This window comes from Melospiza georgiana, chromosome 13, assembly GCF_028018845.1.
Source record: "Melospiza georgiana isolate bMelGeo1 chromosome 13, bMelGeo1.pri, whole genome shotgun sequence".
In the NCBI taxonomy this organism is placed as follows: Eukaryota; Metazoa; Chordata; class Aves; order Passeriformes; family Passerellidae; genus Melospiza; species Melospiza georgiana.
The window spans coordinates 9,093,243-9,218,855 of record NC_080442.1 but is presented as its reverse complement, the minus strand read 5'-3'; the positions used below and the strand labels follow the sequence as shown (position 1 = coordinate 9,218,855).

Below are 125,613 nucleotides of genomic sequence, written 5' to 3'. Positions count from 1 at the left end.
TTAAATAAAGCTACACAGAAATAACCACAGCAAGAAAGCATTTTCTAGGCTACAGAAGCATGTAACAAACAGCATGACTATAAAAAGTGGATGCTAGCATAAAGAACAGGATTAGAGAAGTTAATTAAGTAACTGATGCTACCTATAAACATTCTGGAAAGACAGTACAGTATAGATCCTCCATGGTTTCCTAGCAACACAATTTTCTCTGCTTTCTCAGAGTATGGTGAAGTTGTGGAATCCTCCTACACACAATTTGAAATCAGGGATGAAAACAAGGATGACCCATCTTCCAGGCTAGAAGCATAAAACTGCCTCAAAGCATCCTGAAACACAGCTCAGAAAAAGGCACTGCTGGCTTAACTGTGTTTAATTTGCATATTAGGCAAGGTCAAAGGCTTAAATGCAGCCATAGGGTGATCAGCCCTTGTACTGAAGGGCATAATTCAGTAACATGTGAAAACTAAGGAATGTGACATATTTTAAAATAACTTCAGTGACCACCACAAGAATTAAAAATAATTCCCAAAGAAAATGGCAGAAAGGGAAAAGGTTTAGACTGGCAGTTGTCCCCCTGCCTTCCCTAGACAGCTTCAGAACAGGAATAAAACAAAAGAAAATCCCCTGGTTTATCCTATAGTTCACAGTGATCCCCTTGAGAAAAAATTCTTTAAAATTTATTTCCCCACTCCCAGAACAGAGAAAGGAAAAATTTATCCTTTACTATTATTAGTATCCTATCTGTAATGAAATGTAAAATAGCAAGTAAAATTATTTTAAAGCCCTGATAATTACTTATAATGCCTAAACTCCTCCCTTTTTTTATGAGCAGTTATTTTTTAAACAATAAAATTTCCATGCAGAAATTCCTCACAAGAAATTTCCCACCAACAGAATTAGCAGGGGTTTTTTCATTTGGAAAGTAACTTTCATTTCTTTAATCACTTAAAAAGCCAAGTTACGAATTCAAGAGTTTGCCAATATACAGGTAATTGCATCTATAACTTAGAAGAGTTGTATCTTTCTAAGCATAGGATAAATCAGGATAAATCACCATCTCACACAAAGGAATGGTCAAGTTTCTGTAAGAAAATAAAACTCAACACCACTAAGGTAGTGGAAAACCACGAACTGCCCAGGCAATCCAATTTAGAGTTTAATACAAACAGCCTTACTCTACAGGCAAAATCCTACTAAAACTGAACAGAAAAGTAACAACATCCTCATGGCCAAAAGTGTACATGAACATTTCTGCTGCTCAGTTCCCATAGGAGTCCCGTTTCTACAAGCTAAGAGGAAATGGGATAAGTTACTACTTTGCTTTTTCACTTTATTTCACTTGGAATTAAAATCTCCTGAGAGCAGCTTCCATGGCATTGAGATGGTAGGACTGAAATTCAGCCTCAGTCTTTAGATCTGGCATTGCAAACACCACAGCACAGGCTCACAGCAGCAGTAGGCTGCAGCCCCAGCCTGTGACTGCTCCCTCAGCTCTCTTTAGGAGTCAGCACCAGAGGCAGAACAACTCAGAAGACCAATGGCTAAAAATACATCCATGCTATGGTAGGTACCCAGAACCGATGCTCCCCATCTCTTACAGTTACTTAAAATGGGAGGGAACAGGAAATACTGAACTCTTCCATATTTATCCTCTCAACACAGGATGTACAAGCACTGCCTACATCATGTGTCACAAAAATCTCAATCTTTGAATGCCTACTGGCCCATGAGAAAGAATTAAATAACACAGACATGTTGTTCATCATTTGAACTGCAAATCAAATCAGACTGTTTGCAGATCACAACAGATGCATGATTGCAGTGAAAATCTCCTAGCAGTGCACACAAGATGTATATCTGCAGTGCATGCTGATTGGCTTCCAAACACCAGCAAGAGTCTAAGCTGCCAACAACACTGTTGATAGAGAATCTACTGACACCAATCATTCATGTTCTGGAAATAATGGTGTGGGGTAGTTTTCTTCATTAAATATATACAGATACACCAGAAAGAAATTGGGAAAAAAATTTAAGACCTGCTACAGCACATTGCAAGAGTGTGTCAGCCTGTGGAGATGCTGCTCTGGTTAATACATTCAGTAGCAATGGTGCTGGGCATTGTTAGGCTAGAGTGTCACTGCCAGAGAGTCTCAGAAACGGCCAGACCTGAAAAGTTCCTTAACATGTATGAAAATATCACTCAACAAGTTTAGAAACAGTACCTAGGGTAGATAAATTTAAATAAAGAAATAATTTGTGAGTAAAAAATATAACCTTGCATCTTTACATTTATAACTGAGAGGAATATACAATCCCACACACCTGTCTGGACAGTGTAAAGGAGACAAGTCAAACACAAAGAGGGTAGAGGGGGTTCTGTTACATGTAACAATGCAGAAAAAAGAGACTGTTTTCTATCATAGGCTTGAAGGCTCAGTTTTAAGGGGGGGAAGCTTGAGTAGCAAAGCAGAGGCAGTTTACCAGCCTTTCATTCAGCAGAAAGGGATAACTGGACTGCTCAGCTACAGCTCATGGGATTCAGGTGAAAATTTGTGCTCTACATTTGACTTTAAAACACAGTTTTTCAGTGGCTCATTTCACTATAAAAAAGAAAAATACTACTATCTTGATTTCACAGCAGGCCTGTAAGGACAAATGTAAGACATGGATGGAATGGTAGCTGGGCACCCTAAGCATTTAGAATACAATGCAATTGTATCTGTGTGAACATGCAAGTGTGATTTGCCAATGGAACACTGCAAAAGCATGAGTCCCAAAAGCTGTCATAGGCACATCTCCAGCACTCACACAATGAGTGGGCAGAGGAGAGTCTCAGCTAAGTTCCATATGGAATGAAGATCAAGACCAGATGCAGCTGAAATGTGAATGGAGGAGCCACACAGAGATGTAGCATCATATAACTGGGATTACAGCTCCAGTGTTGCTGGCTCCCCTGCTACACCCTGTTGGTAGAGATTTATAGGCAAATATATTAACTGGCCCCTGAGAAAAAACATTCCAGATTCTAAACATCCCAGTCTTTATGAAGGAATAAAGGAAGCAGTTGCAGAGCTACAGTCACAGAGATTCGGTCTATAACAATTAATAAGTAATTGCACTATTTGTACCAAATGCAAAAATAAATCATGAAATGCCAGCTTTCTCCATGTGGAGATTCATTGAACGGGCATCTAGATAAGTGCATATTTGCTGTTAATAAACTTTTTGTGCTTTTCTCTGCACCAGCATTGTATGGAGTGGAAACTATGAAGTTCAGAGCTCTAAGCATATGGAATTTTCCAGGTCACATGTTAAACCAAGTGCGGGACTGCACTGGGCAGGGAACACTGAGAGGAAAAAAGCCCTGAATTCTAACCATATGCTTTGAAATGAAACAATATGCTCATTCTGTTACAGCTGAAAACTTTTCTAACTGCTTTATGGTTAACAGGAATAAAAAGGGAAAGTAATCTTGAGGCAGAATTTACTGTCAAGCAGCAAGTAATTACAGCAGAGTAATGAGAATACTCAATGTATGTATGGGAAGCATGACGCAATACAACGTTGATTGAGTTATACCATTTCCATCATTACATTTATTAGTGTGCCTATACAAGGATAAAAAACTGACAGGAATTCAAATAAGTGGGGCTTGGGTCTTTTTTTCTAAGTATTCCATGCTAAGACTTCCATCTTGGAGAGGATCATAAAAAATAACTTTTCCTTCTGCTAACTGAACTAAGATCAGTAGCAGAGAAGCAGGACTATTCAAGACCTTAACATTTAATTCCAATTATAGCAAAGGCTACTCACTCAGAAAAGAAAAAATCCCACACAGAAAATAGGATAAGGCCAGTGGATGGAACACACCTTAGAAAAGCACCCACAGCTGCATTGTATCAGCCCCATGCATGAGCCAAAATTCACTGCAGAGGCAGCCCCCTTTGACAGAGCTGGAAGGGTTCTGTTGACACATCCCTTCAAAAACCCCCATGTTCCTCTGCTTATCTGATTACAGCCATTGCCATTAAATAGTCAGAATTCTTCCAGGTTAGAAATGATCATTAGTTTCTAGCAATTGAAGACAGTCCACAAAATTAATTAATTGTACTCAAACACAAACTTACTCTTCCTACTAACTGTGCTTTTTAGGGAGGTGATTTAAGTTGCTTTTGACAACCATAAATGCAAACAAGAACAACAATAACAAAAAGAGAATGAGAGAGAGACTAAAATCCTTTCAGGTCTCAGATTCTCTGCTTGGTGTGGCATCTGGGATTATTTCTATAATATAATATTGGGACTTTTCTGTTGCTACGTTGTTTATATCATGACTGTAAATTCCCCACATATTCTGCAGTCAAATTTTGCATTGGCTTTTCACAACAGGATCCTAGAATCACTTTGGTTTAGATGCTTCTAATGATACTAATTTATGAAATTATGTTCAGCAGCATTTAGAATGTCATTTTAAACTTAATGAAAACATCTACAAACAAAAGTCAGTATTTGTTTTCATGGAATAAAACCCATAAGAGTCTTAACAGTATGGGCTGAGGTTATGACAGCAATGTCCCAAATTACTTGAGAATTAACTTTTCACTCCAGAGGTTGAAGCTTTTGTTGGTGCTTTCCAGGGTCAGAAAGTTTGAGGTATTTTGTCTCTTCAGGCTCAACCTGATTTGAAGGCAGGGAAGCAACCTTAGAACATAAAATGGGCTTAATTTTTAGTATTGTAGCATCGCACAAGATAAGCCATCCCTGGAAAGAATTTGACGGGGCCCTTCAAGTTAAAAGAAATACCTCTCTTTTTTTAATCTCATGCTTTACGTTAAGAAAAAGTCTTCACACTTGTCAAGAGTGTCAAGCTTGATCTGATGCAATAGATAATTTTCTATATGCAGCCTGAAAGCAGCATCCAGACATGGCTTTTTCCAGCAACAAGGGTGTGTGGTTTTGGGGAGAGAATTCCAGACTCAAGCCATGGTCTACAGCTACAGGCATAAACCTCTGGCTGGAGCTTCAGCATGCTGCAGGTGAGTGTTGAAGGCCCCAGGCAGCTTTTAGCATGTGACATAGCCATGGATCCATCCGATATCTAGGGCCTGTTTTAAGATGGCACTTAGTTCCCAGTTAGAAAAGTACTTTTTGCTACTACTTTCCTGAGATTTTTGTGCTAGAATTTGAGTCCCATTTGGTCTATAACAGCAAGAAAAACTAGAAATTAATAAAAGCAAAGGGTAAGATCTGGCTAACCTCAGAGCTGAAAAAGTGACCTCAACCCTCTGAATTAAGGGATTGCTCACATCTGCAGCAGCTTGTACTACAGAAGCAAAGCCTGCAGAATCTAACTTAGACCGGTTTTCACTTCAAAACCATCTAATGGCACGGCCATTTACCAGATACTGCGCTGTCTCCCCAGAAAAATATACAATCAGGAAGGAACAGATTTCAGACTTTCATTATTCCTCTGGGCACTAATACCCAACAAGAACGGGCAGTTCCCCATTGGCTTCCTCTCTAATTTCTGAGCGCACTAGTCGTAAAGGAGACGGAACCAGGGGAAAAGGACAAGGGGACTGAAGCTCGGGGGAGATGCCCACAAGCAGACGATGGAAAAGACAGGCGGGCGATGCGCTGGCAATGCACAGGACGGTCACGTCGGTATTTCTGCGCTCGGCAGCGCTGCCCCGGGCCGTGCCGCCCAACTCGGGCTCGGGCCAGAGCGGGGCAGGAGCCGCTCCCGGCCGCGCCCCCGCCCCGCGCTGCGCCGGCCCCGCCGCGCCCGCAGCCAATGGCGCTCGGCGGGGCGGGGAGGGAGCGGGCAGCGCTCCCCGCGCCGGGCACTGCTCTGCCTGCCAGCGGCGGCCCGCGGAGCCGGCACCATGGACTCGGACTCGGCCGAGCTCAGCGAAGGCGAGCTGGTCTCGCCCGCAGGTAAGGCCGGCTGCGCGGCGGAGGGGAGCGGGGTCCGGGTCCGGGTCCGGTCCCTTCCCGTGCGCTGCTCTCGGTCCCCGTGCCCGAGGCGGCTCCGGGCAGCGCCATCCCCGCTCCCGGCAGAGCCCGGCGCCGCCCCCGGTCCCGCGGCTCTCGGGGCTCCGCTGTGCCCGGGTGCGGGAGAGCTGCCCCACGGGCTGTGCCGTGACCGCTGGTTACATCGCGGTGCTGCCGCTGGCTGTGCTCCATACCCAGGGGCTGGGAAGTTTTCGGGGTTTGGTCGCGGCTGTTCCGCTGCGGCTCCGGGAGCGCCGCGCGTTCCCGAGCGGGGCCGCCCCCGTCCGGAGCCGAGCCCCCGGCATGCTGGGCTTTTGTTTGCAAGTCTTAACTTGTCACAGGAACCATGCTGTCTGGTTGCTGCAACCCGCATAGTTCTTGGATGAGACAGAGGGAAAAAAAAAATTAAAAACCCTCTCCTGCCCTTTCCAAACCTTCCCGTTCTTGTGGCTTACGCGAAACAAACGATGGGTGATGCGCCGCAGGCAAAGAACACCCTGCACACATGGTAAAACGGGGACAGCAAACTCGCGTGAAACACACAGAGGTAGGTTCGCTCTGCCGGCACAGCACGTGGCCCCGAGATGCGCTGTCACCTCCCGGCCACGGCTCTGGGTGCCCGAGCCTTGGGGCAGCGGGGATGGCACCCTGCCCGCAGCACAGCGGGCACCAGGGGTGCCACACAGACAGAGCACTGGGCTGCAGGGGTGTCACACACACACAGAGCTGGGCTGCAGGGGTGCCACACACACAGACAGACACCACTGCGCTGCAGGGGTGCCACACAGAGCACTGGGCAGCAGGGGTGTCACACACACACAGAGCACTGGGCAGCAGGGGTGTCACACACACACAGACAGGACTCGGCTGCAGGGGTGCCACACACACAGACAGACTGCACTGGGCAGCAGGGGTGTCGCACACACCTAGACAGAACTGGGCTGCAGGGGTGTCACACACACAGACAGGACTCGGCTGCAGGGGTGCCACACACAGAGGCAGACTGCACTGGGCTGCAGGGGTGTCACACATACACACAGCACTCGGCTGCAGGGGTGTCACACAGACACAGACAGACTGCACTGGGCTGCAGGGGTGCCACACAGACAGACAGGACTCGGCTGCAGGGGTGTCACACACACAGAGGCAGACTGCACTGGGCAGCAGGGGTGTCACACACACACACAGAGCACTGGGCTGCAGGGGTGTCACACACACACACAGACAGGACTCAGCTGCAGGGGTGTCACACCCACGGCTGGCACCTGACAGATGCTCAGGCTGTCACTGACACCAGGTGCAGGAGGAACCTGTTTGACCTCCAGCTTCCCACAGTGAAAGTCATAGACAGCCTTCTCTGAAGCCATTTAACTGGCATCAGATGCAAGTGCCATTGGAATGATGCCTGAAATACTCCCAGTGATCATAATAAATCCAAATAGAAAGTTGCCGTGTTATGTTATCAGATCTTTGAGAAAAATCTTTTCACCATAATCAGTCCAGTTTGGACACTTACTAACACCCCCCTGCATCCCTAAAAATAAGGATTTGAGCACCAATGTTCTAACTACAAAGGCAGAAAAGCATATTTTTTTTAATAGTTCACCTGTCCTATTAATACAGCAGTGATAAACAACAGTAGGAAGTCATAAGATAAACGTGTTTTCTAGTCTCCCAGCAGAACATTTCATAGCATAATCTGAAATCTAATTCAGTTTTAAATATAGGGGTATTTACTCCTGATATCTTGCTTTGTATTTTCTTACTTGAAATCTAGAAAATTGAAGAAGACCAGCAACAGGTCACAGAGCTCCTTATAGTCACAGAGCTCTGGTAGGCTGAGCTTTCTTGCATAGACCACCAACAGCTATAATTTTTCATCCAAACAAATCTTCCAAGCCATGCATGAAGAGCAAGTTACAAACATTACTTTATAGACAAATTAATATAATAGAGCTCCTGCCAACAATTCACTCCTGTTCTGAATAGGAATTTCTTTTAAATAAATTTAAAATAACTATGCTCAGAGATTGCCATAAGTGGTTTTCATGTCATCACTTGCTAGCTGCCAAGCGTTGATGTTCCTCATTCTCCTTTCCTCTTTTCTATTCCTTCTTTGTTCCATTTAAGAGAAGAAAAATCTGATATTTTGGCCATACATGGCAGATGCCTATGCAGTAGAATAAAATTGGAAGATAGAGAGAAAACTTGGATGTTTTGTCTTACCCAGCTGCAATTTTTTTTTTCCTGCACTAAAGAATTACATGTTCTTTGTATCCCCCATGTCTTCTGAAAAATAGATATTTTTGCTAGCTTTCCTTGGGTGTTTTTCTGTTCCCTGCCATATGTGTGGTGCAGCCTCTCTCTGTACGTGGGTGTTCAGTCAGGCTGTCAGTCAGTGCTGCAGGCACAGCAGCTGAGGGGCTCAGAGTGGGGCTCAGCCACCCCCTTGCCCACCCCACACAGGGCAAGCACAGCGCCTCGGGGGAAAATTTGGGACGAAGTCCTGGTGGTGGCTTGATTTTGGACACTGATTTTAGCACAGCTGGAATTTCACACTGAAGCCGACAGCAGCCCAGCGTTCAGCTCGCTCTCCTCATTACCGGTGCTCGCACTCGCCCGGTTTCAGCTGGCACAGCTCGGGCTCCCTGCGGGCACTGCTGAGCCCCTGGGTGCACTGTGCTTTGCCTCCAGGGCTGCACCACGCTGGTGCAACACAGATGTTTCAGTCTCAGGGATTGCACTGCTCTCCCAGCCCTTTGTCCTGCCCCAGGGAGGGCACCCCTGCCATTCCTGGGCTCACAGGGGTGTGCAGGAGGATACCTGGTGCCCCCCCTCCATCTGCCACACACACGTGGCTTCCAAGAACCAGCTGCAGTCCTGCTCCAAGATCCCAGCAGCCTCTGTGCTTTAAGAGCCCTCTTCAAACTCGAGTCTCAAGGAGGCAGAAGTATTTTTTCTCTATTTATTCCGAACACGTTGTCACAATAGCATCTTCATATTCATACGGTGCAAACAAAAAGCTCCTTATATGCGAGCAGTGCAAGATGTCAGCTGTACTTTAAAGCAAACAAACAGCAAAACCACCACACCTCCAACAACATCCAGCTCTACAGCCTTGGCTCCCACAAGCCTCCCACACCCATCTATTACTGCTCTCCACTTGAGATGTCTATAGGGTCAGAAAGCTTTGGTTTTCAAAAATGGTTACTCATGAGACAGACTCCTAATAAAAGCATTAAACAGGTCTTCATGATTCTGAAAAAAAAATGTATTGTGGTGCAAAAGAAGAAAAGTTACATGCTTACTAGCTAATGAAATTTCTAGTTTTACTGTAGAGGTGACTAGTCACATTCTTTTTCTTGTCCTACAGAAGAGCTTTTGAGAACTGAACAGGTAATCTTAAAATAGAACATTGTTCTCACTTTTTAATGTCCACCTATTGAGAGGTTGGGTTTCAAAAAAGCCCTTTTCAATAGAGTAATGGTCTCCTTTCCCTCAGCTCTTTCATAGGCATCCTGCCACATGAAAGAATGATCCTCCATGTCATCTTTCAGAGTAACATTTCACAGAAATTCAGGTCATCACCAACAGAAATGATTTCACAGTGGGTTTGGAAATTCTGCATGTAGGAGAATAAAGGTGTGAGACCTTCATTTGGTGTGCCTTGTCCTAGGTTCCCGGGCTGAAACAGGCTGGAATTTGGCCATGTAGCTTTTATGGGCACTGATTTAAGCCTTTATACAAGCCACTAAGTCACAGCATGGATTTTCATGTTTGTTTTGATGGAGCTGTTATGTTACAATAGTAACATAAGATAACCAGAGGCTAAATTGCCTGTATGGCGTCTGAAACAATGCAGGTTATCCTCATGAAGTTTAACATTCTGTGGAGAACAAACTGTTGCTGGTCCCTCCTCTGAGTTTCTTTCCACAGAAGTCAAAAGATGCTTGGCCTAGAAAAGAGCAGTTTGTACCCAACTAGAGCTCTAAATTGGTGGCAGAGCTTTGGTTTTTGGGGCTTTTTTAAGAATTGACAGTGTGAAGCCTGCAGCTTTGTATAATAGCAAGGTTAACAAGATGAAGGTGACCTTATCATCAGACTTAGGCAGTGGGAGCCTGATTATGAGTTCAGTATATCTTCAACAGAGCCAAGATCTTACCCTGGAACTCTTAGCACAAAAAATGGTAATGCATTTAAAATTATTTGATAAATAATCTGAGCTTTCCCCTGGACAATAAATATATACTTGGTAAAAGACCCAACAGATTTAAACATTATTTACTGAGGTAAAACGACCTCTACAGACATGAATAATTTTTCTAGAGCTGTACTAGTATTTGATTTGCAATGCTTAGCAAGTAATTTTTTCTGCAAATTATTTATCATGTTATGTGAACTATCTGTAGTTCTGTGATGTTAATCTTTGAAGCCTGTTATATATTTTAATCACTGTTTTACAGAGTTGATGCCATTCAAGAGTTAATATATTCTTGTAAATGCAAAATTAATTAGAAAGTGTAATGAAGACATTTAAGAATTATTATTTGAGGAATCAGTAACATGCTTATGTGATGTATAGTGCAAGTAAGCCTTGTTTAACCTTTTGCAGTATCACACACACATTTGAAAAATAGAGCCTTTGCCCCAAGGAATATTTGTGTGAAGGAGGAGGGGTTTAGTTTACCAAAGCCTTGTTTTGATTCTACATAGAATGTTCCAAAGATAAACAATAATATTTATTATACTTCAGACAAGCCAGAAGAAATAGTAGATAACATGTTCTAGGTATGAAAACTAAAAAAATATTTAAAAAGCAAAGAATTTTTATGAAGTTCTATCTAGCAACTATCTAATAAAGGCTCTCCCTTTGCTTTCTGCTGGACAACAAAGGAAAACAAAGCTAATTAAACAAGAGATGGACAGACAACAGACATGAGCCAACATGCCATGGACCCGTGCACCAGAGTGTTACAGGGCTTCTGCATCACCCTGCAAACTGAGACAGGTCCAGCTCTGCCTGCCAAGAGAGTGGGCAAGAGATGCCTTGGGATGAGCAGGCAGCAGCAGCCAGGGCAGGGATGTGAGCCAAGATCTGGCTGGGGGAATCTTTTCTTTCAGTGCTCCCTCCAGGAATCACCTGGGCTGCTGGTCTGCATACAGAGCCCTCATTAGCACAGCAGCTGCCACGCAGGGAGCCTTGTCCAGCAGGGGAAAAAAGGATTAAAAACTTTAAAGGGGAAAAATTCTAATCACACTGTAAGGATAGTAAAGACCATGAATAATTCCACTTTTATCAATTTGAATAGACACCTTGGACAAACATTAATTCACTTGAACAGGTCAATTTTTTCAGGGCTCTGCTCTTAAAATCAAGTGCAAATAAGAACTTCATGAAGCACTGGCTGGAAGCTCAAGCTCATCTGCTTTGCAACATCATGACCAAGCTGTTCCCCGCCTGAAATGTTGGTGCTGCTAGCAGTCAGTGAGCAGGAAGCCTCTAATCTCCAATATGTGGGTATGGACAAGGAATTTATGATGGCATATTAAACTCATAAGTAGGAATATGAAGCAATTGCTGCCACACAGCAATTATTGGCCATTCCTGTGTGCCTTGCCAAAGGTCTGGGATGAGACTGAGTTCCATTTAAAGTGATATTTTGGCAGTAAGGAGTGACCTGTACAAAGCAATGAGTGCATTGCCTCAAAACACTCACACTTCCCCTTTGAAGAAATAAATCTCTTAGCTTTTCATCTCCTCTACAGCAAGGACTAAAAAGTCACGGTGGGAAGAGGATGTCACCTTATTTAGCTGGTAACAGAGCAATCAAGCTATAAATCCCAGGTAAAAAGGACAATAGTGTGCCTAACACATGAGAGAGTTCTCCTGGAAACGCTGAGAAACCTTTGGCACTTGCATCCTACCCACAGCGTCAGCCTTAGGGTGACAGGCCCTCCCAGCAAGGCAGGAGAACCCTGTAACTTTGAGACCTCCCTGTTTTATCTGGTAAACTAAGCAGAACCTGGCTGTGAGCCCAAGCAGTGGTACACAATCCTCTAAGCTGTTTATCTATTAATACTCCTCCTGGCACCGTTTCAGCCCATGCTAGATAGCCTCCCACTAAATGTCCTGGCATGAGACAGAGGATAACAGTGGCCAGTATGAATTAAACAACGTTTGGAGTGTGGGAAAGAATTCAGGCAGTATCCAGATGGCAGGACAATGCCTGGACAAAAGGGTCTGTGCTGGTGTACTTGCAGACAGAGACCCTGTGGTCAGAGCAGGCTGCAGAGGCTCTTCACCTCTGCTGTGGCCCCTGGTGCCTGCTCAGGGACCCTGCTCAGGGCAGCTTCCCTGGGCTCAGACCTGGGGTTGGAGCCCTGCCCAATTAAAAGTGTGTTATTTGCTGTTTGCCTGCAGAAATCTCTTTTCCAGTTACATTATGGGAGGTCATCTCATGGGCTGACAAGTGCAGCTGGGGGAGATTCATGGGAGGCTGAGACTTGCTGCAATAACTACAGCTTTATAGCCAAGCCTCAAACATCATCTTGAGGAGCCAGGCTGAGCTCAGACATGGGCTGGTAGCCAGTGAGTTTTTCTGCTCTTTAAGGCAGACATCTTTAACAAAATAGGCTGGGAAAGAGCAAGAGTCACTTGGATGTCTTTCCAGGGGTCACTGATCCCTCCTTGGTGCAGATGCTGGTTTATGTCAGGTTTGAGCAGCTGGCTCTGCTCAGCCTTTCTGCAGAGGAACAGGCTGACCAGTCCCTCTGTACAGGTGTAGGTTTGGGCTGACATCTGTTGATACAACACCACAAACTAGGGCAGGAAGATTGTTCCATCTATGAAACAAACACTTCACCATGGAGACATTCTCCTAGGCCTTCTGACTAGTGCTAGCTTAACATGAAAGGCAATCTTCTGAAACACTAATAGTAAAAGTTAGCATAGTAACCTCACTTATCACCATCTCATTCCTGGCATTAACTCTGCTTATCCAAGCAGTTTGTGTTGCAGGAAAAGCTAAATTCTCTCTTTGAAGAAATGTATTAACACTATTATTGTGTTAGTGCTTCCTTTCCAAATAATTTTCCATTTACTTTTAGAGCCTATAGTTTACATGGTCAAATCACTGACAGATGCAGATCAAACAAATACAGGTTTCTTAGACTTTTCAAGTCAGGGGTATTTTTAGTTTTTTTAATTAAGATAACTATTTTCAGATTATTTTTTCAGCAAAAGCTCTGTGTCATATAGTGTTGTGCCAGGTGAATATCTGTAGCTTTTGTTTACTTGCATTTAATTTTAGCTTTGTGTTTTTGTGCATCATTTCCCTCTGACTCCCAGAAGTGAGAAGGAAGTAGGCTAAAGGTATCAAGAATGACCTTCACATTCACTTCAAAGCAAGTTATAGTTGGTACCTCACTATTTTTATACATTAATCATCTCCACTGTTAGGAAGAATGTTTACTACTAGATACAAAAGTAATCAGTGCAGTCATTATGATGCATAGCTACTGGATTAATTAGAAAGTGATAAAGAATTGGTGAGGAAAAATATTGACTGGAACTACAGGTTTAAGAATGGGTTAAAAAAGTTCAAGCCTAAGTATACATAAAAACCACTTGCACAAATTTTGTACATGCCAGTGTATAAAATATACTGTTCTTATCCCTTTGGACTGACCACTGCTCTTTAAATACACCAGGGTCTATATACCCGAGAGGAAGTTTCTGTTCAGCAATTAAAACCTCACCCCTATCAGAAATTTCTGGTGTTTGAATCTAGCCTGACCTCAGCTGAGGTTCCTGTGGCTTCTCTCTTCCCTGCATTTGTTTTTAAGAGTCTATTTCTATACCAGTTCTTAAAGGTCAGATTATCCTGCATAAGAAGGATGTAACACTTTGCATCCTTGGGGCAGATATAGCCCCAAGAGAGTTTGCTCCTGCCTGCAGCCCTGCCCATTCCTCTCCCTAAATCAAAAACCCACGAACAAATGCAAAAGCAACAACAAGAAACAAAAACAACCACCCCAAACCCCCAGACCTGTACACTCATCCAAAACAGTCACCACTGGCATTTCTCTGTAGAGCACTTCCCTTTACAGAAATCATACAGAACTGATGGAAAGCCAAGAACAAATTGTCTCAAGGACAGATGAACACCAATGTTTTCCACAATTCCATGATTTAACTTTGTAGTTTGGATTAAATCAGAAGCCAGAGGGTTTAAAGCAGTCCCAATACTGAGTAGTTAATCAGCTGGCATCTGTTTATCCTCCAGACCTGGATATCTCCTGTACTTCTGAAGCCAAACTGTGAGCCAGGGCTCTTAACTAGTTGCTGTCGTTCACTTCTGCACAAGTTCCTCAAACTTGCTGATTTTACTCTGTGCTAGGAGTTTGAAAGCCTAGAAAGCTGGGGACAGACAGAAAATAGCCACTTTCAGTATTGTGTTGCCACATAACTTGTGCTGGTACAAATGGATGTTTGCACTCCATCAGGAGCAGTGAGGGAGGACAGGCAGAAACTCCTCCTGCTTTGAGGAAAGGCACATGGAGAGGGCAGGGCGGGTCTGAAGTGTCCTTGCACCCTTGCTTGGGCTGCCCCTGCCACCAAAGAGGCCAAGGCTCTTGCAGGAAGGCAGGCACCCACATTTTGGCTATATTCTCCATCTTCTAACCTCTAGAACACTTGTAAATTCTCTCTTTTCCTATCCAACCTCATATCTTACACTAACAATTTGTGTCCATTCTCCAGATACCCACATCTTCCTAGCACTTCACTGATTTCTCACTTTTCTTTGTCCTAGCCAATATGATATCCTCCTCAAGCCTCAAATCTTCCAGTATTGATCTGATTTTTCTTCCTTAACTCATTTCTTCTCAAATGCTCTTGGGTTTATGATTTCTACCACTAAAAGAAGGGAATAAATGCTGTGAGGTTATATTTCAAGAAAGGGGAAATTGATGGAAGTAAGATATTGACTTGGCATTGTAATTAAAGGTTCTAGAAACAGGAACTAACATGCCTCTTCTGGCAAACAAAAAGTACAGACAGTGGGCTTCCAAGTGGGATCAGGAAAGTTAATTTGATTTTGAAATACTGAAACAGGTAGCTGCAATATTTTCCAAAAAGTGAGAACACAATAGCATCTTCACTAGGGCTTCCCAGCTATTTCCAGAATGCATTCCTGAATGAACAACTCCCTGAAGAAACAGTATATCTTCACCCATATAAGTTCAAATCATTGGGCTTGAGTAACAGGTTCAGGGGAGAATTGCATCTGTCACCAGACACAGCAGCCTGTGACTGGCACTGATCAAAGGAGGTCAGAGGAGGACACTGCTTTCTACTGATAGAGCTTAACTACCAGGAATAAAGGAAACCAGAGCATTTTGTAGAGTTTTCTGTTGAATCACAGCATGCAGATCTCCCTCACACAAGGTAACAAATCTATATTTATTAAAAAGTGACAATATACTTTCATTTAAAAAAAATATTAGAAGAGCATTCACAGAAATTGCCTCTAGAAAGCAATCAGAAGCTTTAAACAGCTGTGAAAAGGCAACAAAGGCAAAATATGCTTCTGTAAACTAAACTCATCTTCACTTGGGATGAGAATGTCTGTTTGGATTTTCTTCTGCTAATAAGACAGGGATGAGAGCACAGGAATGAGAGCACTAAGGGAGGCTTCAGGGGAAGGGCTGAAGCACAGGGATTGCCAGGTAGGTACAGCCTCACCAGAACACCAGCACAGGGCCACATCCACCCTGCCACTCTGCTACTGACTGCCCTGAGCTAATTCAAACTAAAACTGAGCCCATTCTGCCCTTTGGAGGGTCAGCAGCCGCCCTGACACTCAGGTTTCACCTTCCATAACTGGGGGAGAGAAGCAAAGTTCCCAGAAGCAGGGTCCCCATTTCCCACCAGAGCATCTCAGTCTGGGTTGCTGGCTCTGTCCAAGCCATGTCCTGGGTCAGCATCACCCCGTGAGTGCCCAGAGAGGGGCACAGCCTTGCCTGGCACACAGGGAGGCACAGCCCTGCCCTCCCCATGGCCTGGCACAGGGCAGCAGGACAGGATCTGTTTCAGCTTGGCCAGGCTGTGTGTGCCTTGGCCATCCAAGGCTGCAGGGTGGGTGCAGGTGCCCTGCTCCGGCTGAGCTCTGCATTCACCTTCCAGGACCTGCTGAGGGAAGTGGTGCCTTAGCAACAGCCGAGTTGCATTAAAGAGCAGACATGTGACACGTAGGAAGAGAATTTAGGGTGATGGTGGGGGAGAGATTATTCAGTGTTTTCCATATTTTGGTAGAACAGAATTTAATTTCCTTGAAGTTACAGCAGTCAATGACAAGCAGCAGTGTGCACGTGGAACACCCCTGGCTGAGCACTGAAATAAAGCATGACTAGACACAGCAAATAACCCATGCAGACTGCAAGGGGTTGTTTAAAAAATAATTATATACTTGTCACTGAAGAAGCTTTTCTGTATTTATAATTCCTTTTTCCTCGTAGTCTCCTCTGATGGAATTCAGATAGCATGCATGGCATTATGTTAAACAACCAATTCTGGAATACTTCCCTTTTTTCCTCTCTTTTACAGGCATTAAGGCAGCGGATACACTTCTTATGGCCATTATTTTAGGGACAGTTAAGGCCTATGCTTAGTCACTTCATCACTGACTCAAATACAAACTCTGCTCATATGCCATTAAAGAGATTGAAAACAAATCTTTAAATAAGTACTTAGCTTGCTTTTAAAGCAATGTGGTTTCTTTACTATGATAAAGTGATAAAAATACATATGAGATCATAAAGCTCACAGTAATTTTGTTGCTGAAGAAGTTTTACAGCTATCTACTTGAATTCATTTGGTCTGAAGCTTGCCTTGGTCTAGCATTTTTTGAGTTGAAAATATATTTTATACAAACAGCATGAGATTGAATATAACTAAGCTTTTTTATACATATGTAAAGTGGACAAAAAAGATTTCCCCTAAGTAAGGAAATGCTATATATAGAAGGAAATCTGAAGACTTTCAAGTCACAGACTTCAGGAGGTTTGTTAGCACCATCCCCAGGGAGGCAGGAGGACAAACAATAAAAAAGCAATTTCCTGCACAGGAACACACAGAACATCAGAAACACCTAGTAAAGAGAACAGAGTTGTGCAGAGTGGAAGTCATTTATCCTGCTGGCTCACATTTTTCACTCTGCTAATCACCATTCCCTGTTACCATCAGTGGGAGCTGCACACACATCAGTAGGTGACACTGAGTTCTGAATATTTTTAATAAATGTCACAATAAGCCAGAGAAGGTGTAGCCTCCACAACTCTTGAGATGTATAGTGTGGAATAACAGCTCTGGGGAGGACAGAATGCCACAGGGCATGGCAGTGCCATCAGAAGTGCAGAGCCAGTGGGGACAGAGCAGTCCCTGCCCTCCAGAGCTGCCCCAGGCACACCATGGCCAGGAAACTGCATCCCTAGGGAATCATCCTGCTGCTGCTGGGGGGAAACCCTGCATGCAGACCTTCTGTAACTTCCACTCAGCCCTTGAGGGTGGCACACATGGATTGTGGGAGGAGTTGGTCCCAGTGCTCTTACTCGATTCTTTCCTTCTCTTTTTCTTTTTAGCAGACACACCACAAAGGAGTTAATATGAACACAGACACACAAAATTGGTCTTTAAAGTTACTTCCACTTGGGCTCACAGACACCCAGCTTTCATGATGCCAAAGGGGAGCCAGAATCTTGTCTATAGCAAATAAAAATTAATCCTGGGACAGGGCTGCCTGAGCCGTTCTGATTCTGCAGCAGCAGTTATTTAGGTAGAGCAGATATCACAGAAGAAATGTTAGATGGCTGCACTGGAGGGGTTTATGAAGTGCAGGATGTGCATGGATGTGTCAGATCTCAACAGATGGATTGCTGATTGGGGGTTTATGTAATTCAGAGATGTTCTAACAGTACTCAGGGACAGACATGCATAGTAACAGAGAATGGCAACATTTGAGAGGCTTTGCCATGTTTTCACATCCTCATTTGGATATTTTCTTTCCATCTTTTTTTCCAAATAAGTTTTTCCTTCATAAAAAGGATCCCAAACACATACACAAAAAAACAAACAAAAAAAAAAAAAAAACACCAAAAAAACACAGTGGCAGGAATCCTTTCTTTGTGTGACATCCCAGTTAGGTTTGTGCATTAATAACACTGTATTCATATTAAACCAATTTAGTACATTGTAAAGGCATCTGTAATCTATATATCTTTCAAAATACACCTTGGAGCTTTAGGTTTTTGTTAAATAACACCTTCCTGAATTTCAAAGCAAGTAAAACTGGAAATCTAAGGACACTGTAAAGATACTGGGCTAATTTCTTTGTGCAACCTCCCATATGATGACTTTTCAAAATCTGGTGGAAAAAGTACTGGGCTGTCAGCAGGATCTTAATGACAGCCTTAAGCAAGTTTTTCACTTGTGTCTATTTCTCCTCCCATTCCTGTTCTTTGTCTGTTTTTACCTTCACTATTTTTAGATGAGGAATGTCTTTCATTACACTTGTGCAGTGAGAACCCTGAGATGTTTTATGAACAGCATGTAAATACTAATATCAATGCAGGCATGGTCCCTCATGGTACTTTTATAGGTGTATTATCAGAGGGCTTCCTTCCCTACCAGAGAAGAAATCTGCACTTCTGCAGTTCACAAATCTCAAATGTGAAAGATTCACGTGCATTCAATAAGGACTTTCAGTTATGAAAAAGACTGCAGTTTGTACACTACTTTATCTTAACCAAACTTGACTTTTTGGTCACATTAATCAGATGACTGAAATTATATTTTTCAATAAACAGTGCTACTGCATATCATGAGACAAAGCAATGTTACAAGCAAAAGTAGAAAATTCATATTTTTATCAGTTGAGCTAAAGGGAGCACACATTTTTCCCCTCCATTTTCCCATTTGTTTCTGATTCCAACTGTTTTGCTTTCTGGCAGTGAAAATATGTTTGGAATCAAAACAGACCCCACAATTTGAAGTTACCCTGTGTTACTTTGTTTTGCTTTTCCCTTTAATATATTCTTTCTGAAATGAGGAAAGCCATTCACCCAGAGAGAATTTACCAGAAGGGGTTTGGCAGCATTATCCTGCTGATGACTGCTGGTGTATTCTGTGATACAAGTCTTTGCAAGGTGGGATCAAGCACAAAAGAAAAATCCTGATCGAGTGATTGGACACAGGGTTTCCTGCACGGCCTTTGTGCACACACCATGGTGTAACACTCCATCATCCATGAGAAACCTGCTGTAAGCCACAGGGAAAAGTGTTCCCACCTCACAGAGAGCCACTGCCTGCTCTGCAGCCCAGGTTTCAGTTCTTGCACATAAAGGAGTTTGTGTGGACTCCACATACATAACCCACCTACACAATCCTCTTCCCAAGAGGTGCTTGCTGCCAAGCTCCCTTGTCTGCAGGCCAAGGAATATGGACATTTTCCAGTCCTGTCTGTTAAGGCTTCCCTGCAGGAAGCTGGCTTCCTGGGGTGTGAATTTGTGCTTTGAAACCATCTGCCCAATGCTGCTTCATCTCAGGCAGTGCCTCAGTGCAAGAAACAATAAGTCCTGTTCAAAGGTCACAGGGTCTGGTGACCTGGCACTAACCCTCAAATTCTACAAAGCCAGGTGAAATACAACAAATTCCAAAGTCAGCTCCAGCCAAACACAGCTTTTCTTTAACAGAGTTCTGAGAGTCACCTTGCCTGTAGAAACACAGGTTGAGCACTTCCTAGTGAGCAGCTGTAGTGGATAATGTTATTTTCATTCTGCCACTTCTCAAGATCAGTTTATTTAACCTAGAAATGAAATCATGGCAAGACATCATTTTCCACAGTCACACATACTGGAGGAATGCTGAGCCCTGTTACTGCACAGGGATCAGTGTCTGCTGGAGGGACAAGAGGCACTCAGCAGGTTCGCAGCCAGGGAGATGCAGCCTGACTTCAGGAAAATCAGAGTTACAACCACTGAGAGGGAACCTTGGTCTTTAGGAACAGAGCAGACAACTATCTCTGCTAGCCTGTCAGCCTTATCAGAGAAAGGAATGGATTAGATGATTTATATATTTATTTTTCCCTTCACCCCCAGGTTTCTATGGCACTCAAACAATACACAGAAGTTCAAAGCTTTAGCTCAGTGACGTAAACAACCATTATTTACACCAAATCTGACTCACTTTCCATGTGAGCACACAGAATAAACTTTGCCAAAACTCATTCCTTAACTCCATCTCATTTTAACACTGACAGCCTTTTAGACAAAGCCCCCAATGGTTCTGGAGGGTACAATTCCTTCAGTTAATAGCTGTGTGGATTGGCTGATGTTAGGATGGAGCAAACAGCCCTTGCCAGCTGCCCCTCGTTCAGTGATCAGTTACCTAACGACACTGCAGGTGATTTTAACACAGGCATTGCTTTCCAAGGTGTAAATGCAGACAGTTCAGTTGCAGAGGATCTTAAAGACAGATGAAAAAAAAAAAAACTTAAATATCCTTATCCTCCAGTCTGCAGCAGCCAAAAAACCATAGCTGGCATTGAGCCATGAGATCAGGTGTACCCCATGCTGTCAGATCACTTTCCCAACCCATTCTCATCTCCCCAGATTGATTCCTGCCAGCATCACCTCGGGTGCTGCAGCAGGCACTGCCCTGGAGCCCGGCCTGGCCTCACCTGTCTGGGAGCCAGTGTCCCTGCAGGAGCCAGGTGCAGCCACCTGCTGGGCCAGCTGGCTTTGGAGGCAGCACAAGAGCCAGTCCAAGGCATCACAGACTGTACCTGGTGGTCTGTCAATAACATTGGTACCTCCATACCAATGTCAATAGCCACTATTGACACCTCATGGCAAACCTCCCCCTCTTCATTAATAGCAAAATGTATCACCCAGTTGTTGTAGATGCAACTGGACTAATACCCACAAAGTGCTGCTAGTAAGCATAAGTTACAACTGGAAAAAAATGAAGATGGATTTTAATTAAAAAGTCACCATCTACTCCAGCCTACAGACTGATTATACATTGATGTAGAGCTCAGCAGAGCAGTGAGGCCAGGAGACAAATGAATACCAAGTGTAGGTGCTGAGGAGCAGACACACTTTCTGTCAAACTAGACAATGTCATTTTATACATTAAACATCTGGGGGTTTTATTTTAATCTTGTTATAACACAGCTATACATAGCAGGAAAAAAGAGTGTTACTAAAGTAGACCTATTCCTGAAGTGACCTAAGATAGACTAAACAGACCATCTGTCTTGGGAATCTGATTTTTAACCAGAAATAAAAAGGAATGTTAGAACCTATGAGTTATAGTTAGCCTTAGTCCTTATTTCATAGTGCTCTAACTTTTCCCTGGAAAAAATGTAAACAGACTGAAAGAGGGGGAGGAAAAAAAAAGGTTTTCTGAAGTTTTATTGCCTAGAGGGAAGACAAGGGGGAAAGTCATTTTTCCTCTCAGGGGGAGAGCTGCAAAGTCTCTCTGAGCTGTACAAGAAAAGCACATCAGAGCAAAGTTACTGAAGTGCAATGCACAAACAATATTACTATAACAAAGTGATTGGCATCGTGGTATCACGTTGAGCTATGCTGCTACCAGAAATAAACTTATCAAGCCTTGGTGATATGCATTTGAATATTAAAGGAGGTACACATTCATTGCTCTTCTAGAGGAAAATAAAGTAGCTCAACAGAAAGCAGGTAAAATGATAATAGAACAGTATTCCCAAGGACCATGTAAACTTGCTTTACAAGAAAATATCCTTTCTGTGAACTCCTCTTGAGCATGGAGAATGTACTTATTTGTACTGATTAATTCAATAGTTTCCTCTCTTTGTTTCAGACTACTAATTAATATCGCTGCTTTAAAAAGGCAACAAACCAACCAACAAAAAAAAAAAGCCAAAACCAGACACAACAAAAAAGAAAACCATACAATCTACACAAGCAAAACTCCAAACACTGCCAAACTAGATTTCCTTTTAAAGTCAGAGAGTGAAGAGTTGTCCTTTAAACCCATAGTCAGCCTGGCTGGTGGAGGTGCTACCACACACAGTGCCAGGGGAATTGACTCCTTGGTTCTTGCAGAACTTTGCCAAATGCCCTGCCAGACACCACTATGAATGCATGAATAAAAAACTGTAAAGTCAGATTTTTACATTTAGCTTCTTTCAGCAAAAACAATGAAAAACTCATACAAGTAGTTGTATCCATTCTCAGTTCCACAAGATAATGAAACAAAACTTCATCACCAATGCAGACAGCACCAGGTTCCACCTGTACCTGCTGCCAGAGCAGCAAAAAGGAGCACAAAGCCTGCCCTGTGCAGACCTAGGGTGCTGTGACAAGGCCACCCTCTCTCACAGAGGTTTTGCCTGTAGGTCCCAAGAACTGTTGGGCAGAGCAGCCCCCAGGGGGACCAGGGCTCCTTCCAGCCCAGCACACCACATCTCACAGCAGCAAAACCCCAAACAACAACTGAGCACATTGTGATACCAGCAGAGCAATTTCTCACAACAAACAGCCCCAAGCAAGAAGACCAAGAACCAGCAGCAGCCAGGAGCTGCTCACTCACCGTGCAAGCTGCGTGTCCCGTGCTCCAGCCTTCCACAGCCACCTTCTCCCCCAGCCTTCCCTGCAGAAATAGCCCCCTCCCCTGCCTCTCCCACTCTTGTAGCCCCAGGTGCAGCTGCTCAGTGCAGCCCTGGCTCTGCTGATGGGAAACACCTGGTGCCAGCGGGGACAGCACTGATGTGTTTGGGTCTGTGCTCTGTCCCAGCAAGGTGCCAGTGCAGAAGGGCTGGCAAAGGGCTGGCACCCCTGTTCTGCCCTTGGTGCCAGGTAAATTTGCCATCACGGGCTGACCACAGTGGTGGTGCAGACACTGTTCTGCATCTGTTGTATTTGCCCCAGTGAAGGAAGGAATGATGGATCTGACTCCATGTTCTCAGAAAGTTAATATTTTATTATATTATATGAAAAGATACTATAATAAAGAACACAGAAAGGATACTTACACAATGCTAAAAAGATAAGAATGAAAACTTGTGACTCTCTCCAGAGTCCCAACACTGTTTGGCCCTGATTGACCATTGAGTCAAAACACTCACACCAGAATCCAATGAAACAATTACCTGTGGTAAGCAATCTCCAAACACATTCCAGAGGAGCAAAACACAGGAGAAGCAAATCAGATCATTAATGTTTTCCTCTTTCTCTGAGGTTTCTCAGCTTCCCAGGAGAAAATCCTGGGCAAAGGGATTTTTCCAGCAAATGTGAGTGCCACATGCATCCTGCAGGGGTTGTGCCCCCCAGGTGACCCATGAGACCCCCAGTTCTTGCATCAAGCTCATCCCTCCCAGGGCAGCTCCTCCCTTTCCCAGCTGCCAGGGCTGGGGGTGTTTCCCCGTGTGCCTCCCGTGGCTGCACGTTCTGTGTGCCTCCGACACACAATCCAAAGCGTGGGCACCTGCCTCATCTGAGTCGGAGCCACCAGGCTTTGTCCCACTTTGGTACTTCAAAGTTTGTCTTTTGGTTTTCTGCGTCAGTCATTCCTGTGTTCAAAAGCAGAATATAAATAGGATCACAGAAACCAATCTTCCATTTCTTCCAGAGTAAAAATTAAATCGGCACTTTTGACATCATCATATGGAAGCAGCAATCACAGAGTAGAGATACATAGCAAGTCATAAAAGGATTCATCAAATATTAAAGGAATTTGATTTTAATTGGACTTTCAGTGGTCAGACATTTTAAACTCTGTCAATAGTTTTGAAAAGCATTGACAGAATTGTCTTGTAGTATAAAGCTGGTTAATATAGAAAAAAGTATCTTCAGATCAGAGTCAGGCAATTTAAATGCTCAAAAAACCTTATTAAGATTTTGAGGGAAAACATAATTACCTACTACCAATTTGCTACTAATAAAATAGATTTTTGTTTATTGTGTAACACTGAAGCAAGGCCTAACCTTGCAGCTTTAGTTTGGTAGAACTCCCATCAAGTGAGGAATTAGTGCTAGACATAAGTCATCACATGGGAATAATGCAGGAAATATTTTTCTAATTAAGCCTTACAAGTTTTTTTTGGAGTAGCTCTGGGGAAGTTAAATGCTTACCTGTCATCATGGACTGGGAAAACCTGTCAAGAGCCTAAACGGCACGTAGCACTGAAGTAAGGAAATGGAAATTTAAAATTAATTTACTGTCCCACTCGTAGGTTAGTCTAGGTGGAAGTTCTCAACCTGGAAATGATGTTATTTGGGTCTCTGTCTCACATCCTTTACCATATCTTTCATGGTTGCTAAGAAACAGCAGCATTACAGCAGAGTAATCATTGGTACTTCAGTGTAAATTGTGGTTAATTAGCTGATGTGTGAAGTGGGATCCCTGCCAGGAGCAGAAAGAGACACCGTTCATGTTTAAAAGCACAAACCAGCACCACTGACAGGCTGAGGATTCCTTCTCAATCAAAATGTTCAAATGCTAAAACGCTTTGGAAAGTTGACATTTCCTGGAGTGGTTTGTAGTACATGGGAAGGATGAAGGAATCATGATTAGCTGTGTCCCAAAATCTGTCCTTTTGCAGGCCTTAATGAAAATTCTCAGCTTGAGTGTCAAATCTGATGGGTACGAGCAAAGATGATGTGATTGGATAAATTAAAACAAAAGGAATTTGTTTTCTGACATGGATAACATATACAGCAGGAAAAGGGTTACAGCTTAGGAGAAGGTGGGAAGTAAAAGATGATACTGGGATTTTTTAGAAGATTTGAAAGTACAATTTTATGTGGAAATTTTTTGGGACTAAAAATGTTTAGGATACACAAAATAACTAATTATCCTTGTCTTCTGTATTTCTTATTTACCCAAACAAGGGTAAACATCATAGTCTTGAACAGAAATCAGTCTTGGCTGTGTCATTTGCCGGGGAATTTTCTAATTAGTGCCTTTGTTGTAGTCAAACAGTCTTGTCATTTGATTTTCAAACAGGAGTGAAAATTTGATATTTCATTAGGAAAGAACAATGAACAAGTGCCTGATATTTGAAGTTCAGGGCAGATCTGTCAGTCTCTTTCTAGCAAATTTGAGATAGCAGTGACATTGTTTTTTAACTAAGTCAAGTAAGAGAATTTTAAATACCTCAGAAAGTGATTGCTGTGAAAGAATTTTTTTTATACAATCTTAGATAATATAACATTTTCTTAAGTTCTGCTTGGAGAGGAAAAGAATATTTTGCTTCGGTGTCTTTTCCCATTTCTTTTCCAAATATGGATATTATGGAGAGACGTTTCTAAGACAAGTGCAATGAACTTCTCAGTTCTTACTGAGCAGAGAGCCTCGACAGACTAGCTAGGTGCCAAGTGTTAGCATTAATAACCATCTCAATCTATGCTCTGTTAGACAGCCTTCATTTTAGCAGTTATTTTAAGAGCCAAAATGCTTTGTGTGATGGTTTATTAAGCAGGATATACACTGCAAACAAAAAGATATTTGTGTTCGTTATGCTTTGAGAGCCTTCAAATTACAAAAATGTAGAAAATATGTTTTAGATCTTTATATGTTAAAAATGTCCATTTTTGTGTGTGTTGCTATTTCCAGACTAGGATTCAAAACTTATTACTCTGATTGTTTCTAAAGCTTCTATTTTCCTTCCTCTCCCTGATGGTAGAAAGATTCATACATCTTGTAACAAATCAATGTTTATTTCATTTTGCTACTGATTGGGATGTCAGAGGGCTTTTAAGATGTATTGTAAATAAATAGTTTGACTGAGACCACATTGGCTGTGCCCCAGAGGAGAAGCTATAGCAATTTTTGGAACAGCCCAGTGCTATTTTGGACATGTGCTGAACAACCAGCTGCTGTTGTCACTGGGGCAGGGGAGGATGCAGCCTGACCCAGGAGAGGAGGATAATGAGATGAGTGAGCTGAGCAGAACTAGGGGTGGAAGTGGGATAAAACTTCCCTTTCTCCCACTCTTTCATCTGTTGATCCCAGCTCAGACTGTGAAATTCACGTGGGTAAAAAAGAGACCCATAAGATGCACTTCATTGAGGGCCTAAAGATTGTCTGTTGCTAGGTGGTACTGCCGTGCCCAGAAAACTTGGGCTCCTGAAACCAACCAGAGAAATCTTTATTGAAAACAGCAGACAGGTCTGTAAGTGCCAGGAGCATGGCAGGGAAATCCCATTTAGGGAAGGAGAGTGTGTGTCAAGCCCTGCTCCACCTGCAGGACTGCTGCACGTTGTTCCTGGGATGCTCTTGGAGAGGCTGGTGAGATGCAGACATGTGACACATGGATTTGGCTTCCCAAATGCTCTGGCTGAAGCTGCCGAGTGTGGCATGGGCAGTGACAGCCTCTGTCCCAGCAGAGAGGGAGGAGCTGGCAGGACCTGCAGACCCTGGGCAAGGGCTGCATTCCTGCATCCCCACATGCAGGTTCTGGCACATCTCTGTGCTCCAGCGTTCAGCTTTCAAAGGGAGCTTTTGGAAAAGGGCTATGGAACAGCCACTCAGCTTCCACTTGACAGAAAGCAGCAGTTCAGTCCCACTAACTGTAGATTCCTTTTAGAGAACAACCCTAGAAATTAATCAGTAAAAGGCACAGCACAAAATAGGCTGCCTGTTTCAACTGGCAACTGCAGAATGCACTTGTGTTGGGCTATTTCTGTCTTCCTCATACAAGAATAATTTCCATCATTTTAAATCATTTTTCCAAGTTGCACAAGCTGGTTTCGTTTTCCAGCACTAATCGAGGAGAAACCTTTATTTAAATCTTGTAAACCATCATGGGTGAGTAGGTGAACCTGTAACAGAGCTAAATAAATATGCCAGAAACCCAAATGAGTTTGTTATCTATTCCAGAGCAATGAAAAAAATAAACTGTTCTGATTAAATCTTTGAGTGGCAAAGTTCCAACCCCAGCAATAAGGCAGGCCCTATGTTCTCTGGAGCTGACATATTTCTTCAGCATAGAACAAAGTGAGCTCTGCAGCAAAGATGACTGTAGCCAGCTATGGGAAGGAATAAGCACTCAATAGTCTGCTGCTGTGTTTTCAGTGTTCTGTTTAATTTTGCAGATTACATAAGTTTTTTTCAGTTCAGAGTGCTTACAGTAAATTTAGGCTTATAAAGACTTGACTAGGTTTTCATAATTACCTTTTTCTCAGACATCTTGTAAAAAGCTCATGGGCTGCTGTGGTCTGGGTATATCCTCCAGTCTACAGTCCAGGACTCAGCCTGGATATAAAGATGTAACCTTCTATAATATCCTTCACCCAGGAAATAAACCAGTGGAGAATTGTGGAATTTTTTCTCTATCAAGACCTGGTACCAGTGTGATACCACACGTGAGTAGTGGTGCGTGACATCCCTGTAAACATCTCAGCTTCATCCAATACAAGGAGGAAAGGGAATACTTCAGGGCTTAGTAATTATATTTTTTTTTTGTCCAGCTTTTTTCTTTTTAATTAATTTGTTCTTTACTTCCCCTCTAATAAATTAGACATCATGGACTTTCATCTGTCTCTTTGTATAGCCTGAACTGCACAGGCACAGCCATGGAAGTCAGTGCTTTCAGCTCTGCACTCCTTACTCAGGTTTTTTAACACAGTCATTATCAAAGATTGAACATTACAAATATAAATAAGCTATCTGAAGTTAAAAACTTTGAAGTTTTGTATAACAACTGGTTCTAAATAAAAGCAAGGACTGAAGCACCAGCAGCAGCACTTCTGTGGACAAGAAAGACACCTTTCATGTGGGGAGTACCTGCAGAGACTGCTCCTGCTCCCCAGCACATGAAAGGAGACCAGAGAGAAGACGTGTGAGACTGCACTTGCACGAGGTTAATGCATTGTCTGTTTGGATCATCAAAAACAGAAGCAAGAACACAGGACGCTGAGAAGTTAAAAAAGAAAAAAAAAACAATCAACTCAGCCTGATTTAATTGGAAAGCATCACTTGGCTGGCTTCTTCAGTAATTGTTGGAAGCCATCCCAACTCTTCATATATTTAGAAGTGATACAATTCAACTCATAAATAATTTTTTAATGAGCGACAGTGCTCCCAAAGTATGTGACTTAACTCTTCAATGTGTATAAATAGGGTTGTTCCTTTCATGCTTCATACACTTAGAACATTTTATGATAACAATAGTTTTTCTGTTGGATATTTTAGAAATAGGATATCCCAATAAATGCATTTGCTGTCCTGTGAAATGACAAAGGCTTTGGACAGCAGACAGCAATAACAACTGAAACAATAATAACATGCTGAAACAATTAGTATTACCAGTCCTGTGGTGTCAGAGATGGAATTATCATTAGGGAGATCTACATAAGTGCATGCAAGATTAGATTTGATTAAAAGGCAGTCTTTGCACTGCAAAATCTAGTGGTGCTGCGTTGTCACTGAAAATGAAAAATTCCCCCCCAAAAAAATTTGTGTAACATATCTATACATATATATTTTTTCTGGGGTTTTTGGTTTGTTTTGATAGTTTTGTTTGGGATTCTTTTCCAAAAAGACACCAAGTCTACATGACCAAAGTCAGTATCAGCTCTCTTAGTCCGAAGAGGAGGACTGAGCTGGATTCCCTATTGCATTGGGGAACAATTCACTTTTTCAGCCAAAATCAGTGCAGCGAGGCTAACTCAAATGGCAGACTCAAGAAGCAAGGGCTGAAAACCTTGGGAGATTGACAGGAAATCACTAGGGATTTTAGGGAAAAAATACATGCACTTCCAACAATATTTCATCCAGCCAACATTTTCTGTCAAAATAGCTCAAGAATTCCAGCTTATATGAATGCTAGAGACAGTCTGTAACTTGTGATTTTCCCTGTTCTCAACTGCATAAGTAGATAAAGCTGTGGTATTTGTCCAGTCTTAAGTCTCATTAGGTGCAGAGTAGGTATTGTTCTTCAGACAACTTATTAAAAATAAATGTGATGAGAGGAGTGCTCCCTCTCTGGGTGCAGAACTGGAGCAGTGTGCCAGCACAGGGGGAATTGTGCTGGTGTAACCAGAGGATTTAGCTTATTTTAAAGACAAGGAAACCTTTTCAGAGGCTGATTCTGTACCTAGGGCCAGAGGGTATAGGAAAGACCACAAATTATTTTTGATTCAGGGGTTATGTTTTTCTATGACTTCAGTGCAAATTTCAGCCACGCCGTGACTCATCTTTGGGATATTATTCAATATAGCTATTAAACATTAGATTGCATGAACAGGGTCACCTTAGAACTGGCAAAAATTAAGGACATATTTGGAAAGATATGAGGAAGGGTGGAAATCAATATTTTTTAATTCAATTTCCCAGTAAGGTATGCTCATTTAACTCAGAACATACCCTATAAAATGACAAAGCTATTTACATTAGAAAGTTTAAGCAGCGCTTGGCTGCAAAATCCCTGGCTGCTAAGGAAGCGTGTTTTCATTAGTTTCAACTGGCTTTGGGTTTAAAAAAAGTAACAAATAGTGCTGAAAATCAGCAAGGTGCCAAGGCTGGCAACAGGGAGTCCCCTGAGCCTGCAGCCATTCCAATCAGGGTACTGCTGAACAGCTCTGTTCTCAGAGCTGTGCCCTGGCAGTGCAGAGCCAAACCTCTTTTCATTCACTCCTTCCCACTTCAGTGCCTCAGTCAGGACTCACTGGGGAGAAAAGGCTCCTTATGGCAGCTGTTCAAGGGATAAGGATTTTATATTTTTGTGTGGGGGTGGCTCTGCTGGTGTGACAGCCCCTCACAGACTGTCATAGGACCTCAGAAGGTCCCCTCACACAAAAACACCCACACTACACTCACACAGAAATGTCCACATTGGATCTCTTTGTTCCACTTAGAGTGCTCGGTTCATTTCTGCACATCTCAATTAGGGAAAGCAGCCCCAGCAGCTTCACTCCCTGGAGCTCATTCATGGGAGTAAAGCTGCAATGGGACACTGCAAACTCTGCGAGGAATGGAGGAAACTTTTGGCATGGAATCTTTTAAAGGTCCCACGTAAACCTTTGAAGATGAAAGTCCATTTTTCTTGTGTGACAAAGAAAGATTGCACAAGCAGGACTGGAAGAACAGAGTGTGATTACAGTTGCCCATATTTAACCAAAATACAGTAATTAGCATGCATGGTAAAAATGACAGCTAAGAAATGACAAAGAACTTAGAGTTTCAGAGATCTGACAAATCATTAGAGTTTGGTGGAATTAGCCTATTATACTTCAAAACTTTAAAGCATCCACTGCGCACATTTCTCCTTTCCTGTCTCTGAAGCTGTTTTTTTCCTTTACTGCTGTATTGACCTATGCTTGTAGTCTCTTCACTTCTGAAGCAAAGATAATGCCATTAAAAGTCACTCCTAAATGTAGCCATTGACATAAATAATTTATATCCCATATTCCAGATGATTTATATTATTTTGTGGTGAGAAAAAAAAAAAAAGAATGAAGAAAGAGCAGACACAGTAAGATTTCAGCTTGTTCTCTGAAAAGTTGTCTTAGTGAAAAATAAACATGACTAAAAGAAACCAGAAAATAGTCCTTCTCTTATTTGCTGATTCAGTCCCCAGTGGGGAAAGTGAGAGCCTGAGTACGAGACAGACATACTTTTTAAATTCAAGACATTAATTCAGACTGGAGCCACTGTGCAATGCAGAGTTATGCTTTGGTAGCTGTGGGAAATCAGAATGATAACATCAAATGTCTTGTAGCAAAATGCTTTCTGAGAAAGGTGGTGAAGTGCACCCAAAATATATATAAGTGTTGATTGGGATATGTCCCCTTTAAATAGTGAGTTCCCTCTAAGAGAATTAGGAAAGAGAACCTGCTGGAGATTAAGTCAGAATTGGATGAGAAGTGGTTGAGCCAAACCTAAGTACATCGTGGAAAAAGAAAGCTCTGTGTCATCATATGTGACATCAGAATTTTACCTGGCCACTTTGGGCCATTATCATTTATATCAGCAAAGATTTTCTTTCATGAAACTCTGAATATAGCAAAATGATTCTTATCTACATAAATGGAAGTAGAATGGAGTCCTAAATCTTGTTCATATGCAACCTTTGGGATCCCCAGCTATTTCAGAGGCAAATCCCCATACAGCAAATGCTCCTCCACAAGGCAGTACTTTCTTCACCTTTGTGAAGAAAAAAAAGCAAGTATTTTCTTTAAACATTTTGTTTTCTGTAGCTTATCTGAGCAGATAACTTTTTCTTACAACAACATCTTGGCCATATATTTCAATTTTTGTAAATTTCTCTTTGGAAAGAAAATGAAGGGAAAAAAGTGCCTCCAAATGCATATAGTTTCATTGGTTGTAAAATAAAGAACTTTTATGGGTAAATGTAAAATAAGAAAGCAATTAAATTGTATTCGAAGAAGCCATTACAGGAATGCCCAAACTAAGACATCCAAGTGTACGCTTTTAGAATATTGGAATATGTTACATTCTTTTTATAGTGTTGGACCAAGTTTTATTCTGGAACAAGGCAGATTGCTGTACAATTGTCAAGCATCTCTAGAATCTTACAAACCATATCCATCAGATTGTTAAGGAGATTTATCAGGTTCTATTTGACCAGTTTCCAAAACAGTATCATTATTGTAACCATCTTGATTAAGAAACTCAGAGCTGCCCTGAATAAACCATATTTATCATCACATTTACAGACTTGCGTTCAGAGCATTAATGGTCTCACTTAACCAAAGTCACTGGATACAAATCCCTCTTCAGCTGCTGTCTTAGGATGGATCTTTTGTGTGTGTTCCAAGAAGAAATTGCATCAGCCAGCCACGAGCATGAACATGGGACCAGAACACACACAATGACAGCTGACTTTCTTATTTTTACCCCACTCTTTCCATTTGTTAGAAATCTTGCAATCTCCAACATGCTGCTTGGATTTATAGGCTATATCTCACTAGATAAGAGACAGAGTTCTGGTATCTGGAGCTTTATTTCTTTGATAAAAGCTTTCCACAAGCAATTTGTTGTGTATTAAAGTCAAATAAATGTCCACTGAAGCAACATTACACTACCACCACTGGGCTGGACTTAATGAGAGCTCACACAGGGGCGAGTCTGAGAGGCTCACTGGGGAGCCCTTTTGCCATGAGAAAATGCAATTTTGTCACAGACATATTTTGCATTGGTTGTTAGGCAAGCCAAAAAGCTAAAGCTTCTATGTAAGCATGAGAGTATTTGGAGGGAAAATACTGAAAAGTGGCAAGTGGCAAAGCACCTTCTGGTTTTATGCTTGGAGAAAAGACAGCTGACTGATGGGGAGGTGCTGCTCCTGAAACAAACCTTGTGAGCCCTTTGGGCAGGGAGGGAGCAATGCTGGCAGGAGCTGAGGAAATGCAGATGAGCAAAGGCCTGAAGAGCTCCATGCCAAGGGCACCTCAGCAACAGCATCAGGCCCACAGGAAGAGAACAGATTGCTGCAAAAGAAACTATTTGAATAGACTTGGGTGGGGGAAAGGAGGGAAAAAAACCTAAAAAAGAAAAGCAGGCCAGCTCTCCTTGGCAGCAGACCCAGCTCACTAAGGTGAGGGTTAAACTGCTGCTCAGTTATTTGCCAGGGGAAGCTTCAGCTATACTGAAGTGTAGGGTTTAACAGCATGAGACCAGGAGCTCAGATTAGCATTGGCTAAAAGGAAATGAGAATAAACAAAAGGGCTCCTCTGCCAGACCTTTCCTGCTGAATATGTAATGTGTGGTGTCTCCATGCAGAGGACTGCAAACATTCTCTTGTTTGGTTTAAAGCATCGTGAGAAACTTCATTAAATTAATAATAACTATTAGTAAAAGTAAAACAATTATTTTAAAGTATCATTCAGCTTGATGATAGAGTTTATTGAAGTGTTCCTGCCAGCAGTTTACTCCCTATGAGCAATACCTATATTCAGAGCTCAAACACAGGATTATCACTCTCTAGGCTTTTTGCTGCAAACCCATAGGAATCTCAAGATTATTGTGGTTTATGAAATAACAGCAATGAATTACACCTATACAGTCATTCCTTTGTAAGGCTCCTATCTCCATTTGAAAGCATAGAAACGTCTCATTTGATCAAAAGCTCTCTGCTTTCTGCTCATTCCTTGTGTGCTTAGATGTGAATGTCTCTGGGATATGCTATGGCAATGGCTGGAGCACAAGCAGGAGCCACAGATAGGAAAATCTGTTGCAGGAAAATCCAACCCTACAGAAGCAGGAGCATGGGGCTCTTATTTCTCTAGCCAAGTGTGTGATAGGGGTTGCTGGACCCCCTCACTGAAGGAGTTGGGCCAGGTGTGAGAAATGGGCTCCAGGCAATCTGACCCATCCCTGCCTGACCAAGTCCCCTCTGGGGATTGCCCAGCTGCAGCAGGACATGCCAGAACTGCCCAAACCCCCTTCATGAAAGGAATTAACACTTTCCTTTGTTGCAGAAGAAGTTGGATGGGAAACATAGGATTGGGCAAAATCCATTTTTTTCCTACAGGACTGATGAGAGCGGAGCAAGGATTTGGATTTTGTCACATTTCTTCAGGCAGAAAGAGCACTGAGCCCAGTGTCCTTGGGCAGGACTAAGAAATGCAAGATTAATTTTCCAGGAAAGAAGGATTTGCCAAGTCCTACAAAGCAGCAAGAGGAAAATAAGCAGTATTTTCCCTCAGGTGGCTGCTGGTCTATCTGAGAAAGTTCCACAAGGGTGTTCAGTCTTTGAATACCTTGTCAATTCCAGGAGAGATAACATGGATCTAAACTCACCTTTGGGAACTTTCTAGGTCAGCCTCAAGAAGTTCCCTATGTTAAAATGGCTCCAGAAGGAGAAGTAACAGGCCAGTGCCCCTGCTTCTTCAGCAGGTACCACAGGCACTCTAAAAATTCATGTTTGAGATCAAGAAAGGGCTGCATTGACCAAAGTCCCTTCAGAAGTGTCAGTTGTGGGGTGGAATGGGTTCCTGCTGGTGATCCCCGGTTCCCCAGGGCTGTGGGACTCTGCTGTTCCATCACCAACACCGGAGCCAGAGGCAGCAGCTCTGGGGCAGCCAGAGGACAGCAGTGTGGGCTGAGCTGCAGGGCTTCCCTTAGCATCAGCCTGGGCCAGATCAGCTCCCGGGGAGCCTCTCCAGAGGCCACTGTCACTGCTGCACCCAGAGCTGGATGCTCTCTGTACGTGTGGGCATCATCACAAATCAGAGCCTGTGCGCTCAGAGACTTCACAGAATTGAAACCAGCAGGGATGGCACATTCTGGTTATCTGTGTTTGTTGAGGCTTGTCCTGTCAGGCTTTTCTGTAGCTAGTGCAAAGGCAGTGAGTTTTGGTTTTTTCCTGTGCAAATTCAATCATGACTCCTTGGAGCTGCAGTGTTATGTAATGAGGATACATGTGCATACATACATATATATAAATATATAAAACCCCCACATAACACATTGCTGCTACTCACATGCCTCAGAATAAACAGAGCTTCTAAGAACTGTCTTGACCCTTTCAGTACTTTTCCAGCATCTTTCCCATTTCTGCTTTCCTGAAATACAGAGCTGTACTCGGAGTGAACTTCAGCACCATGGGTGTTACAGCCACTGCTGTTACCCTGTTATTAGAGACTGATGACAGCAAAAGCATTCCTGTCATCAGTATTTCCCTCCTGGCATGATGTACTTTGTATATACACAATGAACAAGGTAAAAGCACAAACCAGATTATTTCTTTAGTGTTTATCCTCTGCAGGAGCTCTGCCTGTCGGGTGTTGTTTGTGCTGTGTGGGTCAGTCACCTCACTGTGAAGATACTGATGCCATGCTCAGCAGTTTACTTTAAACCCACAACAAGGAAACCATCACCAGTTGTCAGGTTTCTCCTCCTTTTTATTTTTTTTCCCAGTATAAACTCGGGATGTTTTCTTTCATTGGTGTAAGACACTAAGACATGATAAATTTAGCAGATAATAGCAGATAATATCCATGCAGGTTTTGAACCAAAGAGGAACAGAATTGATCTGCAATTCTACTTCCTGCCCTACCTTTTCTGTCCTCCCAAAAGAAATAATCTTTTGCTTGTACTGTAAGGCTCAGCTTTCATTAGCCTGCACTAAATTTCTCAGAGTGGTCATTCCCTATGGAAGGATTGCCAAGAACAAGTGTGGAGAGTCCAGCAGGTGGTCCGGTTCATGTGGACCAGACAGATATATTAACCTGTGTCCTTTTTTCCACAGGACTGGAATTCATCACATATTCATTCCTAGTGTTTTGTGCATCTTGATCAGATGCTTGACCTGACACTGTAGACAAGCAGTGCAGAGCAGATCACACAAAGGATATATTAAAGTCCAAATCAGACTTCATTTAAAGCAAAACAAGGTTATAGATCACATCTGAGGCATAAGGCAACGTGTTCCTACCAATAAATCCCCAATCAGATGCACAAAAACTTGTAAGGGATGCAGAATGTGATGAATCCCAGCTGCATTGACCAGCATTAATTTTTCCTTTGTTCAGGAGTTTTCCATTTGGAATCTGGGTTGGCCATCTCCCCAGTAACTAATCCTTCTCTAGGGACAGGGGGAAGAAGAAACAAAAATAAGGAAAATAAAATTACTGAAGGATTCTACACAGCCTAACGTTCTGCAACCGTAAAAATGTCTTTCCTTTTCTTTTGAATGACCAGGCAAACAGTAAAGCATTGTTCCAAATAATAAGTACATGGAGACTCTTCTAGTTTTGTTGTCTCTTTGGGGAACAACACTAAACAGCAAACTCTTCTTCTAAGTAATCACATCTTCTGCCCTTTCAGTTTCAGCTTTGTTGTTGTTAACAAATACTTTTCTAACACCCTCAGACAGAAAACAAGGCATTGGTTTCCCTCTGCATTGAGGATATTGACATGTTGAGGTCAGATTTTCTTGTAAAGCTGTGCAGAGCTCCAGTGTTCATATGTGGGCAGCTGTTTCAGTATAGCACAGGCCTAATCTCCTCTCTGTTGAAGAAGGGGGGAAATGCCTAAACTACAAGGAAAAGGAATTTACTCATTTGCTTGTCATTGAAAAATAAATTTTCTCTTTTAAACTTGTAACACCACCAGTTCATTTATAACTACACCACTGAACTAACTCACTGTAGGTGGATTCTGCAATATCAGTCCTGGTGGTTATAATCAAACAGCAAGCAGGGTTTGTTTCAGCAAGGCTACAGTGAGACTGTCTGTAAGGAAATTGTTAAAGAAAACCCAAAAACTTCAAAAGAGTTAAAAGAAACCAGAGCAGGCATCATTCAGAAACTGATATTATCAGCAGCTCTTGCTCAGAAAGGAAGGGTACCCTTAGGTCTTTTATGAACTTGCATAAGCAACGTTCCCATCTGCTATTGTGCTGGGCTCAAAAAGCTGCAGCACAGTCAACAATTAATTGGTGCTGGATAGAACAAAAGTGCTTCAAGCAGCAGCGAAACCCTCTCTGCCACGCTGGAGCTCAGGTCTGCCCCTGAAAGCTGCTGCTGGAGCAGCAGTGCAACAGCTGGAACAGCTGGCTCAGAAACGCTGCTGCTGTCCCTGCCTGCAGTGGGACACAGCCCTGGGGCACAGCGAGCAGGGGATGCTCTGGGAGGCAGGAGGAGAGGGAGCCATTAATTAACCCAGAGCATCTTCGTTACCCCAAAAGACTTCACAAGTTGCATCAACTCTTCCAGATCTGTTCAAGTCCTTTTTTACCTCCTGCACATTTCTCAGAATAGGAGCTAAAATTTTGGACTGCAGTCAGTGATAAATTAGATGCCTTTACAACTCCAGGCCTTTGCATTCATGGAGGGAGTGAAAACTGTTATAAATACAGAGACAAGTGCACCCACATACCTTGTAGGTAATGATTCTGTGACACAGACAATATCACTAAGGGGAGGGTTCAGAAAATGATTCCTTTAGTAATAGACACACACATCTGCAGAGCCTCTTCTAGCAGTAGTTTTGGGTTGGGGTTTTGAGTGGGATTTTCTGTTTGGTGAAGGGGTTGCGTTTGTTTTATTGAGGGGGAGGGTTGGGATTTGGGTTTTTTGTTTAATCTGTTAAGGAACATCAGCCCATCATGGGATAAGCCTCACTTGAAGCTCCCTAATGCCCACACCAGGCTCTCCTGTTGGAGCAGATTTGACACCCTTGGTTTGCTTAGTGACACTCCCATCAGTCCTGCCCTCCCAGCTGTAAGACAGCCTCAGCTGTGCCTCTCTGTGCACTGCAGCTCCAGATGGGAGCCCTCATCTTCCAGAGCTGTGAGCACTAATCAGCAGCTTCAAAATATTTCTTTTTAAATTGACTCCCCCAAAACACATACACAGAGAATAAAAATTAGACAATAAATAGCCTATGCAAAAGGTTAAGGAAACCTTCTTTCTTTAATAGTTTTAAACATGTTGTGATCAGTCTACAGTGTCTGCTCCTGACTTAGGAAAGTGAACTCCTGTCAGAAATTTCTTGCCATTATTGTCCTCTTCACCTTCCCCTCATTTGACTTTGTTCTCTGGTATAAACATAGTTTGGAGGCATGGCTGGAATTAAATGTGGAAATTAACATCTCCTCTGGCCTTTTTATTCAGGGACCAACAGTATGTTTTTCCAGCTGCACCTGATATCTGGCATTGCTTTATTCCCCTTCCATCCATCACCTTAATTCAAAACCAAGTGGTCAAGCAACCAAATACCAAATTAGGAAAACAACAGCACACAGTGTCCCTAAAGAAGTATCTCCCTCTTTTGCCAGACACACAGATGCCATTAACTCACATCAAGCTCCCACAGCCTGTCTTTCCCCTGCACTGCCCTTGGCCTCTTCCCATTCCCACACGCCCTGACAGGTGTCACCCAGCCCAGCCAGCTCACACTGGCTCAGTGCACTCACAGCACTGCAAGCAGGGAAAACACAGGGCTGTTACCAGGGGTTTTGCCTGTTTATAAACCCAGGAACCCCAGAAGCAGAGTGAATTGCAGTTGTGCCTCTCACGCCCCTGGCAGTGTGTCTGGGGTAGCTCTGCAGGGATGGATGCAGCTGCTGCCCCATCCTCTCCCTCTGGCCATGGCAGGGCTCAGCTCACACAGCAGCTGGACACCTGCTGCAGCTGCAGCCTGGTGTGGGTTCTTTGCAGTTTATCACCTTGACCTGGTTTAGCAGAAATGCTTCCCCCTCCCATGTTCTTGCAGCCTACAGAGAAATGCCATCTCACTTTCACAGCATCTCCAGACCAGCTACCCTTGGGGTCCCAAGTGCCTGCTTTCTCATGGAATTTTGTACATCCCTAGAGCACAGACGTGGTTATTTTTCATGCCATTCTTAAAATATTAGAGTCAAAAATAGAATTATTCTATGCAAAAGGCAAGGGCGTTTTATCTCCGGAGAAAGAGCAGTGTAGTGCAACAGCAAGCAATTTGAAGGCACAAAAATAAACCCTCAACATTTTCTTCCTGAGAGGATGAGAAATGGGTGGGGGAAAAAATAGCAGTTGGTGAAGCAGTCCCCAGCAGCTTGTTTCATAGCTGCACTTTAACTATTTAAAGCACCCAGATTGCACAGAGGCCTTGTTTAATGTTTAGGGCTGATATTGATGGGCCTTGCTTTACTAACAGCATATTATTTTGTTCCTACTGGGAACAACCAGCTCCTGCATGCTAAAGAGACCTCTTTGGAAGGAGCAGAAAGCATTTGAGCTGCAGCAGCACAGGGAAATGTGAGCCTCCCCTTACCCAGGAGCAGTGCCTGCACTAACTGCCAAGCACCGAGCCCACAAAGGCACAGATGCCTGCACAGCCTCCCTCTGTGCCTCACCCTGCCAGAGGAGGGGATAAAAGAACACACGAGCACCGTGCACACGCTCATCAACAATTCCAGTCATTGATGAAACTGGACTGAAAGCCCCCCAGACCTGTGCAAGGGGCACAATGTTCAAAGAGCTTTTCAAGTTTTTGTGCAGAGCAAATCTCCCAGTTGGAACCACTGCAAGCAAGTTCTACAGATCATTGACAAAGAGAAGCTGCTACAACAGTGGCATCTGGATAAAACAGGACAGCTGCAAGATCTTCAAAGGTTTCACATGGCTTTTAAGTCTCTGTGACAAACAACACTTTGGCAAGAAAATCCTTTCTTTCCTGGATAATTGTTACCTTAGTGCGGTAGAACATGATGGTTGAATCCTTTCAAAGAACACTACAAGCCTTCATTCCTTAACAAGATAATTGTTTATCATTCATTATGTGCCTGATATTCCCCAAGAGCCTCTGTCCCTTCTAAGCAATAAACAACCCCTTAGCACATATCAAAGAACTCATTACAATCCTGTTGTGAAAATTACATGGCCAGACATTAAAACAAGCCTAATTTTCCTATAGAGATAATAATTATTTGACTAATTGGGTATTTTTGCCACACAGTCCCCATGATAGCTTCTTTTTTCCCTGCTGTGTCTTCTAGAAAGGACAGTGTAATAAATGTGGTGATCATGGGAAAGGCAAAGGCCATGAAACACAAAATGTTTCAGAGGCTGAAGTTAAATTCTTCAATAGTTCCTGCCCAAGATTTCTGGAGAGCCTATATTGGGTAAAAAAACTTCACAGACAGCTTGAAGGCCAAAAACTCCTGGCCAATTAATGTCCCTGAGTGCCACCAGGGCTGCTGTGGTTGGTGAGCTATCCATGCTTAGATAAGATCTGACTGTAGTGTTTTGGGTGTGCCACCATGCCTCTTTGGTCAAAAGTAGTCTTTTAGAGTAAAACTAGCATTTAAAAAAACCCCACATTAATATATTCATAAACACCTGTCTCAAAACAAGAACAGGATCCATAGGTCATTGCAGGGGTAGTAACCAAACTCCCCTTGTCAAAACTCTGCTGTCAGTGGGGAACCTTTTTGTCTGGCAGTGTCAGGCAGAGCTAAACAAGCTTTATTGGGACGGGGGTGTTCTCTCTTTGCACTGTATTTTGACATGAACATAAACTGACATCAAAAGACTTTAAACCTGTTTATAAAATACAGTGGTCAGTTTATCAAAACCTCTTTTGGTTGTATAGCAAAGCTTACAAACCCAAACACCCTGGTATTTTACTATCACTCCTGGCAGACAGACTTTCACTCCTGAGCAGTTCACTCGGGAGCAGAGCCTTGCTCGCACCCTGGGTGTGCCCCAGGTGCTGTGCAAGCCCTGCATCACTCACTGCCAGCTGCCAGGACCTAACCAGCTGTGCCTGCTGCCTTGGCACAGCTGCAAAATACAAGGGGGAAAGCTGAAAATGAACTCTTGAAAGTCACCCTACAAAGATACCATTCCCTGAGCCACAGCCTGGTTTAGCTTTGATTCTGATTAACGTTATCTGGTTAATAAAATTAAAAGCTTCAGTGGCCACTTTCAGAGAGGTCTCTGCTGCTTGCACGTGCCAACTGGAGCAGGGCTGGTCCTGCTGCCTGGCCCAGCCCATTGGTTTGTGGGACCCAGGGGCAGAGATGATCCCCAGTGAGCCCCTTTGGCAGGGAGGGGTTTCCTCTCCCACGGGCTGGCTGCGAGTTTGCAGGATGTGACCAAGCACAATGTCTCATTTGTAATGTCAAACAGCAGCCATCCCAAATCCCAGCCTGCTGCCAGCCCTGCCATGTATTCCAGGGAGTGCCTGGGAGGGTTTCCACCCTGCGAGCCAGGCTCAGCTCTGGGACAGCTCTGCTGTCATCCACACACCACCACTGCTCCCAGACCCAGGAGAGCAGCACAGCACTGCAGTTCAGTTCCCAGCCAGCTACCAGGGGCAAAACTCAGCCAGACCCTTCTTTGGCAGCTCCATCAGAGCTGATGGAAACTGCAGCTGAGCTCTTCTCCCCTGGACAGGCTCCTTGCATTACCCAGAGGACAGCAATCTATCCACTCACTCTCACTGCTCTTCTCTTTACAGAAGGGCCCCAGCCTTCCACCACCTCCCCCAGGTATTGAAAGGCAGCTCCAGTATGTAGCAACAATAGAGAACTAGAAAAGTAAATGCCAGATACAAACCAGCAGCAGAAATAAGACTGTCCATTGGAATCCCCAGTCCCCAGGTTCCCAGACAGAGCTGTTTTTGTGGTATAGTTACTACTCATCTAAAGCACTGAAAGGAAAAATGGTCTTTTTTTCCATTCAGTCATATTTCCTCTGCACAGGGCTGTTGCTGCCCTTTCCAGCATGTCCAAGTCCTGCTTTCAGACATTTGGGCACTGGTACATTCTCCCAGGATCATATAATTATCAGTCTGTAATCTCCTGTTCCACTGCGGATATGAGCAACCCTTTTATGCTCACAGTAACAATTTGGAAGTGTTAAAGTTTGAGCACTGGGCCTGTGGTGCTTACACGTGTTTAAATTGGCCCTCCCTGAAAGCTGATGTATTCCATCTGCTCTATTGGATTTCTTGGCTGAAAGTGACTGGAAACACTGAATGTTTCTTCTGCAGTGCTCCTGTGGCTGTCCAAGAGCAATAGACACACTCAGAGCTCGTGCCTGGCCTGCCCAGGGCTAAAACACTGCACTGCAAGTGGCTTCAGGGGACTGTTTTTAGAGCTACATTGAAATCCTAAATCCTACAGTTCACATTTCTAATCAATCCTATAACATGCAAGTAAGACTTGATGGATAAATAAAACACACACATTTGCAGCTCATTTCCTCTAACATTTGCCTGAATGATGGAAATTAAGCATTTTTGTATTTATGTCAAGAAAAGGAGCCATTAGAGGAAAATCTTTAGGTTATTAACAAGCAGTAAATTATCAACACCAGCAGCAGCACTGGATTAACCGTTCAGATATCCACTGCAAGAGTTTTACAATCCACCTGCCTCGTTGCCATTCCCAGACTCTCCATGCTCAGGGGCAGGTACATCACTAAGTTAAAGTACACAGATGCATTCAAAGTGGGTCACAAAAGTCATTAAAACAGCACATTTCTACAACAATTTTCACAACCCAGCCCCCTCACACTGTGGCAGACTCTGAGAGTGTGCCTGGCCCTTGGCTTGGTCCATCTCCCACAAGCCTGAGCCAATGCTAGCAGCTGGAGGGATGCCCACCTTTCCAGCAGCACTGCTGACTCCTTGAAGCCTGTCTTTTGCTGCAGAAGCTGCATTTTAAAAGTGAAGATTCAGGAGTATTAAAAATATTTCAGCCTCTTCATCATCTTTACTTTCTTATGCATTTCTATCTTGTTCAGTTAAGGTTCAGCCCTTTGCTCGCTTCCAGCACAGCTGGGGCACAGATGCAGGGACCCTTTTCTGGTTCCCATCACCTCCCATTCCTGCCAAGCTGCAGGAACCCTCTTCAGACCTGCAGCCTCTTCACGATTTTAGCTCAGACCTTTAATTTAAAACAGCTCAACTCACCTCTCCAGGATGCTCTCAAGGCTACTCAGTGGCTCCACCACGTGCGCTCCTTGGCTGGAAAGCACAACCGCCCTGAGTGCTCTGAGGTGGGGTCGCACCCAAGGTAGTGGGAAATCAGGCAAAGCTCCTCATGTGTGTCTCACTCTGGAGCAGGTGGAGCCGATGGCTGAGCTGAGGGATTGCCCAGGACAAGCTGCAGCAGGCACTGGCTAACAGCTCCCAGTGTCAGGTGAAATCCCAGCCAGCCTGCTGAAACAATTAAAAATGCACTGGGCAGCCTCCACAGAAACCCTTTAGATCAACTCCTCCTCTCCCCATTTTTGTGGTGAAGCCACACTCTCTCCAGAGTTCACTTCAACTCAGCTTTCAGCCATTAGCCAGGGGAGAAAATATGCTGGCTGCAAAATGGTATCATGGCTTTGACTAAGTGGCTAACTGGGGGCAAAATGGATTCATTGTTCAGGAGGCTGCTTTCCATATCCTCCTAATTGCTTCCAGCAAATGTTGACCGTTCTCCCTCCTCACCATAGTGGAAGTATCTTCTGGTTGAGTGGATTTGCCTGTGTTTTGTACAGAGCAGCTGAAGGCAGATTTACATAAAAATAGTATTGCTGAGCATTTAGTTCTGACCATTTTGTACTTGGTACAGCCATCTGCAATCAAAATGTTTGGAGAATATTACAGATGTTCTTGCATGTTAGTCTCAAAAACTCCTCAAATACAAAACTCCTACATCCGCTCTCTAGAGTTGCCAAACTTTTTCTGCACTTCTGTTATTAAGCAACTCTGTTATTAAGCAATCGTGTTATTAAGTTTAGTGGATGTGAGACATCTTTGTCATGTTGAGCACTGCATGCCAGGAGCTGGGTGGTCACTGGTGGGGACTGGTGTGCTGCCCTGACCATGGGACTGCCTGGGCAGCCTCTCCCCATCCTCCTGCCCTCCATGGGCACCACAGCTGGGGAAACAGGGCTGGACAGCTGCACTTCCAGGAGTGTGGAAGATTGCTGTAGGATCAATCCCACCACGAGGAGCTTTTTAAACAGCTTTCATCATACACAGCTCTCTAGATGACAGAGAGAAGGTGAGAGCAGATCTGAAGCAGAACTGGCCCTTTCTTTAGTAAAAACTAAGATGTCAGATTTTCTATAATGGAAGCTAATAACTAGCCAACAAAGCAGTATGCTTGGAGGGTGGTTTTTCATTTTTAGCCTTGGTGAAATGTTCCTGAAAGCTAATAGCATCTATAATGTCGTTGCTGATTTGTTTTGCTGTATGAAAGAAAGCAGAAAATAGAATTGCTGTATGTAGGAGGTGAAGATGTATTTTGTGTAGTGAGCAATGTGCTGCAGTAAGAAAAGGCTGCCACGGTAAACATGCTGTCCCCACCAAAGCCTGAATGTGATCATGTGGCTAAGCACTTGTGATCTTTGAAAGGCAAGGCATCACCTGGGTGTCTGAGCACAGTGGGATTTTGGAGGCAGGAATCCAGACAATCAATCCAAACAGCTTCTCTTCCTCTCCAGCAGACGCTGCTGCAAAGCTGTGCACACCCAGAGCCAAAGCACAGCCCTTTGTGAGCAGCCCCCACGCCGCTGTCTGGATGCACGAGGGGGCTGATGGCTGCTGCCTGCCTTCTCCCCATCCCACACACGTGGTCTGAGTGCAGAGCAGGAGCTGGGCCAGGGCAGGCCATGCTGGGGCTCTGCTGGCAGCCCTGGGGCAGGTGGCTGCTGCCCCTCACCTCCTCCAGAGCCCGGCAGCAGCTCCTGACGTGGTGCAGGGACTGTGGCAGCAGCTGCAGCTTCTGTATTCAACAGTGCACTGCAATCTGTGCCCACCAGCTCTGCCTGTGCCCCCTGGAGCCTCCTGTGCCTGGTACAGCTGAGTGGGATACAGCTCCTGGTGAAACCACTGCCAGCTCCTGCAGGGAGCAGCACAGGCCCTGGAGGGAGCCAGGGGAAAGGAGCCTGCCCAAAGGGTTTGGGGCTGCCTGGATCCTGAGGAGTGGCAGGGCTGGGGCTGCAGATGCCATGGAAGGATAGGATGGAGAGGCAGGAGCACAAAGTGGGGAGGGAGCCACAGCAGCAATGCAATAATACATTTATTTATTTTACTTTTAGAAAGATGAGGAGGAGTTCAGTCTTGTGCTATTAAATAGTAGATCCCACACTTGGGGCTCACTGTGGAAAAGCATTCCAGCCTTAACACTGAGTTAAACTTGGCCTGATGGTTTCCAGCTGTGCTGTGCTTTCCACAGCCTGCACCTTTCACTGGGACCTGTGGTATCGTCTGAGCTACCAAACCCAAGGGTGTCCCAAGAAAGAGACCTATGTTTGATGGTCACACTGCCCTGTTTTGTGGATAAGAGACAGAAATTTAGACACACAAACATATATCACACTTTATTTTCTGTGCCAGACAACTCTCCCTTCTGAAAAGTTCATTAGAAGCTTTTATGTGTTAATTTAAAGTCCAGCTTTGTCTCGGAGATCACACAGGAGGGAGGGAAGCTGCATATGTCTGTATTTAAGGCGCTGCTGGCTCTGCTGGTCCCAGACCCCCCCAGGGTGTGGGATGGGGATGGGATGGGATGTTTCACTCACCCCAACTGCTGGCTTTGCTTGGAGCACAGAACTGCAGCAGCTCTGCAGAGCTGTCCCTGCAGCAGGGCCAGGCACAAAGGATTCAGCTGGGCTCTCCCCTGGGCAAAGGGCACGAGGCTGAAGTGTCGTGAACTTCAGTAAAATTAATATCCTAAAAATCTACTGCAATTCTTTTCAGTTTTTGATCAAACCAGGTGCTGATCAACTACATCCACTTGATTAATAGCAAGCACTCACTAGAGAAACAGACACTAACAATCTCCCATTTCAGTGTGTCAAATGCACATAATTACTCATCACGGATACTATTTATATGCCCACGTACTGCTAAGTGAAAGAATGCTTTCATCCTGCTTTTATCATTTCTAGATTAAATCACAGTTTTTCCTATTTCCTCCAGACAGCAGCTCAGCCCCACAATTTTCTCTCCAAATGACAGGCAATTCTTTTAAGCACATTGAATTATTTTTTCCAGGTGGTGGTTCAGTTGAAATTAAATGTTACTCTTTAACAGCTGTGGCACACAAAGATGACAACTTTAATATTCCATCCAACTTGAAAATCAGAATTAAAAAGAGGGCTTTAAATTCCAAGTGAGCACTGGCAGCCAGCACCCCTTTTTCCTGGCACGAGGGTGTAAGGAGCAGAGAAGTGCAGCACTCCTGTGCTGAAGGCTGGAAAGGGCCTTGGAGCTCACCCCACCAGCTTAAAGACTCACTCAGACCCCACAATCGAATAAGTACTGGCAGATTTGATTTTTATTGTCATTTTTAATCTCTTAGTGGTTTGGTTTCCCAGCAGCTGGTGAAGGACATGGTTACCTCCATCCCCTGGGAGCAGCCAGGTGTCCTGGTGAGCAGAGCGAGGTCCCAGCTGGCAGGGACACAGGGACACCCCCTCTGCAGGAGCACAGACTGAGGGCAGATGAGAGGGAAAGACAGAGAAGGTGTCTGGGAGCAAAGAGGCCACTCTGCCATCACTCAGGGCTCACTGGCTGTCCTCCCCAGACACACACCCTCTCCACCACCTGCATACAGTGATAAAGTGCCCTTTGATCCTGCAGAGGCTCTGCTGCCCCAGTATTAACCTGGACCATTACTTCATAGCCATGTTTCTTTTGCTTTGTCCACAGAGGATCGGTTAGAAGCCAACATTAATGTGAAGAACAGAGGAAAGTCAAATTAATCTCGACCAAGAATTACAGTTCATGATAAAAAGCCCAGCAGTAGCCATGTGTTCAGGTGCTCTGCTGAGAGAAATGCACAGATATTAGTAAAAGACAAAAACCACGATATTTGTTTGATAAATGTAAATAGTTCAGATATTTTTGTCTGTCAGGAACTGCATACACTGAGGCACCAATATTTTATAAAAGTCATATTCTATAATTTTGCAAATTGATAACAAAAGGGCAAGGCATTGATACTACAGATTAAGGCAAAATAAATGCATTCTTGTGAATCTGCTTAGCCTTACCATGGAACAACAGTGCCTCCCAATGACCAGAGTGTAACTCTGAAGGTTCATATATTGCTTGTCACTATATCTTTTTGCTTGTCTCTGGTACTTCATGTGTTATTTCAACCACCACATCTCAGCAGATTTCTCTGCCAAGAAAGCTTTCATACTGAACTACAAAATTAAATTACTATCATGGAATCAGCATATATATCCCCTGCCAGGATATTCTGTTCTTTATTGCAATCAAAATAAAGTGGCTGCAAGACCTGAAACATGGGTGTAAAGATATTTACACCCATGTTTCAAGGGTGGAACCCCAAGGATATCTGCCAATAGTGTGCTGGGAGCGTTCCTGCAGTCGTGACTGTTCTGGTCAGTGCCACGTGCAAAGTCTCACTTAAGCATGCAGGTACTTCCTTTCTTAACTGATTGCAAAAATAATTCACCAAATAAAATTAACATTTCCCCTTTTTTTTCTTTCCCAAACCAGGTCCCGATTATTTCAGCTCCAAGAATCTTGCACTGCAAGCCCAGAAAAAGATCCTGAGTAAAATGGCAACCAAAACCATGGCTAACATGCTAATCGACGACACAAGCAGCGAAATCTTCGACGAGCTGTACAAAGTCACAAAGGAGCACACCAGGAACAAAAAGGAAGCCCATAAAATCATGAAAGACCTGATCAAAGTGGCCATAAAAATCGGGATCCTCTACCGAAACAACCAGTTCAACCAGGAAGAGCTGGAGATCGTGGACAAGTTCAGGAAGAAGCTGAACCAAACTGCCATGACCATCGTCAGCTTCTACGAGGTGGAGTACACCTTTGACAGGAACGTGCTGGCAGAACTGCTGCACGAGTGCAAGGAGCTCGTGCACGAACTCGTGGGGCGGCACCTGACGGCGCGCTCCCACGGGCGCATCAACCACGTCTTCAACCACTTTGCAGATGTGGAGTTCCTGTCTGCCCTCTACAGCCTGGATGGGGACTGCCGGCCCTACCTCAAAAAGATCTGCAACGGCATCAACAAACTGCTCGACGAGAAGGTTCTTTGAAACCGCGCTCCAAGGCAAGAAACCGACCAAAAACTTCTCTCTAGAACTGGCCACCCTTCCTAAGCCATGGTAGGCAAGCAAGCTTCCTTCCCATCAGTCTTACTACAATCCCCTGCAGGGCCCAGAAGGTGCTCACCAGGCTCGTGGTGAAGTGGAAAACTTAAATGAGAAAGCTGTCGATTTTAATGCTTTGTTCAGATAATTCAGTCTCTTTCAAGGAGCAGAGTGAACAAGGCTGCTGATGTGTATTGTTCAGACACAGATTGCTATTCACCATGATCTTGCTAGCTTTGTGTTCAAGGCTGAACATGTGAACAGAAAGTAAACTCAGATGCATGGCTATGTAAAAATAGACAGATGAAGGCAAGAGCAATACATGGAATTTACCCCCAAGGCCCTTGGTGCATATATTTTTATTATTTCCACGCTAACTGAAAAGGCTTTGACAGAAAGTAGGGCTGTAATGGATTAAGTTCACTCCTTTCAAAAGGATCAGGAATCAATATGAGAAAACATCTCTGATTTTACATGGTCTATAAATCTAATAAGAGAGTAAAAAATCGTACAAGCAGGAGAAAATCTTAAGAACTGCTCGGTGAAGCAACAGTTTCATCAATTTAGTTTTATACCTGCTAACAACAGAGAGGAGGTTTCATTTTAATTTGAAAAGCAGCTCAGTGGTTCAAACTCAAAGGCAGATGAAATAGTATAGTATTCCCCTGCTCTCAGGGCTTGTCTGTTGGGTAACAGCAGGTGAGCTCAGACTAAAGGTTGTGCTGCTCTTACTCTTCTGCCTGACAGAATAAAATACTCTCAGTGAAGATTTTGAAATTGCCCTTATGAGGAGCAGCACATCTGAGACACCAACATTTACATCCCTGAGCCTCAAAAGATTCAGCCTAGATAATACTCTTGGTTTAATGTACCCATGACATTTGTGCCTACAGTAAACCAGAGGTGGGATACAAAGGAACCCCATCCACTATTTGTGCAGTGCCTCCAAGTGTAGCATATCCACAGTTGTCAAAACAGAACAGCCTTAGTGACTCTGGTGAGTTCCTGGAGTGAGTTTTTGTTCAGAATGATTTCAGTGAATTTTCTAGGGTTTTTCTGAAGCAAGGTATAGTGATGTCTTCAAACTGAAAGCATTTTGCCAAGAAAGTGGGTTTTGTGCAGGCATGGTTGGACACAGGGAGTGTGGGAGCAGAGGGGATGCTCTGGCTGCCACCTGCAGAACCTGGGTAGGTGGAGACTGATCCAGAGTGAAAAACACATGTTCAGAAATCTCCCCTCTCCATCTTATCCTCCAGACTCATCTCTGTCTCTTGGCACTGCAGAGTCAGGAGCCCTCTCCTTTCAGCTGACACAGAGAGCAGACAGTGCCATCATCTGGGGGTAATACCTTCCATATCATGTATACTATGATAGAGAGATGCATGTATCTGAAAGTTGACAAAGACAAGAAAATATATTTGAAAGCCATTCCTCTCTAAGGGAAACTTACAGGTTGATCACTCATTACTTTAGGATAAGAAAAAAAAAATGTTTCTCATTTAAATAAATTCTTGAGTACTATGGTATTACGAGAAAACTGTTCAAAATTCTTATTATCCTTCTGTCTTTCCTCACCCCAGAATAACCATATTTTATCTCTTGTAACAAGTTTTTACTGTCCTACCTATATACAGTTGAGAATACACACACCCAGGTCATATACTCACTTGGGTTGTTCTAGATGGATTTTTACCTGTTCCCAGGAGAACTCATCTGAAGCACAGTAAAAATGAAAGACATTGGCAGAACAGTTTTTAATGGTGTAAATTTTCCCCCCATATTTCCTTTAACCATTAAAAATAGATTTAGTTGCAATGAAGATGGACAACTCCTTTGCAACACAGAAATGAAACAGCAACATTTGGGGTTGCAAGTTCAGCCATTGTAGAGCCATATTTACATGCATCATTACCTGCATTTCTTCCAGGCATGTACTTGTCAACTGATGCTTTTGAACTGTATTTCTTGTATCCAATGCTCCTGTCCCAGTGCACATGTCAGATTTTGTGTGTTTCATTTGTGGCAAACAAATTTAAGTTCTTCTTTTAAGGCCAGAAAAAGATTATTCAACATTCAAGATGTCTAAAGGAAGAGATATCCTGTATTTGTGACTTTTTGTGTGTTTCAAGTATCAATATTCAGATTCTGGTATTTTAAACACACCAGCTGAACATCTGTTGTTTTATTTAAAAATAATCTGAGTAGCCTTAAGGAAAGATATGTTTTCAAGTATTTCTCATACTTGCATATCCTGTATATTCATTGTTTACTTTTGTACTTGTAGCTTGGTATGTAAAAACATTGCTAAAATATGGGCAATGTTCAGGTCACCTTAAATATATTATGTATTATCACATTTGTGGATTAAAAATGTGTGATTACTGCCCTTTTTGTTTCCTTTTGATTTATTTATCCTACCACCTCTGTTGTATCACAAGCACAAAGAGCAGCAAAAGAGCAGGTGCCACAAACCAAAATCTCACTCCTCCAAGGACCTTCCTGTAAGTTTTCCATTAAATATTCAGCCCTGTTTAGCTTGATGTGATTTAAGGCAGATAGAAATCATATTCCTGACAGATTTCACAGCCCTGTCCTAAACATGGAGGTGCTGGAACCTACCAGAACATTTCAACAGGAAACATTTATTCTCCTGTCCTTATTCCCAGCAAAGGCAAACTGTTTTGGCTGAAAGAGCTCAGGATTTGCAAACAGCTCACATGGCAATTATACTGAAAGCAGTGAAATACTGGCACAAAGAGAAAACTGACAACTACCTTAAAATCAAAGTTTAAAGCAATCTCCTTAAGTGGTGCTTCGAGCCTTCCTGCTGGTAAAACATTTCTGTCAGGGTAATTTTATGAATCATATCATGGCAGGACACAATATTCTTTGCTTCATCACTGCCAACTTTATATAATAAAGACAAGAATGCTAATGTTTAACAAACTCTCATGGGAGTGACCACTTCTGACATGTTAATGAAATGGTGCCTGTGCCACAGAGCTGCACATCAGACTGAGCATGTGATCTGATTTGTGCTAGGGAAATATTCTCAGAGACAGGCCCTGAAGAGAACCAAGCAGACAAGCAAAATTAGGTTTCACCACAGCAACAGAAATGCAAAAACCAAGTTTTAACTGGATAACTTAAGCAGGTCTATTTTTGTTTTTACATAAATCAATGCCAGAAAAAGACCACACACAGTCTTAGCCATACAGAAAAAGATAATAGAGCTTTTTATGCTGTGGGACTCTACAAAAGAGAGAAACACTTTTCCAATATTTAGAAACCATCAATGTCATTTATGAGCTACCTGCAAGTACAGGGAAACCTCAAGATCCTCCATCCATTACACAAATTTACTCTTTTGGGTCCTTACAGAATGAGGAGGATTTGGGAATATTTAGCAGAAAGTAATAAAATCCAAAAGCTTTAGTCTGTATCTAAGAAAACATCCTGCCTCAAGCTGCCATGTTGCACTTCCTCCAGTTTCCTACCTGTTTGTTTCAGTAAAAATACCTGAAAATACTTGGGATAAGGTGGTAGAAGCTGACAAACAGTTGAAATAAGGATCCAATACAATCCCTTTGCTGCTGACTCCCACATGTCCAGGACTCACAGGGCACACAGCAGTGGAACAGTGAGGCCTCCTGGTACTTACAGTTTTGGGCCAGTCCAGCATGGCCAGTACAGACTGACTGGCCTCTGGGTGCCTCTTGAGCCAACTCCTTCATGCAAACTCTATGTGCTCTCTTCCTCCTAACCTGCTTCTCTGCACCTTATCTCCCTTCCTGGAAAACAGGTTCATCTGTGATGTTTCACTGTTCACATGCAAAAAGAAACAATTAAAATAGTTCTTAATATACAGAAACACTGCTACATGTGATGGAAAAGAACATTTAACAAGTATCAAACTTTTTTTTAAATAAAACTGAATTTTATTAAACTGCAAGAAATGCAAATATGGTGATAGATTCAGATCAGTATTTGTTGGGCAATCCAAAAATGACTGACACAGGTACAATTCCCTGCACACTCCTTTAAGTGATGATACCATAAAGCAATTAGAATCAGAATACTGACACCTTAACATACACTATTCATACAGTGAGAAAGGTTACAGAGAACATTAATTAACAACAGAAGGCATTGTTGTCTTTTCAGTTCTTTAAACACCAGGACACTGAACATCTCCTTGCTGAAATGGTTTAAATGCATAGGCCACAAACAGATATTTGTATCAGAGTTCCTATAATCACAGAAGTCCAATTGCATAACACAAGTCTGATTTACCAGCAGGGCAATCATCTGCTGGAAATTATTCCACTATAAATCAGTTTTCATTTATATAAACTGTCTTGAAGTGCCAAGTAAACATTTAAGTATGCAGAACATTAAATATATTTACAGGTTCAGTGCACTTTAAATTCCTCAGTAAGAGGGTACTGAAACAACAATAAAAAAGGAATTTGCTTGGATGATTATACTTGTGATAACACAAGTAGCTTGACTTAAAAGAAAAATTGCTATCAGCACATTAACATTCTTACAACAATTTCATGAATGTTTACCAAAACATCAAAGAATACTTTGTTTTCCTTTACAACCAGTGCTTCTCAGGTGAGAATCAGTAATGCTGACACGTGAGAGGTTCCTTGTTACTATTAAACACACAAAGTACAGAACTCTACCACAGAATCCCTTTGTACCATGTCTGAACTGTGTGTACAATCTTGGATGCCTAAACAGAAAACATGACCAGCTATAAATAATACTAACCAGCACTATTTTTCATTTAGCATCTAAATAAATTCAGATTGCTGGATTTTCAAGATTGTGAGGTTACTTCAGGAACAGGAGACAATCTGCTCAGACACATTTTCCACATTTGCTGCTGTGATTTAATCCCCCATGCCCTGCTGCAGTTCCCAGGCATGCACACACAGCACGGCCACATCCCTGCAAGTCAGACTGTGATGAGTCATACCCAGGCTAGAAATAATTACAAGTAAAAATAAATGGAAGCTTTCCCCTTGTGAATTTTCATGCACAGGGATTTTGGCCAGATCAAATTTATAGGGTGGACTGGAAAGCAATGAACATGTTCACTAAACAAAAATCAAGGAGTCAACACGTCCACAGCCAAGTGCCCCCAGCTCAGTCATCTCAGAGCTGATCCATGTGGAATTAGACATGCACAGATACTCAGTGGCTGTCACAAACCCCTGTGGAAAGGGAATGAGACTGAAATCTGGGGCAGGAAGAACTGCAGACAGGAACTAACCTGAAGGGCTTTAGCTAATCCCCCACAAGGTGCTTCCAAACAATTTCACATGCCTGGCTCCTATCAAAAACCTATTTAGATATTATCCCTTCCATGGTAAACATCAAAGATCATGGGAAGTGTTTTCCTCCCTAGAATCTTTTAACTGTTTTAAAACCATGCATTTGCTGCTACATAAGCTATTTTATATAACCACCAATATGGGTCTTGTTGCCAGCAGTGCTTAAAAATAGCTTTAGAAAAATTATCAAAATAAAATTAAATAACTGATCAAGTCTGACCTCATAATGGAAATATGTTTTCTTCAAAATCATATTTAAGTAGTTGCCATGAAGAATAAGTGTTGGCATCTATAAAAGCTGTGTAATAAAAATAAATACTTTCAGTCATTTACAACAAAATTAATATACATTTCACTTACACAGGTAACAATACTTTAATGTACTGTACAGTCCTGAGCATGTTTTTGCAGGGGTAATTTAGGTCACCATTATTCCCCCACAAGTCCACTTGGACATTGCCAGCTGGAAGAAAACTTTTAATACTTGAAGAAGCAGTATCTTAGTTTAGCTTTGGTAATTATCTGTGCAACTGTATAAATCTTTGACTTGCTTTCACACACCAAATGGATTAAGGCAGGCACTATTGTTCTCAGGATTCCTCCATCACCTTCTGACACTGATAGAGCAATCCATCTGGAAGAGCAGCACAAGGGGACCTGAACCACAGGGCCAGCATCCCTGAGTGGGTACGGCAGTGCAGCAGGCAGGGCACAGATGGGAGGAGCTGGCAGGCCAGGATTCCCTCATTGCCTGAGAGAGGGAAGGAAGAAGAAGGCAGTAACAGTTAGCAAGCAACAACTGCTGTAGCAGACTTCACAGGAAATGCATTTGCCACACTCCATGTCTGCTGTTTACCTCTAACTCATGGAACACATCACCACAAATCATGCCAAAATCCCAGCTTCATATTTGTCATACAGCTTCATTCCCTCTTTGCCCTACCCAAAACTCTTCACGGTGCAAGTTTTCTCCTTTGTAAAATCCACTGTTTGCTGAACACTTGTACTTTACATCACCCTCCCACAGACCCCTGAGTGAGGCAAACAAAGTCCATGGCACACCAGTCCCTTATTCACCATGCTCCCAAACATTCCCTCCCTTAACCTGCAAGATTCTCTCTCCCATGCACTTGTCTTCCTGGGACAAATTATCCTGTGAGCACCCCCACAGTGTACTTTCACTCACCTATAACATCAACTCTGTGGAGTTTCAGCTTCTGTTGCAGTGTGTCCAGGGCTGCTGAAAGGGAATCTTGGCAAGATGACATTTTTATGTTCTGTTTCACATCATTAGAAAGGGACAACCACAGCTTCCCAAAGTCTTCTGTAGTCATTTCCATTGGCCTAAAAGGAAGTTCACCACATTTCTTAGCCAAACAATATTTATAAATCAGAATATCTTTGGGCTCAAAAAAACCCCTGTACATGGAAGCAGCTGAACAATAGAGCACAAAGTAATTAAATATGTATTGAACTAATCAAACCCCTCCTCTTTACAACTTAACGTTTTAAAAACGTTTCTATGCCTTGCTTTAGATTTCTAAATTTTAAAAAAATTAATTTTCAAATTTCACTTCAAAAGAAATGTCTGGTGGACAAAGGACACTTGTTTTTTCCTACTCCTAAAATAAATGCAGTGTTCAAATATGAAAAGAGTGAGCTTTCTTCCTCCTCTGCAAAAGTTGTCAACCTTTTCATACAGTGTTCAGGTTTCTGCACTCAAACCACTTGCTTCCTCTTGACATGTTTACATTCTGCCATATTTTAAAGCATCACGTCCTTCTGTTCTTTGTTCTGCTAACCTCCTCAAAAACAGTTCCAGTCAATATTCTCCCTGCATTTGTACTACTTGCTGGAACTTCACCCCTTTATTGCAAGTGTAAAATAACCCTTTATTATCTTTATCAGCCATTTCAGATTTGAATTAGCTGCTCAAGGTGAAGCCTTGTATTTTCATTGTCAATACCCAAATCATCCTGCCCTTGTCTAACACTGAGCTGTATACAAATGTTTTTAAAAACTGCAGTTTATTTTATTTACCTGATGAAGTCCATCAATGATAAAGCTACTGAAAATTCAAGGCAAGTTTCCATCTCTGACTGGCAGCTAACAGAAGCAGGAAGAATTGCCTGTGTACAGACTTTGTTCATCCTCACACATTTCTGGCAATGTTCCACACTTTGAGCTTCAATTACAGGAAAATGGGACGTGGCACTCTCCAAAATCTATATAATGTCATAAAAGGAATAAAGAATGTAAGTCTTGCTGTCAAGTTGTGCAAGTGATTCAGATACAGCTGTAAAACTGTGTAAGTGCCTCTTATTTCTGCTGATTTTTCTTGGAGTATTTGACAAGTGAACAGAGCCACCATATCTCAGCCCTCATGAAGGATAAATCAATCATTAACACCCACAAACATCCCATGGCATACACAGCACCAGTGAAATTGATCTCTGACAATTGGCTTGTCCCAGCCCTAAAGAACTGCACCAGGAATCTGAATTCTGCAGCTCAGTCCCAACATCAACTAACATACAAGCAAGCAGCATCACATCAAGCCATATACTGAAACAAGAAGTTGAGAAAACACGCCTAATAAAAAGGAGGATTTCTAGATTACTCAGCAGGCCCTGGCTCTCCAAACAAACTGGTAACAGAAATTCTATCCATGGTGGTGGTCTGGGTGGGAATTTAAGTGAATTATTAGAAAAATCTAGACAAGAGATGCTCACTCTCTATCAATGCCAAGACAAGTTTGAGTCAAGTCAGAAATGGAAAGGGACTCCATAACCAATTAGCAGTTCCTTGATTAAGTCAATTCTAAAAGCATCAATCCACCTAATTATTTTTATCCAGTTATCACTTGCGGAGTTGTTCAATAATTCTGTGCTTCTTTTAAGCAAAATCTGTGGATAGATCAATCAACTGGCAATTCCTAAATATCCTTCCAAATATTTAAATGAAGTTTTATTTATGACTATAACATGCCTTTACCAATCATATTTAAATCTCTAATGTAACCAATGTAAAAAAATTAACTGCTCAACTCCTCTGCACCCTCAACTAAATGCATGAGAGTGAACCATGACTGATGTCTTTGGAAAAAGCACTGAAAAAAGCTTACACAAATTTGGTGTCAGGAAAGCATCATGCTTGCCTATCAGGTAAATACAAATGAATGCACAATAGCCAAACCCAGACAAAAGAAAGCTACACAGTGAGGTGAACTCAAGTCATATCACTCCAAGCAGGACCAGTGAGGTTTGCATTTGGGGCTTTTTTTGCATTCAGAATGGAAAAATCACAAATATTCATTACACAGAGGCAAATAAAATCAAGGTGAACTGAAAAAGTGAGAGGCTAACTTTTATAGCCAGTGACAGCTTAAGTTTATAGTAAGATTTCTCTCAACTCCTTTTAAAGCTATGTGTAACAGGTGCACCACAGGTTTTAAAGGAAATACTTTGGAAAAAGGCATGGCTACCACATTAAACCAAATATTGCATTGGTAAATGTAAGCAAAAAGCAAGAAGTTCCAAGTGAATTTAAAACACAATGGAAACAAAGTTTCTTACCTGGAAGTGTTCTGTTTCTTCAAACACTAAGTTCACAGCATGAAGTGCAGAAGTGGTTTTATTTGAAACAAAAACAATGAGCAACAGAGAGTCATCTGTCCACACCTTACATAAATGCAGAGCTAAGGCATCACTCTGACAAAGTCCCACCACTTCAGAGTGAGGAAGCTCTTCAAGTTCTTCTGGTAAGGAAGGGACCAATGGTGTTTCACTGGCACTTTCACACTGAGCACTTGAAGAAGGCTGAAAAATTTCAATATTGCCATCAGCAAACAAAGATGACTGTGACAGCCTGTTAGCTGAAATTCTGTCATCCAGCACAGATTTTCTGAGGGACTGAGGTGTTTCAAATGCCAAATTGTCTTCTAAAGTATCTGAAGAAGAAGGGGAGGCTTTTCTTAACCTTGTGTGCAGACTTCCCTCAGAGTCTTCCACACTAACAGGTACTGTATCAAGTAAGGGATCAAAATCTGAAGCAGCACTGGCTTGGAAGTCTGATGCCTCCTCACTCAACTGCTGAGTTTCAGTTATCTTTGATTTCCTTTTGAACTTCTGAGTAGCTGTGTCTGCTTTGCCCATCTGAAAAGGAAAGAGAAAAAAAAAAAGGGTGGAAAAGTTCCTAGCAACCAGCTGTGTTACTGTTAATACCATGCAGTGAGGAGGGGAGGAAGGAACAAGGAATCAAAACAGATGACAAATACAAAGAGATTCCAAACATTTTAATGGATCCAAGGGGCTTGCTGTATCTCTTACAGAGGACTAAATTAGCTTATAATGAAAGAATGACTCAAGATTCTCTTAACTAACTAAAAACTCTTATTAATAAAAGACTAAGCAAAGGTAGTATCTGGTTAACCAGTGTTAAGTTCCAAAATTTGAGCTGGCTAATATGATGCCAGCCTTAAAATATTACCTAATAGTGAATTCTTTTATGTTCCACATACTACCATACATAAATTTAAAATGGTCTTGACATAGGCTGTCAAATTCTAGCCTCACATCCAAATGAATGGTGACAGCTCTACAAGGCTGGGTCAAGGAACAGTTGTTCAGGAAAACTAACACTACAGCTTGGAGCACAACATGTAAACAGAGGAAAGTTCCAGTTATCAAATCAGACCTGCCTCAGAGGTTGCTTCATCAAGCTGTTTCAGGTTTCAATAAAATATCACACTGCAAAAGCCATTCTCAATAGTTTTGCAATGACTTGGGGAGACGGGGTTGTCTTATCACTAATTTGATCTCCATTTGCATACAAGTATCTATAATTTTCAATAAGACCATATGTAAACTTTAAAGTGTTAAATCTCAAAAGAATCACTCACCAGGCTGACACCAGCACTTGATCCCAGCCCAATGAACAAAGTTGATGCTAACTGCTGCTTCTCTTTGTCCTCCTCAGACAGGCTGGCACCTTGCACAGGCTGCAGTGCAGGAGCTTCCCCCACCTGCCCTGCTAATAAGCTGCCACAAGGCACTGGTTGTGGCTCATTTTCTTTCCCTGTTTTGTTTTCTTTCTTTGGAAGGTAACCTTCTTTCCCCCACAGCTTGCGTACTCCCTCAAGTTTCAGAGTATTTGTCCTAAAAAGGCAAACAAAACAAAGCAGGATCAGCCACAGGAACATGTTCATAAAAACATGCCAACACTCAAACACCATTCACTACTTTGGTGCTTTGATAGACAAGTGTGAGGAGTAAAATATAAAGACTCTGGAAAGGTTTTCTGCATACCAGTTTAGCTGAGTATAAATGAAGTTATTAATTTGTATGAAACTATGGATATGGAAATGATGTGTAGTGCACTAATAAAAGGAGCATCCTACACTGCAAACCTTAGCCTCACTTTTATCTCTAGAAAAAGAAATACAGCAGAAAAAATAGCAAACAATGTAATAATCAGGCAATCCTGCCCCAATTTTACTGCATTACCCATCACTCAACTGCAGCCTGTGAAGAAAGTGGCAGAAGAGTCTGAAACATCAGCTGTTTTCCTACTTCTTACGCAGATGCCAACAACTGATTTTCTTATGTGATAAAAGTTTCCAAGTCCAACTGCACTCTTTCTAGTTCCATGCAATAAAGCAACAAGGACCCATGACAATGACAAGAACAGAAGCTTAAATGTACTTCACTTCACACACAAATTAACTCACTCTTTGTGCCCCGTCTCAGCACTATTCCCAGATATATCAGAGCCAAAAGATAAACCAGTGGGGGACTGTCTGCCAGTGACACCAGATGAGGACATGCTTGAAGCAAAGGACAACCCATAAGGTTCAAAATTCAGAGCTGCAAGACAGACAATTTTAAAATTACTAAGAGGCATAAAAAAGTAAGAATTAGGTCTATTTTCTGAAAATATATATCCCTGTACTGCTGGACTTCTCAGGCTTTCATTTTAATAATCCCACAAATTTCAAATCCTCTAGAACAGCAAGGATTACAGTAAGACTTTCTCACCTACAGAACAACAATCTATATATATCAGCTAGACAAAGGGGGAACTAAAATCTAAGTTGAACTTAGCTCTTGTCTACAGACAAGAGCTGCATTGAGATGCTATTATTTTAAGAAGATAAATTAACTGTACACTTTAACTGTTAATACTTCTCAGGTAATTTAACAGTATTAAATAAATGCAGTGAACTGTCACCTTTTTCCTGAGAAAGTTTCTCCTCTTGTCTCTGGTGATGAGGTTTATATGGTGCTGCACCATGAGCAAGTCCCTCAGCCACAAACCCATCCAGAAAAGATAAGGAAGCATCTACCTACACAGAATTTAAAGGAATGAAAAGACAATGAAACCATTTGCTCTATGTGAGGCAGATGTCACCAGAAGAATATGGTGTCTTATCAGCAAATCAGGATCTTCAGGTCACATGTCCCATACCTACCAGTTAAGATGCTATATAGACAGAATCTTTTCCATCATTTACTGTGGAAATTTCATGGTCAAAATCAGTGGATTTTAAATAGGAAGCAAACTCTTTCAATTCAAAAGCAGTACTGTATCACTAAAGCAGGCCTACCTCATCTTTGAAAAAAACAAAAGGCAACTAAAAATAAACCAGTGTATGAAATGATAATTTTGCTAGAAGCTACTCCAGCTTACTTAACTAAAACACCATGGCTCTTTATCTTTCAGTATAGAACACTTTGATTCATCCCATATGCCTGAAGAAGTTTCTGAAAACTCACTTTAAGCAGACTTGCATCCAGTGAGAACTGCAAATATTCATTTTGGAAACACCTTTTCACCAAAATATTCATCCCCATGGATGGTTCATGAAAAAGAACCTGGAATGTGTCTTACCACCAGGTCACTGCAACTAGCATCAAACGGAAGCAAGGCCTTCATCAGTGCTTTGTCTTCACACAGATGCTTCAGTTCAAAGGCATATTGCCTCAGGCATGTATCCAGAGAGCTGCTGAGTTCTTGGATTATTTCATCCACTGTTTTTGAGCACGAAGTGTGTGATGCTATCTTGGTGACTGCAGCCATTATCCACGCTTTAGTTTCAGAAGTAACAAAGGTCTTCTTCAGCAGGCTGTGCAGCTTTGTCAAAATAACTTCTGGATCAACATCTGTAACAAGACTGAAATATTCTCCCAACACCTATTCACAAAGAACAGACAAAGATGCATTTAGAGCAGTGCTCTCAGTTTTGAGATTGGAATATGGTATTAAAAATAACACAATAAATCCACTTCACATTCAAGAAACTATTGTTTAAACATGTTCCAAGTTATTTCTTTACCATGTTGTGTTTTATATGTCAAAGGGTTGAAGTGACCTTTGTGTTCACCTCAACAGACTCCAACATCTGGCTTTTTAAAAATCAAAAAATTGTCTTGAAAAGAAAGCTAAACATAACCAGGCCTTGACAAATCACCACCTCCTCAAACTGCAGCCTCTCCCTTGGGTGGGAGCTCAAGCTTCCCCAGTATCAGACAACACCAGCACAGCACCTGGCCAGCCATTTGCAGGGCTACAAGAGCATTTCACAACCACATCTGGCTAATTTGGATGGAGACAGAAAGGCTCCATGGTGTGCAGTCAGATTCAGGTGGCTACTAAGCCATCCCTGCATAAAAGGGAGCAAATCAGCTTTTCCACAAACCACAAATTAATAGTCCTCATCCACCAAAGAGGTCACTAAAATAGATTTCAGCATGTTAGCTTGACTTCAAGTAAAAGTGACTGAAAATTAAAGTTTAATAAATATTTATTAAAAACATTATCACCTTTGAAAGTTTCCTCAAATCTGTGTTTGGAATTCTGACCTGTGTCTAACTTACCCAGCTCATAACTTGAAGGAATTTCTGTGGATACAATTTATCTTCCTCCTCAAGTAATGCCAAGTAAGACTGTACTGCATACACCCGGAGCTGATGATCTTCTTTTTCATCATCAAATCCTAGAAAACAGCACAGTTTCTGTGAAACACAAATAACATATCCTACCAAATATTTCAAAGTACATTTTAAGAAAAGAAAACAAACCCAGATTATTAAGGAACATGTCTAATTCTTTAGAGCATGTAGGGTGTTACCTTCAGCCAACAGCCTCAGGAAGTTGTTTGGGATATCAGAATGTACAACATCACCTCCAACTGAGAACACAGCATTCATTGTCTGGATGAACCACTCATTGTTAGGGGCATATGTGTCCAGATGTTAAGGAATGAAATGCTAAGGCATAACTTTTTCTTTCTTTTTTAGTATACTTCCACAGGAATGCCCACTGTGATCTTCCCAGTAAGTTGGAGATCTGATGGGCAAATATCAGCTCCATCTAACTAAAGAGGAAATATTCCTGGATCTTTTAGGAAGTGTTTCCTGTAAATGTCATGAAAACTGGTGACCAGCTAGAAAAGCCTGAAGTTACTCTGTTGAAAAAGTTGAGCTCATGCAGGCCTCACACACATTAGGAACAATATGTTCACATTTGTCCTACTCTATTTTAAGTTCACACTTGTCCTGTGCTAGGCTTCCAATCTTTTGTTTATCCAGCATCACTTGATCAATGATAAGAAACAGTCCTTTTCAGCAGTGCTGTTGATTTACCAACTTTACAAAAACATTTTGAAGCACTCCACATAAATCCTTGCTGGTTTTTTTTTTTTTTAATATATTTAACTTTTGATCAGCTTTTGCTAACTTTGAAAGTTGGCTTTTGCCTTCTGTCAGGCAAGTCCTGAAAACACACAGTTAATAAACGGAAATTTTAAACAGCACAGAAATTTCAGAGTTATTGCATTTGTTTTTGCATACTGCAGGACAACAGAGCTTTTTTTAGTACAGTACTCCATGCCAGGCACTGCACAAACAGGATGATAAGGCAGCTGTTATTAAAAGTTTACAACTCAAGATATCAGACAAAATCACACACAGAAATCAGGCAGTGGAAGATCTAACAGTAATGCACATAATAAACCAAATCCCTAATCATTACTTTCATCTTTTATGGCATTTTTAAAAAAATCTTTTCTTCATTTCTATCAAAGTGTGCTGTTCTTAAAATCCTTACACCAATGAAGAGTTCTATCAGGGAAGATCAGTCCCACAATTACAGAACAGCACTTCAAGTAGCACTGAGACATCTCTCTCTATGCTGTAGTATAAGGCTTTAAAGTTTGAATTTAAAACACAAGGTTTTAATGTTAAACTCCAAAGCCAAAATCTGTGTGCAATTAGTTTCTCTCAGTGAAACACAAGAAACACTGTTGTCATTATTGTATGTGCTTTCTTTTGCATTTGAAAGGATGGGAAGCACAGCTCTAACACTTCCTACTTCACAAGATCAGGAAAGATGCTTTGATAGGTATCAGTGCTACAGGTGCCTGAGCTCTGACTTCAAAGTTTCAGAAAAATAAAAGGATATTTCTCAGCTAGTTCAGAAAAATAAAAGGATATTTCTCAGCTAGTTCTGCTATTTTGCCAACTAAGCTGATGATGGCATATTCTTCTTGGCTTTCTTTTAAGTAATCAAGCATCTTCTGGACTATGACAATTACATTCTGCCCATTTGTAATCCTGTAGAGAAGCTCTAAAGTCTGAAAGAGAAAGCACAAAGAAATAATTGGTTCTGAGGACTCAAAAAAAGAAGAAGCTTTAGTACACCAAATTGAGCAACTATTCTTAAATGAGATACACTGCTTCTCTAGACAGCTTGTCACATTAACTGTGTTTTTAACGGTTCTCTCATAATTATGGAAACATTTTTACATTGCTCATTTTACAAAACTTATCCCCCACCTTAACAATTACCTAAATTTTTGACATTTAGAAATGCAACTGACCTCCCTTTTAATAATGGGATCTGGATGGTCCAGACATTCAATGATTGTCATCTGGTGCTGAAGTGCCAGGTTTGGATCCTGCTGGATAACATAGGTCAGAGCCTTTAACCCTGGAATGAAAGTGATTGCAAGTGATGTAAGGCAATGCTATCACTATGGCCAAATTAAAGACAGCATAATGAAATCAGGCATCCTTACCTAAGTATTTCAAATTAATTTTGGGTGACAAAACAAATTTTCCAATGCACTTGGCAGCCTTTTCAAGTAATTCTGATTTGGGATGAATGGTGTAAATTGTTTGGACACATTCAAACAGGATGGCTGCAGGAGGAGAAGACACATAATTAATGCGTATTGAATATTTCTATAATCCAAAATTTTTAACAAACAAATGAGCTCAGTGTTCCTCAAGGACTGGCAGTACTATCCCACTCCCACTGAATCTAACCAGAGAGTACCATCTGACATAAGGAAAAGCAGGTAAAAGTCTATCTCCTTTAGTACATACATGTTTTAATTAGCCCCTGCAAACAACTTTCTGTCCTTAAAGTTCTTCCAACCTTGAAGTCTCCTACAGCTGCTCAAGGCACTGGACTGGGACAGTCTTCAAAAAGCCAACAAGCAACTATAAAGGATTTGAGACAAATTATTTTTGGTAACTCATAATTTCTTAGCTACTACCAACAGCCAAAATCATCCCGAGAACATTCTTGAAAGAAAAGAACCAATGAAAAATCAAAACAAAACCAGAAAAAAAAAACCCAACAACTTTGTACAGTTGTTTGAGAAAAATCTAGAAATAAACTGAACATTACACCCTACACAGCTGTAAAGAACTGACACTGTCCCTGCACACTATTGCCTTTCTCAGGGCAGTAAAGAGAAATCAAAACATTTCTACCACACAGAGATGTATCAGCAGGATTTTCTTTTATTGCTTATTTCAACTTAAGCAATGTCCACTAAAAGCTTCCATGAAGCAGCTAACTCTGTGTAATTAAGGGCAGGGTCAATGCAAACACAGGATAAAGGCTTTTGAGCTAAACAGAATTCCCTGTATATAGATGTGTTTTACTTTAATGATAAAAAATCAATGTTGTACAGCAATGCATCACTTGTGCTACTATTTACTAGTTGGACACTTGAGAATACAATTAATGTTAAGACTATAATTAGATTTTTCAAAACTACTGTATAAGTATTTTAGCATAATCAACTACTCATTTTCTATCTTTTCAAATATTGATAATTACATAAAATAACCTTACCCACCATATGTAATATTATGATTAATCTCTGCTCTTCTTAAAGATTCATCTAGAACATCATACATCAATTCACTTGCCCTATTTAAGAAAATATTTACAATTAATTGCACCACTAATAAGCAGGTAGCCTTATTTTGCCAAACAGTTCAGAGCTATTATTGAAACCCGTAACATATTACTCATATCCACAAATTTACTGTAACACAGAAGAGCTCTATAACATGATCCTAAATGGCATTTAACAGGATGCTTGAAGCTTTCAAAATAAACATTTACCACATTATAAGAATAAAAACACTTCCCTTGCTGCTTGCATAAATAAACAGGTCAATAGGGAAAGGATCACAGACAACTAGGTCTTCACAAAATGGCAGCACTTTTTTAAAATAGTTTTACTCCAGCTCTTCACTGTTATTTGGTAACATTGTAATAGAAGTCTCAGTAAAATTACATTTTAATCATATTCCACAACAATCATTTAGACAGTCCAGAAGCTAAGAAACTACTTCTGCAGAAATTAATTATTGGTTAAAAATAAATGTGCAAGAATTTTGACACTGAAAGCTTCTTACAGCCTATGAGGTGCAGGCTATTACTTTATCTCAAATTATTACTTACAGAGAAAAATCTGGTTACCTTGGATCATCTTTTCCCAACAGCCCCAAAATTCTTAAAAGCTGAATTTGTAACCATGGTGCTGGCACACTGTGATAGTTGAAGTCAGCAGAGAGTTTTCCTCCCACCACCTGCTTCAGGATGGTCACAAAACTCCCAGTCAAGTCCTTGTATCCAGATGAGTTTTCCTACATAATGGAAATTAAATTCAACTCAAATATTTCAATACAATAACTCAAAAGTAAAAATCATCCACAACTTGAGTAAGATCAAAATACCTGCATTGATGGCATCATTTCTTGAAATCAGACTTCTGCTCTCAGCCCTCAGCACCCATATGCTCTTCCCTTTAAGCCTATGCTCTTTTCTCACACATTTGCACAGGGAGCAGGTGAGACACATTTACAAGGAAATTTCCCTTTAACCCACTGTAGGACTTAGATCCACTAGCTAAGGACCCAGCAATGCTGAGCATTCAGACCCTGAAGAAATGGATTTGCCCAGTTAAATGGAGGATTGGCAGAAACAAATGTAACACATGACTACATAAATTAACTTTTCTAACTGCTACAAGTGAATTTTTTCTGCAAAATCTTTGTAGAGCACACTGTGTATTTAAAATAAAAAACACAAAAATATCTCCCAAATTCAGTTGTGCTTCTAATTCTTTGCCTACCTTAATCATTTGCAGATAAATATGCAAAGAAGCAGCCATGACTCCAGCATCCCTGTCACACAAAGCCTTCCTGAACTTATCATGGATGTGCTGAACTTGATTAGGAGCAATGAGATAGAATTTGTATAAAGCTTGAACAGCTTTTCTTCGGATAATTTCCCTGAAATGAGATTTACATTTAACAAAACTTTAAGTACCTGACTTTACAAAAAAACTTGCCAGACCCCAGATCATGATTTGTAGAGATACAAAAAAACTTGCCAGACCCCAGATCATGATTTGTAGAGATGAGAACCCCTGTTTTACATGTTGGCAACAAATGACTTTGCAAATACCACCTAAGCAAGGAAGTGACAAAGCCAGCTTTAAAGCCTAGTAAGGATGAATGTCAGATTAATGATTTAAAACAATGTCCACCAAAAAAACAATGAAATAGGCCATGACTCATCTGCTGTGGTCATACATGCAGCTCCAAAAAATACATGTCTAGAAATTACTGAATTAATTAATTCTGCAATTTCCTTTCAAATCAATAATTACAGCATTTTCCTCTCTTTATGGGATATAGTAAACTATACTTCAAACAAATCAAGGGTAACCACAGATACACTTTTATTAGTTTCTCTAAAGATCTTTATGAAAAGTGTCAGTGAAGTTCAAGGATCTAGATCTGTTTCCCCACCTACTCAACAAACACTTCTTCATGCATATTGGTTAAAAGGACCCCAGCAAATAAATTCAATTACATTTACCTATCCACACTGGCTATGAAAAAATTTGCTATCCATTCAATACTCAGTCAAGCTGTAAATAAATGAGACAAGAATCCAAGAGAAAACACAAGGCGAGCATTTATTTCTAAAGGTGATGACTCAAAAAGACCAGCTGAGAGAAGAAACACTATACTAAAACTACTTACAAAATTAATTTATTCAGCTGTACAAGGCCATTTGAAATTCTGTAATGAACACCTACTTAGAATGCTGAAGCTTGTCTTCTATTAGGGGCAGGACAGCTGGAATCATCTCCCGTGGAAAGATCTGGCTGACAACAGTTAACGCCATGCACACCTCCACCAGGTTAGTGCTCTGCAAGTCCTGTGACATAAAACACAGTCAATTTTTCATCAGACTTTTAAATTCTGCACAGACATGCCTCAAATCTTTCACAAGAAGGCTGGAACTACCCCCCTAGAGAGGCCACCCACAGCCATTTATAAAGTAAAGTTTATGGCATATCTCCTCTCAAAGAACTTTTAAAATATGGCTTCAAGAGCAAGAACATCAAGATCAAATTAAAAAGGCAGGAAAAGCTATTTCAGCCTATCTTTGCTTGTGACAAAGTAATTGATTAATCAAATTAATCAATTTATGTGTGACAAAATGGGAAGAATTGGTCCAAGCTTTTCACCCCACAGCCCCTCCCACCAAGCTACAGCCAAAGCTCTCTGTTCAGCTAGGTGTTCTTCCCCACTGGCTCATCTGGCACATGGCTTCTCCTGTGCCTGTAAGATTTTCCTTTTTCTTTGTTTTACAAAACCCCACTATACCTTCACAACTGTGTTCACAAGTAGAAGCAGCAGTTCATGATTTTCATGTAGAAATAGAGAAACTGCCAAGTAACCTAAAAGAAAACAGACTTGATTACTATTTTCAAGCAATAAGCAACTTTAAGAATAATAATTTTCAAGCAATAAGAAACTTTAAGACTGTTTGTAACACAAGAAGAGTTAACTTAAACAGTTACAAAAACCCAACAAAAAAATCCCTGCTCGATAACAGTTGCTCCTGTTTTAAATATTTGTCTGACAGAACCATCCTTACCTAATCTTGCATTACTACTTGGAAAAGATACCAGATCCTGACAGAAATTCATTTTCTGCTTGATGTGCTTAACAAATATTCTCTTAAATTATTTGCTTACTGGTGTCACAATTCAAAACAATGAAGGAACTGATGATTCAAAATAAAATTCATTTCCCTGCCTTCGGTGCTGCAAGCACACACAGAGCACCTCACAAGCCAAGGATTTCGATAATTCCAAAAAGTAACAGACCACGAAACCAGACCAAGAAAATGAGGAACATTTTAAGTAGGTTGTATTTGACATGAATTACGTATCCTGAAAAACTTTAAAACTGGGGGTTTGAGAACATTATAAAGGCTACAGCTCCATGCACATACCAACTCTCTTCTCCAGAAGGTTCCCTTGCTGGGCAAGTTTGATTGCGTGGATGTATCCAAAGGAAGACTCGTAGCCCAGCATTTCACAATAGATGAGTCTCACCATGCATTCTTTCATCAGCCTCTGAAATACCAGAAACTACTTACTGAAAATTTTAAGTCCAACATGTTTTATGCTCTTCTTCGCTGCTCTACTGAAACAGAGAACTTTATCTCACAGAAACAAGTGAATTTACGCATTTTCTAAAATCTCAGTATTCATAATTTTTTCTTTGCCATGAACTTCTTCTGCAAAGCAGTGTTAAATTTCAGCTAAAAAGGCAGAACTCCTCCTATTCTACCCCTAAAAAGGTTCTTATTTTGATTAGTATGCATGTGATCAACAGCAGATTATGCCAACATAAAAAATATTAATTATGTGAAGCATTATGATTATCTGAAGCATTATGACTATTCCTTTTTACCAATTACTACCCTGACGTAGGATGGTAACTTCACTAGATGCAAGATAAAATTTCATTTTCCCTTCAAAAATCCTCACTCATGGGATGGACGTATGAATTAACTAATTCAAAGCAGAATACATCATCTCCTGAAACTCAGACATGACAATAGTGTATACAACAAAGCACAGCTTCTTAAAAAGCACCAACTAATTGTAAGAACAACGTCAGCCTGCAAAGAGCATTATTTGATGGAAGCAGCTCATCACCTAGCTTTGCTGTCTGCAATACTTCAGAAACTACAGAATGATGGTAGGCTCATATTATTGCTGCTTATTTACATCCATCAAAATCAGTGTTCTCACTATTTCAACCATGCTGCAAAACCATACGTATTGGTACTTTTTAATGCTGATGATTAAATATCTATAATGCAGATAACCTGCACATCCAGCTGTGATAAAGACTGAGAACACTCTATCCTTCACCTTCGGTGTTGCTGTTCCAAAGCCTGCAGCCACGAACAGAACTTACAAGTGTTGTGCTGGGGGCTGAAACTGTTGCTTTCAAACTGGTTAGTTCCTGCTGAATTAATTTTTCTTCTTCCTAGAAAAATTAAACTTGTTTTAACCTCGCATAGTTTTCACAGGCAAAACGTGAAAGAAGAACCAGAGCAGACAGGGTCACTCAGCGCTGCCCCACACTCAGGGGGCCGCTCGCCTCCAGCACCGCGGCCGTGCTCGCCCAGCCCGGGCCCAGAGCTGCAGAACGCGGCCACCCACACACACACACGGGGAGTTTATCGGGGTTTTATCGTGGCTGAGGGGAGACGCCGCGCCCGGGGCCCCCAGCCCAGCCCCGCGGCGGCTCCCCCGGGGCGGGAAGGGAGAGGAGCCCGGCCCCGCAGCCCGTACGTGCTTGGAGGTGAGCGCCGTGATGCTCCGGATGAGGCTGCCGAGCCGGGAGGAGGCCGATACCCTGCCGGGGCCGCCGGCACCGCCCGGGCCGGCACCCGGATCGTGCTGCCCCAGCAGCCCGGGCAGGGCGCTCAGCGTCCGCTCCACAACGTCGCTCATGCCGGACCCGCGGCCCCCGGAAGAGCCGGGCCCGGGCGGCCCCTTCCGGGGCGGTGCGGGGCGGGAGAGGAGGGGCGGCGGGGCCGGGAGAGGAGGAGCCGCTCCCCGGGCCCCGCCCGCCGCCCGGCTGGGCCGGGAGGTGGAGCTGGAGCCCCGCGATCGGAGCGGGGCCCGCGGCCCCCCGGCGGCTGCGGTGGGCACGGAGCCTTTGCCTCCGGCGCTGCCCTGAGGGAGGAGGGGGCCCGAGCGCCGGTCCGCCCGCCGGGCTCCCGGTGTCAGCAGCACGGAGCAGACACTTCAGCCGGTTCCAATGAGCGGCGTGTGGCAGCTTATCACAGGATCGGTTCGGTTCTGACCCCAGTTTATCACAGGATCGGTTCGGTTCTGACCCCAGTTTATCACAGGATCGGTTCAGTTCAAACCTTGGCTTATCACAGGATCGGTTCGGTTCTGATCTCGGCTTATCACAGAATCGGTTCGGTTCTGACCTCGGCTTATCGCAGGATCGGTTCTGTTCTAACCCCAGTTTATCACAGAACCTGTTCGGTTCTGACCCCAGCTTATCGCAGGATCGGTTCGGTGAATACAGACCACTGAGTCCGCCAAACACCACCATGTCACCTAGAGCGTGGCACTGAGCGAGCATCTAATTTTCCTTAAACCCTTCCAGAGATGGTGACTTCACCACCTCCCCGGACAACGCATTCCAATATCTAATCACCCTTTCTGTGAAGAAATTCTTCCAAATGTCCAAGCTAAACCTCCCAATTATGAAAAATATTATTCTTAAAGAGTGGGTGAGAACATCAGGAGGTCTGTAATGCTGAGAGGCTTCCAGAGGGCTGATCTGAGGTGATACCCATACCCCTGGTAGCATTTTGTCCTCTTGGGAAGGTTTTTACCAGGGAACTTGTATTTCAGTTCAAAGGCAGTTTTGGGGGTTCTTTTTCTAGAAAGGGTGGGGAAGAAACTGGCACAATGTTTTCCAAGCTCTGTGTTTCCAATGAAAAGGTATCCCTCTCTCCTACATACATCTAGACAGAAAATCATGCTGAATTTCAAAGCTATAAATTATTATCGGAAAAAGAGAAAAGCCCAACAGGAATAAACTGGGATCACTATTTTTAAAGGTATTAAAAGCAGGCATTTCCTTGAAGCTAATATGAAAGATATGGACTGGTAGTTTTTAAAGTTCGCTTTACAAAATGAGTTGGTTAAGAATATTATAGTTAAGAACTGCTCATGTAAAAACATCACATTACATTGCAGAAGCATGAAAAACTTGTAAACTTTGCAGACCAAAAATGTACATTTAATAAGCATAGGAAACGCTGCTGGTAAAGTTGATGGAACTTGAATAAATGCTGAAAACGCACTAGCTTTGACTTTTTAATTATTATTATTTTTCATGGTTCTAGAGTCTTAAATCCTTCTCTTTGCCTGAGGTGGTGTATAAATGCTGTGTGTAAAATGATTCGTAGAGCACAAACCCTCAGGCATGTGCAGGGTTAATTGTTGATGATTGCATTGAAATCAAGAGGACTATTCATAGTGCACACATATGTGCAAAATACATGACTTACAGTCAGATGATTATAGATACACCTAATGCCTTCCATAAAGATCGCCAGTAATTGTTCCCACACTTTTTTTCCTTTTAAGCACTGTGTTATTTAGTGTATAATTTGCACTATATGAGATGAAGTAGAGAAAGCAAATCCACAGAAGTAAGGAATGTCTACCATCTAGGCATAAACTTGGCAAGGTGGCTTGTTGTGCCTTTTTCCTGCTTTCATCTGCCTTCTTTTTTCATCAGTTAGAGGAAAAACTTTGAAGCGTGGTTATAAAACAACTGCAGATGTAACACTGAAAGGCTGCATTTCAGTTATTTCTCTTCGCTTCATAACAACTGCTCTCACCATATCAAGAAACACTCTAATTGCCATTCCTCTGAGTTCTCCTTGGCATCTGATCGGCAAGTGGTGTTCTTTCTGGCTCATTTCACACCGCTGGAAATAAAGAGTTCCAGAATAGAAAATGGGTTGATTGTGTATGAGCCAAAATAGAACCCAAAATAGAAGAGCTTGTGCTCTTCACCATGTTGTCTCTGCACTGGGCAAGGAATGTGTAGTACTAGATGATGTAAATGATGCCAAATGAAACAGGTGTAATGGAAAACAAATACAGCACTCTTACCCAGGCATTGTTCTGTGGGGATTAAACCTACTTTGTCATAATTAGCAGAGACTGTGTATTATCTGTCACATGTCTCACAGGCTCACCAGGGCACCACCAAGGAGCAGGGGGACCAGTGTGCCAAAGCAGAGGGGGCAGTGCCAGTGAGCTCTGTGCCCACAGCTGCAGCACGTGGCTGGCAGTGCCCGTGAACAGGGAAAGGATTTGTGTCTGAAACTTTAGGGATGGCAGGTTTTGAATTCTCTTCTCTCTCCACCATCATTCCCAGCCCTGCCCTGTCCTTCTCATCATTCCTTGTTAGAGAGGCTTGCCAAAACAGGAGACACTTTAGCACCAAGGAAATAAACCGTATGGATCTGGGAAATAATACAGAAAAGATTTCACAGAAACAGAAACACTTATCACTTAAACAGAAGGATATCCTGCAAAACAAACACATTTGAACACAATTAGATGTATCATTATACCCCAAAAGCCATATGTGGATATATCACATAAACAGGCATGGGTTTGACCTGCACCTTCTTCATGCTGTTGTCTCTAATTAGAGCTCCTTTTCTGGTCTCCCTGCTTGACAGGCACCTTCCTTTCAGCAAGTTAAAAATACTCACTGCTTCTGTATTGTTCAGTACTTTTAACTGAATGAGAAATGCGTAGAGTCTTAGCAATGGATGCTCGTTTAGAAAACGTGGAGCGTTGTGAGAAATGTTTGAGTGGAATGGAAGCAAACATCAGGAAGGGTACCTGGAGACAAAGTCCACGCTTTTGTTACTTGGAGAACATTACACAGGCAATGAACTGTTGAATTAATACCAGACTGGGATGGAATATAAAACCACATTGAAGTTAGAATTGATATTTTCATTTTTCTTTATCAGCACTATTCTGTAGTTTTGAGGTTCCTGTTGCTGTACATACCCATCTGCTGAAGATGGCAGGGGAGGAGGTTACTCTATGCTTCCTTGTGGAAGCTGCTTGTCTTCTGTGCTTCTAAAATGAGGGAAAGATCTGTTTATTATAATAGTTTTCCTTGTAGGTCACCAAGGAATGTGTAAATAAGACTGTTTTTTTTCTTACATGCAACTATGCTTAAAAGGTTTTTATCCAAAATATCCTGTAATTCCTAACTATGGCTCAGCTCCAAGAATTACCAAGCCTGGTAAAAAGTGAGGATTCTGGGGCTATCAGTACATTTCTGGAATTTATTTTCATTGCTCTGGATGTGGAAGACTAATTTATAGAAGTGAATCTGATGTAAACTAGAGCATCATTTTACCTAAATTATATGCAAAGGCTTGACTATAATATAAAGTGGCTGCTAAGGGAAAAAAATTGCAATTCTTTTTAGTCCTTGTGGTTAAATTAATGATCGTTCTTTTTTGTGTGTTCTTCCAGTTTATGCTATAGTACTGTGTACATATCCATTGATAAAGGAATGAACAGTTCAGCTTCGTTCCTGCTTTTCATTTGTGAAAGCACTGGTTCTTTTCATCTCTTCAAATAAGAGTTTTTAGCCTTTTTTAGCAGTCAGCAAGAACTGACAATGCTAATGTTTAAGTATTTCTGTCTGCTCCCTGAATGTGTGCATTTGTGACGATAGAATGATGAGCTCTTTTATGAAGAAAGAACATTGTGATTTATTTTGGAAGCAGCTTCTGTAGTTCTGAAAAGCGCTAGCGCTGCAATCCTTTGTTCTGCCGCGAACTGCTGAAAATGTCTTCCTCCGATCCCTAGGGATTTGTTGCTGTTCTGCGCCTACAAGGGCTAAATTTTAATATTAAAAACGCTCAGAAATAGATTACATGCTTATTGTCATTTGTGCTTTTTTACATCCTAAATTTTAAAGTGCTATAATTAAACTCTCCACGTCCTCTCTTTGTCGTAAGAAGAGTCACTGCAGTGTAATTCAGCCCGTGGAGAGGCTTTGAGCAGATGACAGGCAGTGATTCACAGGCCGCCTGTGCGGGACCGGCTTTCCGCTCGCTGTCAGCCCGGCTGTGAACGCCGCCTCCCGGGCCCGGTGGGTGCCGCCAGGACCCGGTGGGTGCCGCGAGGGCCCGGAGGGTGCTGCCCGGGCCCGGTGGGTGCCGCCAGGGCAGGGTGGGCGCCGTCAGGGCCCGGTGCATGTTGCCACGGCCCGGTGGGTGCTGTCAGGGCCCGGTGGGTGACGCCGGGGCCCGGTGGGTGCCGCCAGAGCCAGTGGGTGCCGCCAGGGCCGTTCCGGAGCGGCCGCCGCCGCTGCCCGGGCCGCGGAGCGAGGGCCCCGCGCATGCTCCGGGCCCGGCCCGCCCCCCGCTCCTCCCCGTGCCCGGGGCCGCCGCCGGGGCCGGGCTCGACCATTTCTGCGGGCGCGGGTTCCAGCGGCCGAGCCCCGGGCAGCGGCTTCCCCGAGCTTCAGCACCGCGGGCCGGACAGCGCCCTGCGGGCCGGGCGGCTCCCGCGGGCGGCTCCCGGTGCGAGGCAGGCCCCGGCCGCACCATGTTCCCCGGGCTGGCCGTCGCGCTGCAGGTGCTGGCGCTGCTGGCGAGCCGCGGGCACGGCTTCCCCAGACCCGCGGGCACAGGTAAGCGCCCGCCCCGAGCCTTCTGCCCTCTGCCGCGGGTGGGGAAACTTCTGCGGGATAGACATAGGGGATGGTCAAACTTTCCTGCCGCTTGGCTAAAGGCAATGAGATCCTAAGGCGGCAATATTCCCGGTGCGAGACACCGATCACTGAAGCTGCAATCTAATATTAAAGTGAAGGGAAAGGTTTTGTTACAGGGAAAAGCTCTGAATTTTTTCCGTCTTTTCCAAGCAACGTTTTCATCCATTCTGCGTCGGTGTCGGCACAAGTCTTTGCATCCCCCAGTCTCCCGCCGTATTCTGGATGGAGGAGATTTTTAATCTCTTGCTTGTGCCAATCCGATTATTGCTATTTTAGTCAATCTCCTTCGGTACTTTTTTCCCCAATTCGTGAGTTTTCTGATCAGAAGGAGGTTGCTGAGTCTATATCTGTATTTCTGTCTTCTGCAGAACCTCTCCATCTGCCCCAGTCATGCTTTGTTTAAAGGTTTGACTTTTTTTATTGTGTTCCCATTTTTCTAGGAACACTGAAATTTTTTTTACAATGAAAAAAAAAATAAAGGATGCATTTGGCATCCTATTTAAGACACCATGTTGTACTGGAGAAAACTATAAATTAAAGAAAAATGTCCTGTCTCTTTGTAGTTGCATGTATCATATAACTGAGGGTATATATATATATGTATGTGTGTGTGTTTATTCTAGATAAAGCTATACACAACAGACAATTAAGTGTAGAAAGACCTTTGGAAGAACAGGTAAGTGAAATAACAATTATTTACAAAATTTTTTTTTTAATTCCTATAAATTTTTTTAGCCTTTCATATACTGGATCCATGAATATCATTATGGCTAATGAATGGGTGAAAAACAGATTTGTCAGTAAAGTGATTATTGATGGGGTTAGATACAAAATAGGGTTTCAGTAATTTTTAAGAACTGGCAAATAGACTTTTCCTGTCCAGCATTCTGAAAGCAGGTTGTTAGCTCCAACAGCTCACAGATATACCATGCCTTTCTATTGATATCCTATGGGAATATAGCATGAGCTTGGAATGAAGAAGGAAAATGTAACTTGCATTTATCTTAAAATGCAGCTTCTCATAAGGTCTGGTTCTGATCAGAGGATGGGTGGTACTGATGAAAGTCTCCTGTGCTTATTCCTGTTCTACTTATTCGGGCAAACTTCTTACTAAGAGTGAAAATCAGGCATTAAGCCCTCTGCTAATACTGATAAATCAAGAGATCACACATTTTATTCCTTCTACCTGTTTGCTATTTTATTTGCTTTATTTTTGTATATTAGATTGCTGAAGCTGAGGCAGACAAGAATAGGAAAATAGCTCCCACAGGTAAAATATCTCTCCTGGTTTTATAACAATATTCATAACGGTATTCAAAGAGGTGTAAGATTTTATGTTATGTTGATATTGATATATTTTCCAGAAAACAAGCCAGAGTTCAGGAATTATTCCTTTGTTGATGACCTGAACCTGCTCAAATCAGTAGCAGAAAGAGAAAGGAATGAGAAGGAGAGGGAGTCAATTAGGAGCTCTTTATATGAACAGCAAGTGGCCCTTGATGATGCAGACTCCACCAAGAACCGCAGGCTTGTGGATGACTTTGACTCCACTAAAAGCGGGCTGGATTATAAATTCCAAGGTATTCCATAATCTTTCAGTGACTTCTAGGTTAGATTTCTCTGGCAAACTGATTGCTTTCATGAATGTTGCATTCACCACTGAACATGAGCTCTGTTTGTTGCTAGAGTGCAGTTTCAATTATTTCCAGTTGCTTGTTGTATTACAGTTAGGTTATTGAAACACAGTACAAAAGAATTGCTCTTGATTTTAACAGACTTCCGTGGAGGAAAGTCTTATTGTGTAATTTGTAATGTCTTTCAGCAATTTCGATTTGATGGAAGGAAAATGGGACATATTTTTGGATGAAAATATATTTATTCTGGTTTGTGAGGAAGAAGCACTTCCATATGCAGCTAAATCACGTATATTTATTCCAAATACTATGTGCAGTTTTAGATAATTCTCATAATCACAAACCTAGAAGACATTACCAAAGGCCAAAGAATACTTGCCTTTGCTACAGGAGTAGTTAATTGACTTGTAGTTTGAGTGAGTCTTCTGAGAATTGTAAGCAGCATTTAGCTCAGGATATTTTTAATTATATCAAAGTATGCTGATCACAGACCAAAGCTCACTCATTGTATTCCCTCTCCCATTGTCATGATGATATTATTTGCCATAGGCAACAATTGCATAATTAAAAGTTAATTTGCTGAAATTCAAACAAGATTATGTTTGTCATGAACTGTTTTGATCTAAGTGGCCATACAATAAAAGTAGATAACAGGAAGACACAAATAAGTGGATATGGAAATTCTACCAATATTTTCTCTAAACAGGAAAGTAAGATCCTAAAGTTCATCTCTGCTCTTTCAGAAGAGCCTCTCAGAAAGATATTTTTCAGATGTGGAAAATTGACACAAAGAACAATTTAATGGCTTACAAAGTGTGTATCAAAGTATATTCCTAATGTATCAAAAATGCACTTTTGTTCTGAAGAGAAAGAGACGTGGGCAGATATTTTTTTATGAGATGTTTAATCTAAACGAGTTAGGACGGACAGCACACAGTAAAACTGTAATCCTTTCAGACGACCCAGATGGCCTCCATCAATTAGATGGCACTCCTTTAACTGCTGAAGACATTGTTCAAAAAATTGCTGCAAGAATTTATGAGGAAAATGACAGAGGAGTGTTTGACAAGATTGTTTCAAAGCTTCTAAATCTGGGGCTAGTAAGTATCTTGGTAATCGTCATTTAACTGTGTTGTGGATTGGATTAATGCTCTTTCTAAAAACAATTCAGATGCACACTTTGTCTGAAGTGAGTGGGGCTCAGGGTCTAAGCAAATTTCTAGAGCTTTTGGGCTTGCTGGTTAAGTTCTGCAGTAACATTGTTGTTCCTGTGATGTCTTTGCAACAAAATAGGCCAAACTGCAGAATGTTTCTCATGTTGAAAAACATTCACTGATTGTACTCCTCCCATCTCTGTCCTCATTTTTCCTTTAATTTGTCTTCTGATTTTCACTGAGTGCTTTTCTATTATTAATTTATTTTCTGTACTTAAGGGGGAAAGGTCTGAGCTCATTCCTATCCACCTAATGCTGATTAGCATCATCAGCACACACATAATGTTGCTGGCTACTTGAGGATATTTTACATTACTGATTTTTAGGAAGAGTGGATTTGTCTGTGACCCCTGAATGTCTCAATGGCTTTAGCCATTGCCATTTGGGATCTTTATATTTTAAAATACTCACCTTATCTTTTGAGCACTAGATTTTGCAGCTGAGTATTGCACCCCACTGATTACAGAGGGGGCTGTGGGACAGCTGCATGGGAGACTTCTTGTTCAAGTGACAGATGTTATGAAGCAAAGAGAAAACATTTTAATGATATCATAGAAAGCTGTTTGCTTTTCCCCCATTCTGTATTACTGAATTCTGTTGTAATTATTCAACTGTCCATAGATGTGTTGCAGAGCATATGTATTTCTATATACATACATGGACACACATATAGGGAGGTGCCACACTTGCAGCTCCATCTTTCAAGCGGCACTCCACTGTGTTAAGTCCTAAAGAGGTTTGGTTTGAAGGCTGTATGTGTGAATGGGTGGAATTTATGTGTACACACAGATGAGATGTGTATTTCTATGAATATAGGTATAGGAGTGTTATAAATGTTCACATTTACATGTCTGTATGTACACACAGATATTACACCTCATTTGGCTGTGCTCAGCTTTGAGGCAAGCATACAGCAATCTATTTTCATATTGATATCAGGTTTCATATTGATGTTTGACCTAGAAAAAGGCAGTACCTTATAAGTACTCTGCACAAATATTTTAACAGATCACAGAGAGTCAGGCCTATACCCTGGAAGATGAAGTGGCAGAGGTTTTACAACAGCTGATTGCAAATGAAGCAAAGGATCGTGAGAAGGAGTCTGAAGATTTTGATTACCCTGCTAGCAGAGCAGATAGTGATACAAAAGAAAAGCAACAGGAAAGAACGGTAATTTCTTAGCTAATAATTTTGTCCTGCTTGCCAAATGGTACTAGTACTGTGCTCTTTAGGAATAGTTAGTTCAATCTGGAAACAAGAGGTATTCTTAAAGAAATTCTGTCTGATAGAAAAAGGAATCATGGGTTAAAAATTTAAGATGTCAATTGAAATAACTGAGAAAATACTATAGTCTGCACTTTGCAATTAGGACAATGTTGGCATGAGGTTGTGATAGAAATTTTTGCTCTCTTAACTATCATCAAAAGCAATGTGCTTAAAGATTAATTTTTTTTTAATTATGTCTTATGTGGAGACACCAAGCAAATCTGATCAGGATAGTTTCATTAATGGAGAAGTTGATGATACACTGGATAACACGTGGTCATCATCTAATGTGTTGGAAAGAAGAAATGAGCTGCCTTCTGAAGATAATTTCGAAGACCTCCAATATTTTCCAAATTTTTATGCATTATTAAAAAGTCTTAACTCAGGTAAGCTATTTGTGTGGTTACAGAAATATTAGGAAAAAACTTTAAAAATTAAGATTCTTTTTCTCCTCCTCTTGTCTCTTCCCGCACAGCTTCCCTAGTTGCTTTGAAAATGTTCTGTAAGATACATAGCAGAAACTAATTTGATTAGTGATCTTGATGGCAAAACACTGGCAGGAACAAAACTCAGAACTGCAAAGAGTGTGACCTAGACAGCCCTTTCCATCTTGTGTGATTCAGGAGTTCTGAATTCTTTTAATTCCTGTAAGGATATGATGAAAAGCTGGCAAATAGTTTTCCCCAGAGATCTTTCCAGTAACATCCATGTCTTCTAAGCCAAGAGATACGAGTAAGCCACAGTAGGATCCTCACAGTGATGGTACCAGTAAATGAGTTTGAGCCTCCCAGCCTTTCCACAAACCACAGGTTTGCTGTTTATTGCAGTGAAAGCCCTGCAGTCTCTTCCTATTCCGGTGCTGGACACCACAGCTTCCAGTTATTGCAGGCAAGTCTGTGGCTCCTTGCCACTGCCCTGTGTCATCACCCTCTGCACACACCCACTCTCTGCAGCCACACAGACTCTCTTACTTTTGTAGTACTGAGGGGGTGGTATTTTGTAGATCCCTTGTCCTGCAGGAGCATTAATAATTGCTTCGAATTGTCCCCATGTGCATCTGAGTGGAGAGCTAAAATGAAAAACCTGAGGGCGTATTTTGCTCAAGTCCAATTGACAAACTTTAAATTCTTCTTCCTGTTCTTTTTAATTTTCCCATGGCAATTCTGCATGCAAGTTCTTCTCCTTTTGCTGCTCACAATGCAGGCAGGCATGTTGGGTTTAACAGGTTATGAAGCAAACAGGACCAGGCCCACTGCCTGCACATGTCCTGCTTTATGTGTTCAGCTGTCAGGTTGTATCGAGCTGGAGGAGAGGATCCAGTTGCATCCTACAGCTGTGTGTTAAATTGCAGGCAGCAATAAAAAGCCTGTTCAGCTGCTCTCCAGAGTGGCTGGCCCTCTGCCAAGGTTGGGAGTGTGTTTCTGACTGTCCCTGACTGACAGTGCCCCTGGCTCTGTTGGGTCCCTCAGTGACAGCCTGGGCAGTGGGGAAAGCCTGTGTGACTGTGATGGGGGAGTTTCACACTGCCAATGCAGAAATAGCATAATTCTGCTCAGCACATAAACTAATATTGCTCAGCACATAAACACAGTGGGAAAAGAAAAGCTAAGAAGCAGTGGGCAAAACCTGATTATTTGTATAAAAATTTTTTTTGTATCCTATCCTGAAGTCATGATCTTCCCAGTCAGGTAATGCTTTGTTGTCCCAATATGCAAGTCATGGACTTGTCCAAGTAACAATCTCATTTGGGACACTTTATATTTTTGTCATTGAACCCGTACATCTTGTAGGAGAGAAGATCTCTTCCATACAGAGCCAGACTGATCTACTAAATACTTCACAAACAAATAAAAGAAAAATTACATAGTCTAGAAAACTCTACCTTTATCTGCCCTCTGACCATCAATTTGAGCTGTCAGATCACTCCATCTTTGTGTGCTTAGTTTCCTTAGCTGTAAAATGGAATTAATACCATTGGCCTTCCAAGCCAATGGTATCGTTACACAGCCCCCCAAGACAAAAAGCTATGAAGAAGAACCTACCCCTGATGTTTTAAAGTATGTGCTTTGCAGGGACAGCTTAAAAAGAAACATATATGTAAGTTCTCATTCTCATCCAGCACAGCATTTTCTCTTTTAATGAGTAGGTCATTCTTGATGCATGAATTTTGCACAGTTTGCACAACAGTTTTTCCGAGTTACCTGAAGGTTAACTAGTTTTGCTTTATCTCCTCACACAGAGTCAGAGACAAAAGAGAAAGAGACCTTGATAACTATCATGAAAACCCTGATTGATTTTGTGAAGATGATGGTTAAATATGGAACAATCACACCAGAAGAAGGAGTTTCCTATCTTGGTGAGAGTACATACTTTATACTACTGTTACTAATGGTCTGTTCCTCCTCTACCAGCAGTGATAATTATCTTCTCATCTTCCTTGCTCTTATGAAACCTGTTTCAGGTTTGTTCATTGAAAATGCTAAAGCTTTTAAATGATTGATCATTCCCTACAGCAATGTTCAATTCCATACTGCTTTAATATTTCCTATCTAATGAAGGAAAGGTAATATATCGGATATGCATTTAGAGTATTATTACACTTTTGTATCTGTGAAGCACAATTTATTTCAATGACTTTATGTCAGGGGAATATTAGGGTCTTCTCTGGTCTATTAAAGTGGGTTAGGTACCTGCATTTCCCAGAAATAATCCAACTCCTTTAATCTCTCACTGTAGGTAGCTGGACTAGATGGCACCTTATGCTAATTTTATCCACTCAGTAAAACTCCTTTCATCTATGAATAGTGTTACATGTTGGCACAGGAGCAGATTTTGAAGCACTCTTTCCTGGATCCATTTTAGAGTCTTTGGCTGTGTAGGGTTTGTAAAATTGTTACCATTTCCTGAAGAGGGAATTTGGAATGGCCTGGTTTGTGTCTCACACATATTTCCTGGCTTTGACAAACACTCTTCTGTTCTCTGTAGGCAGCCTGTCTAGTTAAACAAGCTGACCTACAGAAGAAGGGCTCATCTGTACAAACTTTGCACAGCTCTTACATTTTTCTGAAGTATTTCTGGTCTGGATTAATCTAAAAAGTTTTTGTTTGCATCAGGGAAATTTCTCAGCTTCATAAATCAGCCTGTCACAGAGAGATGACTGGCAATGGTTTTTCTACATTGCAGATAGTTGATTGATGAAATTGTAACTGTATGGATTGATTATCAATTACTTGCCTACAAAAGATCCAGTGAATCGTGACTCACATTCAGTGCATGATTGCACTTCCTTTCTAAAGAATTCATGATATATCTGACCCAGAAATCTCCTTGAATTTTGGAATATTTGGACAACTTATGCCTCAGTCCATCTCTCTATTTCTCTGTCTGCCAGCACATCTAAAGAAAGATGCACATAAAGAAATGGTTGATTTTAAGCACAGTGGTTTCAGTGTCCTTCTAGAAATGTAGATGCCATGGCTTAATCAGATATTGCCAAAACTTAATAGGCTAAGTTCATCCCTGATGCAAGACCATGCAGATAATGGAATTACACTAGCAGTGCATTTTTCCTGCTAAAATTCAGGGCAATTGCTCACATTGACTTTTCTTTGAGCAAATAGATACTGTAACCCTGGAAACAAATTGCCTCGATGACATAGTACAGAAGGCAAGGATTGGGTTAAGAGTTTGAGAGGTCTGATTTAGTCTGGATTTAAAGTAAGACTATCAATGATGTATCCAGACTCTGCCTTGCAAATGAGTGATTTATGCAGAGATGGATTTTGTGCTCCATCAAAGCACCTTACTGGAGTGGAAAAAGCTTTCTCATAGATTCTCAGGTTGCTTCTGTGGTATTCTTTTTTTAGACTTGCTGTTGAGAAATTGCTTTAAAGCTGACCTTCATTTATTGAGCTAATACTCTCAAATAATGAGGAAGAGCGTCCACAGGAGCATGTTAGCTTCTTGCACTGTCCTTAAGCATGGCAGCAGTTTTATTGCCACTCTTACTGAATTACAATTCTATAATCTGTAATAGCTGGATAGGTACTGTGTATCTTGGTGCAGTTTGGATTAGGAGATTGATACACAGCTGTGGTTATTTATAGCAGATAAAGGAATTAGTATGAATACCTGTCAGAGAGAAGAATCAGTGTAAAAAATTGGCAGTTTTTTGTTGTTTCCTCAGTCTACAATCAGTGAGCAGATTCTGTGCTACTTGGTGGAAAATACCTACTGGGTCTGTGCAGATGGATTACATCCTCTCTCCATTTTATTACAGTAGGAAACTGCCTAAATTAATTTTCCCCATTCTGTGACTGAAGCCATGCGTAAGCTAAGCCTCTGAATTATACATTCAAAATGATAAATCATTTACTGAATCAAGTCACAAGGTGCAGCTTTTTTGCCTGTCACAGGGGTGCAGAGACAGTGAATTTGAATGCATATACCAGTAACAGCTGGCTTGGGATTTGGAAACCACAGCATTATGTCATCATCATTGTATATTACTCTAGGGGAAAGTATTTTGCTGCAGCAGTGACTGATGTTATTGGGTTTAGCTTTAAGTTACAAAGGATCTAGCTGCAGTGTGGTGCAGGAAAAATACAGATGCACTTACATGGAAAAAAGGAATAAGTTTATTTTTTTAAGACATATATTCAATATGATGTAATACATATTTAAAGGTTTCCATATGCTAAATGTAATCTGTAACAGAATACAGAAAGCCCAGATCAGCATATTCATATGTATGAATCAGGAGAAAAAGTAATGCCTACCTTTTACAGTATGTGTTCAGAAAGTACAGCTCTGGAAGCATTAAAGAGAGCCTGTAACAAACTGATAGAAAATGTATGTTCACCTTATTTGATAATTATCCTGCTGTGGCAAAATGCCACCATTTTCTATCACTTTATTTTCTTAGCTATGAATGCTGTTAGAGAAAGCAAATTCTTCTGATAAAAACTCTATTTGTAGTAATTATGTAAACTATAGTTTTGTAATAGATTTATTTTAATAATATAGCTTAGAAACAGGAACAAATTATTTCAGCCAGTTTGTTCAGATACTGCTGTAAATCGTCTCCCACTAATAAGACCAAAATAATGAGTGATTTTTAGTACCATTCTAGGAAATATTTGCAATTAGAGGCTTGGGGCCATAAAAATACAGCTTTCAGACATGATAGACAAATTCTTAAGAGACAACAGTGTGTACACATGAATCCTTTTTACACAGTAGATTAATTATATTCTCCTGCAGTGTGCTGCTTGCACGAGTAGATTTATAGCAAATGTATTCATTGCCACCCCAACCAAGTGAAAAATATGTTACTCAATAAACTATTACCCTAAAAATGCAGATTAGTTATGTGCACATTGTAGCCTTGTGTGGAGTTCTCATTTATTGAATAGCACATGAAGCACAAACTTTTGCCATCACTACTTCTCTAGGTCATAGATACATCTGTGAGATAGAGAAATTCTGTGTCTTCCACAACTGGAGAAAAGGAAGGGGCAAAGGACTGGGAAGAAAATTAAGAACTCTGTGGCTTTGCTCTATTTGAAGGGCATCCCACTTTTTACCTCTTTTTGGTAAAGTATTTAGACTACTGGAGCCACAGTGTAGAACACACAGCCCACAGCAGACTAGTTGAGGGGCAACCCCCCTTTTATTTAGGAGGGAAACAGAGAAATCATTCCAGTGTTTGAGTCCCAGCTGCCTTCTTCCCTAGCCCAAACCAAGGCCACCCCTCACACCTCTCCCTTTGGCTCTGACTCACTGTCAGAATCCACACTGTCCCCCGTGACTGAGTAGGAGACTGTGTGTGTTAGAAATGGGCATGAACAGATGTCTGTGTTTACCTTCTCCACCCTCACACCATTTGTTCTTCATGGACAGCAGGGAGAGGACCAGGCTACAGGACACAGGAGCACTGGGAGATGGATTGTTCATGGGGAGGAGTGCAAGCCCTTGTTAGTCTGATCCTTTCCTAAAGAACTGCTGGGGTATGGTTTTATTATAATGCTGTCTTTTAGGCAGACTGAGCCTGTGTGAGAGGGGAAGGAGAAGAGGCAGAAAGTCTCCTATGTTGATTTTTTGACATGTCCCTGCCTCTCCACACTAAGGAATATGAAATAGCTGTTGAGCCTCTCGCATTCATTCTTGGTACCTCCCACAGCTCCACTTCTCATGGAGGCAAAGCTCTGTGATTTCCCCACTGTGTGCCAGTGCACAGTAGCCACAATCTGGCCTTTTCCTGGGAGAGGAGAACTTGTGTGAATAATGTGACTAATGCCTGACATTCTCATCAGCACAGATGCTGCAGGCCAAAGATCTGATCCTGATATTTGTTTAGCTAGCCAAGAACAGGCGGAGAGCCAAGAGTGTGAGGCAAAGTGCAGATCACAGCCCACTCTGGCATCATCTTTCCTCTCCTCACTGTGGCCATAAGCTGATGCTCCCTGATGCAGACTGTGATTTCAGAGGGTGAGGGAAGGTCTGGCTAAAGCACAGCCAGAGGTTACAAGTGGAATATGGACAGTGTCATGTGGACCTTTTGTTTATTTTGACCTTGTATTTCATGCAAGGAACCATTCATGCATAATACCATCTTTTTCTTTTTAAAAATCCTTTTTTCCAAAGGTCTCTTTGTTGCTACTGCAAATTTTCTTCATAAACATTAAATTATTTAATAAATTTTTCCCTACCTTAATTTGCCTTTTAGTGATTTTCCTTACCCAGTATTCATCATGTGAGTGATGCATACAGCTGCCAGTGGGAGTAATTTAATTTCAGGCAGCTCTTTTCTCTCCTATTTATTTTTTATCTGATGAACTAAAGTCACACAGATGCCAGTATACTGTACCATATCTGAAAAGTAGAAATCAGAGACACCTCAGATAGCAAAAGAGAGCTGAATATGGAGGAGCAGCAGTGATTCTGTAAAGTACATGCAAATAGTTAAACCCAAGATGAATTTGCATGGAGATAAGATAAAATGATGTGGGGACAGAGAGTGTGCAAAGATCCCAGGCAAGACTGGAATCCAGGAAGTGTATTGATTGCAGATCTCACTGCCCCTTTATAGCTGTTCTTTCTGTAACCTCCTCTATGTCTGACCCCTGCTACTTCTGCATTGCAATAAACACATGAATGTGTTTTTTTCTCCCCTACTTAGATCTTACCTCCTATTTTCCCCCATTCAGACTCACTGCATACTAAAACAAACGCGTGGCTGTGGTGTGGAAAGTCTGTGACTTCACAGTTCTCAAGACCAGGACCACTACACAATACAGTAAACTGAGCATCACCTGAGGGTGACATTGTGTGTGAGGGTGTGGTATTTTTGTATCCACAGGTTCTAAATCTTCTCAAATATGTTTTGGGAGAGATCCAGGAGTTTTAGTCTCACTAATTGCTTTTCCCACCACATTACATGACTATCAAATCATGTGTTCAAGAATCTAAATAAATACTTTACAGTTCATTCCTTTGCTTGTCACTTTCTATAATTTGAATTTGCAATTATTTCTTGCAAATATATTGCCTCTTCTTCCATTTCCCTTCACTGCCTCTTCTGTGCTTTCCCAACTGGATGGAAATCTCCATCTTCTCATAGTATCTTATTTGACAAATATATTGCTTGGTTCCTGAAAATCCAGGTTTTGCACCTTCCCAAGTGGTTGGTGTTTCTAAAGGAGGGCAAAGCTTTTATTTTTTCTCACTGTATTTAATATCTCCATAAAGCCCTCCCTACTTTCTGAATTCAGAACCACTCTGTTGACAGTTGAGCTCTGAGACCATAAGTTTGAGATGATTTTGTGGGTGTGGGGTAAAGAAGGTGTCACTGAACATTTAAAACTCCATCCCACTCTTGCAGGAGAGGCAGCCTGTGCTGCTTCAGTCCCAAACCATCATGCTTGTGAAGGGCATGCTGTGAAAACACAGAAAATGTGTGCACAGGCCACGGGAAAGGATTAGCAAAGGACTGCACCACACAGCTCTAAGAGACCTGCAGTAATGCAAAAGAAATGCCTGTAGAATATTAAAAGAATAAATCTGAGAAATAGCCTGTGAGGTAGGGAATTTAATAAGGATGATAAAGGAGATTTGGTCAGAGCTATGTTTACCTCAAAGCACATCTATTTAATTGTGTTTTACTTTTGGAGTTGCTTTTAACCTGATTGCCAAGTGATACTGCTGCTGTCCTAATTTCAGATCACTCTGACCATCTCACCTGTAATCTCTTTGCAAGTGATGCCATGAGCTGGGACTTGTCACCTGGTGTGTCACTCCTCACGGCAGCATTAGGCTTCAGACACTCTATCACATCAAATCAGTCAAACTGGGAGATTCAGAAAGAAAATTCCCTATCTTGACATGTAAGGCAGGAACTGGAGAGCAGCAGGAGATTTGCAAGGCTGAAACCCATCTGTAATTCCACAATGGAGGAATTTCTCTTGTTCATCACAGTTTTAGTAGTTTATGTAGTAGTTTTAGTAGTGACATATGCTTGATAGACTTATAGCTGACCAAAGGTCAAACTCTGCTTTTGGCTACATTGGGGAAAATCCAATAGATATTGACAGTTCTTGGACATGCACTTGTCCAAAAAATTATTCTTCCCAAGCAAATGCTGAGATTTTTCACAGATGGAAAATGGCCTTACAAACTCTTAAGGATCATCTACAACAGGAGACAGAAAAGACCTAGGAGAACTATGGTTTCTTAATGCCTGAAATAGGTGCATGTCACACAAGCAGTCATCAGCACAAAACTTTCCAGCTGAAGCAGTTGGAGTGTATGAACTCTTTAGGTAAACTTATTTTTTAGCTAGTGTTAAAAGTGATCTTAAGTACCTTGATGATCCATTTTCTCCTTTAATAAACACATTCTTTTTATGCTGTATGAAAACAGAACAGCAAAGCAGGTCTTTCTGTGGCAATTTAATGGCAGAATGTCAGCTTCAGTCAATTTGGTGAGGATAGAATGTGAAAGGACAATTATGCACAAGAAAACCCTTTGCAGGAAAATTTGCAAGAGTCTGGAAAACACCATGAATCTGTCTATTGAGGCTTCCATGTCAGGCTTCCATTACCAATTCCATTAAATACTCAGATGGATATGTTAGTTTCTGCCTCTCTAATAAGAACATAGTAATTTGTAATAGTTATCCATGTAGTATCTTTTCCCATTAATTTGGAGGGTGTAACCACAGTACATTCTCCTAGAGTAAAGATAAAACACTCTGGGTTTATGCAGTTCAGATTTTTGGATGCCCAACTTGAAGGACTTCAGAGTTTCAAAACTGCTGGGAATTTGCATTTTCTGGTACAATTAAGAGCATCTATCAGTGTGTAGGAACTGGGCCTAGGATGTCTCAGAAACCCTATTTAAAACAGAAGCTCTCCTGCAGCATGAATGCTCCAGTGAGTCACCCCAGATCAAAGAGCAGTTAGAAAGTGAGGCAAGGCAGAAAGCAGATCTTGTGACTCTGGTATCTGCTTGGATGATGAGATTATCCTGCTCTGCAGAAAGCTGTGCCAGAGCACTGACCTATTTACCAGCCTGGGTCACTTCCATTAGCTCAGTAGTTATTGTCCTGTTGTTTTAATTAGTGCCATTTCAAATAAGTGGCCAGCCGTGTAGAAAGGTCAGTACCTTTCTAAGCTCTTCCTCTGTGCAAATGAGGTTGCCAAGGAGACAAGACCAGAACAGTAATCAATCCCTGTTAGACCTGGCCAGGACAGCTTTGCTGAGCTGCTCACAGGCACAGCTCACTCCACAGGATGATTCACTCCATCAGTGGAGCTCAGAGCAAACACTGCTCAGCCCTGGCCCAGCCACACATGGCAGGTACAAACATGTTTTGAAACAATACCAGCTGTTAAAGCATTACTTTTGATGAGGAGCAAGAGCAATAAATCCTGTTCAGGAAGAGCTGGGATTATCTGGCAATATTCTCTCTAGGGTACACATCAAACAAGCCCCTCAAACATGGACTCTATCACTCAGGAAATGCAGCTGATTATAAATGTTCAGATCCATGCTGATGTGCCATCCAGCTGGCAGGGGAACTCCCCCACTTCTCTTGTTAAATGTAGTGCCTGTTAAAAGGCCTGTCTTGTAGGTGTGTCTACATCCTGACTGACAAAACAAAGCTTTGATATGGAACACAGTGATCATGGAATTCAGTCTGGCTTTAGAGGCAAAGCTCAGGTCATTGGCATTGCCTCATTTCCCTTCATGGGGCTGGGAAGCAATTCTGTACTCACCAAGGAGTGATAGGGAACTCACATGAAATTGTTACCCAAATCAAAGGAACTGTACAATTCCTGATGCTATTTACAGAAGTGAATAAATAATGGAGGAATATGAATCCCATTGCCTGCAGCAGCACGTGCTGTATGTGGATATATGTACAACTTTTAAACACTACAATCTATCAACAGAACAAAGACTTTCAGAAATATCAGTGTCAGACATATAAATCTAATGATGTGTTGGCAGGTTATTAATCTATCTCTTGGTGGAGTCTTTTTATTTCCTGCTAATAGGAACTTACTGCCTAAATGCAGACATTTTAAAGGGAGAACATGAAAGGCACTTATATATGTGTAAAATTTAAAATTTTTAAATACTTTATTTTTTAGAATTAAGCCTAATTTAATAGATCATGCTGGATTAAGCTCCAAAATCAGTGACATTTTTGCATTTGCATGAATTAGTGAAGGAGAATAATCTATTTGTTTGAGTTTACAAAGGGTTTTCAAGCTCTTAACTGTGGAATCTTATCCAAAAAACTGTGCCTCTTGCAACAGAGAAGTCCTTATATTCCTGTTGAAATACTAGTATGGTACTGATTCAGGATGAAAAATAGAATCTTAAAATGAACTGAAAGGGATATTTACAGTCCTTTCAATAAGCGTTGGATCAAGTGATTAGTGGGGCATCAGTCCCACCACTATAATTCTAGCTTGATTTTATTTCTCCAGGATGTCTGATCCAGCCTGTAACACAGCCCAGACCTGTTTTGGTTAGGGCATATGGGGAAAGGTCAGAAATCACATTAAAGGGGTATGTATCAAATGAAAATATTCACAAAAAACCCATGATGTGATATAGAATTGAGAGAGTGCAATCAGGCAGGGTGCCAACAAATACTGCTTACATTTTAATTTTATGTAAATAACAAAATATAGAGGATGCAGGCAGACAGGATTATGTGATTTCTCATCAGATGGGAGGCACAATTTCTTATGCTGATCTGTCACAAAGAGAAATATGCTTACTAAAAAACTACTCCTTAGGTTTCATGCTGAGTATCTTTCTAATGGAAAAAATGCTCCCAGCTGATGGATAAAATATTGTCCTTATACAGAAAATATGATTTAAAATGTTATTAGCATTATTATATTTATTCTGCCACAGTTCCCACATCACACACTGAATATTTCAGCTGTTTATATAAATGGAATTTTGATAAATTTCAAAACTAAATCTCTCAAAAATACCCACCAACAAGATAGTTTGTATGAAATTTTGAATCCATGTTTAACTGAACCTTTAAAAGATAATAAAAGGAAGGAAAATTCTACACCGTGTCCATAATATGACTGAGGAAATGTGGCAGGTTGTAGGTGATCTGTATTTGGAATATCTACCAAGTGTTGTACCAAAAGGACTTTTTTCCCACATAACCATGCAATGTTTATATCTGAAACATCCATCTTTATGAAGAGGTGCTTTTACTTTCAAATTAGATTAATTCAGCCCTGAAATTGGCATGGAAATACATTTTCAAGTCTTCTAGAGCTGTATACATGGCCTTGGCTGTGTAGTTGGTTTTCAGGTAAATGCTTGACTTCAACAACTTTAGAAAGTATTTGTTTTCATCTCTTCAATTTACATGTTTATTTCATCTAAATATAATTTCAAACCTTTTACTAGACTTTTTTTCTAATGAAACCATATAAAATCAAGACACACAGGCAGTTTGGGATAGTGTTTTCCCACCAGGACGAAGCACATATTTCATAGTCTTTCTTGTGAAGTTAATTAAAGCCTTTCATTGCTTTCATCAGAATAAATTGCTACAGATAGTCATCAGTATTTTTTGACTTACATGATTGAAATATGGAATAGGAATATGATGCACACTTTTACTGATTTTATGCATGTTGGTGCTATTTGGTACTCACATTGTCATGATTCAGTTGTTAATTTTTTAAATAAGATTGATCAATATTCCAAATTTGTTTGTTTTTTTAGCATTGGCTCTGCATTAATTGTTCAGGGGCAAGGATAAAAGCTGTTCTTTAAGATTTCTACTTACCATTCACACTGGGGTTGGGGAAAATGTGGTATGGATTCTGCATCTTATCCACTGGAGAATAACTGGGGTTTGGTTTTGTTTTGCCTTGATTTCCAGAAAACTTAGATACAATGATAGCTGAGCAGACAAAGAAGAAGCTTGAGAGCCCTTCCACTAAAACCAGGACAAAACTAACAGCAGGTACTTGGTCTACAATTTTCTTTTCTGGAATAACACTTTTTTTTAACCTATTCAGTTAAAAGTATGCTAATTGCTTTGGCAGCCTGACTGCTTGTTAAAGCCACAGTCTCCCAAGGACCTGCACCAAGCCACAGCTTGGTTGTCCAAGCACACAACAAGAGAGAAATTTTCACTTAATTGCCCAGTTTTGAGAAGTATATTCACTCTCTTTTGCTTCGCTGGAGTCCAGATGTAACACATATACAAAGGCAAGCTGTATCAGTGCTTTTTAATACTAAAATAATAATGAGAAAGCATTATTTGTCGACTTTGAATGTTGCAAATGCAAATTTCACAAATTTTTTCTCTGCACAAAGAAATTGCAGTCGCCTGTATTCAGCTATGGTTTGTGAGAGCAGAAACAAGCATTCCTTTTTCCAGAGGTCTGGAGTAGAGATGACCTTTAGGAACCCCTTTGGGACAGGCTCCAATGAGGCTCTGCCTCAACCAGCACTCAGAATGCTTTACTTGCCAGGATTGTATTGATGTGATTGGAAAATGCTCCTGGACATTTGATACAAAATTCTTTGCTTTTGTTATTTCTTTAGACAAGAGCAGTGAAGAAGCAGACAGTACAAAGGAAGAAGCAGCTAAAATGGAAAAGGAATATGAAGTTTCAAAGGATTCTACAAAAAATGAAGGACAAAATGCAGCGGGAAACAGTGAAGAATCCAGAGGTACAGAATATTGCTTTTCCTCCAAGTGATTGGAGTCTTTTCCTCTCTTTGGTATTGATTTTTCATGGCGTTAGCATAAATATCTCAGTCACTGGAAATCACCACACAAGAGCTTGATTCAGAAGTGTATTTATCTGCCAAGTTTTAAACATATCACACTACATCCCTTGCTGAGCACACATTCACAGAATTCAGAGACCCCTTTAGAACAATAGGAAATGCAGTTTGATCCAGTAGTGCAAATAAATTTTGCTTCTCAGAGGCATCCATGGCTTTTCAGGATGGCCAGAATATTCAATATCTGAGCAGGCCCATTGATTTCTATAGTTTGTGTTAGAGCAAGCTGGTACTCAAAGGCAGTGAAGAGTTCTGCAGTGATACAATTTACATTTCCCACTGCCAGAGGTTAAAGGTTATCAGTAGTCAACCCATTTTATGTAACACTGAAAACATTGCAGTAAGTTAGTGTCTCCCTAAGCAAATGTAGCACAGTAGTACAGTTATTTTTGTCATGCCTCAGCATGACACGTGCTGAATTACACTGTACTGGCTGAAGTCTCCTGGGTGAAAATCAGCTACTCTATCTGAAAACAAATCTGCAGGGGACATTGTGCCTCCTTATTGTGCTGAGCTCTTGAAGGAGAATGTTTGTTGGTGCAGAAACCTTTCAGTGAGTTCTTATTGCAAAGGGTACAGCATAAGCATCTGTGTTTTGCAATCAGTTGGTTAAGCAAAATTGCTTCTTTTGCACCTGTGCTGTCTGATGCTCTTACTTTTTGGAATGCAGTGTTTTCACTCAGGCTGCTCAGTAATGAATGGCAGTAATCAGGACTGCAGTAGATTGTAGTCCATCAGTCACCTGGTTCAGCTCAGTGGGCAGTGCACTCACAGAGGGAAGGTGTCATTTTTTCCAGCAGCTTATTTATTTCGACATGGAAGAGGAAAATAGCTCAAGGTGGCTGTCTGATTTTACAGTAAAGAAAAGTTATCTCAATACTTTTTGGTAGGAAGTGATAAATAACACATTTTGCTTGTCTCTTGAAGATTTGTCTTTTCAATTTGATTGAGGTTATTTTCCTTTATCTTCAGCCCAATAGCTTTTTAGAAATTCAAATTCGATCAGTATTTGTTCTTTGTCTCATCATGCAATGCCCTTGCTTAACTTACTGTAAAGTTACTGCACTCCCAGCTCAAAAATAAGGGTGTATCTAATGCTGTATCCACTTACTAACAGGAGCAGACATGCATAATTGGCAATAGTAATCTTCTACACAGGAATCACACCAGTTTTTTTTATTCCTGACAAATGTAAGAACATTACATCAATAAAGCTCCAGCCAAGCTAAGAATTCAAAATCCATTAGCTGGAATATTTTCTTGGGGACCTTATTAGGTAATCCTTGTACTAATTGTGTCCTGTGTGCTTTCTGGTCCAAAAATAGCCATCACTTTAAATTTCAACTGTAACAAGGAGTTATCATGGTAATTTTGATACCTTTTTTTTCTCAGTAAATACATTTGAAGTTGTCTTTCCAAAATATTACAATTGTAGGTTTGCTGTATGCTGCTAGTACTACTGTATGGAGGAGTTTTGATACTGAAAGCTCTCAGCCCTAATTAAGTCATTCCTTGCTATCTCAACAGCTTTTTCTTTGCTGAACAATTATGATGATCAAAAAGCTACAGGTTGTTTAAATCCCCATATGCAGTTACTGTGGATGCCACCAAAAGTTTTGTATAAAGATCAGAAAAACCACGATCCTAAGTTTGTGTATGACTAATCTTGCACAGGCAACACCTGCTAACCATCTCTGGGAATTTTGCCTGACTGAGTTTGACAGGACTCGGGTTTTAAACAGAAACTAAGAATAGTTTTAATCTGCCTTTGCTGTGACCAACTTCACCCAGTTAAGCAAGCTGCATCAATCATTGATGCAAGTGCTTGATTTCTCTCTCGTCCTTTCCTCCAGGGAAATCTGAGGCATATTTGGAAGCAATCAGGAAGAACATAGAATGGCTGAAAAAACACAATAAACAAGGTAACAAAGAAGGTATGAAGTAAAAGGTCTTGACATTGGGGTGGGCACCATATGCATTAAAAAGCAAGTAATTTCTATTGTGTTGTGTGACTTGTGTTATACCTTTAATAGTAATGTGAAACTGTGCTTGTCTAGATTATAGTGATCATTAGTGGTGGTAGAGTTAAATAATACAGGTCATGTAAAAGTTAAGCCAATGAACATAAATAGTGAACTAAGGTAGATTAATGTTAACTGGGTCGAATGGCCACTGGCAACAAACCCAGAGAGACTGAGCAGCAGGGAGTCACTCTTGTGCTGTGCATGCTGGGCTGCCTGTCACCGGGTCTAGTCTTCATTTCTTAGCTCATCATGTTGTTTGATTATGACCTTGTAGGTGAGATAGATGCATTTGAAGTGTCTGGGTATGTCTAGAGGAGCTCAGTGCATCTGTCTAGCATGCCTGCACCAACAGCAACAAGTCTGGCTCCACAAGCAGGAACAGCTGAGATACAAACTTATGTCAGTAGCACTGAAATACATTGTATTACTGCCCAAATCAATTCGAATGGCTTGTAGCTCTCACGTGCAAAGCTGTGTAGAAGGGAGCAGTGGCTGAAGCAGCTGCACAGGGTTTGCTCTCCAGCTGTCCCAGCATTTGCCTCTTCCTCAGAGGCTGAGCTGTGTCAGAGCTGCCGGCAGGGGCAGAACAGCAGCAGAATTCCTCCTTTATTTCTCACAGATTTTTATTCCTCCATACTATCTTTTCCCTCAAGTTCTTACATAAAGCCAGCCTCCCATCCCTGTTCTCTGCCCTGGCTGTGTGTTCTGCCATGGCCTGCTCTGGAAGTGAAGGTTCCTAGCCAGGGGATCTGTCCCTGGGCTGTGACTGGCGCCTGGCAAGAAGGATCCTTCTTGCACCAGCCAAGCAGAGGGTGATCTGAGATGAGATTAGCCTTGGGTCATCTATCCATCCTCTCTGTGTGTTGAAGTGTGTATGAATTCCATTTCAGAGATGAGTGCATGCCTACAGCCCAACACATTCATTTTTCTGTACAGAAGCTGAATGAGGAAAGACTATAAAAAAAACCATTCCCCTCTCTCAAATCACTTCCACACAATGACAGGGATAGCAGTTAGCAGCAGTGCTGCATATTTGCTCAAGAGTTTCCCTGCCAATTTTAATTAATGGTTCTGTTTAGCAATGTACTCATTGATGTAATTAGATCTCCATCATGTGTGATTATATCTCTGTATCCCACATGCTGCCTGAGCAGCCCCTTGCTCCTCTTTGTAGTAATCTTTCTTCTGCACTGCTGCAGTCTGAAAATGGCTGTGACTGCAGATCAATAGCATTTTATCTGCCTGTGAATGCATGAAGATATATATATCTGTGTAGATGGATTTTCATTTGCACTAAAATATCTTTATTGTCCTCTGGCAATGGAAATAAGCCTTAAAGTGAGTGCAAGTTATGACAAAATTAGAATAGTATTCTTACTCTTCTGATACATCATCTTTATTGTGCCTTTTCATGCTCTTTATTTTTGAAAATGCTAATTCAGTTCCCCATGGATGGTGTTAAAAGTACAGTCAGGGTAAGCTTATCTAACTATAAATGCATTGCAGTGTTTTTCAGTGCAAGATTAGGTGGTGTTGCTGTGCTCATCAATCATTTCTCCACTTCCAGCTGGCACCTGGGGGCTGGCAGAAAAGCAATTCTCAAAGTAATTTATGTATTAAAATGGCAAGACTTTCCCAGCCCTACTCATGGATTGGGTTACTCACCAAATACTCTTGAAGACGTTTAGGTCTTCTTCAAGCAAATGTTTGTGGGTCCTTCATTTTGTATGAATTCCAGCAGATATTATTCATTCAATGACTAATAACCCTGGAAATGTCGATTTGCATTTCTGCAGTTTTGGAAGTATCAATTGCCTATTTAGGAGGCTGGTAAGCTTGAGTAGCTGGGATGATTTAAAGATAAACATGTCAAAAGCCTGGATTTTGGGCTCATTTACATTTCTGTCCAAAGTTGGTTTTGCCTGTTTACAATGTTCAGACTCCATGGGTCTGTCCTTCACATCTCCCAGACCCGGCCTGATGCTTGAAACCATTGCAGAGCTGAGCATTTAACCAGTACAGGCAAGGAGGATGAGGGGGCTGTTCAACAAACAGGTACTTCAGGGCTTCACACCACTAACAGCAGCCATTTCAAAATGAAAGTAAATCCTATCATTAATTTCAATGGCAAATGGCTTCATCTGAATATGCAAATAAGAGCTCGCTTCATTTACTGGAGCTGTTTCACAGCTCCATGTAATGCTGCAGCTGTTGCAGTGAATCAGCATCCAAGGCTGATTTTTCTAATTACAATAGATTCTAAATAAGTATTAGAAATTGGCAGCTATCAATTTCTAGAAAAAAACCCCAATATACAAATTAGAGATATACAAATTAGCCTGAATTGGATAATGTCATAATGGTTGTAATCCCATACAGGATGTTTAGAAATCAAACCTTCACATCTCCACATAATAATCTTAGAGTTAGAAAAAGTATTCTAGAAGTAAAACAAGCACAGATATTTTGATTTGAAAAACGTGGATATTAAATTAATTTAGTGTATGTTCTTCATTTCCATTCCTTGGTATCTTTTAATGGAGACCCTCATTCTGTCAAGATGAATAAAATCTCTCATCCCAGTTACAAAATAGCTCAGTTCTATTTGTCCCTGTTACTCATACAGGATGGAGACACAAGCAGGTTACATTCTTGTGAATAATGACAGTAACAGAGCAGAGAGGAAATCTTCCCCTCAGTACAGCAAATGGCAAAATTCCTGCTAACTCAGATATGGACAGAACACCTCTGCAGGAGTGGGGAATGTTGAATATAAATTTTCTGTATTACTAATTTGAAATTGCCTTATGCTTTTATAAAAATGATCACAGGCATCAATTTGCTTCTTAATATCTTTATATTTCTGTTTTGGTCAATTTTTGAAACCTAAAAAACCACAAATTCATTATTGTCTATTTTGTCAAGAATGCGAAGTTTGAAAAAAGGTTCTTCCACATACTGCTGTGTGATGTTATACATTGGACATTGCAAAATCAGTTTTAATGTATTCTGAAGGCTCTGTCTGTGGAATAAGTAATTTATACTGACAAATTCAGAATGTATTCATTCTTGTGAAATATATTAATTCATTTAACTTAGTATGAACATTTAAAACATTGCTGTTCTTCTGATTCTAACAAATTAGGCTTTACATTTATCCAGTTAATTATGTAACTGAAACTTTGTTGTGTTTATATGTGAATATACTGAATGTGCTGCCAGAGTCACAATAGGTTTGCTTTCTATGTTATTTGAAAAATTGCTCTGCAGTAGAATTCTTTTCATGGAAAATAGTGATGCTCTCCAGCATAGGAAAAGTCTATTTAATGCATATGGTGTGAATCAGGCTGCATAGATGCTCTCATCTATTGGAAAAGGAGGAGGGATCTTTCAGCACTCAGTTGCAGATTGACAGAGGAAGATTGTCAAAAACTGACACTAACACTGTCACAAAGGCTGCTCACTGCAGTAGTTTTCAAAGCAGAATATTATGTTCTGTATTAAGGTAAATAATTGTATTATTTTGATCTATTTTCAGGGAGTTGCTTTCATTTCCACTACAATGGTAGTAAGTGGGAATTTTACTGGGATTTCAACTGGAAATAGTCTATTTAGTACTTTCTTTTGATTCCGTGACAGTTGTGAAAATAATAGGGCACAACAGCTTTTGCTGTGCAGACTAGAACATTAAATCCCTGGACTGGAACATATTCTTGCTGTAGCATTTGATAGCAATCAATCAAAAGCAAGAGATTATTATTTCTCTTGGATAATAAAAGCAGTGTGCTGTGTAAAAAGACTTTGTGCAGATACTTTGTGCAGATTATTTTCAGGTTTTTTATGTTTTCACAAGATGTACTTGGAGAAAATTCCCTTCATGTTTGATAAAGTGCGTTGGTTGGATAAAATGTACGATGACATTGTGTCTTAGGTGAAGCAGTATAATGGCAATGACTCATTGTGCAAATGAATTCTTGTTTTTCAGACTATGATCTTTCAAAGCTGAGAGATTTCATTGATCAGCAAGCTGATGCTTATGTGGACAAGGGCATCCTGGACAAGGAGGAGGCTGATGTAATTAAACGCATCTATGGCAGCCTGTAAACGTCAGTGACTGCCAAACCTGTAGGAATCTAGTCTAGTTCCCCCACTCCTGGCTCAATGACTTATGATCTATTAATTTGAGGATATCATTAGAAATGCTCTGTTTACATTGTACTGACAACTCTAGACAGAAATGAAGAGCTGTAGTGCTCCATTCACTTTCTGCATACTGTATTTTCCTACATTCACAAATCAACCCTAAACACCAAATTCTGACACTGAATTTCTATTTTATAAGGTAAATATTTCTGTAATGCTCTCTTTGATTTATTGTTTGTGGTTACTTTTGTAGCTAAACCAATCATTTCTGATGGAAATTTCTTTTAATGCTGCATTTTTTTGCTTTCACTCAACAAGCTTTCCATAGATGTAACTATGTAAAGGGGCATTAATAGAAAATAGTACATAGTTCTCTAAATAAAGTATTTGAAAATAATTTACCTATTAAAGTTTTCATTAATCTTAATATTATTTTATATTCATTTATTTTGGTTTTAAATACTAACACTTTTTTTATCCTTTTTTATTTCTATATGTAGTATTCTGTAATGTGGACTGTAGTGTCCTTAGCTAATTGATAAATCTTAGACATTACAATTACCTTCCATATTAGAAGAATATTCTCTTCTTCAGCATGTGTGAACATTCTCTTTGCACCATTTGATGATTGTGCATGCATAATTAGTTGAATTCCTGATCTGAATATCCTGATAGCAAGTGTAAATAGCCATTGCTTTCTCTAAAGAAAAAAAAAAAAGAAAGCAATTCCAGTCATTTTGTATGGAAAGGGAAGTTTGCAACTAGAGATGGTTTTTTTAGGAACAGGAGCCCTGCTTTTCAGAAAGACTTAAAGAATCTATTGTATCTCAGTATCTCTGAATATCAAGGCTGTGATTACTGACCTCTGTTCTGTGCTGAGCAGTCTTATCTTGGAGAACTTATTTTATTTTATTGGCCTATATATGCTAGCATTAGCCAAGAATTTGGTACTTCCCAAAGAAACAAAATGAAAAACAAAAATGTCATCCTCATTCTTCTTCTTCAACTAACAAAGTTTTGGAAGAATGGTTTATGAGGTCTTTTACCTTAATGTGAGTGGATAACTTTATGTATGAAGAACTGACAAAGCAAGATCAAAGGTAAAGAAGCATTTAGAATGGTAAATTTCAAACAGAGTCCCAGAAGATGTAAGGCCTTAGACTCAGTTGAGTAGAGGAACTCCAGGAAAGCCCTGTACTCTTTACTTACAGATTCTTCATTCATGACTGAGGTTATCCCTTCTCTGTTGGTTTTTTGTTTTTTTTTGTTTTTTTTTTTTTTACTTAAGTTATCTCTAAGATTGATACAGTTTAAAAATGTAATCTGGAGCAGACCAGTGTATGGAGATACTGACCTAGAGTACTGCCTGCACAGCACAAAGTTGTGTAAGTGTTAAGTCACTCCTTGGGTCATTTCCTTCCTCACAGCTAGAATTAAAGAGGAGGAGATTTGAGCAATGTTTCTCAGCCAACTGAAGTAAACTCTGGAATCCCTGCAAAACATAAATTGTCAACTGAGCATTATTGATAATCAGCATTAAGTGAATGTGATAGCACTGAGGTGTAACAGCATAACTCCTTGCAAACTGATGGAACATAAGCCAGTGAATGTTTTCTAGTGTCCACAAAATACATCATCACTGCCTGCTCATACACATCCTGACATGAATCACTGAATTGCAGTATCAGTCACTAATGGTTAAAACCATATTCAAAAATGTAATCAATGTAAGCTTCCTCTGACAAATAGTCCCTTAGAAACTCTATAGAAAAAATTAGGAAAAAAGAATTAATGTTATTTTAAATCCATACATTTGTTCTCATCCAAACCCTCTTGTTTGTTTATTATTTGCTGTTGTTCCCAAAGATCCGAATTTCTTAATGTCTCTGTAGATCTCAGTTGCATTCTGCAACAGCTTCTGACTTCCTTTCTTATGTGACCATCACGTGGGAAAAGCAAACTGTTTCCCAAATTTGGATTTATGACAGAAATCAGGAGGATGGTAACTAACCATAGACCTCTGTAGATAGGGAAGTGACAGGGACCTAGGATCTGCACTTGAAAAAACAAAAAAGGACAAACTGTCCTTCTCCAATGACTACTTTTAAAAACACCCCGAATTTCCTTCTCCTGTCAACATGATGAGTAGTATAAGAATAATTTCAGTTTTCATTGGAAGTTAATTTCTTACTTTGTCCTCTCACAAGTCTGGTACTAAAGGGCAGATGTCATCGACCAGTGACTATGAACAGTGTGTGGTGATACTTGCTAACCTCTCAGTTTTGCAAATTTTATAGCTTGAACAAAGTATCAGTGGCATAACTTAGGAAAACAAAAACCCAACAATGGGTATGCCCTGATTGTATTTCAGAGTATGCACATTCTTGGAGTTGTTCTGTACTTACCCTGCTGCTGTGCATCCCTGGGGGCACACATGGAGACAATTGGAGCAGCCTGATGAGTAGCTGAGAACAGGGCAAGCCTCTGACAGATAGACCAGAAATCACAGCTATGGTTCCTCAAACTAAATTCACTTTTCATCCTGCCCAAGCCACTAGACTTGTTCCTTGAATGCTGCAAATACTGGTTCCATTGCTGGTACATGGAATGAACATCTATCTGTACATCACACCTTTCAGAAGCAGACAGTGAAACACAGGCAGCTTGATGAATCACCCTGCATTCCTCAAGGGCTGTGACTTACCCAAAATAAAATCAAACCAATGATGCAAGTTTCAGCTTGCATCACAGATCAGTAGTTAGTTTGCAGGGAACACTTGGAGCACATTAGGACCTGACATGCACTGCTGTGTGTTTAGCCATTAGTAAATCATAGTGCTTGCTTTCTTCCTGGTAAGAAAGGTATTTTCAACAACTGCACATCTCTATTTCAAAAGTGACAAAAATCGGTTTCTGTGTTGTTTCTATCTCTGCTGGATCCTTCAGAAATCCTTCACTTCTAAATTATGACTGAAAATGTAATAAGTACAATATATATGGTATTCACCTTTTGAGCTTTTCTAATAGACTATTGTTTCTGATACTGTACTTTATTAAACACTTTACTACAAGCTACATTAGTGTGCTGCTTTTGGTGGGGGTAGAGTTTATTTCTCCACAGTAGCCAATTTAGGGCTATATTTTGGATCTGTGCTGGAAACACAAATGCATTGATAACACAGAGATGTTTTCATTTCTGCTGAGCAGAGCTTGCACAGAGCCAAAGCCTTCCCTGCTCCTCACCCCACCCCTGAGGCGGCTGGGTGTGCACAAGAAGCTGGGAGGGGACCCAGGCAGGACAGCTGATCCCAAATGTCTTAATGCAAACCCCATGCCAAACCCTATCCTCATCTCCTAACCCTAAACACTAACCCAAGCCCTAACCCTAACCAGGGAATGTCCCAGACTGTGGGAGGATAGAATGTAAGAAAACAAAGATAGTGCAGAAGGCAATCTCACCCCTGAGGAGTTGCAGCTGTACTAATCACCAGAGATTGGGAGCAGGCCTGCCCTTAACAGGCCACAGCTGTGTCCAATGAGGATGAGTGCTATACAAGAGTGGGTTAGCTGGGTGAGGAGAGAGCTGGAGTTTGTTGGCTGTGCTGTGAGGAGATACCCATGAGAAATTACCAAGAAGGTATGGGAGCTTTGTAATAAGATGAGAACACCAAACCGTGTGGTGCCATGCTCAGTGTGTAATGCTGGGGAAGGAGGAGGAAGGGGTGTTCAGAGTGGCAATGTTTGTTTTCCCAAATAACCTTGACCTAGGGTGGAGCCCTGCCTTCTTGGAGATGGCTGAACACCTGCCTGCCCATGGGAAGTGCTGAATGAATTCCTTTCCTTTGCTTTCATGCCCAGCTTTTGCATTACCTATTAAACTGGCTTTATCTCAACTCATGAGTTTTCTGCCTTTCACCCTTGTGGTGCTCTGCCTCATCCATCTCTGGGGGGAGTGAGGGGCTGAGCTGCCAGCTGGGGTTAAAGCACAAGAAGCAGTACAAGGCTGCTGTTGTGTATCAAAGAGAATGCATCTTTTCTATCCACTGCCCAGCTTTTTGAGGCTATGGCAGTTTTCTGTTGGGGAAAACAGGTGCAAATGCTGTGTGTCCTTCAGGTCCTGCAGCCCACAGGCACAGCTCTGATCTTGGAAGGCCCAGGTGAATTGTGGCTTTCCAGAGGCTGGGCAGCCCAGTCTGGGAGGCAGGAGATGCAGTGCTCCTGTGTCAGGGAGCTGTTCTGGCCTGCTTGGCAAAGAACCCCCAGCCTGGCTGTGCTGGAGCACTGGGGATACCACTACAGCAGGTATCCAAAAGAAAAGGATTACATTTTTCTGTGGAATAATAAAATATAGCTGGGCTTGAAGCTAGGGTGGCCTTTAGAAAAGTAGTTGGTTCTGGCTTTGTAATGTTCTAATGAAATTAAATGGCAAGAAGAGAAGTTACAATTGTGTAAGACATAGATACACTCTCAATCTAAGAAAGATACAAGACAAAAATGTAATCCACCAGTCTCTTGAAGAAAAATCAGGACTTATTTTCTCAACTCTAAGCTTTTTCTGTTCTTCTTATATTGTATGCCACTGCACACCTGCTCTTCAGGACAGGAAAAGCAGCCTAGGGCTGTTTCTGAGGAAGGCTCTGTGGAGGCAGCCATGTTGTGGCCGTTTTGTGTTCTCCTCAGGATGCCTTTGGCAGCTGCCCTGTGCCTGCAGCTCTGGACTCTGTGGTTCTAACTAACCCTAGGTACAGCAGTAAAAGCAGCCAGTTCCTGCTGAGCTTTGAATTTTTACTTCTGCTTTTAGGAAGTTAATGAAACTTTCTCTTTTGTTTCCCTGTTAACATACTGCTGAAAACTTTTTATTCTAGGGTGATACTGATGATCTAAGTGATAGGAAACTGCATCTGTTTCAGCTGGGATCCATCAGATCTTTAATGACAAAACTTTTGTGAAGTTTATGGAATCCTTGGGGAATAAATCTAGGATGTTTCACAAGCTCTTAATACCCTAACTTCAGGGTAAGAGTGATTGCAGGTTGCACTCTGGGTCCCTGAGCTGCAGATGGAGTCCGCTTGTATACCACAATACTGGCATGCCTTCTCAGAACAGGGAAGGCTTGGTAATGTGCCTCTTATTCTTCCTAACAAACTGCACAGCTAGGGCAGGTAGCTCTTGCAGGTCTCACTTAGGAGGGTGGATTACATGGATAGAGTAAAGACATTATTTACCCTGAAATTGCTGTCTAATACTTCATGAAACCAGACAAACCATTCTTCCCTAAAAACAGGCTAGAACCAAACTGACTTCATTATGAACACACACATCAGTCTTTTTTTGATATTTTATTAAATTAAAACCACACAAAATTTAACTGCACACAAGAACACACATCTGATATTCCAATGTCATATCTCACAAAAAAAACCTCCTGTGTAACTCATCCATTTTATGAGTAGAAATCCAATATGCAAACAGTTCTTTAACCAAAAAGGCTTTAATTTATCAACACAAGCTGAATTCCCCTTTCTAGGAATACATCATAACCACACACAGACACGTACAAGGTTTACAGGCAAGTTCTGCAGCCCTGAAGTAGACAAAACTTTCACAGTAAACTTGCCTATGTTTGCAGAATAAGTAAATTCCTATTACCTCCATCATTTGTCATTTACAAGCAAACTTATTTAATATTTTTAAATACTTAAAACAAATTTCACTTTAACAAGTATTTACAAAATCTTTACTAAAGATCAACATCCTGCATAAAGGTGACCTCAGGGATATATAATTGCTACCATGCTACAGTTTGCACAGAAGGGGTAGAAAGGCCATTGCTAGTTTTGGAAGGCTTAAACCTTTTATTGATATAACATAAGGACATTAACCTATGGAAGGCAGAAGAGGTCATAATTTCAGTGCAATTACCCATTCATGACTTCTTTTAAGTACATCAAGAGGATGAGTCCAAAAGACTTGGGTTTGGAATTATTGACTGCTTAGTTCTGTAAGAACTGATTTCATGGAGAGTTTTCAGGCCATCACGTCTGTCTTCTACCGGTGATACGAAGAAGTTGCATAGGGACCTTCCTCATCCTCCTCATCTCTAGAAAGAAAATGATCATCAGGTCAGGAGCATACCATTCTCAACAGAAAAGCTGCCATGAAAATGCAGGTGATCAGTTTTCCTAGTGGGTCAAAATAGGCCATGCCAGCCTTGCCTAGCAGGAATATTTGTAGTATAATACTGTAATTTACACATCTCTGAAGTTCCTGAGATGTCGAGAACATAATGCTGAAAGCAAGTAAAGCTGTGTAAGTTCAGCAACATCAGAATGTATTTTTGATCAAATTTATAAGAAAAACTTAAAGGATAGCAAGGTGGAGGGCATGCTGGAGTTTCCTGTGTTGCTTTTCATTTCTTCTTTCAAAAAAAAAAGCTTAGCGGTTTGTTTCAACATTTTGAATGGCAGGAGGGACAGAGAGACCAAATGAAACAAGAACAGGAGCAGTCAATCATAGCTGCGGGTGGCTCTGTGTCCTGATGCTGCAAGCTGCTCCTGATGTACACTTCCCTTACATCAATCCCCATTGAGACTGATCACTTGGATTTTCTTAGGAAAAACCAACTGCTCCCAATTGCTATTGTTAGTGCAATAACTGGACAAAGCAAAGTAATGCTGCTTTTAAAACATCCTCAAGAAAATCTGTCTGCCTGCTGTTCACCTGACAATATTGCCTTTAAAAAAAAGGGGGTTATGTAAACCTATTGCAGTGCAGCATCAAGGATGCCAAGTTCCCCAAAGGTCATTGCTTTGTACTACTGTAGCTTCATAGTTTTGTTCCTGAGAGTCCAACCTTAAAGCTGCAGCCAAGTTCAGTGCTTTGGTAAGAACAGAAGGACTTTACAGCTGCTACATTGTGAAAGGATTGCTTGTAATACTGTGTGTACCTCCAAACAAAGGTACAGTTATTCAAAGAGTCTAATAATGGTATCAGGTAAAAAGTAAATATTTCAATATCAAAACCATGAAGACTTTTCCCTAATAAACGTGATTATTTAGCTGCAACTTAAATTTCATATAATCCCCCAAAACAGAACCTTACAAACTAACCAAACAGCAGAGTATCTTGTCTTCCCAGCAAAATGATCATCTTAAGCCAAAGGCATAATATGTCCTTTGCCTTGAAATAATCTTGCCAAAAACAGAAACCTCTAAAAAACAAGCTTGGGATGAAACTGGTTGTTATTGCAGGGATATGTGGTTACAGTAGTACTGAGAACAGACTTTTAGCCTTCCTTACAAATCTGCATCTATTTACATTATTCATGCTACCAAGCCAATACCAAGGATGCAGATAGCTGTATACATTTAAATAGTATCTTCCATTATATCCAGTTCTGCATCCAAAACTGCCATGGAATACTATAATTTTAATAATGCATCAATGCCATGATACATGGCATGACAGTAAAGTAAGAAAGCTCTGGTCTGTGACCCACAAGCACCACCATGGCAGTGTGTGTGTTCAATGACCAAACAATTTCCTTCACTTTTAAGATGTTTAAAATAGCGAGTGCTAAGTCACAGCACCATTGCCTTCAGGGGATGGAAAAGGAGCAGCACAGCATTACAACGCTCTGCAGCGCTGTCTCTTCCCGCTTGCTGTCGCCGCTCTGCCCAGGCACTTACAGGAACTGAAAGAAGCCTCCTGCAAGCTGTGGTGTGCATCAGACCACAAATAACCACTTCTGCAAGAGCAAGGACACCTGACTGTGAGTGCACTCAAATGCTTGGATGCTTCTAGAATGCACAATTAAGGCAGCAATCTGAGTTGTTAGTTTTGGGATGTGTGAAAGGATTCTCCACAGACAGCCTCCTCTGTTGAGGCATCTCTTTTCTCAGCTGATAGCCAAAGAGGGTGAAAAATTATTGGGTAAATTATCTCAGTTGTGAGCTTTGAAGGCTTCAACACCACAGTCTTTCCTAGGTTCAGGTCAAGGCAAGTGAGCAATGACAGTATAAGGTCCTGTTCCTGTACTGATACCAGTTATACTGGCTTGAATCACCATCACTGATCAGAGAGGCTCTGTTCAGTTACAAAATTCAGTTTTCAAAATTAGACACTCCAAGGCAAATGCAGAAAGATGTGACCTGTTCCAGAAGCACAGTATATGGTTTAAGTCTATCTTAAAGACTCTATAAACAGTTTGCATTAGATACCTGGGGTTTGCCTTTCTCATGTTCAACTATCTGATACAAAAAGCACCACTCAAGTCATTTTCAGATTCAGTGTAAGAGCATTCTGAGACAGGTGAAGCACCACTGTATTTTCTCAAACTATCTCAAGTGCTGTATAATGAGTATTCTTCCCTAATGTACAAATAAATGAATCAATAATATATGCTACAGAGAACTGTTTTAATCCTTTTGCATTTCTTCTGGCCTACTATAAAAACATTGCTCAAAACAAAAAGGCTTTATTGCCTTGAGCTGCATCTTGGGTGAATATGCATGATTAATAAATGACTCATTAACTCACAATTTCTGCTCAATGAAACTCTAGTATAGGTACTATGACATGTAGATTTAGCCATGTGCTCATATAAACTCTAATAGTGAAAGGCAGCTGGCACAAACCGAGTGGATCACATTCCATAACCTTTTATGCTCATCTGCTTGCACAGCTATTACAGTTTAATATCTAGTCTAAATCTGCAACTATGTGCTCCCCAATTTTTCTACCTAAGCTTTATTCCTTTAAGAGCACTTAAGGGAGTGACTCCAAGAGTTCTAATTAAACAATATAATTCACTCTAAGCTGCCTTTGTAGCTCAGGGCAGTTTCTGACTATGAAACTTCTGTGTGGTTTAATCCAAATCAGTGTACATGTACATGTGCACATGCATTCTTGGCAACTTAAAGGAGCCTACAGTAAACAGCAATTCAGTAGGTGTGGTTTTCACCATCTGTCAAATCAGGCTCATGCTATGGTGAGAAGTCATGGCTCTTTAAGTTCATGAGCTGACAGTCTGCTTCTGCTTTTGTGAGCTCCAATGTCCCTTTTGGTGCCAGTGGATGAACTCCAGGTGCTCCTTTGGTACTCTCAAGCAGGCATGGAAGTATTTGGCAGTGTTGGCACATCAGGTTTAAACAGGCCTTGACAGGTAAGGCCTCTGAATACAGGCCAGAGCAGCTGGAAACAGCACTCCAATTTCATAAATGGTTTTTAAGAATGGAAAACTTGCATACTCATGAGGCTGGTTTATTAACATGGCTGTCCAATTTCCAAAGGCTTCTTGCTCCAAGCAAGGGACATGAAAGGGCTGGGCAGGAGGGAGAACAGGGGCCTTGTGGGGAGCTGCTGGAGCACAGAAAGGAATGTTGCCACCTTCCAGTCTGTACCCAGATATACCATTGATGGTACACAGCCAAAAAGTATCTTCAAGGGTTTTGGCAATGGTCTCTCTCTACTCCTGCTCTCTGCAGAGTGAACATCAACTTTGGTCCTTTGCCCCTTCCTGCCAGACTATAAAGGGGTCTGTCCTTTCCAGCTGTTGGAGAGGACAGGGCAAGGATGGCTTCTGTGAGCCATAAATGAAAGCCAGGGGCAGTGATGTAGAAGGGAATATTATGAAGACTATCAGATGCACAGGAAGCTATTCCTCTTCAGAAGCTTTGGGCAGCATCCTGCTCAGCAGACTGCCTGCAACTCTGTATTTCATGCCTCCTGTAACATCCTGACCAATAAAAATCTGCTACATGCATTTAACAGAATTATCTGTTAAATCTGAACAGGAGGTGGGAAAATAACTCATCCTCCTGTATACATTATTTCTTGGGAGGTGACTTGGTACCAGGTCTACATTTCCCAATTTGTAACTGAAGTAGCATAGGAAATGGATATTAGGGGCAGCAGTGTACTGTTTGTGCAGTGTCACTTCCACTGTATTGGCTCTGCTCATGGTGCAGCAATGTCTAAGTGAATTTTCTTCTTCAAATTAGCATGTTATTTTCTTGAAGGGATGTTAAAATAATTGCCTTCCTCTGGCAGGGACTGTGGTTTCCTGTTATGCAGTTTAACTGCTGGGTCAACACCTACCCTGAGCTGTGGTAAGTACATACATCTAATGATCAGAAAGTCAGCAGCAGCATATTTTGGTAGGTGCTCTATGGTGTTTCAAATATAACAATGGAAGTGGATGAGTTTGCACAGATAAGGTTCTGAGTTCCAACAGCTATTTTCCCTTTCGTGCAATCAATGCAAAAGAAAGTAACTGACAAGTGTGATAAATGTGAAAGCATTCTAGCCTTCATGAGACTCTAAAGCAGTGTCCTGGCAATGAAGGGTTGTATGAGGGGCTATTTCTCCAAAGGAGGCTTGTTCAATAGCTAAATACAATATACTGTTCTCCTTCAAACTTGTCTGCTGAACAAAGTTTTAACATTGCTGAGATAATTTCTTAGTTTAAAGAAATTATGCAATTCTATACTCAATAAATTTGGTCCTGAATGGTTACCCTCTGCTTGCCCTCAAATCAGAGCATGTCAAGTGAACCAAGATGCTGAAGTTTTGCATTGAACAAATTAGTAAAAGCAAAGCATATATCTGCAGGCATAACTTCTCTTTATCTCTCTGATAAGAGAAGTGTCAGTCCCCTGCAGTCATACCTTTTATTGTGAGGAGGAGCACCTCAGCATCCCCCACTGAGGGGATTTCTGCAGGGAATAACAGCCAGCCAGCCAGCCCAAGAGACTGATTGTGAACAAGCTGAGGAAGCTTGTCCCAAGGACATGGAAAACAAACACTACTGAAATCCTCTCTTGCTCTGAGTCTTTCTGTGCTCTCCATAGCATGCCTACACAGGTAAGGAGATATGAGCCAGTAATGTGGCACAGAGGTCACTAAGTACTGCTTTTTCTATGAATAAATATGTGGGAGCTCCTGGCTGTGGAAATACTGAAGAAAAGATGAAGTCTGCATAGGTGGATGCACAAAGTGGGGTGAACTGCATAGGGAAAGGAGACAGGAAAGCTTAACGGAAACTGTGTCATGGAGAATGTTTACACAATGAGGCAATTTGGGACAAAAGAAAAATAGAATCATGCCTTGCTGTACACAATCAGCTTCCTCATAAGCCTTTGCTTAGCACTGTACCAAAACTATGTTTTTGTTTAAATAGTTGCCTACTTACACAGCAAGACATCTTGGAGAATCCTGGCCTTTTGGCTTTTATGAAATAGTATTTGTATTCTCCAAATAATCTGTTGTGAGGCAGCCTTTCTAGCTGCCATGGCAAGGCACCTGCTAATGCTCTGAATGCACCTGGTGCATGAGAACAGCAGGCACTGCCTGCTGACAAATAAAAGCCACAGCTGCTGAGACCCCACAGAGGGGTCAGCTTAGACTGCAATGCCTTCAGGGGAAGATCACAATGTTTAACACCAAAAGTGGCATTTACCTGACATTGTCATCTTTTAGTTTTCTGGCTGCTTGTTTGGATAACTTAATCTGCAAGTCCAATCTCTGTAGGAAATCTTTGGCAGATAATTCTTCTGGTGCAGTGGGCTGATTGTCAGGCTCTGGAGGACTGGGAGAAGAGCTGCTTTCTTCCTGAACTGCCACTAGTCCTTCATCACAAGAAGGGGAGCTGTCAACAGTTTCATTCTCAGGAGATTCCAGGGAATTGAGTCCATTGAACAGTAATGGTTTCTCTGATATAACCGGAATATTCAGGGTTTTCCTCAGAAATATACAGTCATTAGTGAAAAGTTTATTTGCCCTCTTTATTTGTTCCATCTGAAAAAGACAGAAAAATCATAAGCTATTAGGTTATGGCAAAGTATAAAGCATTAACTTTCTGTAGTAGTACACAACCCTTAGTTAAAATAATTCTTTGCAGCAGCAATTATTTCAGGAGAGAATTTATTTGCATTCAAAGTGATTTCAGAGCGCATGTTCTGTTTCAGCCTTGCTAACACCCTAGCTTTATGTGCACTTGACTCCACAATACTGCTTTTTTCAAAGTCTTGCACTACCTAAAGGTGCTGTCCTTGAACAGTCTTGCAGGGCTCACAGGAACAGCCTGGCAAAGAACAAAAATTCTGTCACAAATGTACTTTTGATTTGGATTTACATTAGAATAAGGCTCAGAACTGCTAGCAGCTCCTGTAGGTGAACTCTGGTAAAAGTCATGCAGACTCCAAACAAGGGGGATAAAGTTACCACGAGGGTTCAACCTGTTGATGCAGATGACTTAATGCTGAAATGCTTAGATTTAATAATCACATTTAAAAACTGAATAGCTAATATCCAGTGTCACAAGAAGAGAAGATCACTACTCTTGCAGCTCCTAAAGCTGGGAAACCATTTTTAGGAAGGCTCAAAGAGTATAATGGTGCAAGTTCTCTCCCAAGGTGAGCACCATCTGAAGAGTAAAAAGGAAGCTTTACCTGACTCAGTAAGAGTTTGGCCTCAGTGAGACTTCTAATGGCTCTAATGTAAATGTTAATTGTTAAAATCTCTATAAGTTGTCTGTCTTGATGGGTATAAAAAAAGTTTAAAATACTAGCTGGAGCTTTTCTGGAAAAATACAATACAGAAGCTGAAAACTGAGAGCCTGCTGCAGGGGAGTTGGAAGCTGATGCTTCAATAGCTGATAAATAATGCACTGCACTGCTATTCTCTCTCCTATTTCACTGTAACTCTACCTCTGGTTATTTCTTCCTAAAATACCAGCTGGTAGCATTTGGAAGTCTGTACCTTTGCACTGAGCAATAATGAAAAGGAAAGTACTTGGTTCCAAAAAGAACATCCCTCAGCCCTGAGCAGGTGGCTTTGTATGTGCAATACAACTCCCACAACTCAGTGTGACTCTGTACATTCAGAGGTGTATGGAAAGCAGGATTTAACAAGAGATTTCTTTTTTTAGTGCTAGAACAACTGAGGTAATGCCCATTAGCTACAAATCTATCATAGTGAAAGAGCAAAAGGTTCAGCACGTGTTTAATATTTTAACTGAAGCTGTAAACTGGTGCTGAGCTAATTAATCAAAACTACTTCTACTGACAGTGAAATATAGTCCTCATCCTTCTCCCCTCAGAAGGGATACAGCACTTGCACTGAGCCATAAATTGGCTGAACCATAAACATGAATTCAAGTGTTAATTTACTCAAAAGGAAAATTCACCAAATTCAAGTTCTAAATATTAATAGACAGTATCCAGGGGAGGGGGTGAGGGGCAGAGGATGAGGCCAAACAAAGCACACTGATTCCTCTCCCCCAGCCTGGTATTTTTATCTATCTTGAACTGTCTATGCCAAGTCATGCAAAGGCAGCCACTGGACAGGATGTCTCTGGCTACAAACTAGCTCCCAGCGAGGAAACCACAGGGGAAACTCCTAAACCAGCCAACTGGAGGCAATAGCAGCCAAAGATAATTCTGATGTTCCCACTACAACTCTCACTTCCAGCCAAGAATACATGATGCAGGAAGCAAACAGAAGGACTCTTTAGAGGAAATCTGTCTTTGTCATTGTGTGAACACACAACAGCCTGCATTTTGCTCAAAGCAAATGTGTTTGCATACCTTCCTACCCTGGGCCGAAACCCATGAAAACATAAACACAATGGCTGATTCTGCTGAACTTGTCATTGCTCTGAGGGGAATTCCATGTCAGTTCAACCTCTCTCAACTGCAGTCTATAATGATGCAGCTCTGGCTTAAGCAGAACACTTCTTAAATCAAATAACCAATTAGATGTTGGGGGAAAATCCCAACATATGTATTTTACATCATTAGCACAGCAAAAACTTCTCAAACTCACAAACAAAATGTATGGTTCACAACTTAGAGGCGTTTGTACAGGTTTGATTCACAACTTCACTTTAGCTGAAAGGGAGTTGTAAATAGTTTAAAAATGCCTTTTTCCTAGAAAACTACTATTTTACTGATCAATTTGTATTGTTGAAGGTGATAGAAGGCTTCAGTAGATCTTGCAGACCAAGAGAAGGAAAAGAAGTCACTCCAGTCAGAACCTCTGTAGCTCTTCTAGAAGGAGCCCAACTGAAAGGTGCTGATGTCAAAGTGGCACAGACTGTACCAGCGCCACCTCTTCAGCTGCTCAGCCCTGAGCAACTTTCTGTGTTGGAACTACCGAAGCTACATACAGGAATATGGGCCCCACGTGAGCGGGAAGGAAGCAGGGTGGGTGATTTCTGCTCCATCTGGAATGGTAGTAGAAGGGCTTGCTGGTAGACTTTATTGGACTCTGCATGTCCTAGGCTGGCGCAAGCCTTTCAACATTTATCTCAGAAATGAACTTTCTACCTAGAAAGTGAGCAGAAAAACAGCAACACTTTCAAATCACTGGTATATGTGCCTCACCTCTGGACCGGTAGGCAGATCACAATGGAAGAATGTTTAGCCCTGAAGCTACTGGAAGAAATTCCTTCTCTTGTCACAGCTTGTTCATCAAGCTCAAAACGATGCTTTTTTAAGGATAAGTTTAATGACACTGATTGTATTTTTTAGCCTGCAGTGGTGCACAGAGGTGTGCTCCAGGTTTATGGGGTGGCAGCGGGTGTGAGTCCCTTCCCCAGGCCCCTGCCCACCCCAGAACCCAGCGCTGTCAGTCCCAGCCCCGCCAGCCCCGGGCACCAGCGCTGCGTGCTGACCCTCCGGGCAGGCCACGCTTCCCATGTCAGCATTTTAAACACTGAAACGAAACTAACACCGCACCCACGCCGCCTCCTGCCCGCTGTGTGTGGGAAATGCCCTGTGGGACACCTTTCTGCTGTCGCCTCTGGCCCAAGTGTTCCCGCAGCCAGGGTTACAGCCGCCAGGCCATGGAGGAGATGCCTGCCCATGGAAGCTGTGCCTGCCCCATCCCGGGAGGGGTCCAAGGCCAGGCTGGATGGGGCTCTGAGCAGCCTGGACTAGGGAAGGTGTCCCTGCCCGCGGCAGGGGTTTGGAACTGGATGATCTTTAAGGTCTCTTCCAACCCAGGCCACTCTCCGGCTCTAAGCGCCGCTCCCGGCCCCGGCGGCGGTGCTCCCTTACCGTAACGCCGTACTTGAGGGCGATGCCCTGCAGCGTGTCCCCGGCGCTCAGCCGGTGCTCCACGTAGCGCTCGGCCAGCGGCGCGGCCACGCTCGCCGTGCTGCCGTACGAGCGGGCCTTGGTGCGGGCGAGCCGCTGCGACAGCTCGGCCTCCGACTCGGGCCCGCCCGCCGGCTCCTGGCGCAGCGCCTCGGCCATGCTGCCGCCCGCTCAGCGCCCGCGGCCCTGCGCCGCCGCCCCGGGCATCGCCCCGGCACCGGCCCCGCGCCGCCCCCGGCGCGCCGGACACGGGCCCGGCCCCGGCGGAAGCCCCGGCTCGGCCCGGCAGCCCCGCCCGGCGCGGAGAGGCCGCATGCGCGGGGAGCGCCCGCCCCGGGCCGGGCTGGGCCGCGCTGCAGCGGCTGGGCCGCGCTGGGGCTGAGCCGGGACTGGGGCTGAGCCGGGCTGGGTTGCGCTGCAGCGGCTGGGCCGGGCTGGGGCTGAGCCGGGACTGGGCGCAGCGGAGCAGAGCCGGAGCAGAGCCGGGCCGGGGCTGAGCCGGGACTGGGCGCAGCGGAGCAGAGCCGGGGCAGAGCCGGGCCGGGGCTGAGTCGAGCCTGCAGCGGCTCCGCTGGGCCTGGGCACAGCCGGGCCGGGGCGATGCCCGGGCCGAGGGCAGCCCTGAACGCCGGTCGCGGAACGCGCTCCTGCCCTGTAACACTGCCAGAGAGCCGGCACTGAGGGCCCCTGGCCGGTCAGACCCCAGCGCGTTTGCCGGCGGGAGGCTCGGTAGCGCGGTCCGTCAGAGAGTGTAAAAAGGAGTGACTTCGGGCATAAGTGCACAAATATGAGAGTCTAATTATGCCAGGTTTATTGAAGCAGTAAGACGTGGGAAAATTCATTCGAGGAAAATGACTCGTGACTTGGAATCATGGGATCCATAATTTCGTTTGGGTTGGAAGAGACCTTAAAGATCACCCAGTTCCAACCTCTCACTTTCCACTTGATAAAAGCCCCATCCAAGCTGGCCTTGAATACCTCCAGGGATGGAGCATCTACAACGTAACTGGGAATCTGTTCCAGTGCCTCACTAGCCTCACAGTAAAAAATGTTTTGCTAATACCTACTCTAAACCTACCTTCTTACAGTTTGAACCCATTCCCCATTGTCCTGTCACTAGAGGCTCTTGGCAGATAGTCTTTCCCCATCTTAACTTCTGTAAGTTGCCTTCAGGTACTGGAGTACCATGTTACATTAAAATTAATTGTAATGTGTTCTTAAGTGAGTACTTCTCACCAAGAAACCTGGCAGTGTGCTGGGAAAGCTGATCCATTATTGCTGAACTGGAGCTTTCTAATAAAGTCTGTATGTCACAAATAGATGGTGAACATGTGTGCATCCTGTACAGACATAATAAGTACCAAAATACCCAGAAGTGTCCAGAACAGCCTGCCCTAGGTGCCTGTGCTGGAGCAGGGCAGTTGGAAAAGATCCTCCTCAAAGGTCACTTCCAGCATCAACAGGCTGGGATTCTGGCAAGTGTGTGTGTGTAACACCAGCGTGGTGTAATTTTTTTCTGTGAAGTCCTAGAAAGATAGATCTCTATCTTAAACCTAAGCACAAAAGTCACACATGTCATAACCTCAGCATTCCTCAGCCCAGTATGTATTCATACTAATATTTGCAAAAAAAAAACAAAAACAAAAACAAAAACAAAAACAAAAACAAGAAAACCCCACCAAAAAACCCAAAAGAAAGAAAGCATCAACTGACATAATACAGTGTAAAAATCATGACAGATCTCACGAACATTGTCAATCTGGCCACGAGTTTCCAGACGTAAATTAGGAAAATACAAAAGTTGCCTTGCAAGACACACAAGTTGCTGATAAGGGCTGACATATCAGCACCTCACCATCACATGAGAAGCCAGTGTGACAATCCTGAGCAGAGGGACTGTAGGCCATGCATAGACAGACCAGAGCAGTACAAGAGACTACAAATTGATGGCAAGAAAAGGCTCAGTTTAATTTTTTTCTGCAGTCTACAATATATTTGGGAAGTTGGAGGCTCCCCTAGGGATGCCCAATTGAGTTTATAACAGCTATAGAAAGTGAGCACCAGATTGTGACATCTCAGTGCTTTCAAGTCCTTGTGAAACAACTTGATCTGCAGAATTGCATCAGCACTTCAGCCATGACCCACCTAGCAAAGAGCTGAACTGCAGGTCAGCATTTATTAAAAATGTCCACTGTGTGTGCAGTGTGGAGCCATAGATCAGCTTCAGCCTCTTCAGGCTGATTAATGGAAGTTACAAACATCTGGATGCCTGCCTAGAGCTGGAATTACTCAGACCAGTTACTTCAGCTAAAATGGCTTTTAGTAAAGGGGAGCTGCAATTTGAGAAAATGGAAATGTTTAACATTAGTGATACAATCAGATGAACATGCAATTTCAATTAGTTTGGAAATGTGCTTGACAGGTACACTAATATTAGACAGTATTATTCCCTCTAATGTTATCTTAAACTCTATTTGTATGAAAGTGTGTGCAATACACTTTAAATCAGCTGTCACAATTCTGACAACAGCAGAAGCATCCCTTGCAGTGGTAAAAAGATACCACAGGTATTTTAATATTGAAAGCTTTATTTTAGTAATAAACCTTTTCAAGGGTAGGTGAGGGGTTTTTTTCTGGACTTGCTGGGTTGTCCTTTCTTTGTGTCAGCAATCTTTGTTTCTTATCTGAAAATCCATATTATAGCCAGAGGAACATTTGCATCTGGGGAGTTGCCAAGATACTTGATCTGATTAGCTGACTGCTTCTTTTTCTACATGAAGTGAATACCCTCTAAACCAAAGACTGAGTTAGAAATTTGAGCAAGATCTTCATTTAGGCAACCCATTGTTACCTGTATCTTCTAATTTGCATTCAAAGTTACAGAAGAAACTAGAAGTGTCTTGCTAGTGACACTTCATTTTAAAAATTCTGTCTGACCCCAGAAGAGTGGAGATCCTCTAGCAGGCAGAAAGAGGGAAGGGTTACCTGCCCCTCAAGGTGTGACTATTCAGTGTCAGGACACTAAACCATCCTGATAAATCATTGTGTCCTGTCACATTAGAGAGTCCCTGCCGTAGCCTGGGGATTCTCAGGTCCCCAGTTCCCTTCAGAGTTTGAATTTACTGATCATGACCGTCTCTGTTCAGGGAGCCTCATGGCACTACAGACTCCACTTCCTTTCCCTTGTTCTCTTCTGTCTTTGCTGTTTCCTTGTTACTGCATCTGTGATCCCTTTCCCCTAATCAGCTCCCAGTTTCAAGGAGCTCTCCTTGTCCAAACCCATTTCCTGCTCACTGAAGTCACAAATCTGAGGATTGGACTCGACACTCATCAGTCTAACATGGGACAGAGGAGTTCACTCCTCATTGTCCCAAGGGTGGCTGCAGACATTGCTACATCTGCTACTCATTTCACCTTTGGGGTATTATTGCTGTGACTACAGCAGCTACAAACACTACAAACACACTTTTAGGAGTGAAAGATTTCATTTCATAAACTTCAACCAAGATGAGTGGATTGTCTTCCAACCTAAGGCTTAATTAGAGCTGAGATTGAAAAAGATTAAGTCCCTTTCTGCATTTTTTCCCCCCTGGGGACATGTTCAGACCTAGATAATATTAGTTTTGCATTCTTACAAAAAAAACTTTTGACAGGAATTGGTCAAAGCCAGAAAAGATATATTTCAATATTTACTTATGCAGTAGTAGTTAATGGTAGCTCTAGGGAATCATTAAGTCTGGGAACTTGCTGCCTCTTCTGTCATTCTGAATTTCTGGGGATGAGGGTTTTCTTTTTAGTACTGCTTCATGGTGAATCTTCTAAATAACCAACTGTATTTAAGTCTGTGTTACTTCCAGTGAGTATTTGTAAGGGGACAGAATACAAGAAAATAAAGATAGTGTAGAAAGTAATCTTACCCCTAAGGAGTTGCAGCTGGGCCAATTAGCAAAGATTAGGAGCAGGCCTGACTCTAACAGGCCACAGCTGTAAGCAATGAGAAGAAGATGCTATAAAAGAGTGGGGTGGCTGGGTGAGAGGGGAACTGGGGTCAGTGGCTGCTTTGTGAAGAAGAAAGAGGCTCTGTGCTCTGAGGAGCTGCCCATGAGGAGCAGCAAGAAGGTATGGAACTTTTGTGATAAGGGTACAACAGTATGGAACCCCTGTGATAAGATCACAAGTATTGGGTATCTAGATGCCATTTTATCATTGAGAACCATTCACATCCAGATCAGTAAGTGCACAGTGATCATGATTTTTTAAAAAACATATGAATCAGCAGACTACAGTCAGCATCTTCTAAAACAGAGATCAGTATCAGCTCAGTCTAGTTACAGTGGCCATATAATTTGATGGCAAAGTAAGTAGAGAAGAGAGGAAAATGCCTTCTGGCTAATTAATCACTCTGTTAGTGGTCAGCTATTCATCACCTCCTTTGCCAGTAAAGAAGTCCAAGCTTGCTTAGTAAAGGATAAATGGAAACTGAGCATTTCCTAGCTTTGATGTTTATGGTGATGCAAGCCAGGAACATTACCATTTATAATAGTTGCACTGATGTAGGACAGAGAACAATGGAAAACCCTATCCTTGTGGGCAGATTTGCACTAATTAGGACAGTACAGAGGAAAAGAAGGCTGCCCTCTGGTAATGAGTGGTGTATCAAGCTAAACCATCCACCTCAGCTCATGTTGTAACCTCTGACCAAAAAAAATTATGTAATGTAGGACAAAGATCAGAGACAAATCCTGCCTTTTAAGAATAATAGCCCTGGGTTCTTCAATTAATTGCAGCAAGGATAGAGGGTCTTGCATGAATTTCAAAAGGAAAGTAGGATCATCTGATCTGGTGCACATTACTTAAGATGTGCACATCTTCCTCATCAAAATAAGCCCATTATGTAGCAGTAGCAGCTGGGAGCCATTATTAATATTTAATGCTCTTAACAGGGGTTACTGTGGGTTTCTGTATTAAGGTTACAAGACAATGTTGCAATATGCTCTGGGTTTGGGCTCTTTGAGCTTTTTTAGTTTTGTATCAAGTTCTAGTGAAGTCTTATTAATTCCCCTTCCTTACCATTTGCAGAGCCAGAATATTTTTCTAAGCTGGACTGTGGTGCAGGATTATTCATGCTTCATTGCCTGCAGCTTTACTAGTCCATCATCTGCCACTTAGCAACGTGAGCCTTGCAAGTCCCATTCTGGGAGGAGCAATCTTGCACAGGAAAGGATGAAACCAGTTTGGGTCCCATGGCAAGGGCTGGCTTCTGCTATCACAGGTATGTTCTGTTTCCTCCAATGTCATTGCAGGGTGTCTCCTATTACCAAACTGGTAATAATTAGCATTGACTCCATGATTCTCAGAAGGCTGATCAATAAACTTTATTCTATTATTAAGAAGCCCATTGCTTTTTATAGACAGTTATGATACACCTGGACCTAACTGGTCCTTCAATCTAAACACCATCACCACTGGCCAATTAAGAAACCACCCTTTGGCAAACAAATCTCCATAACACTTTGCACCTGTTCACAACAACAGGTGCAGCAAGTGAAGATAAGAATTGTTTCTCATTCTTTTCTCTGGTCTTCTCACAGAGTTTTCCCCAGGACAATGCCTGGGAGAGTTGTTTCTCTCTGTGGCCAGAGAGCTGCTGCCACACTCCAACCCTGTGGTTTTTGGTGTGACCTTCTGGAAAACGATGGTACCACTCAGTCTCTCCTTCTTAACTACATCTTTTGACTGATATTTGCTTTCTACCTGTGCATGTTGAAAGGACAGGTGGTTCTTGGAAATTTTGTAGTTGTTTTCACTGAAAATAGGGCTGAATATGTAGAATGGAATCCCCATGTTCTGCACATGTCAGTCTAAGAGGACACCATCCATGTCCTTGGGACATGGGGCCAGCAGCCACTGCTCAGTACAGCATGAGGGACCTGGCAGGCAGGGAGCTTCTGCTGGCAGTGCTTTAGAGGAGTGTGGGACAAGCTCTCCACTGGCTCTTCAGGGATAGTCTCTGGCCTTCAGGCTTTCTTTTTGCTCATATTTTGTTTATACCCTTTTCATGGTTTATCAACTTTTTCCTTGAAGTCATAAAATCCTTGAAATCAAATTGATTGCAGCTTTTTCTGGTTAATAGATTATCAGGCAGTGAAGCCAACAGTGCAGAAGGGGGAAACATTTGGAGCAGCATCATCATCATATATATCCTTAAACATCATAAACTACATAAATCACTGTTCTACATTAAGAAGCAATTGTTAGGAAGGTGCCACGGGACAGTAACTGCTGTCCTTCAATGACTCCTGGATTAAATGTACTCAATTTAGAGCTAAAATGTCAGGCTAGAGCCTTCTTTCTATTCATGCCTCACTGATGAGGTACAGCCTGAGATTGTGTAGCAGATGGCTCAGTGTTGACTAACTCCACAATGCCTCAGTGGCATATTTCCTTTTGCACTGGGTAGCACATTAGTGACAGGACACGTTGGCAATGCACCTTTTATCTCCTGAGCTGCCCCAGAGATTTGCTGGGGGAATTGCCTTATGTTACTAATCTGTTGCTGTCTGTGTAAACCCTGCTGCAGGCTGATGGCAGCACATCATGCTCATTTTGGAAGGGGAGGAGGGCAGAAATAGTGCTGAAAACATGGAGTTAAGTGTGTGTGAAGAACAGTGAACCTTCTGAGCCATTCCATTATCATTGGACCTCATGATAGGATATTTGATTTCAGTTTCTGGAGCAAAATGAATGCCAAATTGCCAGTTAGCCATTGCAGAATGCTTCTGAGTTCCAACATGTTTTTAATTTAGCCTCTGTGTGTTTCTGTTCACATTGCCTGAGCTGTCCATACTAAGAGCTGCTTACCAGAAGCCTCCTTTGTTCACATGCACCTACAACACAGGTACAGCTGGATACACAGGATCCTCACCCTGATCCCACTCTGCTGTCTCTGCTGAGCCTGCTGGTGCCCTGTGAACAACAGCATCTTCCTTTTCCTGCTAAATTCAAATTCAGTGCAATTAACCCTACTTTAGCCTCTTGATTAAAAAACAACAAACACAGTAAATCTGGATCTAACATGGATATTAATGGCAGCTTCGTTGATGTGCTGTGAGTCACTTCTGAAATCACCTGCATTTATTGAGTGCAGAGGATGCCTCTGACTACAGCACCCCAGGCCTGAAGGTGGTGGCCCTTGTGACACTCCTCTGAGAGCAGCCTGTCCTTGTGTGAAGGAAAGCTGCTCTGGAATAAGAAGGCAAAACAATTACAGGAGTGCATGTGAAGCTGTGTAGCAAATTTCTATTCCAAGAGCCCTCTTTGCCTTCCAGCCAAAGTTTACCAGTGTTTATTTTCTTTCTGTTGGTATATTTTAATTTGACCTAATTGGCCTCGTAGCCCATGTTGTCATTCAGTGTCCAAAGCTGGAGCATGTTTTTGGCCTCTGACTATTTTTAGCTGTTGTAAGTGGCGCACTGAATCAGCAGTATTCATGCCTGTTTTTTACAGGCTTCTGGCCCTAGAAGTGCCATGGCATTATTGGAAGTGAAGAGGTGATGATGGTCCAAGTGGGTCATTGTTTTGTACCCTGACTGTTGCTGGGTGCTGCTCCTTAGCTTTTAAATCACTATTGTGCAAGAACTTTCTCAGGTCTGGTCAAAAGAGAGTTGGCTGCTCTGAGTGAAACTTTTTCCCTTTCTTGGATGAAATGTTTCTGTTGGAGGGGGGTGGGAGACTTGGGTGTGGGTGCTTCTGCTTTTCCTTTAGGTGGCTAAGCCCTCTGTAAACAAACGTGCCTGTACAGTCTCTGCTCGGATTTATCTGGTATTGACCTCGTATTACTTCACTGCTTGCACTTCAGTTCTCTGCTCATATTGCCTCCCTGTTTAAATAGCTGCAGGAAGCTTGGAGATCAGCCTGCAAACAAAATCCTCGTGGTGAGCTAACACAGTCCGGCAGTTTGGCGTCCTTTCCTTTTTGTTCCCGTGTCTTTTTTATTTTACTGAAATGCTGCCCTCGAGTGGCGAGCAGCTGATTGATCCCGACGGGGGATCGAGCTGTTCTCCTGCCTGGCCGGTGCCCTGTGCCCCTTTGAGGGGGATGAATGTTCCTGGTGGCCCCGAGCACCAGGTGAGCACCAGCAGGAGCAGCTGCTCAGCCTGCTCTGTGCAGGAACTGCTTGGAAATTTCCAAGCAATGCCATGGCACAGCAGCTGGAACTCCAACACCAACAGTGTCCTCAGCTTTTACAAGCAGATGGAAAACTGTAATTCTGAAGGAATGTAATGTTTTTATATGTTTATCTGATCACAAGCCCTCTAAATTTAGTTTATATTATTATTTCTTGCAACCTGTTATACTGTTTCCTTACATGAATTCAAGGTTTTAACATAGAAACTGTTTGTAGAAGAGTGTTTTTCTGTGACAGGGTAAAGATCTCTGAGCTTGTCTGAGCAGTCCCTCCACTGCGCTCTCTGGGTCATGTAGCAAAGGCCTGTGTGAAGGTCCTGAGTGAGCTCCAGAGCACCCCAACAGTATATTAAGTTGGAATACAACATCAGGAGTTAATACAAGGACAAAGGTGGTTTGTGGTAAAGCAATTTGAGGCGTTACTGCTTTGAGCTTTATTCTGTGTCTCTGTGCCAGAGGCTGCAGCCTTTGCAGCATAAGGACTCTGGCTCCTCAGCCAGTAAGTCGTGGCTCAGTGCGCTGGTTTTACTCAGATTTGTTTTTCTGGGCCACTGAAAACTGTGTCAGCATGTGACTGGTTTTACCTGCAAGGTAAAAAGCAAAAGCAAGAACGAGGAAGGGTTTTTATATGAAAGGAGAGGTGCCTTTTGGGAGGACTTTGTTCTTAGCATTCCCAGGGTATTTGAGGAGCACTCCATGTTTCTGTGCTTCACTGAAGACCAATTGTCCAAAGGGATATACAATCCTACCTGTATGTAATTAACTCTTCTGGCAAGTACCTAAGTGTGTCCTATTTGGAATATTCTCATGTTCTCATCTTTTCATAAGGACAGAAGATAGTGCTTTTCCTAGGTACTGTATATTTCTGTCATCCTGCACAATATGCAAACACCATAATTTCTTCCTGCATTAACACACTTAATTAGGGATAGGCTTGTTTGTTCAAGTATCACTATGACTTGTGAACTCGGATTAAGTGAAGACAGAAAGTGAGGTAATTTCAGATGCAGAGTCCCTTCTAGGGAGTTTTCCAGGACTGGTTATTTTGGTGCTTACTGCAATGACCAGCTAATTCTTGCTCACCACCCTTTGGGTGATTGTTCTTGGCAATAGTTCTGCCTATATGTCTATGAATACGTGGCTTGTATGAGTATATGAAGGCTTCTGAGAGGCTCTGTGTGAAATATCTCTGTCAAATACTGTCAGTTAAATAATTTCCTTGATGATTTGACTCAGCTAAATGCTTCTTGTACTTAAAAACTCTCTCAGAAATTATTTACATCTCTATTTCTAGTTGCTGAGAGCTCCTTAATTAAGATGCTGATGCTAGGCATAAAATGTGGTTTTTTCAAATGGTTTTTTAGCACCTCATCTGTTTTTACCCAGCACTTCTGAAATTCCATGAAAAAACAGTGAAGTATGGGAAGACTGTCTGGGGCATTATTGCCACAGGGGAGAGTACAGAAAGGAAATGCCCAGACAATTCCACTAGAAACCAGGTATAAATATTACTTCATGCTCTGGATTTTCAAAGAGGAGTTCCAGACTTGCAAGGTGATGTTACAGGCAGCTGATTCTGGATTGGAGGTCAGTCAGTGGGAGTGCCTGAAGCAGTGGTTATGTCTGATATTAAACCAGGGGTAGGTGAGATGCCAATGTCAGTGTCTGGGCTGTGTGTGTGTAGAGTTCTGGACAATGGTAGCTCCTGGTAGTTGCTTTTCTCCCAACTTGTAAGTGAAGGCATTAACTGGCCAGAGCTGCAGAAGGAGGAGGCAGACTCTCTTTCAGCCAGGCTGTACTGGTTACATTATATTTCACATTTGTTTCTAATAGACATTATTACATTTTGATACATTTAATCCCTTCAGGTGAAACCTGTATTGAATTAGGACCCGTTGATTTTCTTGCTGCTTACATCAAATCCTTTTTGCTTCCCTTGAATTTTAAATTTTGTCTTGTGTCCTTAAAAACATAATGAAATAAATTTAAGTGAGGAAAATGGAGAATATCAGTAAAATAGGAATGTTTGCTCCCTGCAATTTAGTGCAGAAAACCATTTTTTTTCTTCCTTTTTCTGGCTGAAATATTCCATATACTTTTGGCTTTAGTTTCCAAGCTCTGTCCAACATCCATTTGTTAGTGTGCAGTGAATCTCTGTATGACACTAACTAGACATGGCAGCTCTTTTTTAAAATAGACCATTCCAATCTGTCGCTTTATTCTCTGGCACCAGGATTTTCACTTTCCTGAGATGAACTCCCCTGCTGGCCATCAGCCTGATGGAGTGGAAGAATTGCAGAACAAGCTGCTGCCATCAGCTAATTCACCTGAACAGAGCTGTGTGTGAGACCTACCTTGTCCTGTGAGAGCCCTGTCAGTGGTAGCAGCTGAACAAATATTTTCAAGGTGGCAAGTGAGCCAATTACCTGAAAGAGCCCAAAGAGTTTATGCAAATACCTGTGCTGTTCTTAGTCACACAAATTTGCTGGAACTTGCCTCACATCATCTTTCCTGTTAAGCAGTTCTGTCAAGGTGCTCTGAATCATTTCCTAACTCCACGCATGTGAAGAGCCCAAAAAGGTCCCCTCAGTTTCTCAGAATCAATCTTCGGCTGCTTCCTGGTGAGAATCCCAAGGAGGTTATTCATTAGGAAGCAATCAGGGAATTAATTAGCATTTAGTTTCAAGATTGCCTTTGTTGTAAAGTCATATAAAACCCTGCAGCCTATTTGTTTGTTACACTGGGTGCAGCTGCCAAGGTGCATTTTTCCATCACAAAATGCAGTGTGATCACTAATATGGCACCACTAAGTGATGCCTTTGTTTATTTACATATTGCTCAGCACCTTGCTTCTAGAGAAGCATGCCACATTAAAAAAGTGGGGAGAGGTGAAGGAGACAAAAAAGGGGTAAAGGAATCCCATGAGAAGAGAAATAAATCAAAAGCTGTGTCTTGACCCTGTATGTTCAAAAGCTGAAGCTCACTCACCTGCACAGCTTCACAGCTGGGATCAGAAGCTCAAGGACTTCAAGCACATGTCAGGAGCAGAGCCAGAGCAGCCCTCTGGAGCCAAGCTCTCTCTAAACCTCTGTCTGTGCCTCTCCAATGACTTTGTAAAGAAAAAAAAAATTATTATCAAGACTTGGGTCTCATTGTGCGTGGATCCCCAGGAATGAGGATGACACTCTGGGATGGGTGTTCAGACCCTTTTGTTGCCTCTGTCCCCTTCAGCATAATGTGAGGTAATGTGAAGCTGCAAAAAGAGCTGGCTGGACTCCTTTCCTGCTCACCCCGCTTCCATGTGTTTAGTGGTACAGATTAAACTTGGCAAGCTGACCAGCAGTGTTTAATGCATGAATTGAGGAACAAGAAGTACTGAATATATTACTCTCTTAAGCAATGTGACATAGTCGCCATCTGCTTTCATTGCTTACTGGTTTAATTGTCTGTCAGGATAAGAAGTTAATTTTCCTTCATTAAAAGTAGCATTTCATACTATCAGTACATTTCTGCTCACTCAGGCAATGCCTTAGTTTGAAATGTAAAGTACACAATGCAAGAAAAGAAATAACTTCTTTGGAGTAGAATATTACTCCAGATTACAGATTGATTGCTCTTTCTCTATATGGATATGTCTGTTCATGTCCAAGTTAGTGCTGAGAAATAAGTGAAAGCTAAGAAAAAACAGGGGAAGTCTGCTAAAAGTGTTTTTTTACAGAAAGATAAAACTGGGTATCAAGTGGCTCTGAGGGCATAATTTCTGGGAAGTTGCAGACTTTTCACATATCGAGTGCAGTCACTCATCACAGTGAATATTTGTACAAATGGCTGGAGCAGCAGGGGAACTCTCGTAGTAAACAATTATCTGCCTCCTAGGGCAATAATGAATGCCTGAAATTAGCAGGATCATGTTCAGCAAGTAGTTTTGAGATGCTGGCTCTGAAGTAGATACTAAAATTGGAGTCTTATTTCACAATTATTTCCACTTATTTTGAGTCTGAAAAAGAACTAGTTTTTTTTTTGTTTGTTTTAATTGGCACCTTGAATGATAAGGTTGTGTGAGCTACACTTCAGCTAGCTTGGATATACAAAGATTCCTCAGCCTATTTTACAGCAATAAATTAATAAGTGTTTAATCATCCTGTGAATTGAGATCATTATTTTAGTGTAGTCATAACGAAAAAGGAAAATGTTAATCACTGAGTCTGGATTATGCAGTGACCTTTTAAATCTATGGTTGTTTGCAGCTATTAGATTTGTTTCAAAGTAGGAGTCAGCAGTTTTAGTTGTGGACCTTTTGGGAGTATTTGCTATGTTTCTGTCCAAAAAATAACTGCTTTTCCCCCAAAAAGCTAATTTCTAGTTACTGATTTTTTAATTCTTTGTATAATCCAAACCATGAACATATATGTTCTTCAGCCTTGGTGTCCTGAAAAAACAGCAGTTTTCAGCTTTTGTTTAAAACCTCATAAACTTCCTTTTCTTTCTTCTTGATGAAAAGAATTTGGTGCTTTTCTTTGGTATTTACATTAAACCTGAAAGTGGAAGCAAGAGACTCGAGTTCTTTGGGCAGATCTTTCTCCCCAGTAGGACTGCAGCTGTTGATGAGCTGTGGTTCAGTGGCTGTGCTGGTCACCCAGAAGGAATTTCTGTGAGGGGAATGCAAACACAGAGGAGTTTCTGTGGAGAGCAGAGGGCCAGGGCTGAGGGGTGCTTGCTCTGCTGCAGGGACTGAGTGGGGTCTCTGGGCACTCAGTCCTGCCTGGGCTGCTCCAGTCTGGCTTCCAGAGGCTTGGG

At 41.8% G+C, this 125,613-nt stretch overlaps 4 protein-coding genes across 7 annotated transcripts; 2 read left to right on the top strand and 2 right to left on the bottom strand.

Moving 5' to 3' along the window:
* Positions 1 to 5,794: 5,794 nt before the first annotated feature.
* Positions 5,795 to 49,963, top strand: TNFAIP8L3 (TNF alpha induced protein 8 like 3). Its single transcript, XM_058033701.1, has 2 exons — positions 5,795 to 5,937; positions 46,961 to 49,963. Exons 1-2 carry the CDS (start codon positions 5,886 to 5,888, stop codon positions 47,521 to 47,523), a joined length of 615 nt encoding a protein of 204 aa, XP_057889684.1. The 5' UTR covers positions 5,795 to 5,885; the 3' UTR covers positions 47,524 to 49,963.
* A 1,550-nt stretch (positions 49,964 to 51,513) lies between these two features.
* On the bottom strand, positions 51,514 to 69,065 carry AP4E1 (adaptor related protein complex 4 subunit epsilon 1). Of its 3 annotated transcripts, none has more exons than XM_058033575.1 (21): positions 68,899 to 69,065; positions 68,519 to 68,590; positions 67,542 to 67,665; positions 66,908 to 66,981; positions 66,334 to 66,455; positions 65,359 to 65,518; positions 64,704 to 64,870; positions 64,072 to 64,145; positions 62,998 to 63,120; positions 62,800 to 62,909; positions 62,414 to 62,553; positions 61,051 to 61,163; positions 60,797 to 60,915; positions 59,811 to 60,113; positions 59,151 to 59,265; positions 58,651 to 58,786; positions 57,823 to 58,078; positions 56,498 to 57,076; positions 54,963 to 55,147; positions 54,109 to 54,266; positions 51,514 to 53,673 (listed from the first exon to the last, which is right to left on the bottom strand). In XM_058033575.1, exons 1-21 carry the CDS (start codon positions 69,058 to 69,060, stop codon positions 53,513 to 53,515), a joined length of 3,453 nt encoding a protein of 1,150 aa, XP_057889558.1. In that variant the 5' UTR covers positions 69,061 to 69,065; the 3' UTR covers positions 51,514 to 53,512. The 3 variants fall into 3 exon arrangements, with proteins under 3 accessions (XP_057889558.1, XP_057889559.1, XP_057889560.1); XM_058033576.1 differs by having other exon boundaries at positions 68,519 to 68,586; positions 68,899 to 68,954; XM_058033577.1 differs by lacking the exons at positions 68,519 to 68,590; positions 68,899 to 69,065 and adding an exon at positions 68,427 to 68,514.
* A 4,620-nt stretch (positions 69,066 to 73,685) lies between these two features.
* Positions 73,686 to 100,606, top strand: SCG3 (secretogranin III). Of its 2 annotated transcripts, none has more exons than XM_058033194.1 (12): positions 73,686 to 73,819; positions 74,524 to 74,576; positions 75,125 to 75,170; positions 75,265 to 75,480; positions 76,492 to 76,634; positions 77,757 to 77,918; positions 78,223 to 78,400; positions 80,254 to 80,370; positions 90,448 to 90,531; positions 91,119 to 91,247; positions 93,218 to 93,286; positions 97,374 to 100,606. In XM_058033194.1, the coding sequence occupies exons 1-12, from the start codon at positions 73,735 to 73,737 to the stop codon at positions 97,490 to 97,492; spliced, it is 1,401 nt and encodes a 466-aa protein (XP_057889177.1). In that variant the 5' UTR covers positions 73,686 to 73,734; the 3' UTR covers positions 97,493 to 100,606. The 2 variants fall into 2 exon arrangements, with proteins under 2 accessions (XP_057889177.1, XP_057889176.1); XM_058033193.1 differs by having other exon boundaries at positions 73,687 to 73,819; positions 93,218 to 93,298.
* A 2,620-nt stretch (positions 100,607 to 103,226) lies between these two features.
* On the bottom strand, positions 103,227 to 112,788 carry LYSMD2 (LysM domain containing 2). The gene is made up of 3 exons (XM_058033814.1): positions 112,591 to 112,788; positions 108,990 to 109,327; positions 103,227 to 103,631 (listed from the first exon to the last, which is right to left on the bottom strand). Exons 1-3 carry the CDS (start codon positions 112,786 to 112,788, stop codon positions 103,580 to 103,582), a joined length of 588 nt encoding a protein of 195 aa, XP_057889797.1. The 3' UTR covers positions 103,227 to 103,579.
* Between the last annotated feature and the right edge of the window lie 12,825 nt (positions 112,789 to 125,613).

Excerpts from the sequence above, each read along its gene's own strand:
- TNFAIP8L3 (XM_058033701.1), top strand. The coding sequence starts at position 5,886 with ATGGACTCGGACTCGGCCGAGCTCAGCGAAGGCGAGCTGGTCTCGCCC. Across the intron at positions 5,938-46,960 it reads CGAGCTGGTCTCGCCCGCAG|GTCCCGATTATTTCAGCTCC; the intron begins GTAAGGCCGGCT and ends TTCCCAAACCAG.
- AP4E1 (XM_058033575.1), bottom strand. The coding sequence starts at position 69,060 with ATGAGCGACGTTGTGGAGCGGACGCTGAGCGCCCTGCCCGGGCTGCTG. Across the intron at positions 66,982-67,541 it reads CCTTCTGGAGAAGAGAGTTG|GTTACTTGGCAGTTTCTCTA; the intron begins GTATGTGCATGG and ends GTTTTCTTTTAG. Across the intron at positions 63,121-64,071 it reads TAATCATAATATTACATATG|CCATCCTGTTTGAATGTGTC; the intron begins GTGGGTAAGGTT and ends CTCCTCCTGCAG.
- SCG3 (XM_058033193.1), top strand. The coding sequence starts at position 73,735 with ATGTTCCCCGGGCTGGCCGTCGCGCTGCAGGTGCTGGCGCTGCTGGCG. Across the intron at positions 77,919-78,222 it reads AAAAGCAACAGGAAAGAACG|ACACCAAGCAAATCTGATCA; the intron begins GTAATTTCTTAG and ends TCTTATGTGGAG. Across the intron at positions 80,371-90,447 it reads AGAAGGAGTTTCCTATCTTG|AAAACTTAGATACAATGATA; the intron begins GTGAGAGTACAT and ends CTTGATTTCCAG.
- LYSMD2 (XM_058033814.1), bottom strand. The coding sequence starts at position 112,788 with ATGGCCGAGGCGCTGCGCCAGGAGCCGGCGGGCGGGCCCGAGTCGGAG. Across the intron at positions 109,328-112,590 it reads CCCTCAAGTACGGCGTTACG|ATGGAACAAATAAAGAGGGC; the intron begins GTAAGGGAGCAC and ends TGTCTTTTTCAG. Across the intron at positions 103,632-108,989 it reads CTAAAAGATGACAATGTCAG|AGATGAGGAGGATGAGGAAG; the intron begins GTAAATGCCACT and ends TTTTCTTTCTAG.